The 124,053-nt window shown below is 41.9% G+C and overlaps 3 protein-coding genes across 12 annotated transcripts; 2 read left to right on the forward strand and 1 right to left on the reverse strand.

Annotated features, from left to right (window-relative positions):
* Nucleotides 1–6: 6 nt before the first annotated feature.
* mgat4c (MGAT4 family member C) lies at nucleotides 7–6,620 on the reverse strand. Of its 4 annotated transcripts, XM_022225389.2 has the most exons (6): nucleotides 6,497–6,598; nucleotides 5,228–5,395; nucleotides 4,638–4,791; nucleotides 3,849–3,916; nucleotides 2,572–2,671; nucleotides 7–1,834 (listed from the first exon to the last, which is right to left on the reverse strand). In XM_022225389.2, exons 3-6 carry the CDS (start codon nucleotides 4,747–4,749, stop codon nucleotides 681–683), a joined length of 1,434 nt encoding a protein of 477 aa, XP_022081081.2. In that variant the 5' UTR covers nucleotides 4,750–4,791; nucleotides 5,228–5,395; nucleotides 6,497–6,598; the 3' UTR covers nucleotides 7–680. The 4 variants fall into 4 exon arrangements, with proteins under 4 accessions (XP_022081081.2, XP_022081079.2, XP_022081083.2 ...); XM_022225387.2 differs by lacking the exon at nucleotides 5,228–5,395 and having other exon boundaries at nucleotides 6,497–6,620; XM_022225391.2 differs by lacking the exons at nucleotides 5,228–5,395; nucleotides 6,497–6,598 and adding an exon at nucleotides 6,316–6,489.
* A 46,335-nt stretch (nucleotides 6,621–52,955) lies between these two features.
* Nucleotides 52,956–112,812, forward strand: LOC110989216 (voltage-dependent calcium channel subunit alpha-2/delta-2-like). Of its 7 annotated transcripts, none has more exons than XM_022253431.2 (42): nucleotides 52,956–53,250; nucleotides 55,199–55,280; nucleotides 58,268–58,378; nucleotides 59,400–59,459; nucleotides 60,504–60,639; nucleotides 61,387–61,518; nucleotides 62,457–62,511; nucleotides 67,096–67,146; nucleotides 67,731–67,830; nucleotides 68,203–68,271; nucleotides 69,001–69,090; nucleotides 69,784–69,918; nucleotides 70,480–70,561; nucleotides 72,133–72,182; nucleotides 72,966–73,049; nucleotides 73,490–73,546; nucleotides 74,432–74,452; nucleotides 76,564–76,638; nucleotides 79,813–79,842; nucleotides 84,229–84,303; nucleotides 89,191–89,214; nucleotides 93,901–93,972; nucleotides 94,931–95,002; nucleotides 95,216–95,277; nucleotides 95,802–95,872; nucleotides 96,616–96,670; nucleotides 97,930–98,045; nucleotides 99,556–99,655; nucleotides 100,229–100,291; nucleotides 100,976–101,094; nucleotides 101,578–101,667; nucleotides 102,191–102,252; nucleotides 103,131–103,175; nucleotides 103,683–103,754; nucleotides 106,059–106,129; nucleotides 107,151–107,232; nucleotides 107,501–107,553; nucleotides 107,910–107,968; nucleotides 108,360–108,486; nucleotides 109,111–109,226; nucleotides 109,912–109,997; nucleotides 110,600–112,812. In XM_022253431.2, the coding sequence occupies exons 1-42, from the start codon at nucleotides 53,141–53,143 to the stop codon at nucleotides 110,699–110,701; spliced, it is 3,324 nt and encodes a 1,107-aa protein (XP_022109123.2). In that variant the 5' UTR covers nucleotides 52,956–53,140; the 3' UTR covers nucleotides 110,702–112,812. The 7 variants fall into 7 exon arrangements, with proteins under 7 accessions (XP_022109123.2, XP_022109122.2, XP_022109125.2 ...); XM_022253430.2 differs by lacking the exon at nucleotides 62,457–62,511 and adding an exon at nucleotides 64,949–65,012; XM_022253433.2 differs by lacking the exons at nucleotides 62,457–62,511; nucleotides 89,191–89,214 and adding an exon at nucleotides 64,949–65,012.
* A 2,850-nt stretch (nucleotides 112,813–115,662) lies between these two features.
* LOC110989214 (beta-3 adrenergic receptor-like) lies at nucleotides 115,663–120,460 on the forward strand. Its single transcript, XM_087136389.1, has one exon. It carries the CDS (start codon nucleotides 117,040–117,042, stop codon nucleotides 118,051–118,053), a length of 1,014 nt encoding a protein of 337 aa, XP_086992515.1. The 5' UTR covers nucleotides 115,663–117,039; the 3' UTR covers nucleotides 118,054–120,460.
* Nucleotides 120,461–124,053: the final 3,593 nt, after the last annotated feature.

The raw sequence follows: 124,053 nt of genomic DNA on the forward strand, positions 1-124,053 counted from the left end.
AATTTTACAAATTTTACTAATGCTTGTAGTACATTTACTCCTAATTTTTCCTCTAACGTAAATCAATCTTGTACTCTGTGTGCCTCTTTACCATTCTGTGCATTTTCAAACTGATCTATTCCAAAATATCTACATGTAAGTTATTTTACTTTTTCTTCTATGGTCACTAAAATCAGTGAGGTGGGCCGCTTCACACTTGAATAGGCGAGGGAAACCCTGACATGCAATAGTAAATGGAATACATGTACAACAGTATATGTTTGACTGCTTGCCTACGTAGCATAACCGCAAAATATATCAGTGACATTGGAAAGGGATGGAATATCCACAATAGAGTACTGAAGGCATCAGCACGAGAACCAGCGCGTGAACCAAAATGTGTTCATACTCCATTCGTTTGCACTGCACTTTCTGGTTCATAGTGACGTCACACGTCGGTTCTCTATTTGTGTTGGCTCTCAGCAACTTCTGCTACAATATTTACATTCATATGAATTCAAAAGAATGATGTACTGAGATTAGAGGCAGCATTCCCAGAAGATGAAAACATGCGACCCTTTGAAGTTTGATTAGTGATGACACATGAGACAAGAGCTTCCGGATAGTTGGATGTGATATTGATGCTTCACCATTTGTGCATCACGAAATAACTTAACATACCTTTTTACATGTATGGTTGATCACTTGCGGACCCATACAGCTATCTCCTTGATTAACAGCCACTGCTGTTGACTTTTGGTGACAGTAATCTGCATGCACTTAGTTCTGAAGTCCAGCTTTGTTTCTAAGTTACTGACATCTAATTTCCCATCAGCAAAAATACCGATGGAACGATAATCCGCGCATCGTGGTGTTCCATCTAAACTTTGAGAGATCACCACCGGGCTAGCCTCAAGCTTTCCCGACCGCAAGTAATCCTCCGGGTTTTTCTCCGACCCTGTTTCTATGATGACTCTGGAAAGCTGGGCGGGCGACTCGAAGGTAACCAGGAAGGAGTCTCCCGTGATGGGAGTCTTACCCCAGAAGTACCCAGGCTTGGAGCTGTAGGCAAGCTGGGGTACGTACATGCCAAAGACTTCCATGCTGCTGAACAGTACGGCCGGCGGGTTGTCGCCCTTGTATTTCCTGACGCTGTCCTCAAAGAAACGGTCCATCAGCTCCTGCTCCTTGTTTGTCAGGGAGGACTTTGTGCCAATATGCTGGAACAACGAAGGGGCATGTCTAAATGTACCCTCCTGAGCATTCAAATGATTGTAATATTGCTGCAAGTAGTCAACTGGTTGGTCCTCGTAAAAGAAGAGCATGAACTGTGTCAGTCGCGGTAGCTCACTCGACTGAATGAGCTTACCGATGAAACCCAGCTCTGAGAACTCCAGTGTTACCCATTTTTTATGCTTCACTGTATCCAGGTAATTTTTAATGTACTGGACAAAGTCTGGTGAGGAGATGACGTCATCTTCCAGCTGAAGGTAGTACTCGGACAGACCCTGGCAGTAGCTGAACAAGAACGCAAAGTCCACGACCTGTTTGGCTCGCCACGCCACGTGCTCTTTGGAGTCGCCAAAGTTTTGCTTCAGGTTGTCCAAGGAAGGATAAAATGAGCGAGGGGCAGCGATGAGCTGCATGAAGCCTGAGTTGAAATGCTTGCGGTAGGTGGAGTCCAGGTCATCTTTGAGGCGGTGGTTCAGTTCCTCGTCAAAGTTGGCTGCGAATATAATGACGGTGATGGATGCCCGCTGTTCGACGCTGGTGTTCTCAATGATCGAGTTGAGAGTCTCCTGAAGATACGACTTCTGGTGTCGCTTGACTGTCGGTATTCCTATTGTCAAGAAATCTGCAAAACAGATTTAAAAATCAGATGATGGCACAGTCCAAACTGCAAGTTATGTTTAGTCGATGACTTGCGAATTTTCTGACATTTCAAACTGCGGAAAAGAGGGTGAGGAATTCAAACAAATGTACAACTGTGCTTGTGATAGTTAATCATTACTCTTCTTTAGGTTTTTTGGTTCAATATCTTTTGACTTGAAGTTCACTTGCTCTTGACTGGTCTGATGAGCACAATTTATTTGCTTTCCCGTCTTCAGTCTCTTTAAGAGAGACACAGTTGGCTTTTGGTGTTTGTGATCCCTATTTGTGCTTTGTTTTCTTTCATATTTGAATGAGCCACTCTTATTCCATCATCATCATCTTCAGTTTTACGTTCTACTTTCCCTAGAAGCAGGGGTTGGACGGGTCCTCCCTATAGTTGGCTTCACTTGCCGAGGAGGTCCTACTGCATGTCTCAAACTGTCTTTGTCCAGCGCCATTTCAGGCCGTAACCTCAGGGCCCTCAGGTCCTCCTGGATCTTGTCTTTCCATCGTTTCTTAGGGTGTTACTCCAGCATTTTAAAATCCAAAGTTCACGTTCCTTCGTTCTAATGGCTGTATAAATTTGCTTAGCTAAGGCAAGTGTACATGTACAGGTGATATCTCTCAAGAGGTCAAAACTGTTAAAGAGTCAGTAAATATGGCAGTGGTCCCCTACGGCACGGTGTAAGGGTCTGACGAGAAGCCTATGATTACTATTACCTTTTGTATGTCTGCGATGGCCGAGTACGATAGCTTTATTCCTGTCAATGTGCGTGGAACTGGAACACAGCTGTGGCTTGGAGTCTGTAGACAACTGAGCCTGCAAGACAAATGAAGTAAAAGACAAGCCATAAGTAGCCCTTAAGAAATAACTCACACATGGAGGAAATGTCGAAAAGTTATGGCTGTGACTACAAGCAGCACAGGCGGATGTGGAAGCCTTGGAATAGTGGCTGCACAAATTTCCATAGAATCATGTATTTCTTTCAGCCACAGGCATTTGAATTAAACACAGGTACATGTATATTTCTGCATACCCAACACCTTCCCTTCTCTTTCACTGTGCCCTCAGTTGGCCATACAACCTGGAGATGCTGTGACTTTTTTTGCATCCCAAAACAAAGCCACTGCATGCCAAAATAGTTGATGGAGCATTTGTTATGAGACCGGGTGTGACCCTGAAGCATACAGACCTTTATCATGGGGCAGCCATTTTGTTTTTCTACCATTGAAAGCAGAGTAACCAAACTGAGGCTGGAAGGAAAAATAGTCTGTTTCCTTTTAACAACATGTAAAGTTGCATCACTTTTGTCATTTGGTATATTGGGGTAAGATAAAAAGGCAGCATCATGATAAACATGTGTACATATACTTTCCATCTATGAAATGCACATGTAGTGTACTACATGCTACTTTGTGACACCGTGTCATGTGGTATACCAGCATCACTTTGCAAGGTGCAATCTTTGACGCTCATTCGTCGCATTTGCTGCATTGCCGGGTGGTGACCACATGTGCAATACCTGTAATTGCAGCTTCGCCTCTCTGAGTGGACTAAGAAGTCATCAGTGAGCACACGTATGACGAGGTAGAGGCAGCCGAGATCAGTACTACATTAGGGGCAGCGTCATCATTGGAAACAACAGACCCAGCGGCGTAGCATTTTCTTTGGGGGGAGTGTGCCAGGGTCAGTTTGCTGACTGGTCGATGTACGTCAATAATTCATGACGTCAATTTCAGTTTCATTTGCTGATTGACCCTTTATTTGCCGACTGAAAAGAATTATTGGGGGGGTGCAACATCCCCCACACCCCCCCACTCGCTACGTCGCTGGATAGACCCACATACACAATAAGCAATTAAAGAGCCCCGATTAGTCCAATGGTAATTTTTCCCCCAATATATTGTTTGGAAAAGCAACATTTCATTTCACAGTTCCATGTGTTTTTTTTCCTTCCGGCTTGCACGCATTACTAAGACGCCCAACAGAAACATACCTGCTGATATGCCGGCTCTTTAGCGTGCACATTTCTGAAGGTATCTGTCCTTTCCAGTAACTGAACATCTGACACAAAGGAACAAGTGATGAACACTGTCAAATGATACTTAGGCCAGGAAAATATGTCTAATTCGATATTTTGAAAAGAGGTCACAGGTCTTTTTTCCTTGTTTTCAAGATGGCAGATATCTTCAAAGATGGCCGATGGATTTCCTGAAGCCACTCACTAGTTGTTCTGCAATCTGAGTACAAGTTTCGAACTTTAGTTCTTAGCTACATGTATAGTGTATATATTTTCAAAGGAACTACCAATCATAAAAATTACCTTCTGAATCAAAATAAAACCTAAAACCAAACAAATGGTTGACAGGGAAAACAAAGTGGACTGGCATGAGAAACTAATTAATTTTTCACTCTGCCTCGTCAAATTTAATTTAACTGACTGAAACATACATGTATGACACATACTGGGTTCCACTGGCAAATTTTAAACAGCCAAGATTTTTGCTAAAAGCGCCTTTTTGTTTATTAATGCATTGCTATGAAGGCAATTTTTTCCTTGGAAATTTCTCAAGATTGCAACCACAGTTTGCACATTAGCAACAATTCCGACAGGCACCTTGAATCTAAGTGCACAAATGACACATTCACAGTTTGACCAGAAATTATCAAATTTTGCTTTTCTGTCAGGGAGGATTTGGAACAGTCCTTATACAGCTTTTCACGTAATGTAACAAATGACAAAGGCAAGTCTTGTGCTTAAAAGAGCAAAGGAATCCTCACCAACCTGATGTACCATTCAGAAGCGTCCTCACCAGCCATAAATTCAGAGCAAAGAGGACCAGCACGGCGGCAACAAGAAGCCGATTCCAGGTTCTGATGTTCAGTCCCTGCATCATGTTTGCTTGAGATGTGTTACCATGAAAACGTCACTCTTCCAGCTGTAATGGACCAGAAATCACAAGCTAAGATGCTACTACAAGCCAAATCCCAACTAGACTGGTCTAAATAATACTTTTAAAAGTGCACTTAACTGATCACAACAAAATTCAACTCAATCCCAACTGAGCTAACATTTAGAAAACAAAACTTGACCGACAGCAAAATAGCCAGAAAAGATTTTGGTAAAATGTCATTGCTAAAAAAGCTAATGATTAACCCTCCTTTAGTTTTACAGCACAAATATGCACAAGTGCCCAAGGTCACTCTCTTGCATGTTGGTGCAGTGCATAACATGACACAGCTGTGCTTCTTTGAGGTGTTTACCAAGTGACCGAAAGAGTGACTTCAGCATAGGAGGGTTAATGCTTAAAATTACATCACAATTCTCCCATAATGCCCTGAAAATGGCAAAATGAAAATTTACAGTACACGTACATTACATGAAGTAATGCTCAAGGCACCATGGTGCATTTGCAAGGACTGAATGAAGACATCATTATCACAGTTACATTCACAGGGACCCTCAATAACTTGTATGGTTTGCAATGTACATGTAACCATCTTGTCGGTTCATACGTCCATGGTTCATCAGCTGAACAGCCCCTGATGAGGAAAAAGTTGCATGGACATCACTTGACACTCTGTGCACATACCCTATGACAATGGTCTGAAAAATTCTGTTTTCTAAGTTAGTGCTTGTGTATGTTCCCTGCTAAATTTGACGTGGAAAAGGTTCCACATTATGGACATAAGTTGACGCCCCTGCGCACAAACCTGAGGGACTTGTCTGAAAAAAACCCCAGTATTTTCATACATGCCTTCTTGGTGAAGTTAGATTGTAAGATGGGGAGGTTTATTCATTACTTAGGGTAAGTGTTGTTATATCAGCCGTGATTCTATATGAAAAAAAATCACGGCTGATCGGGTTCCCCCCCCCCGATCGGGTATACCCACACTTACCCTATTCATTAAATGGTGAAATTCTTGAGCACTTTGCTCACACTCCAGAAAATCAGCAGCATGTACTCTCAATGACTGTCAACTGTATGATCGCTTAACCATTCGCATTCCCAATACAGCTCCTATTTTTTCCTTTTGTTTTCCTGACCCCATCCAAATGAAAGCTGACCTGTGACACTGTGTGGTCACTGGAATGGAAGCTAATTGGACCAATCATAGTGCAGCTTTCATCTGTGGGTGACGGGAAAAGATGGAAGCTGTGTTTCGACTGGTCAAGCTATCACACAGCTGACAGTTGCATGTACTCATGCTGGTGATTTTCTGTAAGGATGGGCAAAATGCTCAAGAATTTCACCATTTTAATGAGGATTATAGGGCAAATAAACCTCCCCCAGGTTCCCATCTGACATTCTAACTTCACCAAGAAGGCATGTATGAAATTTGGTTGCACAAATAAATGTGGTGGAAGCGTAAGTTGGCACAATTAAAACAGCCAAAATATGTTTTTGGAAGTTTGTATATAGTTCTACCTCTACTAAGTAAAAGCAACATGGGGATCATACTGTTGTTGAAGCAGGTTACGTGTAGATTCAATGGCATGTACGGCAGTCTCGTGCCCTACGATTCAGAACGGGTGACAGAGAAAATTGCTAGGACACAAATCATGAGAAGTTATCCTCGAGTTGGCAATTTTCACGCACTGCAGGCTAGGCCTATCCTAGACATGAATCAAGTTGAACTTACGTTGCTCCTCCCCTGTCAGCCATCCCTCCAACAAGTACGGTACGCGCGCACTGTACTACGCGCTAGCTAGCTAGCTAGCTGCGCTCAGGTTGCTCAGCTCGCCGGCGCGCGGCCAGCGCAGCTCACATAACCCTTATAGGGCGCCCTCATTTGATAGCCTTTAAAGTCGAGTTCTGGCGGCCGCCTTGACACGGGTTTCTTGTTCCCTCGCTCGAACGGCGGGAATACGACTCAAGAACAATGTTCTCGGAACAGGATCACACACCATTTTTAGCCCATTTCACAGCCGGGATGGCGGAACCCCCCCCCCCATTTGGCTGTGCTTTACTCGATATTTTGGAAACTTGACATGCATGTAAAACACGCCTTATCATTACAAAATTAATGAGAAGTTTGTGCTCAATCACGCATGTTTTTGTCGTTACTGTCATTTGAAGTTCAAGGTGTGCCAGCCTGCGTCACGGATGGTACACTGATGAGCACCGCAGGGGAGAAAGTATACATTTTTGGCTGACCCGAAAAATGCGTACTGCGCAAGAACGGTATGTTCGATTTTCGCAAAATTCATGTCCAATGATCGAAAAGAGTAAACTCCTTTTAAGGTGCATATTAAGGACGCCCAAAGTGTCGTTAGCAATATTGCTAACCATGGAAGCAGGGACGAGGGGGGCGCACGGCACCCCTTTTTCACTACAAATATAGAAATAAGTAAATGAAGAAGAAAAAACTTGACAAGGGAGGGAGAGGAAAAGGAGGAGGGTCGTATTGCCTGAAATTGCACACAGATCGCCTAGAATACAAATGGCTCCGGACCCCACGTCACGGGCATTTGCCATTACTGATTTAGTTCACTCCCCTTCCTTTTGGGAAAATCCTACATCCGGCCCTGGGAAATTGTAAATGGCGATCGCTCCAAAGAAACGGAAAGAAAAGAAAAGGCCACGTAGGCACCTGGTCATCCTTTCAGCATTGACCAGATGTCAATAATTCAGCGACCTTTATTTCTGCAAAAACAGTATCCAGCATTTCGTTCATTTTTCATTCATATTTCTGTAACTGCATCGTGTATTCAGTTTTTATGTTGATGGTGTCAACATGATCAGAAAGTTATGAACCTTGAATTATTAGAATCTGAGGTCAGTAATGCTGGCACTCTCGGACTGCAAATCCAGGATTCAACTCAATGGTGCCAGAGAGTGTGAGAGCCGATGTAGCTGTTTTGCTTCAGCTGTACACATGTAATATAAATTTTAACATTGAGTGTTCAGAGAGGGTTCAGAATGTTCAGTTAGTACGTTTTCTTAGTCGTTTGAAGTTTGGCTGTAAAGGAAAAAAATTGCAATTACATATACTTTATACATTATCGATTACAGCGCGACCATAGCTACTCAGTTTGTTTATAGCAATCTTTTCTTTCAATAAAATGGTGAATGAATTATTTAGACAAATTCATATAAAGAATGACATTTAGAGTAGGCAAATAATCTCACTTTGTGAAATTGACTATCCATTCTGCTAAAACTATTCTTTCAAATATTTTGTTCGAACAGCATGGGAACGGAATGGCCTAAAACAGCAAATGAGAGTCCTCTCTGAACAGCTACAATGTCATTTTAGCGCTACTTGTTTTTAGATTTTAATCTTTTCTTTATTAGTTTTTTACTGTTACTGTTACTGCTTTGTGTTTGCACTCAATGTTTTGTAACTTTTCTGTTATTTGTAACCCGAACCCTATTCAGCCCCACCCCTAACACTAACCCAACTATCCCTAACCCCGACCCACCGCTAACCACTTACCCCTAACCCGAACCCAACCCCCAATGCCTAACCCCTAACAGTAACACCTAACCCCTAACCCTAACCCCACCCCTAACCTTAGCCCTATACCCTAATTGAAAACACCCCTAACCCTAACCCTAGCCCCTAACCCTAACACCTAACCCTAACCTTAACCCCACCCCTAACCCCTAGCACTAACCCTAACCCTAGCCCTAACCCCACCCTAACGCATAACCCTAACCCTAACCCCTAGACTAACCCTAACCCTGGCCCTAACCCTAACCCCACCCTTAACCCTAACCCTAACCCCATCCCTAACCCCACCCCTAACCCTAACCCTAACCCAACCCCTAACCCTCAACCCAAACCCCACCCCTAACCCTAACCCTAACGTCTAGCCCTAACCCTAACCCCATCCCTAACCCTAACCCCTAACCCTAACCCTAAACCCCACCCTAACCCTAACCCTAACACAACCCCTAACCCTAACCCTAAACCCTAACCCCAACCCCTAACCCTAACCCTAACCCTAACCCCACCCCTAACCCTAAACCCCTAACCTAACCCCACCCCTAACCCTAACCCCACCCCTAAACCTAACCCTAACACTACCCCCTAACCCTAAACCTAACCCCACCCCTAGCCCTAACCCCTAACCCTAACCCTAAACCCCAACCCAACCCCGTAACCCTAACCCCTAACCCCAACCCTAACCCCTAACCCCACCCCTAACCTTAACCCCTAACCCTAACCCTAAACCCCTAACCCCACCCCTAACCTTAGGCCCTAACCCTAAATTTAAAACACCCCTAACCCTAACCCTAGCCCCTAACCCTAACACCTAACCCTAACCTTAACCCCACCCCTAACCCTAACCCCCTAGCACTAACCCCTAACCCTAACCCTAACCCCACCCTAACGCATAACCCTAACCCTAACCCCTAGACTAACCCTAACCCTGGCCCTAACCCTAACCCCACCCTTAACCCTAACCCTAACCCCATCCCTAACCCACCCCTAACCCTAACCCAACCCCTAACCTCAACCCCAACCCCACCCCTAACCCTAACCCTAACGTCTAGCCCTAACCCTAACCCCATCCCTAACCCTAACCCCTAGCACTGTACCCTAACCCCTAACCCCTAACCCTAACCCTAACCCCACCCCTAACCCTAACCCTAACACAACCCCTAACCCTAACCCTAAACCCTAACCCCACCCCTAACCCTAACCCTAAACCCTAACCCCACCCCTAACCCTAACCCCTAACCCTAACCCCCACCCCTAACCCTAACCCCACCCCTAAACCTAACCCTAACACAACCCCTAACCCTAAAACCCTAACCCACACCCCTAGCCCTAACCCCTAACCCTAACCCTAAACCCCAACCCAACCCGTAACCCTAACCCCTAACCCCAACCCTAACCCTAACCCCACCCCTAACCTTAACCCCTAACCCTAAACCCTAACCCCACCCCTAACCTAACCCCTCCCCTAACCCCACCCCTAACCCTAACCCTTAACCCCTAACCCTAACCCTAAAAACCCTAACCCCATCCCTAACCCTAACCCCTAACCCTAACCCCACCCCTAACCCTAACCCTAACCACTAACCCTAGCCCTTACCCCTACCCCTATTCTTAACCCCACCCCTAACCCCTAACCCAACCCCTAACCCTAACCACTACCCTAAACCCCTAGCCCTAACCCTAGCCTTAACCCTAACCCCCACCCCTAACCCTAACCCTAAAACAACCCCTAACCCTAACCCTAAACCCCTAACCCCACCCCTAACCCTAACCCTAAACCCTAACCCCACCCCTAACCCTAACCCCTAACCCTAACCCTAAACCCTAACCCCACCCCTAACCCTAACCCCTAACCCCTAACCCCACCCCTAACCCACCAGTAACCCTAACCCCTAACACTAACCCCACCCCCTAACCCCTAACACAACCCCTAACCCTAACCCTAAATCCTAACCCCACCCCTAACCCTAACCCTAAACCATAACCCCAACCCTAACCCTAACCCCTAACCCTACCCCCACCGTAACCCTAACCCTAACCCCTAACCCTAACACAACCCCCTAACCCTAACCCTAAACCCTAACCCCACCCCTAACCCACCAGTAACCCTAACCGCTAACACTAACCCCACCCCTAACCCTAACACATACCCCTAACCCTAAATCCTAACCCCACCCCTAACCCTAACCCTAAACCCTAACCCCAACCCTAAACCCTAACCCCATCCCTAACCCTAACCCCTAACCCTAACCCCACCCCTAACCCTAACCCTAACCACTAACCCTAGCCCTTACCCCTAACCCTATTCTTAACCCCACCCCTAACCCCCTAACCCAAACCCCTAACCCTAACCACTAACCCTAAACCCTAGCCCTAACCCTAGCCTTAACCCTAACCCCACCCTAACCCTAACCCTAAAACAACCCCTAACCCTAACCCTAAACCCTAACCCCACCCCTAACCCTAACCCCTAACCCCTAACCCTAAACCCTAACCCCACCCCTAACCCTAACCCCTAACCCTAACCCTAAACCCTAACCCCACCCCTAACCCTAACCCCTAACCCTAACCCCACCCTAACCCACCAGTAACCCTAACCCCTAACACCTAACCCCACCCCTAACCCTAACACAAACCCCTAACCCTAACCCTAAATCCTAACCCCACCCCTAACCCTAACCCTAAACCATAACCCCAACCCTAACCCTAACCCCTAACCCTAACCCCCACCGTAACCCTAACCCTAACCCCTAACCCTAACACAACCCCTAACCCTAACCCTAAACCCTAACCCCACCCCCTAACCCCTAACCCTAACCCCACCCCTAACCCACCAGTAACCCTAACCGCTAACACTAACCCCACCCCCTAACCCTAACACAACCCCTAACCCTAAATCCTAACCCCACCCCTAACCCTAACCCTAAACCCTAACCCCAACCCTAACCCTAACCCCACCCCTAACCGTACCCCTAGCACTTACCCTAACCCTAAACCGTAACACTAAACCCTAACCCCACCCCTAACCCCTAACCCTAAACCCTATCCCCACATGTAACCCTAAACCCTAACCCTAACCCCACCCCTAACCCTAACCCTAACACAACCCCTAACCCTAACCTAAACCTTAACCCCACCCTAACCCTAACCCCACCCCTAACCCCACCCGTAACCCTAACCCCCTAACCCTAACCCCACCCTTAACCCTAACCCTAACACAACCCCTAACCCCTAACCCTAACCCTAACCCCCACCCCTAACCCCACCCCTAACCCTAACTCTAACCCCACCCCTAACCCTAACCCCTAACCCTAAACCCCCAACCCAACCCGTAACCCCAACCCCTAACCCTAACCCCACCCCTAACCCTACCCTAACCCCTAACCCCAACCCCTAACCTTAACCCCTAACCCTAACCCTAAACCCTAACCCACCCCTAACCCTAACCCCTCCCCTAACCCCACCCCCCCTAACCCTAACCCCACCCTTAACCCTAACCCTAACACAACCCCCTAACCCTAACCCTAACCCAACCTCAAACCCTAAACCCTAGCCCTTAACCCTAACCCTAACCCCTAACCCTAACCCCACCCCTAACCCTAACCCCTCCCCTAACCCCACCCCTAACCCTAACCCCACCCTTAACCCTAACCCTAACACAACCCCTAACCCTAACCCCTAACCCTAACCCTAAACCCTAACCCCACCCCTAACCCTAACCACTAACCCTAACCCTAAACCCTAACCCCACCCCTAACCCTAACCCCTAACCCTAACCCTAACCTTAACCCTAACCCCCACCCTCAACCCTAACCCCAACCCCACACTTAACCCTAACCCTAACACAACCCCTAACCCTAACCCCTAACCTTAACCTAAACCCTAACCCCACCCCTAACCCCTAACCCCTAACCCTAACCCCCAGCCCCCTCCCTTACCCCTAGCACTATAACCCTAGCCCTAACCCAACCCCTAACCCTAACCCCTAACCCAACCCCTAACCCTAACCACTAACCCTAAACCCTAGCCCTAACCCTAGCCTTAACCCTAACCCCACCCCTAACCCTAACCCTAAAACAACCCCCACCCCTAACCCTAAACCCTAACCCCACCCCCCTAACCCTAACAATAAACCCTAACCCCACCCCTAACCCTAACCCCTAACCTAACCCTTAACTCTAACCCCCACCCCTAACCGTAACCCCCTAGCACTTACCCTAACCCTAACCCCACCCCTAACCCTAACCCTAAACCCTATCCCCACATGTAACCTAAACCCTAACCCTAACCCCACCCCTAACCCTAACACAACCCCTTACCCTAACCCTAAACCTTAACCCCCACCCCTAACCCTAACCCCACCCCTAACCCCACCCGTAACCCTAACCCCACCCTTAACCCTAACCCTAACACAACCCCTAACCCTAACCCTAAACCCTAACCCAACCCCTAACCCTAACCCCTAACCCTAACCCTAAACCCTAACCCCACCCCCTAACCCTAACCCCTAACCCCACCCCTAACCCTAACCCCTAACCCTAACCCTAAACCCTAACCCCACCCCTAACCCTAACCCCACCCCTAACCCTAACCCCTAGCACTTACCCTAACCCTAACCCTAAACCCTAACCCTAACCCCTAACCCTAACCCTAACCCCACCCCTAACCCTAACCCTAACCCCTAACCCTAACCCAACCTCAAACCCTAACCCCTAACCCTAACCCTAACCCAACCTCAAACCCTAACCCCTAACCCTAACCCAACCTCAAACCCTAACCCTAACCCCTAACCCTAACCCAACCTCAAACCCTAACCCTAACCCCTAACCCTAACCCTAACCCAACCTCAAACCCTAAACCCTAGCCCTTAACCCTAACCCTAACACCTAACCCTAACCCCACCCCTAACCCTAACCCCTAGCACTAACCCTAGCCCTAACCCAACCCCTAACCCTAACCCCTAACCCTAGCTTTTACCCCTAACCCTAACCTTAACCCCACCCCTAACCCCTAACCCAACCCCTAACCCTAACCACTAACCCTAAACCCTAGCCCTAACCCTAGCCTTAACCCTAACCCCACCCCTAACCCTAACCCTACAACAACCCCTAACCCTAACCCTAAACCCTAACCCCACCCCTAACCCTAACCCCTAACCCTAACCCCTAACCCTAACCCCATCCCTAACCCTAACGTCTAACCCTAACCCTAACCCTAACCCACCCCTAACCCTTACCCATAGCCCTAACCCTAGCCTTAACCCTAACCCCACCCCTAACCCTAGCCCTAACTCCTAACCCTAACCCTAACCCCACCCCTAACCCTAACCCTAACACAACCCCTAACCCTAACCCTAAACCCTAACCCCACCCCTAACCCCTAGCACTTACCCTAACCCTAACCCTAACCCCATCCCTAACCCTAACCCCTAGCGCTAACCCTAACCCCTAACCCAACCCCTAACCCTAAACCCAAACCCCTCCCCTAACCCTAACCGTCCCCACCCCTAACGCTAACCCTAACCCCTAAACGTAACCCTAACCCTACCTCTAACGCAAACCGAAACCCTAATCCTAACCCCACCCCTAACCCTATCCATCCCCATACCCAATCCTATAGCAATTTAGATATTATATTATTAGAACTATACATGGAATGCCAGACAAAATAAGTAAATAATATTAAAACTAGATTCTAAAGTATGTAAATCATTTCAGAATTCAGTTATTTACAGTGGGTTTATTTAGAATTTTAGGCATTTAGAGTTGGAGTGTTAAAGAAATCCTCATATTCATAAAAGATAAGTATTGAAAAATAGATACGTATTTCAGAATTCAGATAAATACCAAACAAACAAATTACCAAATAACTAATTAACTAAATTTCAGATATTTTTAAAAAAGAGGCATTTAGGAGTTTCGATATTCAGAGACATATACGTATTTCGAAACTTAGATGGTATTCAAAGAACCAGATACTAAAGTAACCGAGTAATTAAATTCCTGAGAAACTGAATAAATTGAAACTTGGACTTATTTTTCTGTACATGTATTATGCTCTCCGTGAGGAGCTGGCCTAAGTCGGCCGGGAGAGGGACCTGGAGCGGGTTTACCGACAGGCTTTACGTATCGCCAGAGAAGTGACCGACGAACCCAGTACGCTCAAGGCCTTTCCGGCCATCTGCAACAAAGACGTATTCGAACCTAAAGATTCAGACTGCGTATCAAAACTTGACGCTAAGTTTAAGCCGAGGACCGGAAAAAAATAAAATAAAACTAGATAGAAGTGTTTGTAAACAAGTACAAACACGGAGCTGTTTCGGGACTGTTTCACCAACAAACTAAGTATTGGCAATTGTGATGAAAAAACCTTTAAGAAAGTATGAGAGAGTAAAAATGAACAATTTATTATTCTGGACGTCACCTATACCCTGAAAGAGTTTAATTTATTATCAATTTCAACCAATGCAATTGGATGTCCACTTCAGAAGATAATCTAATATGACTTGTCACGTGATATTATTCTCACAGTTGAGATTTTGCTTTGTGCTTTGAGGAGCTTCTCACAACTGCTTAAAAATTATAATATTTACTTAAAGATAACATATACGACTTCTTAGACTGATGACGTCATCACGAGTGGATGTGATACCAGTTACAAGAATTGTATTTTTTAAAGTTGGATGTCACTTGACTTGTCAACAGATGAGGTCAGAATCAAATCAGAACAATTTGGGTCTAAAACCCTTCCCTTTCCAGCCACACACAAAGTTTCAACCGAATCGAACATGTACTTCACGAGATATAGTGGTTTGAAGAGTTCCCCTTTAATGTCATGTGACTTGTCGCCCGATGACGTCAGAATCACATGAGGTCAATCTTTGTCTACAACCCTTCCCCTTCGAGCTATACACAAAGTTTCAACCCAATCGGACATGTAATCCACGAGATATAGTGGTTTGGGAGTTACCCTTTTTAATGTCACGTGACTTGCGTCATTATGAGAACTTGTTCAGGAACCTTTTCTAGCATTTCCTTAGTGTGTGCCCCAAACATGAACTCCGATCGATAACAGTGCCAAAGTCTTCATTTTGAAAAACATGCACAAAACCTATTGAGAACAACTGCACTTTTAAAGTCAAATCACGTGATTTTCGTTTACACTTAAAGAAAAATTACGAAATATTTTTTGATATTTGAACTCTTGGGTCAGTGTGTACTTGAAAAAAGACGAAGAAAATTACGACTTCTCTTTCATCCTCATAGTAATTCTCAGCCAAACTTCAGAACTACTCTCGTTAAATCGATAATTTTACGTAGCAGAAAAACGTGTACAAAACCTATGGAAAAAACTGCAGATTTAATCTCATGTCACGTGACTCCTGATGACGCCACCGTGACGAATTTATTTTGACAGCCCCACGGGTAGATGGACTACCTATGCTCTTAATACAAAGCCACTTAGATGTATGAGTGCACCAGTCTTAGACGTTAGAAAAACGTGCACAAACCTATGGAGAAAAACTGCACCTTTAATGTCATATCACCTGATTAGCATTTATATATTAAAAAATCTGAAATATTATTTGATATTCAGACTCTTCGATATATTTGTAATCGAACGAAGACGAAAAAAACCCCGATTTTTCTTTCGTTCTCATAGTAATTCTCAGCCAAACTTCAGGACTACTCTCATGAGATCGATACTATTAATTGCGTAGCAGAAAAACGTGTAAAAAAAACCTATGGAGAAAATTGCAGCTTTAATCTCATGTTACATGACCCCCGATGATGCCATGTTGACAAATTTTCTTTGGGAGCCTCTCTTCATTAGGGACTTCAAGTGTACATTGAATGAAATACTTTAGATTAATCAAAGTATTAATTCAGATTAATCAGATTAATCAATGTGTACAAAACCTATAGGGGACGATTAAATATCCAAAAATCAATTTAAAAACAGGTGATGACGTCATCATAAGGTCATAAATTTAGCAAAACTCTCTTACCAGGGTCTTTGTTGTCTGTAACTTTGATGTTGATAAAAACCTCTAAAAGTTACCCATATGGTGGCTTGGAATGTGTACAAAGGCAATGGGCTGAAATAAATATTGATAATCGTCCTAAATTTAGCACATTTTTTTCATCGGGGTCTTTGTTGTCTGTAACTCTGATGTTGATCGAACCTCTGAAAATTGGCCAAATAGTGGCTTGAAAACGTGTACAAAGTCAATGGGCTAGAAACACGTGTGCAGGAAAACTGCTCCTTCAATTTCATTTCACGTGATTTTTGTCTAAACTGGAAAAACCTTATGATTTATTATTTGATAATTTGACTCTTGGGTATATTTGCAATCGACCGGAAGGGAAAATTTAGTCTCTGATTTCTCTTTCGTTCTGGTAGTGATTCTCGGTTGAATTTGAAACCCCGGGCAGGTGTCACCGTAATTCTGCAATAGCGCCCTCATAGCCTGATATAGGACAATCCGAAAACTGTGTGCAATCTGTACAAAGTCTATGGGAAAAATCAATTATTCAAAAATCAATAATAAATAAAGTAATTAAGTTATCAATGTGAATTTCGTCTGGACCGTCCTTGTCCGAAGGTCTGCCAAATTTGAAGTCGATCAGATTTAGTAAACTGCCAAAGTCGACTGGTGGAAGGAATTGAGTTTAAAAAAAAAGGGAGTGAAAACGAAAGATTCTATGTCTTTTTGCAACAGAACACAGGGCTTTTCTGTGATTCGTCGTCGTGATTGCATATCTGCAAAGTTTCAACCCTTTGGGACAATCACTTTAGGAGTTTAATGTCACGTGACTTCAAAATTATTGACGTCATCATCCCTTGACGTTAATTTTCGTGTATCACAAATTTCCTTCTAAATATCTGCAAAGTTTCATCTCAATGGGAGTTTTACTTCAGGAGATATAGGGCTTCCAAGTTTGCGAATTAAATGCCATGTCACGTGACATCTGATGACGTCATTAGCACAATTTTCTTCACAGACCCTCTCTAGTTGGTGGACGAAACTTGCGTAAAAGCCACCAAAAAAAATTAAAAAAACAATAGCTGTTCCGGCTGTTGCCGAAAAAGCTAACAAGACGAAAATCAGAAAAGCAATAGCTGTTTCGGTAGTTGCCGAAACAGCTAATAAAAAGATGAACCTTTGATGAAGCCCAAAGTCAGGATAATAATAACAATATGAATTATTTAAAAACGTTTTCCATGTCAATGACATCACAAAGCGCTGTACACTAAATACAGCGTACCTTTAAAAAGATTAAAAAGAAAGATAGTTACAATATCATAAACAGGCTAAATGCTGATACATAAATACAAAACTTTGGAATTACACAAATACAACCAAATGAAATATAAAGGCTTCTTAGTTAGCAAACTTGGACTATATTGCTGAAAAGTAATTCTGGAAGAGGGGAGTTTTTAAGCTGGTTTTAAAATGTTTTAAGCTGGTTTTAAACTTCCAGCGGATCGAACTGCCTTTGGAAACGCATTCCATACACGAGGGGCATACACTGAAAAAGATATGTCCCCATAATATTTTGTTTTACTGAGTGGCTGTTGTAAGCGTACATCAGTTTTGGCATGTATTCGTTCACAAAGGTAGGCTAAAGCCGTCCCAGTATAATCTTGTACACAAGACATAAAACTTTAATTTCCAAACGTTTATGTACAGGAAGCCAATGAAAAGCTTCAACACCGGTGTTATATGCTCCATTTTTTGTCTTTAGTAATAAGACGCTCGGCTGAATTTAGAATGAGTTGTAACTTCCTCAGTTCAAAATCAGGCAGACCAAAGAGTAAGCTGTTGCAGTAGTCAAGTTTCGAAGTGACAAAAGCATGGATTAATTTCTCAGCTGAATTCTGATCAAGCAGGTTACGTATTTCACCAATCCGCCATAACGCATAGGATGCTCATTTGCAAAGTTTTGTCACGTGAGTTGTTATCGTCCCTGATGCATCTGACATAACCCCAACGACTTTTACCATTCAAATGCAGTACCAGCTACCTGAAACCTTGTACGCAGCCTGTGCAGTAAAATGTTGTGGTCAAAGGTGTCGAAGGCAGAGGACAAGTCAAGTATAACGAGAATGACATCATTCTGTTTGTCAAGTGAGCGTAGCACGTCATTTTGCACTCGAACAAGTGCAGTTTCTGTGCTATAGTTTTCCCTGTAGGCAGACTGACACTCAGCAAACAGATTGTTTTGTCATAAGTACGAATTTATCTGAACCAAAGCAACTTTCACAATGAGCTTAGAAATATATGGTAAATTGAAAACAGGTCTGTAATTATTCAGAACGTTACGATCAAAACCCTGCTTCTTAAGAAGCGGACAAAAAATTGCAGATTTACGGAGCTGTGGAAAAATACCGGATTGCAATGAATTGTTGATTATTTGTGTAGTGACCGGTGTAACTTGGTGTGAACATAACTGAACCAACTTTTTCGGCATAGGATCTAAAACAGATGATTTCGGAGTTAATGTATTTATAGGTCTTTCTACAAAATGATCTGATACTAGTTCAAAACTACTTTAGCTGAAGCCAATGCCATGATAAAAGAATCAACCTGTTATCAGGAATAAAGAACAATGGAAATACTTTAACCAAGGATCGCAGGGTTGCAAGCACACAGTGTATTAATTAATGGGGCTCTTATCGTTCATCAGGGTCTTTGTTGTCTGTAACTCTGATGTTGATCGAACCTCTGAAAATTGGCCAAATAGTGGCTTGAAAACGTGTACAAAGTCAATGGGCTAGAAACACGTGTGCAGGAAAACTGCTCCTTCAATTTCATTTCACGTGATTTTTGTCTAAACTGGAAAAACCTCATGATTTATTATTTGATAATTTGACTCTTGGGTATATTTGCAATCGAACGGAAGGGAAAATTTAGTCTCTGATTTCTCTTTCGTTCTGGCAGTGATTCTCGGTTGAATTTCAAACCCCAGGCAGTCGTAACCGTAATTCTGCAATAGCGCCCTCATAGCCTGATAAAGGACAATCCGAAAACTGAGGGCAATCTGTACAAAGTCTATGGGAAAAATTAATTATTCAAAAATCAATAATAAATAAAGTAATTAAGTTATCAATGTGAATTTCAGCTGGACCGTCCTTGCCCAAAGGTCTGCCAAATTTGAAGTCGATCAGATTTAGTAAACTGCCAAAATCGACTGGTGGAAGGAATTGAGTTTAAAAAAAGGGAGTGAGCTGACATCGTCCCTGATGCATCTAACGACTTAAACCATTCAAATGCACTACCAGCTACCTGAAACCTTGTACGCAGCCTGTGCAGTAAAATGTTGTGGTCAAATGTGTCGAAGGCAGCGGACAAGTCAAGTAAAACGAGAATGACATCATTCTGCTCGTCAAGTGAGCGTAGCACGTCATTTTGCACTCGAACAAGTGCAGTTTCTGTGCTATAGTTTTCCCTGTAGGCAGACTGACACTCAGCAAACAGATTGTTTTGTCATAAGTACGAATTTATCTGAACCAAAGCAACTTTCTCAATGAACTTAGAAATATATGGTAAATTGAAAACAGGTCTGTAATTATTCAGAACGTTACGATCAAAACCCTGCTTCTTAAGAAGTGGACAAAAAATTGAAGATTTACGGAGCTGTGGAAAAATACCGGATTGCAATGAATTGTTGATTATTTGTGTAGTGACCGGTGTAATTTGGTGTGAACATAACTGAACCAACTTTTTCGGCATAGGATCTAAAACAGATGATTTCGGAGGTAATGTATTTATAGGTCTTTCAACAAAATGATCTGGTACTAGTTCAAAACTACTTTAGCAGAAGCCAATGCCATGATAAAAGAATCAACGTGTTATCAGGAATGAAGAACAATGGAAATACTTTAACCAAGGATCGCAGGGTTGCAAGCACACAGTGTATTAATTAATGGGGCTCTTATCGTTCATCAGGGTCTTTGTTGTCTGTAACTCTGATGTTGATCGAACCTCTGAAAATTGGCCAAATAGTGGCTTGAAAACGTGTACAAAGTCAATGCGCTAGAAACACGTGTGCAGGAAAACTGCTCCTTCAATTTCATTTCACGTGATTTTTGTCTAAACTGGAAAAACCTTATGATTTATTATTTGATAATTTGACTCTTGGGTATATTTGCAATCGAACGGAAGGGAAAATTTAGTCTCTGATTTCTCTTTCGTTCTGGCAATGATTCTCGGTTGAATTTGAAACCCCAGGCAGTCGTAACCGTAATTCTGCAATAGCGCCCTCATAGCCTGATATAGGACAATCCGAAAACTGTGTGCAATCTATGCAAAGTCTATCGGAAAAATTAATTATTCAAAAATCAATAATAAATAAAGTAAATAAGTTTTCAATGTAAATTTCGTCTGGACCGTCCTTGTCCAAAGGTCTGCCAAATTTGAAGTCGATCAGATTTAGTAAACTGCCAAAGTCGACTGGTGGAAGGAATTGAGTTTTAAAAAAAGGGAGTGAGCTGACATCGTCCCTGATGCATCTAACGACTTAAACCATTCAAATGCACTACCAGCTACCTGAAACCTTGTACGCAGCCTGTGCAGTAAAATGTTGTGGTCAAATGTGTCGAAGGCAGCGGACAAGTCAAGTAAAACGAGAATGACATCATTCTACTCGTCAAGTGAGCGTAGCACGTCATTTTGCACTCGAACAAGTGCAGTTTCTGTGCTATAGTTTTCCCTGCAGGCAGACTGTCACTCAGCAAACAGATTGTTTTGTCATAAGTACGAATTTATCTGAACCAAAGCAACTTTCACAATGAGCTTAGAAATATATGGTAAATTGGAAACAGGTCTGTAGTTATTCAGAACGTTACGATCAAAACCCTGCTTCTTAAGAAGTGGACGAAAAGTTGAAATTGTTGATTATTTGTGTAGTGACCGGTGTAACTTGGTGTGAACATAACTGAACCAACTTTTTCGGCATGGGATCTAAAACAGATGATTTCGGAGTTAATGTATTTATAGGTCTTTCTACAAAATGATCTGATACTAGTTCAAAACTACTTTAGCAGAAGCCAATGCCATGATAAAAGAATCAACCTGTTATCAGGAATGAAGAACAATGGAAATACTTTAATCAAGGATTGCAGGGTTGCAAGCACACAGTGTATTAATTAATAGGGCTCTTATCGTTCATTGTACAAGCTCAAACATGGAACTACATTAAAGTTGTTCCACTTGTTACAAAATGACCTCTTACGAAACGATCTTTTCCACTGAAATTTCTATCAACGAAGCTATTTCTTTTAAGTGTTTCCAACCAAAGTGCACAATCAAGACAGAGACTGAACTCAAAACGACGAGATCTATTGTGTCATTTTAATGAGATGAAGTGTTCGAAACCAAAAATTCACAATCTTAAATCTCATAATCTGCATGATTTTGCTGCCCATTGTTCACGCGAAACTCCTCTCATTTGACTATAAAATTTTGATTCGCTCTGCGTACAAGAGCAGATAGAAAGGGCGGTGAAGGAGGGAGGTAATGTCCTTGTGAGAGAGACCTACAACACTCTCGGGGAGACTGTTGTGGCACTGCAAGTAATCAGGAAATATGGCCAGGGTATACCTTACGTTTAAATCTATTGAAATGATGCGAGACGGGATATCCCCAACCCAAAACAAATAACAAACAAACAAAAACAAGTGAGAAAAAATTCTTAAGGCTTAGACTGAAACACCTGAAGCCACAATGGATAAGGTTTGACTTGTCAGAGTGAGACGCAGGCTGTTCAAAGACTTGCTTGGGCACTCGTATAATATTCCATCTGGTGTGCATCGAAACGGAAGTAAAACCTGCCGAAACCCTTTGCCAATGAAGGATCGAGTATTCCCCCTGCACATTGAAATCTACCCTTTTCTCTGGGTCTGATCACAGGAAGTATTGCATTAAAATATGGCAAATGGGAAGGCGCTCGTGGAAATGTGTACTACAGTCGGATTGCATGGGCAGTACCACTATCCAGTTCCAAAAGCCCCTCCTGTTGTGTCTGCCACACTTCATAGACCTGACCTTCGTTAAGCCCACGTCATTTATGCTGAGCTGTGGCATGCTGTGGTTACGCAGGTATAAGAAAACCGAATTTAATAACGAAAAGGCATGCTTATGTACTGGTCCACTCGTATTCCTTCGTTTTGAACGTACGTTAAACTGTTGCGAACGTTATTGTCACCCAATGAGAAACTCTTCACGAAAGGCTCCACCCAACTGTGACCGTTCTCTTTATAACCCATCGTGAATATTCATGTTTGTTCTGAGAGCTGTTCTGGAGGCATGCGCAACAGTAAATTCCCTACCATTAGGTACGTGGATATGCAATGCTCAACGCTTAGCTTCAGAAATGTGTACGAGTTAAAAACTGAGCGCCAAAAAGAATATTGTTTGAATACAGCTTGTGAAGTGTGGCTTTTCAAAAACTCGGCTCATTTTCATTAGATAACAGGCCAAATTTTCATAAAGGTTTGGTACTGTAGGGGTGCAAGTTTGATACGTTATCTATTAAATGGATTACAAATTTGTTTAGATTCCTTGTGAAACTGTAAATTTGATTGTAAATATGGTATTGTTAAAAAGACTAAACTTTTAAAAAAGGAAAATTTTAAGAGACAGAAATACAAGAACAGACACAAGGACTGAAAACAATGACATCGTCAAAAGAGGAAATGTGATATTTGAAAATAATGTTCACGGTGACTGCGGTGATTTTAAAAATATCTTTCCATCTGAGTTTTACACAATTGAAACAATTGTCTCACATAACAGAAAATGTATCGCAGCCTGACGTTTTGATCCTGTTCAAAGACAGCTATTTCTTTTTGACAGCTACTTCGAAACAACAAACCGGTGCGACAATATAATAATGCTCACGTAAAGCCGTGTACATTTGGGATTGTGTATCCATAGAGATGGGTCCTATGGTGTATCTGTCTAGAGACACAGAAGATTGGTCTGTTCAAGTTAGTTTGAGTCTGAGAAGCAGACCTTTGTGTGTTTTCAGCATGCTCGTTCTCAAGCGTTTAACGAAATTCACCATCATGGTGGAATGATAAGCTAGCAAATGAGATTTGGTCCGATTATACCAAGCACCGTCTGATGACGTTCAGGCGTGGTGTACAATTTGATTCAGTCTCACTTCATACCCTAGTAACCCAGGTAATTAATTTTGGGAACAAAGTTGAAATGGATCCTCGGGTAAATATCCAGAGATGAAAGGCATCTCATTTTAGCCAGGTACAACATGTATGACCCTTGGGACCTGGCAGTTATGTGGAACGAAACTGCGTATATGTTTCCTTCCTCAACTTAGTTTGGCTTATTGTTCAGGGTCGTACACTGGAACGCCAGTGAGATTTTGTGATGGAAATGAGACGTTTGATGGATTATTTTCTGAGTCAATGATCTTATGTAATCAAATATGCAGAAGCCTTTTTCGAGCAGTGAAATTCGTTTATTTCCTCTCTTCGTGCGAAACAAATCACGATATTCTTGCAATCGGGTTTTTCACAAGAATGTGAAACATATAAATGAAGCCAGCGTTGTACTAAAGGCCATCCCGATGGTCATTAGCTTGCAAAAGTTTTTAAGCGCGCTGTGATTTTATTCTGTCAGAGCAATACATTACTCAACCAAAAGTCCAGTTGCTACTCGAATAGTGTAGAATTTAGTACGGTTTAATGGTGCTGATAAAAATCAGTTTATGACACGTCAAGGAACGATACTCACTTCTAATGACGCTGTAGCGTGAGCTAGCTCAATATCTCTTTAAAAAAGTTTTGCACATTTGGCTTTATCATGTGTGTCATTACAAACGTCCATTGCAAATATATATGTAAGGTATATCTTCAGGAAAGCCCCTACAAGAAATGTTTTCAACGGTTCCTGTTGTACTCTATGTTGGCAACACGCAGTGCAGCGTCTTCATGTGAGACTATGGCATGCACAAGTATCGAACACTGGCTACACGGCTCTCCACCGCTGCCTCTTTTATTTGATCAAAATTCGAAGCTGTATCGCACGAGACAGGACCAGATTATGGCTGTCATGCCATACAATCCCATGTAAATTGATAGAGGCGTCTGTCCCCGGGAAAGATCGAGACATCACCGATGCCAGCAGGGTTAGGTTCTCCCTGTTGGCGGGACAGACGTATCCCCATACTGCGGTTTGGGTACTAGCGCAGTGACATTCAATAATCCATATTCATTTATCCATATCCTTTCATTCTTAAATCAATTTTTTTACGTAAACTTGGACTGCGCCGTCGATCATTTTTATGGAAACGGTGCATTATAAATTTTCAATTATTATTATTATTATTATTATGCACCGGCAGTACTGGGTGAACATAGGCCCACGTGATATCTCTGGTTCGTTGATCTTGAGGCTTACAGTTTTATCAAATTATAGTTATAAAGCGGGGTTTTCACTCTAAAAGAGATACTAAAATAAAGTCATTGAAATTGAAGTGGTGCTGTTTTGCGTCTTTCAGCAAAATGTAATGTCCAGCATGCATCATCGCTAAATTGTCATTTTGATCATTGGACACTTTTTCTTATTTCACTATACATGTAACATCTCTTACTCGCCGCCTCTGCTGCTTTGTTGTCGAGTCATACACTGTTGATAAAGTGGAAAGTTGTTCAGCATGTTTCATGACTACTAAACAACAAGACCTCAATCATTATTATTTCCTTGTGACTGATAACTTCCCAACATGCACAGTACCTACTGCGTTGGTATCTTTCGCCATTTTGCAAAGGACAGGGTATCCAACACATTGCATCAAATAAGAATCACTGACGGTTTAATCATTAAAGGCCATAAGGGTAAAAGGGGCTCCAATATTGATGAACATCGACAGGTATTTGAAAAGATTGGGCCATGAGAACCCGTCCGTCTCATCTAAATATCATTGAACATCGACGGTTCGTAAACAAACGAATGAGAAGGAGAACCCTAATATCACCGAACGCCGATGGTTCACTTACAAAGTAACGACGAGGAGAACCGTCGCCCCTAAATATCAATGAACATCGACGGTTCATTAACAAAAGAATGAGAAGGAGAACCCTAATATCCCCGAACGCCGATGGTTCACTCTTACAAAGTAACGACGAGGAGAACCATGCATCTAAATATCAATGAACATCGACGGTTCATTAACAAAAGAATGAGAAGGAGAACCCTAATGTCACCGAACGCCGATGGTTCACTCTTACAAAGTAACGACGAGGAGAACCATGCATCTAAATATCAATGAACATCGACGGTTCGTTAACAAAAGAATGAGAAGGAGAACCCTAATATCACCGAACGCCGATGGTTCACTCTTACAAAGTAACGACGAGAAGAATCATGCATCTAAATACCATTGAACATCGACGGTTCATTAACAAAAGAATGAGAAGGAGAACCCTAATGTCACCGAACGCCGATGGTTCACTCTTACAAAGTAACGACGAGAAGAATCATGCATCTAAATACCAATGAACATCGACGGTTCATTAACAAAAGAATGAGAAGGAGAACCCTAATGTCACCGAACGCCGATGGTTCACTCTTACAAAGTAACGACGAGGAGAACCATTGCATCTAAATATCTATGAACATCGACGGTTCGTTAACAAAAGAATGAGAAGGAGAACCCTAATATCATCGAACGCCGATGGTTCACTTACAAAGTAACGACGAGGAGAACCGTCGCCTCCAAATATCAATGAACATCGACGGTTCATTAACAAAAGAATGAGAAGGAGAACCCTAATGTCACTGAACGCCGATGGTTCACTTACAAAGTAACGACGAGGAGAATCATTGCATCTAAATATCAATGAACATCGGCGGTTCATTTGAAAAGATTGGGCCATGAGAACCCGTCCGTCGCATCTAAATATCAATGAACATCGGCGATTCATTAACAAAAGAATGAGAAGGAGAACCCTAATATCACCGAACGCCGATGGTTCGCTTACAAAGTAACGACGAGAAGAATCATGCATCTAAATACCAATGAACATCGACGGTTCACTAACAAAGGACTGACTAGCAGAACCGTGCATCTTAATATCAATGAACATCGACGGTTCAAGTCTTTTGCATTTGAAGCTTCCTAGCCTATCGGCTGAGGTGCCCCAGAAGGATCCCCAGAAGGATCAGCTGGGCCTTATTCTTTTCTTCTCATTTATATGAACGACATATTTACTTCTTTAATTAAGTTGGGCGTCCACTGTTTTATCCGCAGATGATGCTAATATGTTAATCAATCATAACAATTTCAAAGAAGTAGTCGATACTGTACATCACATATCGTCTTGGTTCCAAAGTAATCGGTTTTCTATCAATGAAAAAATACGTGTTACATGCTCTTCTCTAATACCGTTAGGAATACTCATACCGATGTGTACGTTAAAATTCAAAAATAAGTCAAGGAAGTTCCTTCAAATTTCTTGGTGCTATTTTTGATGAAGGTCTTACATGGAATTTACAGTACCAGCAGGTTCATTTTCACGTATACTATGGATTTGGGGCAAGCTGAAATACATAACTGCCAACAAATATACTACTTTCTATTTATTAATACCCTAGCCTTGCCCCGTCTTCAATATGGATTGTTAGTTTGGGGAAAAGCCCAGTTAATCTCTTTTAATTATTATAATTTAATATTACAAAAAAGTCACTACGGGTTATAAAATTTGGTCCTAGAGCCCATACTGAACTCCTGCTCCAGTAACTGAACACTCTATAAATTTTCAACTTATACAAATATTTATCTAGGTATCTTTATGTTTAAATTTGAAAACAATCCTCTGTCTCCCAAAATCAAATCATTGTTTCTTAGGAATACTGAAATCCACTTATGTAATTCTGGATCAGCGGTCACGTTACACATTGCAAAGGCAAGAAATACAATATTTCTTGAAAAAGTTACATACCAAGGCCTTTTGCTCTGGAATAAATTCATCCCAATACTAGATTTTAGAAGTATATGGTTTGTCACATATCTATATGTACATTCAAATCTTTAATAATGAAGCAGTCATATTTAGATTTCGGTTCATTCCTAAGATTTGATGACATTGAGAATCGTTGCTTAATAGTCTGACGTTCAGCTGTATCTGTTTTACTCTCTGTCCCCTCTATCTTGTAATTATAGCCGCATATAGATATTACTGTGACAAATAAGGAACCAGGCCATGAACAAGTTTTTCCTTCTGTCCGGTATTCGGCTTTTATCATCTCTAATTTTATTCTTAATTAACATTGTTTCTTTATATTCTTATATACGGCTTTACAACTTCAAAAGGGGACGTGCGCAAATAGACGCTGCTAGCAGCCATTTTTAAAACCTCTGAAATTGAGCTTCTCCTTTATCCGGTCACATTTGAGGGATTTGTAAAGGGCCTGAAATTCTGTGACCAAAAAATACAAGCACTGCGCCGTCTGACATTGATTTACCATGCCGCGTGCTTTCACCATTTTAGTTAAATATCCTGCTCGTGTTAGTCTTATTCAGACGAGCAATGACGTCTGCAAGATGCCTTACTTAGCTCCATGTACACTTTACTTGCACGTTTCTTGCCCTAATTGAGGCCAAGTCTTGATTGCTTTGGGCCATTAGTCTTGCGACTTGAAATTGCACAGGACTGAGTGTCCTACTCGAGGCTAAACTGCCACAAACTCTTGCGTAATGTCAAGCTGGGCTCAGAACCTATTGAGTTCTGTGACAACAGTCCACTTGTGAATAATTGCACCTCGTCAGCCGTAGCACACATACATGTATGGACACGTTCTGAATAGGTGCTCTCTATTGTCTGCCCTGAATTCTGACCGGATACTGATCGTCAACTGCCTGACGCATTTGGCCCACGGTAGAAAAACGAAAAACCACTACTTCCAATATCCCTGCACATTTACTGGTGATAGCGTTATCTACCTACGACTCGTTGAAAGCCACGTACGTGGACTGAGCTTCATCCCTGGCTGGCTAGTCTAGTGATGGGCATGATATTCAGCGCATTGGGTTTAGTGATTTTGTTCCATTCATCTATCTTTAGTCATTACATTCCGAACCCTTCTCCTAATATATTGAGCATCATTTCTTCTCAGCTAAAATTCGGCAGGTGCGCCTTGTTGATCAGTGTTTTCAATGACACGATTGACCACAAAAGCCCATCAGGGTCCATGGAAGCAATATGCATTCAAAATAAATGTCCTAACCTCGTTATTAATCCGGGCATTCATCTGTCCACCGTTCTCCATTTCTTGCCTCGCTTTTCTCGCTTCTAGACCCGACGCAAGCTTCATGTACAAACTTAACAGGTATATGATTGCTGACGGTACTCAATGCAATCACTTTTAATTCTACGTTCTGTTTTGTTGAGCTCCTAAGGCAGTAGTGACCGTACCCTGCATAATTGCCTGATTATTTCCTTGTGTCAAACGTTTTGTTAATTTGAATAAAGTCTGGTTTTGTTTGTAACGCAGAGGGTCTGCAAGACGTCAAAAAGCAGAAAGTGGCGGAAGAAACGCTGTGCGACGTCATTTCACCCCCCAAAAATTAAACAAAATGGCGTCCGAATCTCTGGAAATCTTGCCAAATAAATGCCTTTTTTCAGGTGGCAATGCTGTCAATTCAAGCCAAACTGAAACTCCAGTTTGATGTAATTTGTTAATGGTCAGCTAAGATGTGGACGATTGGGGATGCATATACTACCATTTAGGAGAAAATGGCCCAAATGAGTGGTACTAAGCGAGAGGAACATCGCTGTACGCCCGTCATGCCAGCGTGTGTATTTGAATAGGCCTATTCAGCGACTTGACGCAGCGCAGACAGTCGGTAAAGTTGAGCCGGGCTCAACTTTGCTGATCCGTCTGGGGCTGGTTTACGTTTGTGGCGGCACTTCCGTTTGACACGTTTCTCTATGTCTGCGTTGCAGTTTGTGTCTTGATTGCGTTGCTCTCTGCGTTTCTCCCGTCGATACGGAAACCAGGCTTAACTACGGTACCCTTTTGAAACTTACGCTCTTTTTCTATGTACCTTCTGTAAGTAGAAAACTAAGTAGGTTTGCGGTAGCAACATGGATATATCTCTTTTTGAGTATGTGGGGTTCGGAAAAGAAGTAAGTATAGTGACCGTGCCCTACCTAAGCCTCATTATTTTCTTACGTTCCGTAATATTCATTCAATACTGTTGGTAACCTACGTAGGCCTGTATAACCTTACGTGGTTTTATTGTACAGTGCTGAGTAGTGACCGCATCCTGTAAATACACTTTATTATTTCCTTGCATTCGAAGTGTTTGGTCAATCTGAATTACAACGGTACCATGTGCAGGCTTAACCCTTTACTCCATGTTCTGCTTTATTGTACTGCTAAGAAGTGACGCCGTACGCCTTAAGCTGATTACTTCCTTGCATTCCGAATTTCACACACGTGAAATACAAAGACCTGATGTTTAACCCTCAAAGACCAAGGTTTGGGGGACTATCTTACGGCATGTATCTTGTGCATTTAGCTCCATGCTTACATCCAGTGGCGTGAATTTGTGCCTCCAATTGGGGGTGGGGTGGCAAAAAGTGGGGGCGATGACCACTTGGCCTTCGGAAATTGAAAAGCAAGGGGTGTCCCCACGTACACTACAGAGGGGGGTGTTTATGATACAGAATAATATCAATGATTATATTCATGCCGAATTTTACATCAGAATAGACATTTATGGCTTTTCAAAAATTGTTTTCCCTCTGTGAGCAATATTTCACGCACGCGTGGCGTTTTTAAGGCAATATTAATAAGCTGATCGATGTTTAACCCTAAAAGACCACGGTGGTATGAACACTGTCGTCGTTGGGAAGTGCAATTTTCTACAGTCCGCCTTAATGTTTTTGCTCACCTCAAGAATCGAGTATTGATCCTTGACATATCATAAACTGATTTTTATCGACACCATCACAGCCTACTAAATTCTACGCCATTCGCATATCAGCTGGACTTTCGGCGAGTGCACCATTTTTTTTCATTCTATGGTTCTCATATCTTGAGATATGTACATGTAATACAAAACTGCACCAAATTGCTTGCTGACTACAGTGACCTAAAATACAGATCAAAAAAATGGAGGTCCTGACGTTTAGATCCTAGCATGATCTTTCTTAAAGGCAAAATGACAAGAAGAAAGGACAGACAACCAAACCGGGAATCAACCAAACATGAACGAATGCTCGGTCAAGAAAGGTGCAGGCTGGATAAAAGGGCAAGAGATAAGGGGACTGCGTGAAAGGCATGGTTGAGCAACAAAGGGATGTAAGGTAGGAAGTGATCAAAGAAAAATACAATGGGACGAACTGGACCCGGCCGGGGGTGTTATATAATTTGCAGACAAGGAGAGGGAAAAAAAGAGTGTTAATTAGTAGTTCCCCTCTTGGATGTTCAGGCGATGGGATTGTATGGTGTGGAGGCGTTTGATCCAAAGCTTCTTTCTCTGTTGAAGTTAACAGCATCTTTACGGTGCCCCAGTGATCCTATGCCCTGTAAGATCATGTCGGATACAGTATGTTTAGGACGGTGGAAGTGGTGGCCCCCAGGGAACCCTTCACTTCAGTTTAATTGCTAACCACCCTCTGACCTGAATTGAGTGATGTTCCAGTTGGAGCTGTTCAATTAATTATCTAAAACCAGCCTTTTGTTTTGAAGACATGTGCAACAGAAATCACTCCTGGCTTACAAAGATATTCAAAGTCTGCTGACCGGCTTTGTTCCAGCTGACTGGTCCATGGCAAATATTGCTCATATCTTTAAAAAAGGGAGTCGTTCTGACCCATCTAATTATAGGTCTGTTTCCCTAACCTCTGCATGTTGCAAGGTACTCGAGCATAATCTACAGCCATGCCATGTTATAAAACATCTTGACCCTTTCTGTACTCAGAGAGAATGTCAGTATGGCTTTAGAGTAAAAAGGTCTTGTGAATCTCAACTTCTGGCTACAGTTCATTGTATTTGGGAAGCTAGCGAGTCTGTTTAGCAGGTTGATGGCAGGCAAATGGTATGATTGGTTTTCTTCGTCGTAACCTTGGCAATGACCCTCAAAAATGAAGATTCAAGCATACAAGAGCCTGGTTCCACCTCATAATGAGTACTGCAGCTGAGTATGGGATTTTCATACTTAATACAAATAGAGAAAGTGGAGGCAGTTCAGAGACGGGCAGCTCGCTTCATCACTAATGTTTACAGTAGAGAAAGCTCAGTTACAGCCGTGCTAAAAAATCTGCAACTCCCAGCACTTTGTCAGCAACGACGTATTAACAGACTAGTCATGCTACACAAAATAGGTCACAATAATGTAGATCTGCAAGTTGACGACCACCTGAAATTCAACAAAAGGGGTGTCAACACTAAGAAAACAAGATCGCACAATTCTCTATCGCTAACAGTTCCTTCGACAAGAACTAAATGCCTTTAACAGACATTCTTCCCTACAATTGGACTGGAATCAGCTTCCATGTAACATCACATCAGTTCAAAATTCATCTGCATTTAGAAGACAGATAGAAAAGCTGTTTGATTGGATGCCTCTCTGACACCTGCCTGACCAGAATTGAGTGATGTTCCAGTTGGAGTTGTTCAATTAACCTTGGAGGAGGAACACAGAAGGAGTTACAACTCTAGCACATCAAAGTGCTCGGTGATCATCGCTGCATAGTTAGACAAACAAAAGTAAATACATGTATCCCCAAAATGCCTTATCACTGCCCGCAGCTTAGCCAGACAAGTGGGGCCAGTAATATCCTAGCAATATTTGCGGTGTTTTCTTTTAAATGAACTACAACCTATCGCAGTGACACGGAAATAGAAAGAACATATCTAACAATAGACTCACATTTGCTTTCGTGAATAATTTTTCTAAAGATCTTGATGCACTTTTCCATTATCCATGCAATGTTTGTAATTTTATTTTGTTACTCCAGAATAGGCCTATCAGTTTTCAAAGTCATTGTACGAATTTGGCTAAGACTGACCAACAACATGTTGACCACCTCAGGACAGTTAAGTTCACGAAAAACACAATGCGCTGTTCCATCACAAGGAGTGATAGTGAGATTTCATAAAATACCTTTTGTGTAAACTGCGTAATAAAAATTAATTCAAATAAAACACAAAATCTTATAAATAGCTTGGCTATTTATTCCCAAAATAAGTCCAGACGAAAGCGTTTGATAAGGGCAACAACTGCACATGAACACTTCCGGTACACAGCCTAATAAAAGCAACTAGCTAACAAGTATTTAATTTGATGTTGTAGTCAGATCGTACCAAGCACCAACGATGGCATAAATATTCAACTTGCTATACTGCAGTACACAACGTTTTAGGGATGCAGGTTGTCAGCGAAAAACTGCGGCGATGATCATGGGGTACAATGGGGGTGTATGGTTGTGAAACAGGTGGTGCGTTAGCGAGCTTTCGCTACGCTCTGGCTATATGGACATACTCTGGCTGTGGACATACCGGGCATGCCAGAACTTAGCCCTGGCAATTCAAACTCCTCCTGTGTCCTTCCTCCACGAATTAACTAACCAGATCCATTCTATGTGTGACATGATCTTACAGGACATACAATCACTTGGGCACGCAACGCAGGTTCAGACAGTAAGGTTGCGCAAGGAACGCCACAATATAACGCCCAAGCGCAGATTTGAATTGTTTCTTTGAGTGATGCGTGTAGCCTGACAATGTAAAGGGAACACGTCGTTGCTGGTGTGCATTCGATAGTGCATGCCCGCATTCGTTCGGTGTACGAAAATAGTCCTTCATGACATGTTCGGATAACATGTCAAATACAGGCCGCAATAACTCCGTTAACTACTTCGCTAGTTCATGCTGGGAAGAATTCGTAAAAGAAAGAATAGGTCGTATAGGAATACCACACCTTGGCACTTGAAATCTGATCTTCCAGAAAACTTCCATAAGGGAATACAAGTAACATGTTGTTTTTAAAGAGTATGGTCAACGTTTTGATCAGAAACGAAATTTTGCTATAATGTTCCAAAAACATGGTTGAAGGGGAAGCAATATTGTATTGACGGATTCCATACTCTGATGCATGGCTTTCAGGAGAAAAATTGATTCGGGTGGATTCTGTTTTGGAGCCATATTGCTGAATTACTACTTGTCTTCTCCTTCTGGTTTAATTGTTTGGATATGAAACAGTCTGTGTTTCCTCCCGTTTCGCCTCTGCAGGGCTTCCTACTGTCATCACCATGTCCTACCAAACTGCGAATGACGGCAAATTGAGCACTTTCAACAGAGTGGAGATGTGCTCTGTCTTCCTGCAGTTGGAGGAAGCGGGGCTCAGCAAGCACAGTACATGTACCTCTGCAACACCAAGTGTTTGTAATTGTAATAACACCAAAATCTTAACACTGGTGAAAAGTGTTGGCATGGTCCTCTGATAAGACCGGTTAACACCCTGGTTTTTGCAGTGCAAGTTCTTCGGGAAGTTGACATTACCATTTTAATTGTTTGTTTTATGTTTTTTTCATTTCAGATCATTATTTTGGTGTACAAGATAACAGCTTTGTAGTTCATATTATTGCTGGCCAGTCAACTCAGTGAACTATCGATCATGTATGAGGGAGCTTTCGCACAATAACGGTTACGTGTAGCACGCCGGATACGTCACCAGTTTGTGTGGTTTAACACGTCGTACGGTCCGCTAAACGTAAACACGCCACGGATACTATCACTCGCTACATGTCAGTACAAGACGAGCAGAAATATTTCCAGTTAATCTGTGTTACATTCTTCATGTAATCACGATCAGAGTGAAAATTAAATGAATCGCTCTCATATACGTGTCAGTTTAATGGGTTTCAAAATCCTTCGAATACGAAAATACAAGTGAACAAAAGTCGGTTTCAAGATGGTTTTCCGTTGTCGGAAATGGATTTCGATTAGCTGACGGCCTGTGTTTCCGTCACAGCGCCACCAAGACATTGGATAGCGAAACAACTGGTAGATTGTTAAAACGGCATGTTGGACACCGTAAGTTGTTTATGTACCAAAGCTGGGCCCTTCACATTAACGAAACACATCAATTTTGCACAGTGCCATGGTGCTTTGTCTACGATGCATTTCTGCAAAACAGATGTAAGTGTACACGCACAAAAATATGAAAAATTACCTTGCTTTTTTCTTGTACAATTTGCCCAAATATACATTTGTCTGTACTTCACAGTCGGCTAGCATTTTCGTTGTCCACAACGCCAGAAAGCACGCCAAACGACACGGTAGACACAATGATGAGTCAATGCGTGCGGTCTGCGCTCTGGTCAGACATGACAACATTGACCCGGGGGTGGGGACTGGAGCGCGTGTGGCTTTTGCCAAGTGTTCCAACAATTTGGTACAGGATTATCTGGGTTTACACATGCCTAGTTTGATGTGTGTTGGGGGGGGGAGGTCTGGTTACGGCATGCGAACCATTCTCGGCATTTGGCCATTCGAATTGACATTAACTTGATAGGATTATCAAATGCGCCGATTTCACCCTCAAAACATCGCCCATACCCGTTTTACATACAAAGTATAGACATTCCTTTGTTCTTCCGTGGTTAAGGAAACTTGAGGAAAATGCTTCTTTTCCTCTAACTAGGATAACTATTTCGAACTGGATTTTTGATGATGTTTCCCTGGACTCTTCCGCTTCATTTTGCCACGATAACCTTGACCCCAAAATGCCTCTGAAACTCTTTTTCAGAGAGGGGGGAAACATTGTGTGAACATGTGCGAGTCAACACTGCGCCATCCTACCCTACATTATGTGGAGTTCTTTTGTGCAGGGGTCCACACTATGCATGCCACGCCTGCACACAAGCATTGGCATGAGTGCATATCTCCATCCTCGCCCAAGAGAACGCGTAGCACGCACTTAATGATAGGGATTGCGCGCGATATACTCAAGGCGCACTGCCGACGGTGAGCCACAATATATTTCATTAGTTTAATTAAAGAACTTTAGTAGCTCCCCTTCTTTGTTTAAACGGTTTTCATGGATCACCGTTGTATTTCTCGACAAAATGACCGAATAACTGAAAAACAGAAATCCCACGCGATTTTATGGTATGTCCAGACCCACATGGACACTCCATGTTTAAAAAACAACTGTATTTTCTACAGATAGCCTGCGAAATGCTATGGTGCATCGTAAACTATGCACTCCTGCAAACATAATTCTGCAATGTACACATTGTGCTTTGAAATCGCAACCCTAGAATGCCTTTATATTCTTGTACCCATGGGACTTGCCAACCCGATATCAGAATTTGCCATGGTTACACAATTCAAAAAAGATATTGATATTGCTAAGATATAGCTTCCTATTTTCAACCTGTGTTTCTTAAAACGACGCTGCTACACAACACATCCCCTGAGAGGCATGTACACACACACAACCTTGAACCAATTCAGGCAATGCTGGACAAATCTCGTTGGGTCCCGGCTCCCTCTTAGTGTTTGGTAGTCGATGCCTAGACTTGAATCAAGTCGGACTTACTTTGCTCTTCCCCAGTCAGCCGTCCCTTGCCTGTACGCACTACACGGTCTTTGCGCTCGGCCCAGCAGCTCGCATTTGATAAGGCGCCCTCATTTGATAGCCTTTGTGGTACATTGTGGCCGAGTTCAGGCGGTTTGTTCTCGTTTGTCCATGAACAGCTTGATTTGTCGTTCTTGGGTCGGCCGCTCGAACGCCGGGAACGAACAATTGGTCATCGCTGGTAGTTAGTGACAAGCAACATGGCGGCGTCCATATCGTAGTAAACTATTCCAGAGTTGATTCTTTTCTATTCAAACAGGAACATTCTCTTCTGTGTTGTGAAAAATAATTAATGTTAATTTTGCAAAACTTCCTATCGTCTCCAACTTTGTAAACCATCTCTCTATTTTTTGCAGCTGTTCAAAAATCAAAATCTCACGAGTTTTTCCGTGTCTTCCTGTAAAACCCTGACGAGGAGGTGGTGTGTGATCCTGTTCTGAGAACAGTGTTCTTGAGTCGTGTTCCCGCCGTTCGAGCGCGAGAACAAGAAACCCGTGTCAAGAACGTGTCGCCCGAACTCGACCGTTAAGTCCGACTTGATGGATAAGCCAATCGGACCCGTCGATGATATATGTAGTTATTCATAATTGCATATGTACGACATGATCATGCATAATGTATACGGCATTTCCATTAATATAAGTAGTCAGACTTGTGGGCTCGTTCATTAAAGTGCAGGTACGAAGGACGTAAAAACAACAACGGCGATGTGGATGGCTGCTTCCACTTTTGCTAGATGAGCCCATTCGCTGAGGCAGGTTCTTCAAGTCGGGATTTGTGGACACGAGAAGGCGCGAAGCAAGTAACGGCGCGCGATCTCGATATGTGTCCAATGCAATAGCGAAGACGTCATAGAAATCCCGACTTCAGTCAAAACTAGTCGATGCCCGGGTGACGTTATCATAAAGTGTGCATATTTACTGACAACCCATCTTCCATCATTATCCGAGTTACACTTTGACAATCTGAATTTGCAAGTATTTCTGGAAAGGATAGCTGCAATCAAACCCTCAAAATGCACCTTTTTGTCTCAATTACCCTTATTTCCAACTTCTGTTTCAATATTTTCAAAGGGTGTTTCATTTCCATTTTTGCTCCCATGCTAACGAGTGTATCCATCATGAGCACAACTGTGACACTATCCCGGGTAGAAAGCTTTATTGTAACATTGGACACTACAAAAAAGTAAGTGATGAGAAAATGCAAGTATTATTATGAAGAAGCTCACTGATGTATTCACATCAACATTTCACACAACTAAAAATACGACAACTTAAAGTCTTCAATGTTGAAAATGAATTTATGACAAGAAAAGTGTTTCTTCAATCAAATCTTTATAGAGATGGAATTTGCTGTGACAAGTTCTCTTCACAGGGCAATGTATCAGAAGAGCTACGTACCAAACATCAGATCCACCACACAACACAACATGTTATTTAACAGAACGAGTGGGTTCCTGATTCAGTTGTCATTTCATGCTAGTCTAGGAAACGAGAGAACCCCCAAGAAAAGGTAAAGATAGCAGGTCCTTCACGCAATACTAGGAAAGAGTTCGGACATGCAGACAGATGAATTGACGTGGTTCGGGGACTTGCCCATTATTATGCGCGGTCATTTAAAAATAGTAAAGAGAAGCTGTAAGGGAGAAAATTTAATGTTGACGAAAATTGTTTGTGTGTATGACTGTTTTTTGCTACATGATACACTACGGTAGCAATTTAATCACTCAGTCTTCACACAGCAACATTAATGATTTTGTTATCTCCTTATTATGGAGAGTGAAGAGGTGTCTCTGAAATGGCCGAGCGGTTAAGCTCGCGGTTATCAGATCGTTAGACCGTGGGTTCGAATCCCAGAGGTGGCTTTTTATTTTCCCAACGCTTGCTGTCAGTCAATAACTATAAGAGACTCTAATTCACCCCGTCAAATACCAACAGTACCTTAGCCTACTGGATAAGCTCTTCTGCTGGGACTGTCCGCGAAGTCCAGGTGAGCACCTAAGTATAGGTTCGAGACGTTATGGCCCACTCGGCGGCCAGGGCTTAGGGGCTTGTCTCGTTACCTCCCTTCATGGTCGCTCGAACCCTTTTGGGGGTTAAATGGATGGGCAGGGAGGAAGTGTGGTGGGCCGGGAACCCCGAGATCCCAGAAGAGTCCTATATGGAAGCCGGTAACTGAGATTTGTAGCGAATTTCAGGAGTCCGTGCGCCTGAATGCTTGGTCAACACCACATAACTTTTGGATTTTTTCCTAACCACATTTTTTTTTTCATGTCCCTGGGCCCAGAACCCACAAGGCAATTTTTTTTACGTTTGAAAACAGTGAGCTACAGGATTGATGCTGATTTTTTTATTCATAATCTTAATTTCCTAAATTTTTGTCAATGAAACCGATTCTCAAAGTGCAAAAGCTGCGAGGTGTAGGCCCCCCTATAGTGATTGAAGGTTTAATATTGACGATTCAACAGTACGGTAACCGACACAATCGGGCGACACTAAGCTCCCTATTTTATGGATGGAAATACACTTGCACTTGTCATAACAACACATTTCGTTCGCTTTCAACTGCCGAATAACTGGATGTTTTGAAAGAGAAATTCTCACAAAAGATACGTTCCGTATCCTCTGGTGTCACCCCCGTTACAACAAAATCCCACGGTAATCCACGTTACATTTAATTTGGATATGACTGAAACTTAATGTTGTCATTTTAGTTAATCCGTGCCTCATTGGCCATAGATTTAATGTCGGAATTCGGAGTTACAAAAATAACACGGCAAAAAGTCGCCATTACATAGTCAAGTATGTCCCTTTTCGAACTCACATATATTGCCACGAACCTCTCAGTTCTCAAACATTTCTAAAAATCAAATACAAGAACTGACGATTCAGTATTTAGCTAGTGGCTGTTCATTTAAACGGCATGATGGACAGCGTAAGTTGCTTCTGTACCAAAAGGGGCCCTTCACGTTAACAAAACACATCAATTTGCACAGTTATGGACAAAAATGCCATTGTGCATCGTCTACGATGGACTCCTGCAAAACCTTTCTGACTGTACACGCATAATACAAAATGGATATTATCTTGCTTTTGCTTGTATAATTTGCCCGAAATGCATTTTGTCCATACTTAAACAGTCGGCTGTCATTTCAGTTGTCCACAACGCCAGACAGCACGCCAAAAGGGCACGGTAGACACAATGTTGGGTCTATGCGCGCGGTCTACGCTCCGGTCGGACATGACAACATTGACCGGGGAGTGAGGGTGGGGACTGGAGAGCGTATGGCTATTGCCAGGTGTCCCAATAATTGTCCAGGGTTATCTGGGTTTTCCTGTTGATGTGTGTTCGGGGGGTCTGATTACTTAGAATGTACGAACCATTTTTGGCATTGGCCGATTTGAACTTGACAGGAAATGCGCTGAATTCACCCTCAAAACATTACAAGCATTGGCATGAGTGAATATCTCCATCCTCGCCCAAGAGAACGAGTAGCACGCACTTAAAACAGGGATCGCACGAGACACACACAAGGCACACAGCCAACGGTGAGCCATAATACTTCATTAAAGAACTCGAGTCTCTCCCCTTCTTTCTGAAACGGTTTTCATGGATCACCGTTGTATTTCTCGACAAAATGACCGAATAACTAAAAAAACAAAAATTCCACGCGATTTTATGGTGTGTTCAGACCCACGTGGACATTCCATGTTTAAAAAACAAATGTATTTTCTACAGATAGCCTGCAAAATGCTATGGTGCATCGTTTACGATGCACTCCTACAAAAACACATATTCTGCTTTGAAATCGCACCCCTAAAATGCCTTTAGGTTCTTTTACCCATGGGACTTGCCAACCTGGAATTTGCTCTGGTTACCCAATCCAAAAAGATATTGATATTCCCTTGTTTTAATTGTACGGTGCAGCCAACCTGCAGCTTCCTATTTTCAAACTGTGTTTTCTTAAAATGACGCTACACAACACATCCCCTGAGAGGCATGTACATACACAAATATGAACCAATTCAGACAATCCTGGACAAGTCTCTTTGGGCCCCGGCCCCCCTCTCAAATGTTGGGTGTCGATGCCCGGCCTACGCTCCAGCTCGAGATGACAACATTGAGCGGGGATTGGTAGACCCAGGGAGGGTAACTACACATCTATTGATACGTGTCCCAACAATTTTGGCCAGGATTGCAGGACGTCATCATTCTGATCTTTGGTGTGGACTGGAGATCAAGTCTCTGAGATTACTGCCAAGCTTCCCCCGTAAGATCATCTCGCGTATAAGATATTGTAGGGGTCTGAAGATTCCTCGGTGAAAATAATTACTTTTGATGCGAATATGAACTCTGACCTACCGGTCTCAGGCACGCGATCAATGCATGGGTATGAGCGTCCCTTGCCGTTTGCAGATTTACGTTATCTTAAAGCCACGCCCTTTTGGCCACAAGTCCCTTACATTGTATTACATTTTGGCGGGACCTGAGAAGTTCTCAAGCTTTTTTCAGTGACAGTTCCCATGTTTGATGGTGGGCTGGCAGTCACAGCAACATGGTTCCTTGTGGGATAACTTAAGCCCTTTTTCCGTTGGCTTTAGAGTTCATACAATTAGGGCAATCTTTTAGACGTCAGGGTAAGAGAACTTATGATTGTACAGAAACATTTCTAAGTGTGAATTTAGCACGGACATACTAAATGCAACATTTACTACGGTGTACATGAAAGCCATCACTAAATAATGCTATGTCCTCTGTTTTTCTTTAGTTTTTTTGTGGGGGGGGTTCTTTTGGTTACAATTTCATTGCTGATTGACACTTGGGAAGAAATCGAAAGGAATCAAGCCACAGTCGCCCCGAGTCCATTTTTCTGCCTGGTTTTACGCCTCCTGTCCTCCTTAATTGGCGGACGGATCTCCACCCTCCAGACAACTCAGAAGGACCGCACCGCTACAAAATGGCGTCGTAGGTAGGACGGAGGATATGTTTTAGAGAGGAATATGCTTCAAGTCATTTTGACCACTTGATGTCTACGACCGCTGAGGCTTCAGTTTTCTGGTATCTTCGACGATGTGAATAGTCATACATTGTTGTATTGTTAATGTTGATAAGACCCCTGACGACGTTAATTAATTGGCAACTTTTAGTACATTACGCCATTACGTTAAGTCTTGACCCATGTGAATGAGTTGTCCAAAAGTAAAAGTTGAGGATTTACACTTTTCCTATGTATTTTGAAGACACGTGTATTGTGTTAACTTTGTGATATTAGGCCTTCCACCAGTAGCTTTAATTTTTGTATAAGTGAAGCGCTTGATGAAGGATCAGTGTTGGCCACTTTGCATAATTTTGCTTGACACCCTTTATTGGTGTGTTTTTAATTCATGTTTGGCTGTTGTAAATTGTAAACAAGAGTTTATTATCTTTTGTATTTAAAATACTGCCTATTCATGGTGACTTTTTAAGCACTTGTAAAGTCAATCTGTTTTTCCTGAGCAGTGACTGCTTTGTCACTTTGATGCAGTTTGTGCATTTATGCCTGCTTAAGTTTTCATTTTCCATGAACATGTGTTCAAGCAGCTATTTCTTGTAAATCATAGGTTTAATGTTTTGTGAAGTTTGACTGGTGCCACTATAATTATGGCTATGCTTTAAGAAGCTTAAGGACTTGCCCTTCGGAATGAAATGCTATAGTTCCAACACTAGTCAGCGCTTTTGAACGTGCTACTTTTCTTGAGCCCCACGAAGGGACTTTGTCTTGTAATTCCGAAGTGGATTTTGATGATCTTGTTCGGGATATTGTAGGCATAGTAGCCAATGGTAATACGCTGTTAGTTGAACGTGCAAGCTCTTTATTGGAGCAAGATATAGCAACCTGTACCCCCCCCGTAGAGAGATAATTGTGTCGAAAGCGTGTCCGACAGGAGAGAGAATTTTGAAGAGTCATTTATTGATACTGCAGTGTCTTGTGGTGATTTAGAGGGAGTTGTAATGTAACTCTTTACCCTCAGCTCCTAACAGGGAAGGACAATTTTTAGATTGTTTCAGACCCGCAATTTGTTGCACTCAAAAGAGAACGAAGATCCTCGTTTTGATGACACTCCCAATAATGGATGTGCAGATAACGTGCTTGTCGAAAGCTTCAGTGAGCTGCACGACACATTGAACTGCAGTGATACATACTATTCCACCCAGCCCCCTCCCTCTCCCATTTTAGTGCAGAGAGGCTCGGCTGTTATGATACATCATTTACCCCTTTTAATTCCTCTTTTGCCCGTGTCAACCCCCATGGTTTGTTTCTCATCATGCATTCCTTGTGTCTGTCTCTCAACTTGTCGCCATGTTTACTTTCCTCTTTCTTTTTGTTTTGTAGTACGTTTATTGACCATATTTGTATCATTGCTGCATTCTATTTGCAAATGTTTGTTCGATGTTTTTTCCCGTTCTTGATATTGTCTCGTGTATTCCATCTTTACTTTTCCGTATTTTTGTTTGTCTTTAGTAGTGTTCCGTTTAATTTCGTGTATTTTGGTCGATTAGTATACGTGGTTTGGCTTTGTTTTGTAATTAGGAACATCCTTACCCACTTCAGCGTTGATGTATTTCTATATTTCTTCGAAAAATGATGTATTAGAAAATTATTTCAATCTTACGATTTGCACTTGTCCACTGTTTGTAGTTTTTGAAATAAATGTAATGTACACAGAGGTATTTCCATTACGTTTTTTGTTATTTTTTCTTAATTAAATAATTATGCCTGCATTAAATGTTGATCAGATCAACTAAAACACAACATTTGGGCAAAAACTTAAATATTGTGTTCCTCAAAACAGCCGGCGGGGACAGTACATTTGAAATTGACTTCAGTATGTTACGTCGTAACTACAGGCACTGGCATTGCGCGCTCGCGTTTTCAAGTTAGAAACTGACCCTCCTTTCTGAAAATCCTTGATCCACCCCTGGTAAGGACCCTCTACTTCGTGGGAAGTCCAATGAGGCCGATGGCAACCGTGTTTCTTTTTCGAAGGTGGTGGATGACCTCAACAAAGTTGATGAAATCTACAGAGATTTCGTTTGCCGTGGTGATGTGTCCTGTGGGTTTTTATGAAGCCTACAGCCCAGTTGTTATCCTAAGGGGTACAGGCGCGTCAGAGTCACTGATGCTGAGGGATGTGTTGTCACTGTCTCCAGAATGTTTGCTGAATGCAAAAATGTTGATTCAAAGTATTGGGGGTAATTTTATGCATAGGGTGAATCTGAAATTTGACTTGTCCACTGGCACTGTGGTTGTTGGAGTTGTTCCTAGTCTGGTGTTGAGTTTTTTCTAGGAAACGACGAGGCTGGAGGTGAAGTTTCGGCATACCCTATTGTCTGTGGTGATCCTGTGGAGAAGCCAGAAATTCCGTCCCAGGAGGAGAAGTTTCCAGAAACTTTTCCCGAGTGTGCAGTGACGAGATTTCAGATGAAACGGGTGGAAAAAGAAGTTGCAGAGTCAGTGTCGATAGAGGAGGACTCTGGTGTTTGGCTGGCTGAAACTTTCTTCACCAATTTGGAAGAGTTGAGGGAGTGTCTCAAGATGATAAATTTAGTCGATCCTCACTCACTGCGAAGCAGAAAGCGGACCCAGATTTGAGGTGGCTAACCAAGACAGCGTATTTTGAGGAAGAAGCCAAGGAGGTTCCGGAATGCTACTACGTCAAGTCCTGCGTGTTAATGAGGAAATGGAGACCTGCCCAAAGACCAACTGGTGAAGAAAGGAGCATTGTCCATCAAATTGTTGTTCCTCCTCGTTACCGTGATGAGATCTTGAGGATTACTCACGAGATTCTGGTGGCAGGTCATCTTGGCATCAGGAAGTCTCAAGCTGGAGCCAATTAAGGCGCATTTTTATTGGCCAACGCTTCATCAAGATGTGGTGAATTTCATCAAGACGTGTCATTCATGTCAGGTGGTGGGGAAGCCTCAACCACCAAATAAAGCCTGCACAACCAATTATACCGATTCATTTATTTCATGAGCCATTTTCGAGAGTCCTAGTGGAAAATTACAACCAAGGTTGTTGTCGAGGCTCTAATGCAATTTTTCTCAGGATATGGCTTACCGAAAGGAGTGCAGTCCGATCAGGGGTCAAACTTCACGTTGGGTGTATTTCAGCAAGTCCTGCGTGAGTTGGGAATCAAGCAGGTGAAATCATCTGCATACCACCCGCAGTCTCAAGGAGCTTTACAGAGATATCACCAAATGCTCAAGAAGCTGATTAGAGCTTACTGCCAGGATTTTCCAGAAGATTGGGACAAAGGCATCCCGTTTTTGTTGTTTGCAACTAGGGACTCACCGTTTGAGTTGGTGTACAGCCACGAAGTAAGGGGGCCTTAAAAACTCATCAACGAGGGGTTTCTGGCTGAGGACGACGAGACCAACCTGCTGGACTGTGTTTCTAACATCTCAAGGCATCTCAGCAGGCAAAGACTAAAGCCGACAAGAAGTCCAAAGTCTGCGTCTTCAGACCTGGCTAAAATTTGCTACTGCTGTTGCCTCAGCCTGGAAAGCCACTTAAAGCAAAATTCAGTGGGCCCTACTGTGTAAAAAAGAAACTTAACGATGTCAATGATCTCATCTGTACCCCAGATCGAAGAAAAAGCCAGGTAGTTTGTCAGGTGAATATGCTCAAGAAATATTATGAGCGTGATATCTCTGGACAACCCGTGGGGATAGCTGTTGATGAGTCCGACAGTGACAATTCTAATTATGAAGACCATGAGACAAAAAAGTTTGAGCTATACTTTCTGGCTGTGCAGCTTTCAAATTCAGAAATTCTTGCCACCTTAGACGAAGCCCTTGACCATTTGAATGATGACCAGTTGAGAGATTTGATAAGCCTGCTTCAAAGGTACAGACAAGTCTGTTTGGATAAAGTTGGCCACACATCAAAGGCAGTTCCTGATGTTGATGTGGGGGACGGAAGACCTATAAATCAGGCACCGTATAGACTTAACCCTGACAAATTATCCAAGGTTCGATAAGAAATTAAGTTCATGTTGTAGCATGACATTACAGAACTTAGTCAGGGCTTATAGAGTTCTCCTATTGTCATGGTGCCGAAGCCCGTCGGTACACCAAGGTTCTGCATTGACAATGGAAAGGTCGATGCAGTAATTAAGACTGATTCCCATTCCTAGGCTGGAAGACTGCATCGATAGAGTGGGACATTCTGCGATTGTCAGTAAAATAAACTTGTTAAAAGGCTATTATCGAGTGCCCTTGACTGACAGAGCCAAAGAAATTTCCGCATAAGTTGTGACACCGGAGGGTCTGTACCAATACAAAAAAATGCCCTTTTGGATGAACAGTGCCGCAGCTACATTTCAGAGGGTGATGAGTCAAATTATTGCCCGGCCAGAGAATTGTGTTGTCTACTTTGACGACATTTTGGTGTATAGCAATAGCTGAGAAGACCATATGAAACACTTGAGTGCACTGTTTGAGAAACTTTCTGAAGCAAACCTAGTGATCAATCTCAAAATGAGTGAGTTTGCTAAAGCAACAGTGTCCTACTTCGGTCATGTGGTCGGTCAGGGTCACGTGCAACCCCGAGTAGCAAAGATTCAGGCATTTCAAGAGTTTCCCGTACCCACAGGGAAAAGAGAACTGATGAGATTCCTGGGTATGAGTGGATTTTAAAGAAAGTTTGTTCAAAACTTCAGTACTATAACTACTCCTATGACTAAACTCTTGCAGAAAAATGTGAAGTTTTTTTGGTCTCAGTTATGCCAAAATGCATTTGAGAAATTGAAAGCAATCTTAACAAACAAACCAGTTCTGGCTGTGCCGAAGTTTGACAAGGCATTCAAAATAAACAATTACGCCAGTGATGTTGGTGTCGGTGCAGTTTTGCTCCAAGGTGATGAATCAGGCATTGAGAGACCGATCCGTTACCTCTCGAAGAAGTTGAATAAACACCAAGCAAAATATTCCACCATCGAAAAAGCAGGAATTATTGATTCTTGCTTTGCAATACTTTCAAGTGCACATTACAAATAGTGCTGGAGATCGAGAAACGTTAATTTATGCTAATCACAGCCCCTATTGTGTTTGGAGAAGTTTAAGAACTAAGGGTTATTTCGGTGGAAGTTTGATTGTGCATCCTTATCCACTCAAGTTTATCCACATTGCCGGGAAGGAGCAATGTTATTGCCAGTGTTCTGTCCAAAGTTTAGATCCTTGAAATTAATTACAGTGACATTTATTTTAACAACTAAGAGTTTTAATTTGACTTACATTTGCTAACTTGCAAAAAGTACGTGATCGTAATTAAGTTTGAGGTTTGATGATAGGTTTATGTTAGAACCCCTTTTTCTTTCCTTATGGGAGGGGGGTGTTATGTACATGTACATGTATACACACAGTTTCTGTATGCGTGGCAGATTATGCAATTTTTAGGCACCAGCACTCACAACGAGGCTGTAGGGGACTCCGCGCTGTCGATGAACATGGCAAAACATTGTTCATTGTCGTGTTGCAGCAATCAACCTGCTCACCCTTCAGATTATGAATTTAGGCTACGGAAAAATCTTTGAAGCCTTTACCAAGCTGTTGCTCTCCACTGCCCTTTTTGATGTAATCCTCTACAAACCTGAAGGTTATCTCGGGAACCACGGACAGATCCCTTTCTTTTATAGCCACCGTGACACACGAGTCCCCTACAGCCTCGTTTTCAGTTGCCGAGAATACAATTTGCGTAAATATTAAGAAAGGCCGATTGTACCGCACATGACTCTAAGTGTGACCCGCGTTTGGCCCATTCCACGATGAATAACCATGATGTAGTGAAGAATATTCTTGTTGTGCGTTATGGAGATTTCCTGTAAGATTAAGTTATTTCTAGTTGCATAGTGTACGTACTGGAAGTTTCCCGTAGGATTATGTAATGCAAACAAAATATTTTAAGAAACTTATGTAATGATGAGAACTTTGTAGAAACTAAAATTTTTCAAGAAGACTTGTAGACTAAAAGACAGCCTCTGGAGGGCAAGACAAGGACGGCATGTGAGAGACACACACATACATTTAGAGAGATTTTGGAAGGCGATTCTACCGTACGCGGGCTGTGAGAAGTCTTCGACTTGTTGACTTCTGCACCACTTCAATCTGTGGAGGCGAATCCTCTGTGTAGCGACACTTATGCGAAAAGTTCGTCCAGACCAAATGAAGTGTAGAGCTGAATCCAGTTGTTCCAGTTTATGGGATCATCAATTTCCCGACTTTGCGACGGTGACCACGCCCTCGCTGTTTCGTCTTGAGCCCGGTCACTCTTATTGGAGGTGATATTTGCCCCGTTGCAGCTCATTCTTGTACCGTCAAGGACTGAGCTGTTTTTCGCCATCTGGTTTTTATCCTTATCTTTATAAACTAGTTCCAATCAGCATTTTCTTTGTTATCCTAAATGTGCTAAGTGTAGCATTCTCATTAAATCATATGTTCTTGTTTATTTTGTTCAGCGTGATCTTGTTTGACTTCTTTGTTGCATCGGAGAAAATTCAAACTTAAGAATAATTAAAGTTTGGAGTTTTTCGGATCGTAACAGTTATCAGTCCGTAATCGTCCTCGCAATTTTCCTGGGTACTCTAGTTTCCTCCTGCCTCTAAAACTGCACCTTCTTCCTAACTCTGTAATTTAATACTGATTATAAAGGTTGTGGATAAACGTACAGTTATCAGCGCAAACAGCCTGAGTAGCTGAAAGAGCCATTAAAACAAACACAACAATCCCCCACTGAAACGTATTCCATGTTAAGCTTTGGTAATGGTCTGACAAAAATATTCAATATTCAGCATCCAAATTGACAGGCTAATCACACACGTTAAACCGCAGCTAGCTTTTCACCCACGAATGACTTAACTCGGGAAGTTTTCATGTCCTCGTTGGAACGTATCGGGTAGGATGCGTATACTGGAAGTTAGGCAGACAAAAAGACTTTTTTCCAGTTGGCCATCGTTTCTGCGCACTGAGGCGTTTAACTTCATGGTCGAGTTCGGGCGGTCTGTTCTTGACCCGGGTTAGTTGTTCTCGTGCTCGAACGGTGGGAACACGACTAAAGAACACTGTTCTTGGAACAGGATCACACACCACCTCCTCGTCAGGGTTTTACAAGAACACACAGGAAAAACTCGTGAGATTTTGATTTTTGAACACCTGCAAAAAGTAGAGAGATGGCTTCCAAAGCCAAAGACAATGGGAAGTTTTGCAAAATTAACATTAATTATTTTCCGTAACAAAGAAATGAATGTTCCTGTTTATATAGAAAAGATACAGCCCATCCAGACATCAACTCTCGAATAACGTAGCCTACATGGACGTCTCCATGTTGCATGTAGCTTGTCACTAACTACCAGCGATAACCAGTTATTTGTTCCCGGAGTTCGAGCGCCCGACCCACAAACAACAAATTGAGCTGTTCGTGAACATACGGGAACAAGCCGCCCAAACTCGGCCCAAGCTTCCTCCAAATCTCCGTTTTTTTCTTGCAGGCCCCCAGAATTTCTTTATATCATCACTGTCCATAGGGTTTCCAATAATAAATCCCTCGCTTTGGGTTTCTGATTTGGCGAATTTAGCAGTTTTTGCCTATTGATCTAGTTGCGACATGGCTTTTAGTTTTCTTGCCTGGGCTGAAGTATTGCATTGAACGGAGACGCGCTTTTCACAAAATTGCCGCCGAGTCTAAAAGCTTTGGCTATTTTGATTGGGTTAAGTGTATAGCAAGTTTGACATGTAGGGAATAGATGATGACTTGTGTTGGGTTGTGTTTTGGCTCTCGGTAAATCTACGTTTAGGATGGGAGTTTTGTGGAGGGGGTCAGTGTCTGAGTCTCTGGAGACATCACTGTATAATGATGATGTGTTTATATACCGGTAGCTCGTTTACGGCATTTAGTTTGAGGTTGTGGTTTATTTTGAGTTGGACTTATTCATTTGTCTAGTGTTGATCTTTGTTGGTCATCGTTATGTAGAAGGTTATTATGAGATGTTTAGACTGTGCTGGTTGGTCCCATGAGGTGTCTAATTCCAGTCGTCTAGGCCAACTATTTTTAGATGAGGCCTAAATTGGTCCAGAAAGTGGGGAAAATAAGTTTAAGACCTTCAGATTTTGAGATATTGCTTACCAACAAAATATACAGGTGAATATCTTGCAAAAGGGCCACAGAGCAAAGGTGGTCACTGGGTGACAGAGTTTCAAAACTTTCTGCGCGCTCTCGAGCATCCGATAAACACATCTGATATCACGGCATCGACCGCGGCGAGACCACTGATCACTATCAGTGGGCGAGACAACGTCATCAGCGGCATCAGGCACGGCGATTTTTCAGTACCTGTTGGTAGTCTTGGTTCAAGACGCTAATACCTGATGTTATTGGGCGTGAACATGATCTACATCATTTTTGCGCTAAGGAAATACATCAGTCCATATAGAGACCCAAACATTTCTCTGAGTTTCGCAAGCCAACAAGAGCATAATAGTTCATATATTGGAGCTTAGATATTGACCGACTTGATTCAAGCCGTTATGATCACAAAAGCTGGGATAACACGCCGCCCCTGTAGTGTATTTTTTTATTAATATTGTTATTATAATTAATGATGGTTTATTTCAAACACTGTGATTGTAGCCCGGAGGCTAAATTACCACAGTACACACAGCTTAACTATTCAATAAATAAAACATCAGAGCATTAGAAATTTCAAGTAGAAGCATCTCGTCTAAAATAAACACAAAACAACAATCAGAAAATAAAAATCACTCAAGATACAGACAGAAAATTGCACTGTACAGTTATAACCAATGCCCACAAAAACACAAATCAATTAAAACCATCCCTTAACAGATTCGGATTCTGCAGACTTGCAAAATATGGGATGAGACTTTTCTTGTAACTTTTGGTTTTACATGTTAATGTGGACAGGTTTATGGCATTTATGAGTTGATATTGCGTGCACTTCACTATGTCTCGGCTGAGGTAACCACTTATGGAATGTATTGGAAGACTTCAGTTGGACTGCAAAGTCTGAACTATTCAATAAAGGTCTCTTCGACGATTTTGAAGAGACACAAGACTGCATTTAGTCAGAGCTGATTCATAGTCTGAATACTCCATACCCAAGATGATTTTGAGTGCACGTTTTTGTATGCTTTCCATCTTCCCTTCATGAGATTTTGTTAAGCCTGCATTGCAAACCGGTGTGTCATATTCCATAAGTGGCCAAATCATACCCCTAAACACTATTAACAGATCGGTAATAGGCAAGTTAAACTTCTTCAACAATTTAAAGCATGTAGATTTACTGTTGGACTCAGGATAAATATGATCGACGTGTTTGTCCCATTTGAGGTCTGTACGTACCTAAGACGGTCTCCGTCTGCTTCTGCATATTCCTAGGAAAAAGTAGCCAAGTCCGTACGTACAAAAAGAGGTGGTCCAATAGACTGGCCAAAGGAGTTGACTTTAATGTAAACATATTTGGCGGATCCAGAGCCTGATGTTCCTGGCTCCTTTCTGAGGGATGACACTAAATTTTGCAACTTTTAAACGCTGTTTTTCAAAAACACAAAATACCTCTTTTTGCGGGCCATGACCTCGGGACCTTCGAGTTCAGATCTATCAATGACCAACTAGGCATATCCACTGATTTTTATGATTATACATTATCCTTCTGTGCGGAAGTCCTCAAAGGAAAAAGACAATCATCTGTTTGTTAATCCTTTTCACACGAAATACCTCTTAGGGTAGGCCTACCGTCGTATATATGGGAGCTCCTTGAGGCATATAAACTATAAAATGGAGCACGTCGTTTCTCCCCATGGGGGGCACCGAGGCCACCAGGATATTTTCCAAAAGGGATTGGCTTTGAAAGTCAGTTTCCTAAGTTTCAATATGTGTTTGGAAAGTTTTAGGGATTTCAGGGCCAGAATGTGGAAGACATTGGGTGGATCCTCCAACGCCCAGGCGGCTGCGGGCCGCTGATCATGCGTTGTAGTTTTCCTACCCCCATGGCTGAGTACATGCAAAAGTACGAGGCAATTTTGTGAAGCGATTCACGAGACCCAGGAATATTGTGGATTTGCTTCGACACCCCTCAAGATCGTTGTTATCTGTTGGCACTCATTCTATGTACATGTATTTTTGATCATTATAGTTTTTGTTGGCAGACCAGATCCACTTCTCATATCGTTCTGATACCCGTGTATAGCACATGTAAAGATAAACGTAGAAGGTGTGGTGTTCATTTGTAGACCTTTAGGCCTATTGCAGAGGTGGCAGCAAGTCGTTTTTTGCAAGTCCAAGTCAAGTCGCAAGTCGTTTGGTCACAGGGCAAATCAAGTCAAGTCACAAGTCATTTGGTCTATACACAAGTCAAGTCACAAGGTTCTTGTCCAAGTACAAGTCAAGCTGCACGCTATTTTGTCCAGCTGTAATAAACAAAAAGAACCAGGCGTCAAGCTACGAAATTACGAGTTATGAGTTTCGGACAGCTCAGTGAACACCTTTTCTCCATAGAATTACGGAGGCATTTGACAATGCCTCCGTAATTCCCCTTTCTCACTTGTGTTGTAATTACAATTCTTGCAGTTTATCTCGTATCTGTTGTATATTAGACCTCTGTTTATTTTAATGTACTTTGCAGGGTGGGAATAAGCGTTGAGACTGTGGCTGAGTTCACGCGGCTTGTTCTCGCATGTTCACGAACAGCTCGATTCGTTGTTCATGGGTTGGCCGCTCGAATGCCGTGAATGTGCAACCGGTTATTTCTGCTGGCAGCTATAATGGAAAGCAACATGCAAAATGGCGTCCAGGTATGTTATTTGAGAGTTAATGTTTGGATGGGCTGAAACAGGAACACTCATTTCTGTGCTATGGAAAAAAATCAATGTTAATTTTGCAAAACTTCCCATTGTCTGTGGCTTTGGATGCCATCTCCCTACTTTTTGCAGCTGTTAATAAATAAAAATCTCACGAATTTTTCCGTGTGTTCCTGTGAAACCCTGACAAAGACAAGGTTCTTGAGTCGTGTTCCCGCCGTTCGAGCGCGAGAATAAGAAACCCGTGTCAAGAACACAGCAGGCCGAAATGATGGCATATTGAGGGCGCTGTTTATCCTAGTCACGCGTCAACGACGCAACGCAACACAGCAGCATCGTACAGCTGCAGCTAGATGAAATAGAGGCCGCTCGAGCCGAGGTCCATTTTTTTACTTACGTAAGGCGTAAACTGAATAGCTTAATTAAAAAGCATAGGGTGCCGGTCGAGTCCAAGTCAAGTCACAGGTCAAAGCTGGTATTTACAAGTCAAGTCACAAAAAAGCGACTTGAGTCCAAGCATGGAGGAATAAAACACACTGTTTTATTCCTCTATGGTCCAAGTCATGACTCGAGTCAGCTACTCTGGCCTAAGTCATTCGTGTCGGCAAAATTAAGTGCACGGCAACATGTCATTAAAATTACAAGAGGTCACCGGAAAAAGCGTCACCTTTTGTCTGGATGCTGTTGCGTAACTACGGGGGTGGGAACAGGCCCGTTTAAAGCCTATCCCCTTCCCTTTGCCCTCCCCCCAAAACAATCTGATAAGAGTTTGCCTTTGTTAGTGTTCTATAATTGTGACCGAGCCCTTTGAGTGCCCCCTGTAGAAATTGAGGGCTCCTCTACAGTATCCCCAAACAAAATGTACTGCCACAGTTATGCCACTGTACTTTTCTGCTCCTTCCATCCATTTTGCTACAGGCAAAACTTCTGGCACAAAATATGCGTTTTTCAAAGATACTGCAGGCTCATGGCATGTCGGGAGGACTATGATAGCTTAATAAAATGTCATGATTGCATTGGGGCCACTGTCGAATAAAGACTTGAATAACGTCTAATCGCGCTTGGCAAGTTTTACGTCTGGCATCCCGACCCACTAAACAGCAGTCTGTTTGTGTGGTAAGATTGTCACCAGAAATTACGTCGCCAGAGCTGTCGTGACGTACCTAGTACCTGTACGTTACGAATACATCGGCCTATTCGTGACATGACTTCAGCGAAATTGCAGAGGACCCAGGACAGAACGAGACCTGGAAATGGCATAATTTCAACGTCCTTCCCGTGCCCAAATGCTACAATGATCTTTTGATTATCAATTTATAAATTCTCATTCCCTCTGGTGTCTTTTATTGACGTTATCATGGCTGCAGTAAGGACGATTTTCGAAGTTTTTTCGGTGCTCTTACTCTTCACCATGTATGGATTTTTCAGTGTGCATTCCGCTGGGGTGAGGCTGCCGTCACAATCATTGTGAGTAAAAAAAATGCATTTGACTTTTGTTATGTTTGTTGTGTAGCGTGATTTATTGAAGTGTTTCAAGTTGAGTTTGTCGTAATCTTATTATACTTACCAGTTTGATTGAAATGGCATTTTTCTGCCAAAATATACAAGTTAATGTTCAAAATTCTACTGTCTTACTGTCATGACTGTAACCTAGACTGAACCTACGTGTCCTATGATGTAGCATGCCTAGGCTTCTTCGACACGTTCGAGAACTCAAAGCTGCAAAGTCATTACGGGGCCAAGGCCTACTTCATCTAGTCCAAGTAACTTGGACCCTACAAATCGCCTTTTTTAACATGCGGACATGATCAGGCGATAGTAGGGTCCAAGTACCTTTCATAGGGTTTTGTTTCCATTAATTCATTTCACTCAAAATGTAGCTCATTACCAGTACCCCAAATCAAAATCCTCATCTCACCTCCAAAATGGTCCTTAAACTGTCTAATGCACACGGCTTAGGATTAAGTGAGAATCAGAGTTCTCAATAATAATAATAAGGTTTACTCACATTTGGGAAGAAAAGAGATATGCCCCTTCAAATCAGAAATGGTGAAAAAATGGTGAAATTCTTGAATATTTTGCCCATCCACACATCACAGAAAATCATCAGCTTGTCCTATCAAAGACTGTTAGCTGCATGACAGCTTGACCCAATCGCAACACAGCTCCTATCTTTTCCTTCTTGTTTTCCTGTAACACGCAGATGAAAGCTACATTATGAAATGGCCCAATTTGCTTCCATTCCAGTGACCAATCATAGCTCAGCTTTCATTTTGATGGGGTCAGGAAAACAAGAAGGAAAAGAGGAGCTGCGTTATGATTGGTCAAGCTGTGATGCACCTGACAGTCATTGAGAGTACATGTACATGTAATAGTACATATACATGTACCTCAGTACTCTTGAAATTATTTGTGCACACCCATATATGTACATGTACAAAACTGGAGGTGTTGGCTATCACATAATTTGATACTACCCCCGTACATGATTAACCCTAACCCCCTAGGCTCCTGCACTAGAAAGCATACTGAACCTCACAAAATCCAACAGGTTCATGTACTTGTCTATGTACTTGTACATGCAGGGTAGTGTACCAAACCTGATAAACTCCAACAGAATGAGCCCGTTGGAGTTTGAGTGATATGGTATGGATGGGTCTATGCAGTATAGGATGACTTGCACAGAACAGTACCAAACCTGACAAAATCAAGCATAGTCCAACAATTGGTACAGCAAGCCAGACACTGCACACAATGAACCCTGTGTGTCCCAACTCACACAAAATCCAACACCATCTCCCTGGGCCTTTCATCCCAAGTCTCACAAAATTCAACAAGAAGTTCCTCAGGTACGGTAGCAAACCTGCCAAAACCTCACAAAACCTGCTGTTGGAATATGGCAGGTTTTGGGCAGTTAGGGTTAACCCTAACCCCCTAGGCTCCTGCACTAGAAAGCATACTGAACCTCACAAAATCCAACAGGTTCATGTACTTGTCTTTGTACTTGTACATGCAGGTTAGTGTACCAAACCTGATAAACTCCAACAGAATGAGCCCGTTGGAGTTTGAGTGATATGGTATGGATGGGTCTATGCAGTATAGGATGACTTGCACTGAACAGTACCAAACCTGACAAAATCAAGCATAGTCCAACAATTGATACAGCAAGCCAGACACTGCACACAGTGACCCGTGTGTGTCCCAACTCACACAGAATCTAACACCATCTCCCTGGTCCTTTCATCCCAAGTCTCACAAAATTCAACAACAAGTTCCTCAGGTACGGTAGCAAACCTGCCAAAACCTCACAAAACCTGCTGTTGGAGTTTGGCAGGTTTTGGGCAGTTAGGGTTAAGGAAATGCAGTTCAATTGGATAATAATACATAACACCTGTGTACATTTGTTTTGCTGCAGGGTATATGAGTGGTCCAAAGAGATTAGCAGAGAACTTATCACAAAGCTTGATGTAGTAACCGGAGCTCAGCGAGTAAAAACGGTAAGTGAAGTACACATACACAATGTATGTGGCGTTTGAGGGCAAGCCCGCAATGTTTGGCATGACAAGTCCCATACGTAACCAAGAGACGTTTTACCCTTGGAGACATTCCTGAATTTCAGTGGTTTTTCTGTCTGCTGTTGGTCGGGCAGATTGAGAATACTCACAAGAATTTTCTTGTTACTGGTCTTCGTGATGATTATGTGCTGGAAATTATGGAAAATTGGGCATTACATTTCAGATGAAATGGGGACCTTATTGCGGACTTGAACTTCTGGTATTTTACAGTGATGAATGAGGGGGCAATAGGGTCATGCCTCCCTCCCCCTAAGAAGGAGAAATAGAAGAGGAAAAAGAGATATTTTTGCAGGACTTTTTCACTTCTCTTCCCTTCCAAAAGCTGTAAAATCTGTAAATTGAGCCTCACTCCTCAGAAAAGCCATAAGAGGGTACATGTATATACAGAAACTTCAATATCCTCCTCCCCCCTCCGTCCCATAGTTTTGCCCCCCTTTCTTACCCCATCCATCCCTAAAATTAGTTTAAGATCCTGCCTGGTTGATCTCAACTTCAGGTTATGCAAAGTGCTAGTTGCTCGGTGTATTAATTACAGTATGTATGTAACTACTGGGTATCTGTATACAGTTTAATTTCTTACTGTTGGTTCAGTTCACAACTGTGGCGAGCAACATTTTTATGCATTAAATTTTCATCGAAAAATTTCCACTTGAAATTATGAAATCACATAGAAGTGTATTTAGCACTTCATACATGTGATACATGTTTAAGATCCATGCACATGTTGCTCAAACTTGTAGGAGAATAAAATGTAATCTGTTATACGCATTGCTAGAGCCGGTGATTGGTACATGCACATGTACAGGCACATGTACATGCGCATGTACATGCACATGTACATGTTTGTACATGTATGGGTACAATGTACAGTGATGAATTTTTGGGGGGCATTGCCATTTCAGTCATGTTTTCACAAGTCTTTCAACCCCCCCCAAAAAAAAACTTGTATGCATATGTACATGTGATATATGGACATTTACATGTAGGCCTACGTTTTACAATTCATTCACCATTTCACCCCTTCATCTTCCCACCACCCCCCCTCCCATTTACATGTATGTGTGTATACATGTACTTACTGTACATGTAATGTATGCACCAGTGAAGTGATGGAGAAAGTGTTGAACGTGGGGAAAAGGTAGGGATACATGTGCATAGATGAGTAAGATGCTAGTGTCCTTCACCTGCATATTGAGATTACTAATGAATAACATTAATCTACACACACACATACTACAGTATACTATTCTCCATGATGGTCATCATCATGCACAGGAGGTCTGGCCTGGCTGACACCAGTCGGCTACTGTACATGTACAGTACATGTACACCTAGAAGGATGCCATGTAAATTATGATATACAGAGTGAATACATGTATATGTACATGTACATGTATGTGATGACCTTTGGGTAATCCTAGACCAAGCTCTATGGGGGTAATGGAACAGTTCGGAGACTTGAGCATGTTTGCTATGGGTACGTGAATTGTATAGTACTGTACATGCAAGCGGTACCAGCAATTATAATGTACAGTATGTGTGAAAATGAAATGGAAGGCTTAGAAATTTATGCTTCTCAATTACAGGTGCATGTATGCATGCACCTGTAGTATCAATTATGGATAGTATGGTAGATGTACATGTATGATGATTAAGCAGCCTCAGTGAGATGATTCGTGTACATTGTGTAAAGTAAGGTAAATTGTGGCCATACGTGACAGGCATTCCATGTAATTGGTAGGGACGTTTGTGCCATAGGGCCAGTGCTTTTATTATCATGATAATTAGATTGTGTAGGGACATGTACTGCTACACGCCTACACACCTTACGGTTCATTTCATTGAATGTGGGCCAATTCACACACCTGTACTGGTACCAGTACGGTACATGTACATGTGTTGTGCAGCCAGGCTAATATGCTTTGAAATTTTATAATTTAAGTTGTAAGTGAATATGTTAAAACTTGTTAGTGCGAGTTGTAATGAGGTGCTGTACATGTACATGTACATGAGCAAAATGAACACTTTTGTATTTTCACAGAATGCACACTGTACAGTCTGTTAAAAAATACAGTTCGATTTTTACAAGTAACAGCTTGAACTTGGCATGTTCTTGTCGGACAGTCTCTTCTCATTTCCTTGCCTTTAAACTGAAAGAACTCTCTAAAATCATTTTTTTTACCAGTAAACTGTATAGGCTGATACTGTATTACGTAAATTTGGTAAAATGCTCACGTATATTGCTCTTGCTTTGGACTACGGTAGTTGATGCCATGTGTGTGACCTTGAATATTTGTATGTCGTGTTCAATCCTCATAACTGTCAGAGGATTGATTGGACTACAGACCATGTAGGCCTACATGTACATGTACCTGTACCATTAACCCTCCTATGCTGAAGTCACTCTTTGAGTCACTTGGTAAACACCTCAATGAAGCACAGCTGTGTCCTGTTGTGCACTGCACCAACTGTCCCTCACAGGAATATTAGATTGTACTTTTGTGCTGCCCAACAACTGTGCTTCACTGTTTCATGTGCATAACTGTGCAGTAAACTAAATGCAGTGAAGAGGACTGCATAAAAGACCCTGTGTCAGTTTGTGCTGGCAACCTACTGTGGACACACTGAACCTGTGCATGCTTGTGTTCCATGTAGAAAATACATGCAGATGAGTGACTGTGGGCACTTGTTTATATTTGTGCTGTAAAACCAAAGGAGAGTTAAAGTCGACAGACAATCTGTTCACCGGTGTACTCGTCAGTATATGTGTACATTTAATGATTTAGTTTAGGTTTACTGACGGGATACCAACTTGCATACTGAGACATACATGTACATGTAACACCCTTCCCCTCTGCACCCCCAATAGGCAACATAAAAGTCTTTGTTTCTTTTCCCATTTACTGTAGCTGTATGAAGGGCTGAACTTTCCCCCAGTGTATGTGAACGGCTCTGATCTGGTCCTGAAAGTAGCCAACAAGTGGCAGGAATTGCTACAAGACAAGATGGTTGCCGTTGATGTAAGTCTGCCTTGCGCCACCTGTACTGTTTCTTCTGTTTCTGTGTGCAAATCTATTGTACGTGTGTAGGATTGAAACCAAGTTGAAAAGGGGCTGCAAATTGATGGACCATACATAGACCCGTCCTTGCTCTATGGGTGGGGGAGGGTGCTGTTTTATTTTGTACACTGGCCTCTGTGTTCACTGCAGCTGAGTAAAGCAAATGCCAAACACACATTCAAAAACCTGACAGGAAATGATAGAGGTGCACCTTCATGCATGTATATGTACCTGTATTTTACTAAATTCAAATACTGAAATTGGACTTACAGTTCAGTGAGCCAGTTTGGTATTTCCAAAAGCCAAAGGTCTTTCCATTTTGGGAACAAAGCGCGCGTATAAGTCAACGTATGGCTACGCTGATAGGACGGACTATCGCGAGCGCATAGCTGTCCCCAAACGGCCTTGTACTGCGCATGTGCTGTTGGAATACCGAACTGGTCCATTCAATTTTCAGCCTGATTAGTGCTCAGTATGTTGTGAACAGAAAAGGCCGCATGATTAGTATGGATAGCTAGATTTAACATCTAATGGAACAATGGAATTCTACATACAGTAACTGTAACCATTGCTCAATGTCTACTTTGCAGAAGGAAAGAAAAGAAATATTGAAACTTATAAAATTTCCAGCTGACATTTTCCCATCTGTCCTTTTTTTGTACCTGTTCCTATAGAATCTACAATCCTGGACAAAATAGTTGGAACAACTCGTGGGAAGTGCGGTGAAAAGATCCCCCTCTCCCCCGTTCAGTGTTGCGGTCATTATTTTATTGGGCCAAGATTGGGCCCAACTTACCCAATGAGAAACAACACTGACAGGCGGCAAGGGGGAGGCATGTTCCAACGAGATTTGTCCAGGATTGTACGGTAGCTTGGTCTCACCTCGCAGTAACTAATATCATGGAGGAAGGCCGCCATGCATGTATATGGCATGATTTGAATGGCTGTTTCATAGCATTTGCTTGTGATTTTCAATCAACAGAGGATTGTTGTGGCATTGGAAACGGCCTATAAGAAGCATAAATACAATGCCAGCATTAAGGTAAGTACATGTATCACAGTAAAGGCTGGCGTAGAATGTTTAGCCTCTCCACTTCTTGAAGCCACAAGTTTGTTTGTTTCTTCCATTGGCGAGCATCACTCAGTTTTTCCTTTGCAAAATGTTTCAGCAGTAAGCACAGCTGTAGAGTTGTTATTGTTAGTATTATGTTTTAAAGAAGGAAGGGTTTTTATTTTTGTTATTCTTTGATTGGTATACCAGTATACGTATGTTAAGGTTCATTATATAATGATAATGAATAAAACATTTCAATTTTATTATTTGCTTAAGAGTGTATTTTACCTCGAGATCCAGGTAAAAATACCCCGAAACTTTTGCTCCTAAGGGGTGAAAAATTTTACCTTTATCAAAATGATGACCATGACATCATATTTGCACACGGTGGAGGAGACGTATTGTAGAAAATCACACATTCATTTGGACCCCAAATTTATAGAATGACCCATTCTGCAAGATGGGAATAAATAGTACCAGTAATGCAGGCCTCATGGCAAATCATTTAACTTCACTATTAGTACCATTGCCAAGCTTTTGGTCCTGCTTACCGTAATTCTCTGGAGGACATCTAAATAATGGAAAAGGTCAGATAATCAACATGAACTGTTGTGATTTCATTTCTAGGACATGTAGGAGGCACATGTACATGTAAACTTGTAATGCCTACATGAATTTTCATGTGTGAGGCTTAAGTCAATGTTTCAAAACAAGGTGTGTAGGTTTCCTTCAAAGTGAAAGCCAGGATGTCCAAGTTGAAGCTTTTTTACTCAAATTTGCCGAAAAAAACAATAACAAAAAACAAAAAAAGACAAATGGAGAGTTCAGATTGTCTTTCTGGTAGTCATAGGCTGTATGTGTCTTTATACATGTTTAATTTCACAAAGAACAGCCTGCTGTAAAGTGCTACATAACACATGAGAAAAACTTTGGACATGTCGTTAAATTTGATTTAAGAAAATAAGAGAAGTCGTTCGGGCTTACTGTCGTTAAAGTTTGTTCACTGTTCTTTGTTGCTTTCTACTCCCACAGGAAGATGATGTACTTTACTACAATGCTAAGAATGCATCCAAAATGCCACTGAATCTGACGTACTCGGACACGTTCAAGTCCCAAGTTAATGTCAACCACAGTGCAGTGCAAATCCCTACCGACATATGGGTTGGAGGTAATGTGTTCTCTGGGACTTTCTACACGCTCCTTTGCCATGCAGGTCTTGTGTGAACTTCTCGCACGCAGAGCTTGATTGCCAGGCTTCAATATTTTAAGGGAAGGAAAACAAGTGTTGCGTTCATTCAGCAGAAGCATGGAGTTTACCAGGCCGGTATTGTCTGATCAGTTTTCTTCAATCATCCTTTGTAAATGTCTATTCTTGACAAAGTTGTCCTCTCAGTCAGAGTCAGTCAAGTCACTTTTCTTCACAGTTCAGACTTCAGAATGTCCTGTCTACATGAAGCAGAAGTGACTGGCTACGATAGTTGGTACATATATACATCTGGATATAGCTGTGCTTTGACTATGATTGATAAGCCAGCTCAGTCCACCAGTCACCTGCTTTTATTTATCAATGGAATTTGACTGGTTTAATACAGCACCAACCAGAGTTACGATCTGACTGTTGGTGACTGGTGTTTGAAGTCAGCAGGCGGTTTGAAACCCCTACCTACCTGTCGGGTCTTATGCATTGCAACCGCTGAGCTGACCTTACTTTAACGATCACACCAGGGCCTTCCGTATTTGAGCTTGGCCTTTGGTCTGCATTTTCTTGTTGAAGTGCTTGGAAATACAGTAGCCTCAGACTTTCTGAGAGATAACACAGAAATCAACACTTTTCTGTATTCTGCACCGTGAAAATCCCATCACTGACCCCCAGATAAACACAAATTCTGTTCTTTGCGTCTACTCTTTCACCCAGATAAAACCATCCTGAATGGTATCAATGCAACTAATTCAATTGATGAAGTCTTCCGCGAGAACTACCAGAAAGATCCCCAGCTTCTGTGGCAGTATTTTGGAAGTGCCGATGGCTTCTATCGCTCTTATCCCGGTATGTTTCTCCGTCTGGCTTCCCATCACTTTTCATAGTTCACTCCTAATATGTCGTGATCAGACTTTCAATTTTTTTTCACAAGTTCTGCATAGAACAAATACAACTATTACTCTTTTTTCTGCTTTAGTCTTTTTAAAATTTATTTTGAAGCTTTGTCTCTTCACATTCACTTGAATGTGTTTTGACTGTAAAAGAGTTCTGCAAAACACAGGTTCAAAATGTTTTGGTTTTTAAAACTGCATTCTGTTAAACCTATTAAATGTTGAAAGATCATACTGAACTTCTTCATTGCATCTCATACAGTGTAAATACACTTGCAAGTCTGTCAAAGTACTTTGTACTCCGTAGCCACAAGTCACAAGTAAGCCTTATAGTCGACCCACTATTGCCACACAGTTTGGTTGACTACTGGAGTTCAAGTCGGAATGGCTAGTATTTTGGCAAATGAAAAGTACGGGGTCAATCATGTACATGTGCGTACATGTATAAGATGTAATGATATGACAAATTTTAATGTTCTGTTGTTCAGGTGTTCCATTATGCACTTATTTTTCAGAGAGAATAGACGGTGATTCTGGTACATTTAAAACTGTTTGCACTGGTTTGGGCTAGTCTTGAAACTTGTGAGGACGTGATAATGTTGCATGAGCATTACTCTGAAGTGTATCCATGTCAATAGGAGTAACATGCTCAAACATACAGCCACTGTACGCGCAATACCGCATGACATTGAGTGGTGTTCACAAAAGGTGTTCATTGTTGACGATGCCAAAACAATATGGCTGTACTTTGATGGCCTGTTCTCTCTTTTGAGGTACCAGAATCGATCACCATCTCTTGTTTGAAAGATGTAACTTTACACGTGAATATTGAGTCGAACTTTGAATCCTCCTCAACCCCACTCCCCCCACCCCTTCCTCCTCAATCCTACACAGCAAAAGAAGCCTTGCGGACTCAGCCTACAGATTTTGACCCGCGTCTGAGAAGCTGGTAACCTTCTCTCATGAATAAATGAAACATGAATTATTAACCAGGGCCGCTTTCCTTTCCTTGCCTTGCGCTGTCATCTTAAAAAAATTCCTTTGCATTGATGAGGTCATGGTGATGTCACAGTTATCAGACAGGCACATTCCTTTATTCTCTGTTCCACTGTGCATGCCTACGGTTTGTACCTGTCAGGTATCCTATTAGTGTTAACAAAGTCTGGTTTCAACACCTGCTCTACATCATTATCAAAATTGCCTGGCCTGGAGTACATATATCATTACCCCTTATGCAGACATCTCATTTCCCTCTTTGTGGCGGAAGAGTGGTCAAGCAGCCACTCGTGTTCAGAGACTGTGCTGTCATCCTGCGAGTTCTTCACAAGTCCATCTGGGATTATTGAGTCCTAATTCAGTTTGCAAGCCATAAACTCAGAAGAGACTGCTGTGGCGCCATACTCCTGCCCTTGTTCTTGAGCTTGATGTGCACGGCCACTTTGGCAAATGACAGCATGTCACTGGTCAGAGATGGACCATCTGTGCGTTATCGTAGCCTTGCTCTGGATAGACCATCTGTGCATTATCTTAGCCTTGCTCTGTCATCTTAAAAAAATTCCCTTGCATTGATGAGGTCATGGAAATGTCACAGTTATCAGATAGGCACATTCCTTTATTCTCTGTTCCACTGTGCATGCCGCCCTTGTTCTTGAGCTTGATGTGCACGGCCACTTTGGCAAATGACAGCATCTCACCGATCAGAGATGGACCATCTGTGCGTTAGCGTGTCGACAATGTGGCCATGGATTCTGGATTGCTAGATAATGACCATAGGTGAACTGCAACAAACACATTTCCTTATATTTTTAACTTGAGAAGACTCGCAGACTTGGATGAAGCTTTGTTCACAGATACTGCATGCTATGCAGTATGACATGACATCGATGACATCTGCGTCGACAAGACAGCACCAGGTGTAAATATTTAACACACCAGGCAATGTCTCGTCAACTTACGTCAAGCCATCTGCCCAGCTGTCCTTAGGACTGCCAAAAATTATTCAGGACAGGCAGGTTTTGCTCATACAACATTTTGCAAACCCCAATTTATTTTACCAATGCATTTCACTCCCTGTCACTGGAGGAAAACATTTTTGCGTTTCTATCCAAAGCACTGAATAGAGGGTAACAGTTTCACAAATCTTGCTTGAAGTAAACAGGCAGATTTTAACATTGCCAGGGGAAAGACTGGCAAATGTTTTAATCCTACATGTAGATGAAACCGCGATGTCAGGATGTGACATAGATGTACGTGATTTCTGCCTCTGAGATGAATCGATTTGCATTTGAATTTTGTGGGTTGAGCTTGGTCAGTTTGTGTGCAGTGCGTGAAGATGCCAGTGAAAAATTTTTTAGAGAACTGGAGTCCACTTTACATGTAAATTTGCACTCAAAACTTGACGGCTTTGTTGTGGGCCTGCATTAAAGCTTTTGTTCAGGACGTCAGTGGTGTCTTTCAGTGAAAATATTGAAGAAAAAAATTCAATGAAAAAAAATACAGAAGAGTGTAGACTTCAGAGTTAAAGAGTCTCTCTGATAACTTGATATTAAAAGCCAGTGCTGCACCATCCCTCATAACACTGTGTGAGACCATATCTTGGTGTGGCTTATTGACATGTGGAAGATTTTTTCGAAACTTAATAACAGCAATGCTGGACCTTCAAGATAAACTCATAAACGGAGGGTGACGGGTAGACTAACCTTAACCATGCTAGCATTCTAACTAGATACACTGTGCACATGTACAATTACGGTACATTAAGCTGTAAACACTGCAGGCAACTACTTAATAGTAGAGTTGCTGTGAGGCTTACAAATTAAAACTTTTTAAAATGCTCTGGTGCACAACAAATTTCCCTGTGCAGAAAAACTAGAAAATCAGCTGGTGTCAAGGCACACACCTGCTGCGGATACCGGTATGTAGTTTCACTCAAATAGTTGGTAAATGTTCAACAACTCATCTTGTAAAATTCATGTACATTTCACATTTATTCCAGTGCATAGCAACTTTGGAACATCAATGTACCCCTTTAGGTCCAATTGATTGATGATATAATGTAGAAATTGGGAGGGGGGTTGTACATGTTCTTTCTTTTTCAAGAGTGCGCCACCAAGAGTTTGCAACGCGTTAGCCAATCACAGTGTGCAAAATCTGTCGACCAGATGCGCGTTTGGAAAGGGTTGACAAATTTCGTGCGTTGTGATTGGCCAACGCGTTGCAAACTCTTGGTGGCGCACTGTTGTGAATCTTCCATATTGCCTCATGAGTGCCAAATAAGTAAAAGCCAAGACAGAATCTGAAGAAAGGGTACACGTGATACATCCTGCTATTATTGGCCCGTCATGCCAGCCTCATAGGCTTACCATCTGTGCTTTCTGTCTGTGTAGCGGCAAAATGGATGACAACTACTGAACCCGAAAAAGATCAATATGATGTACGCCGTAGGGGATGGTAAGTTGGCTCAAGGATGGCACAAGAGCTGCGCCCTCGTCTTAGCAGGTTGTTACGTTTGTAGTCATTAGTTCCTCGTAGATGACCGTTTGTGTGTCCGGATGAGGTCACCATCAAGAAAAAACGTTTTTTTTCCCTTTTGTCTGTGAAATTATCCTTTTGAATTGTATCAGTTCATTTGTCCAGATTTAAATTGTTTAAGTCACACAGGTACTGGTACATGTACATGTCTGTAATGCAGATCACATCGCACATACATGTACACTTGCTTTTTTCTGTTTTGTGTGCACACTGCACCTATGAAGTTTAATAGGATGTTTACTGTTCAGGATTTTTGCTGTGTTTAATGAAGGTCCACGTGCATCTCAGGAAACGTGAAGTTCTTTATTTCAAAACCCTTGTGCAGTTCCACATCCATCCATTTTTCCATTACGTTCTTCTGTTCAGCAAAGCTTTACCCTTTCCTTCCACTGCCGTTTTAAAGGCCAGCTTATGCTCACTGTCTGCTTTGAAATCCATGTACATCGGCTAGAATGCATCGTTGCTCTCAAGAACTGGATTTGCAAGTGCTGTCCAATTTTCCAGTGCAAACACCTCACAATGCGGACATTTTAGTAAACTGTGCACAAGGCATGTAGAATGAGACGCTGCTTTGAATGACAGATTAGATTCACCTATCACTTGGTGACTAGAAACATACAGATTAAATTCACCTGTCACTTGATGACTAGAAACATACACCTACATGTAGCTCATGCAGAAGAGAAGTTTGGAGCTTTTTTTTTTTTTCAAAATTGTAAAAGTGCTGATCGCAATCTGTCACATGCCCAGGAGAGTTTTAAACAACACATTTGTTCATTAAATGCCAGTTTGAAAGTTGTCGTTTATAAAAAGAAGTAAACATCTGGGTACGGGAAAAGAATATTTAAAAAGCCAACGTTCATACCGGTACCCCTACTTGCATGTAAATATGAAGCGGGCATCCAGTGCTCAGCTTGTAGGGAAATGATGTTTGTGAATTCAGAGAATCACAACACCTCATGCTTAGCCGTTGCATACATGTATGCACATGCAGCGGACTGTGAGTGGACGATTCAGACCGTCCGTATCACACACTGTGAATGTTTTGCTAACATCAGGCATGCTGTTTTTCTTGCACACTGTTGGTGAGCAGTCTGTAGTACATCGGCCTAATGGATTTGTCTCTCTTCTTGTGCGTCTGGTTTCATGTCGCTTCTTCATTTTGTTGGTCTTCGTGCATGCTTTGTAGTGTCAATGCTAATGTTCTCGCTAAAGTGGGACTTGAGCCTTTTTAAAAAGTCACTTTTACTGACTGCTTTTACTAATGGGAGACTTTGAGATGCTTGGTGGCGACAAACATACTGGTCCTTTTTTACTAGTTCTTGGCATGCGCGCGCGTTGTTTTGTTCATGCGTGCATAGTTCTGAGCACGTGCAACACCTTGAAAAAGGACTGGTTTGTCTGCTGTTACCAGCGTCTCAAAGTCTCCCATTAAGTGTATCTTTGCTGCTTTTAAATATTGAATCTTTTAAAATCAGTTTTTAGTTTTCCTAGTCTTAAAGCTGAAGTGTTTCCGCAGAGGTTCAAATCAAGGTACATGTAGCTTGTTCCTGAGCCCAAACTTGAGCTGTTCCCCCAAAAGTCTCAGCTGTGGCTGGCTTTAAGACATAAATCAATAGGAAATGGATACAGCCACTAAATAAGTGGCTTCCGATGATGCACATGTTGTTTGCTGGCTGTTGCTAAGACTTTAGACACAGTCTAGGTATCTTGTCTGGTCATTTAATGTGGTCATGGTCATGTGTTAAGGGAGCCATTGGCATTGTTCATATGGTATGGTATACTTTGTGTAAAAAGACATAGTATTCCTCATTGTAGTTGATTTTCTAGGTCCAAGTTGCACCTTTTAACAGCAGTCAAGTCGACACGAAATCCCTTCCAGCCCAAAGCTGGCAAATTAGACTCGGGAAGTGCCCATTGAATTTTACATAACATAAGCTGACCCCTTCCATTCTCATAACTTGGTGCAGTCAGAAATGATCTTGGCTATTAAATCCAACAGGTACATCCAGGCTGCAAGTTCACCGAAGAACGTCATGATTCTCATAGACACGTGAGTTAACTATCCTATACAAGCGCAAGCTTGTGAATGTCCTTGGACAGTCATCTCTAATGTTAAAACATAACATTGACTTCATAACTGCTCCATGATTTATCGTGGCCCACATCACTGGGACAGTCTGATGTATTTACCGCTGTTTTGTGTTTGTGTATTGCATCCAAGGTATATCCAAACAATTTGATTCAACTTTCCAAATTTGCTGTTACTGTAGACCTTTTAATGGTGTGCCTTGAAAAGGGTTCATAGATTTCCTGCAGTCCATGGGCCTCTTTGTGTTACTCGGATCCAAATCTGGATCAGTGATCCATTGTCGTCGGTTCACTGACACAAGAACCTCTCACTGGATGGAGCAAACCAGCGTTGGGATGACTGATCCGGATCCATGGGAAACAAACAGGCTCTGTTTTGTGCCAAGTTCTGAGACCTCTGACATCCTACTGGGTACAGTGATAGCTTGACACATAACAAGGATCATTCACGGGACATTAAGTTCATGGTTGCCCTACAACTGTTTCATGCAGCATTACTAAGACCATTGATTTGGGCATCGGGTTTTACCGCTGTTTCATTTGCAGGAGTGGCAGCACATATGGCATGACCCTGGAGATCACCAAGGTGTCCGTATATAAGGCCCTGGATACTCTTGGCAATGATGACTTTGTCAATGTGGCTTACGTGAGTTTGTGTTCTTGTTATGAACCAAACATTACTTGGGCTTGTTCGAAAGGCAAAACATGGCTCAAGCAGCCAGTGCGTGAAACGCTAACCTGGCATCACTGTGTCCTGGGTTCAGTTCCCTACCAGGGCTGTATGTGAGCAGAGTTGTTCATTTATAATCCTCTCCTGTTCCAAAAGGATTTTACTCCAAGTTCTCTGGGGTTTCCTCCCCCCACAAAAAATGATAGTACCTTTGCATAATGTTGCTTATTGGCTGTAATTCCTTTGCAGTGATAAGGTAGACAGAAATGTAAACCGTATACCGCATCTCTGTCCCCTTCATATCTTAAAATGAATGTGATTTTTTTTTTTCATTTATAACCCATGCAGTTCAACTCCACCTCACACATCGTTGGTTGCTTTGACACCTTCGTTCAGGCTAACTTACGCAACAAAAATGTAAGTTTCCTTAAATTTATGTCCGGAACGTTTTGTCAGCCATGAAGATAATTTTGTTCTGTCTTGTCTAAAACTGTATGAAAGTATTTGCAACGCAGAAAACTCTTGGGATTTTTGGTTGTGCTGTGTTGTATTTTCCTTGTTATTTCTTCACGTTTTTCGCGGAACTTCAGTGAGGAGTCTGAACAACTCAAACCCCATCCATTCATGTAAAAATCGATGAAAGTAGTGTGGTCCCTGCAAGCAAGAAATCACTTTTACTGCATTGTGTCTTTGGGGAGTCTAGTGACCACGTTTTTGTACGGAAAAACGATCTATAAGCGCAACGCGTGCGTAGTAACCCATTTTGGTCTACTACGGCATTCCAGACCTGAACACGAGACCTGACACGTTTCGCTTTGGGTCTTTCCCGTCAATTCAGGATTTTCTGAATAATTCATCATGGTTACGCACGGAGCGACAGTAAAAGCTTCACACAGACGAACACGGAAAAATCAGTTTCACTAGCATCTACTATGAATGTTGCTCTGTTGGAGAGGGCGTAATTGATGAAACATGAAAAATATAGAAACTCATAGTACACTTGCTATAGTGCGTATTTTACGTTAAGCACAAGGTTTTATGCTGCATATTTTGACTAAATTTCGGAGTCGGGAAGTTTATATATGCCAGTACGCACGTACTACTACTAAACCCCTGTTTTGTCGATAATTGTTCCCACTCTGTCAGCTGTTGAAAGAGGAAGTGAAGAAACTGTCCTCATCAGGGCTCGCCGTCTTCAAGGAGGGTCTGGAAAAGGCATTTGAGGCATTCAGAAAGGTGGGGGTTTTTTTACAACTGTGTTCCTGTCCTGTTGGTCATCCTTGTCCCCATTTATTTTATACACGCAGGCAGTCCGAGAATGGTGTGGAGGTGGACCGCGTGCCGTGCTCAGACTTGGCCACAGCACATGGCCTCCTAAAGTAGTAAACTTAACCACTGCACATGGCCTCCCACAGTCGTAAATGTCACACCAGTGAATGCGCCTTGGAACGTTGCAGAGTATGAATTTGGGGGGCAGAAATATTGCAGAGATGTCATTTAGATGGCTGTAATGAGTCAGTCTGTGTGGTGCTTGGATGTCTATCAAAAGTTTGCTGCAGCGTCTTGCCCAGTTCGAAATGTCAACATTTATGGCCACATTAATTTTTGTATGTAAGGGTAATGTCTGCAGATTGCACCATTGATTTGTTTTTTCTTGGGGAGGGGTGCCAAAGTTTTGTGCACTATAAAGAAAAAATATTTGTAGCATTTGTTGTCAGTGATTGGTTGATTGAATTGCACCTGTTTAATGTTCTTCCAATCAAGTATGTTGAAATATCAACTCTACATCCCATTGGGTGTCAGAATTGAAAGTCACACCATTTTTTTACTGCCACTGTGACAAGTTCGCCCAGGGAGAATAGCTGGGCAGTAAACAAGCCAGGTCTGTACTAAACATAGAGGTATCACTTCCCACTTTGATTGCCACAGTTTGAAGATGTAGAGAAGGCGGGGCGTGAGAAGCAGAATCAAGGAGCCAAGTGCCACCAGGTCATCCTCATCTTCACCGACGGAGGAGAGGCAGACGAACGTCTGATCTTTGAGAAGTACAATGACCCAGTCAGTGTGAGTACAAGGTTGTGTTGTTGAGAATTTGCTTGGCACGAGCCAATTGGAGTGCTGCAGATATGAGACTGAATCTCACAGTATGAGTCCGAAATCCAGTGTCTCAAGTGACTTTGTTTCAGTTTGCATGACATGTACGTTTTGTAGTGCATGCATCATTCAGTTTCATCCCCATGAAAGTGCTCATTATGAAAGTGAAAATGATTGAGGGCTCCCTTTGATTTACACTCTACAAGATTCTTTTAAAGGCCACCCACCCAAAAGTGGCTTGGACAACTTGCAACTTGATGTGTCAGGTTGGAAACAAGGTTTTTGCTTTTCACTTGGCAAAATGTAACTTTGGAGGATCTAATCGAAAAACAAATGATTGCCATCGAAAATTTGACATCACCTTTCTTATGGCCACTGGTTCAACCTAGAGTCAGTGGTCACGACCGTGCTTGTTTTAAGAGTTAGATTGTCTGTGCACCTTTTTTTTTTTCATTTTTGCTCAGTTTGAGAAAGTATGTTCACCACACTTGGTGGTAAATGAGAAGTTCTGTTGTGTTTTTCTTTTGAAAGATCCGAGTGTTTGTCTTCAAAGTGGGAACAGACTCCATGGTACCGGCAGACGGCGTTCGAGAAATGGCCTGCTCAAACAAAGGTGGGTCATAACGCTGTCTCTGTGTTCAGCAAGTCACCCCTAGCGTGAACAAGAGAGGGCGTGCTTTAAACATAGAAACAAGGGCCCTTTGCTGAGCACTCACGTATGCGCGTGAACAAGTTTGTGCTCATCTGGCACAGGACACGCTGAGCATGCACGACCAACATCTGGCCGGATGGATGGTCCTCACATGTATACCAGTCGTGTGCACGAGCTCAGTTAAAAATCTTTCCACGAGCCTGTCTTCTTTGGTGGTGAGGGTACACTTCAGCTCAGACCGGATTTACTTTGTTCTGTTCAAGGGTGCCGGTGATCGGCAAATATTTTGAGCCTTTTTGCCTGATTTTGTTTCTAGGATTAGGTTCTTCTCTTTTTTTTCTGAAATATGCCGGCATGGGGAATGTAAATGCAAGGTTTTCATCAGCTACGCTTAGATTTAAGTTGCTTATACCAGGTAAGTCCTGGAAACCATAAGATTTCCATGGGAACCGTTGAGGTTGTCGTTACAGGTGTCCACACAAGAGCAGAGAGATAGGCCATGTCCGAATTCCATGACTGCTGTTGGAATTAATATGTGGTCATGTGCAAGACACCTGCTCTCAGCTGTGGGCCATTTCCCACAGGTGCACTGTATGTGTGTATTATCAGCAGTGTAATTCTGACAGTCTGACATCCAATTACATGCATCACTGGTGGAGGATGTAAGGAGATTCACATGTAAAGTTGCAGTCCCAATCAAGATTGCTTCTCTGCCATGTCTTTGAGATTAGCTTTAATCATTCAAATTAATCTTTGAAGTGTACCTCTAAGGAAAATATGTGTTCTCTGATTTTATCTGTTCAAATAAATATTGAAGCATCCAAATCGAACGCAGTGTCATTTGTCTTCAGAGCTTGACTATAACAAACTTAAAAAGGCTTTTTTTTTCTGTTCATGCCAAGATGTGAATTCTGAATGTAGATTGCGTCATTTGGAGAAAACGACCCTTGCCCAGTTTTTGTTGTGGATAAACTCTTGCGCATGCCAAACAATTGCTACAAAAATGGATACGTATGGGTTTATCCACAATGGGCACAGGGCGAGGGTTCCCCTCGTTTTCTCTGTTTTCTCCAAATGACGCAATCTACATTCAGAATTCGCATCTTGGCATGAACAGAAAAAAAAAGCCCTTTTAAACTTGTTATAGTTGAGCCCTGAAGACAAATGACACTGTGTTCGATTTGGATGCTTTCACATTTATTTGAACAGATAAAATTAGAGAAAACACACTTTCCATAGAGGTGCACTTTAATTTTAGGGCATGTTTTGAACTGCTGAAATAATTCATAAAATAAACGTTATGGGGAAACTGACTAAATGCTTACATATAATTGTAAAGATGAACAAAGCTAATGGATATATGGGAAGAGCCAACGTAGGGCTGGATAGTTCAGTTGGCAGAGCACCAGTACGGTAATCTGGAGGTCACAGGTTCAAGTCCCGCTCCAGTCAACTTTTTTGTTCATCTTTATAGCTGCTGGAATAATTGACAGATTTGAGACATTTCTCAGATTTCCTTTATCAATTAACAGGATATTTCAGCAATATCCAGTCATTTGGAGCTGTCAGACTTACAACCCTGGTAAGATGTTTTTTCTCAGATCTACAGTTTGTTAAATTTCACTGTGTCAATGTGAACTAAGGTTAGTTCATACTGCAGGCGGATGTGAAAGCGAAGCAAATTTGACGTCACGAAAAAGTTGTTTCACTTGAGTTGAAATGGGTTCAACTTTACGAATTTGCACTACAAATATTTCATCTGATGTCATAAATTTACATTCGTGTTCTCTTTTGCACAATGTATGAACCGGCCTTTAGTTTTTACTGTTTAATGCATCGGGGAAATCCTGCTCAGTGTGTCAAGCACGGACATATATAAAAAACCTGGACTTGCAACGCCTTTGTATGAAAAAAAAGCCACCCGTAGGCCATTTTACCAAGCCGAATACAAATCGTGGGTTGGCTCCCTTCTATTGACATCAGGAAGAACAAAGGCGGGCATTGCCAGGAAAGCTTTGTATTCGGCTCGGTAAAATGGCCATGAGTGGATTCAATGACTCTATAAGCTGATTAAGGGCATTACAAGGCCAGATTTTATTATACACGTCCATGGTGTCAGGATGCAACAGGTGTATGGAAGGCTGGGATTTTGTAGCACTGTAGATCTTGGGAGTTTATTCCATTGACCATTGTCACTGCTGCGCAATTTCGTGCAGATGACATCTTGTATTTCAGATTTTGTTTTTTCACAGAAAGTAGTCATTTTGGGTACTGTTTTAAAGGCAGTGATGTAGGAAAACTACCAACATTAAGAGAGAGCAATTAGATAGTAATTATGACCAATGCTTAACTGCTTGACCTTCAGGATTATGTGCCGGTCCTGAGTCGTCCCATGGTGCTGAGTGGGAGGAAACACTTCCAGTGGTCTGACATCTACCTGGATGTACTGGTGAGGCCATTGTCCCAAGGTTTCCAGGGCCACCTACTCTGGATATATTGTGGATTTGGTTAGAAGGGGTCTTTGTGAACTGAGAAATGTGGCAAGCACAGGCCTTGGAACAAGTCTAAGACACATTAGAGCATGGCCAGTTCTCATAATGTTGCTGATCTTTGACAAATGAGAGCTTGCCTAACAACGTAGTCAAGCACTAATTGGCCTGAAAAGCTATGGTCTGTCATTATGGGTTTTCCTGTTAGAAAAATGGACAGTGCTTACATGAGGAAATATATTACAGACCTCAACTGCTGCAGATCGAGGGTTTCTTAGTAAGAACAAATACACTCGTCCTCAGACTCAAATCCAGTTACTGTAGGTTTCTTTGCCTGCAGAGAAGTCCACATTCAAACTTAAATATTGAATATTCTCCCTCATTTCTTTTTGCTTCCCAGGGCTTGGGAATGATGACAACGCTGACAAGACCTGTTTACAACAAGACCGGAGAAAATGTAAGAAGTTATGTGAGGAATTACTGTCATGGTTCAAAAACAACATTTTTTTTTTTCATTCACCTTGTTGCCGTGGTTCAAAGGAAGTTCTACTTTTTAACGTAACTTCTCTGAATTTGTTTTTTTGATCTTTTATTTATTTTTTCAATTCATCCATTTTTCCTGCGTGTTGTGCACAGTTTGGTCGTTCTTCATGTGATTCTTGTGCAAAGACAGGTCTGCTGATTTTTCTCTCACACCAGTGACATCTGTTTCTGACAGAAACTGATCTTTGCGTGGAGCAAAGTTGTATCAGCGTGCATGAAGGAATGGAAATCTGAGACTGCTTCGGAAAGTTAAGGCTGTGGCCAGAAACGTGTGTCTGTGCCAGCCACTGTCTAGTGGCTGCGGCTTCTTTCCACACACATTTATGTTACCTCTAGCCCCAGCCAGTTGATTTGGACATTGGCCTAGGCTGCAGCCAAAGCTGTTGTCCAGTGCAAGGTGTAGGTCTTTGCAGATTTGGAAGTACAGAAGGAACTCTGGAAGATGTTTTTGGACACAGGTTTTGGACACTCAACCAATTTCTGACTTTCTCCTGTTTTTAACAGATGACTGCTCTGTTCTTTTTTGTGGCATTTGCTTCATTTCCGTCTTGATTTATAAGAAAAGTTGATGAATCATGTGGAATGATATCCAAACAGTAGCTTTTACTCTTTCCAATGCGATAAATTGATTAGTTTTGTCTTGCGTCTCATGGCTTTGCAACCTGAGGCCGCATGGGATTTAGCCCTTTGGGGCCTTTTCATGATTGGAGTTTGAGTTTTCTGTTGTTTTGATTTGTCATTTTTAAATATTTCAACCTTTTTTTTTTTTACTCTCTGCATGTGCGTTCACTTCTTGAAGAATGTTAATTCAACCAAGCAGGTATTGCGTCATGAGCAACGAAGGGTTTCTGTTTGGTTTGGTTTTGTTTTCCAACCTGCCTGCATGCTAAGCACGTGTGAATAATCCAATTGAATTTGGGCGGTGTTGCTTATGTTCCGTCAGCCGTGATGCCACTCCACTTTTTGGTTTATATTTCGTGGAGCACTGAGTGATTAGATGCAGAAACACAGTGTGAATCTTCGTTTTGACTTGCGCCATTACAAGTTGATTTCACTTGCCACAGGGTTTCATTACTTTACCTGGAGTGAATTTTTCACTAATGATGGCATGTTTTTTGCTTTGAGAATTCATGAAAAACAAGCGAATCCATGAAAAATAAGTGATTTTTCGTAACATATCTTTTGGCTGACTGCTAATTTTGCCTGTGGAATTTGGCCTGCCTCTGGCATGCATGAGCTGCTGAGTGTATGCCCCGCTGGGTTGGAAATTGTTCAAAACCTTGAACTTGGAAGAACATATACATGTACTTTCAAACCCAGTGAGTTTACTTGTGCGTTTCAGAAGAGGTCTTTAAGGCATGTGTCAGTTCGTTACCTGCCCTGAGAAAGAAAGAAAAAAGGATATTTCCACGTAGGTCTTGACTCAGTGTTCAAGTGAACAATCTGTATACGTGTCCAGATTACCGTGAATATTTGACACGCGTTCTTAATGAAATAAAGCAGACACCTCGACCAGGTTGCAGAGCCAGATTTAAATTGCCAGAGTGCTCCAAACCGGTACACCGTCCTTGCCAAATATTGTATGCATTTCAAAGACAAAACTCCTCTTTTGTGACCGATGGCTAGGTGCTTTAATGTAAAGTTGTGTTGCATTCAGTGTTAGGGTTCCGTTCTTTTCTGACTGATTTTAATCAAATGTCTGTGTACAGTGGCTCTTTCCTCCTGCCCAGTTCTCACTCCAGTCCCTCACATGTGTTTTGAAGTTTTGTCTTTGTAATGCGTCAGAGTTTTTTTATGTATTCATTCATTTTTTGTTTGTTTATTTTTTTGCTTTGTTTTGTAATGGAAGAATGTAACGTTATTTGCTCCTTGTACGCGGTTAAAAAGTGCACGAACGGTTTGATTGAATACCCAACTTTGAATGAAGTGCTGGGTGTCCCACAACAAAACCTAATCATTAAAGAGTTAATTCAACTAAGCTATGTATTGTATGAGTACAATCATGCGCTTGCCAAGAAGTACATGCAGAAGCAATATTCTTCCAATAGTAGCAATGGTACTGGGATAGTAATCCACCAGCGATGCATCACTAGGCACCGTTGTTTGCTAAAATCGTATATGTGCACTGGACTATTTGAAGGGTGCAGAAATGAAATCGGGCTCCTAGTAGAAGTAGTCCCCTAATATACAGTCACCCTCCTCCCCTGCCCATCTCTGATTGCCACCACGTTCGTCCCTGTGCCTCTTCCCCCACCAGTAGAACCTGTGTACCCCGCCCTGAGAGTGTGCACCTGATATGATCGTCGGCAGTCGCATCTTGGCCTTAATAATGTGGATGGTATTTCAAAGCCAGACAGGTTGCTCACAAGAACACTTCGTAGAAAGGCATGCTCAGTTGTATTTCCCCATAATGATTGTTCTTTCAAGCCCCCCCCCCACTCCGAACAGTTGCTGCAACTATGCAACCAATTGTACTGGGGTGTGGTCATTATTCACGGGACGGCAATTTTGGATCGTGCTCCCTCAAGTGCTTTATTTGTTGTAAACTCTGAAATGGGAAAGGGCCTGATTATTTTACCAGTATTACAGGCACAAGTTTTTGGTTTTTGGTTTTCATTTCCATAATTTGGAACTGCCAATTTGAATAAGTATAGTGATCTATAATTTGTCGCTATTGCATCATCTTCATGCTGATATGTATATGACGTTTTAGAGAGTTTTACTGTGATCTCTTAGCTTTTGATTCAAGATAGCCCACTCGTGAATGAGGCAAATTGTATGTGTGTGGGGGGAGGGGGGGATTGTAACAGAAAACGTCACAGAGTGGGGCTTTTCTGGTACCAGTTGATATATTTTGGATATTGCTTGCAAGGAGGTTGAATTCTCCTCTCTGAAGTCCAAACTTGACATCTTCTTTTGTCCTCTCATCAGAATCAGCAAATGTTGGCCGTGGTGGGGACGGACATCACCACAAAGAACATGGAAGACACCGTGCCCCAGAGAAAGGTAGTGTACACATGTGCCATTGTGCCTGTCTTGATGTCCCTGTACTGTGTCTGTCACACCATGTCTCTATCCCCCCTGCAACTCTCTTCATTGTTATCGGTCCATCTTTCACCATGTCTGTCGCTACTTCTGTGGGTCTTGAACTGTTTCTGTTACTACCTTTATGTCCGTACCACTTCTGAAAAAAAAAATATGCCTTTGGGCATATCTTGCACTTCTTGTGTCCTCTGTCAGTTTGTGTGTCTGTCAGTCACGACTACATGTTTGGCTGGCAGATGATTACTCTCTTTGCCGCAGACGGTCTGTATTTCACTTGTTGTTTGTCCCATTTGGTGTTGTTCTGTTTGTCCATCTATCCTGTGCTAGCTATTTTCTTCCACTGTATGTATCACTATATGTGTCTCATTAACCTTATGTTAATACTTGACACTTATTTTTACAGGTGGTCATGTCTGTGTCCATCTTCTACTCCCTTTGTTAGTCTGCCCGCTTATGTTTTAACCTCTGTGTCACACCATCCCTTATGATCTGTCACATCAGAGACATAAGATGGTGTGACTCACAAGATTTGATCCCCCTTTTTTCCCTTCAGCAATCATTGGGAAGGACTCCTCCCCACAGATGAACTTTACATGTACATTGTGGCCATGGATTGAAAGATCAAACAAAAAGGCCCCAGTTTCTGGATAACCTGTTAGAAAATATGTGTTCCCTTGCGTTGTTTGGCCCCGACCCCTCTTGTCCTATCCTGTTGCCCTCACAATTATAGGTCATACACCTGTCAGTCTAAGAACCATTCCAAATGAGTTTCCCGCTGTAATCCTGTCAAGACATTCCAACCCCCGGTTAGAACTTACATGTATCTTGTCTGCTTCGTTGCCTTCTCTGTACATGTATTTCACAGTGTGTTACCAACGTGCATTGCAACCTGTTTTTATTTTGTCTGTTCGTGAAAGAGAGTTGGCCTCCATCAGTTTAAAGTGTGGCATAGCCCCCTTCTGTGTTTTGGTTTGTACATGACCTGTGGATGCAGTGAAGAACAGGCTTGGGGCAGACCTTGAGTTTATGTGTCGTTAGCCCATTAACCCATTTGCTGTTACATGCACATGTAGTCTCTAACCCCGTGGTTTCCAAATGTCATGATGATGATGATGTCTTAACAACTGCTGCATAGTGATAGATTTTCACCACAAGAGCAAAGAAAGCTGGTTTCCGCTGGTTGTCTGGATGATGTGATAAGTGTACATACAGTATGTTTATTTGTACGATGATCTGTGTTGACTCCTCTATGTCCGTCTGTGACCAGAAACCTAATCCTAATCACATACAGTCAGATTTACCAACGTGATTTGTGTACAATAATGACCACGTTCACACTGCCCCAGTGACAAATGTCTTGTGTACTCGTTTTCAATACAGACGTGTCTGTCACGTGGTCAACCCTTCCCTGTTGCATTTTCCCGTGTATGGTGTTTCCTTTTCCCCTCTACAGAACCCTTGTACTTTGTTTATACCAAGGTGACATTTTATTTAAACAGCCGGTATAGAAATGAATGCTTACTTTCTGTGGTCATGCAGGACGCTGATTAGATCTGACTTTTAAACAATTCACAAAAATTTACCCGATAATATTTGGTTTTTCTTTTTCCAATTGTGTCAGCTCTGCAAGATGTCATACATGCATTGTGAATTATACAGTCTGGTCCTGTTTGTCTTGTTCATTAGTAACTGTCACATAAATGTAAGGTTCAGTTCTGTGGTGAACCCTCTGGCAGATACACTAACCATTCCAGTGGCGCTATTGCCTCATAGTGTAAGCCGGTATGTTCAATATAAGTTTCAACGACACCACACTACACAGTCAGATTTTCCTGTTAACCCCTTACCTTTCGAAAGAACATCCGTCCATTCTGGAACAACTTGAAAAGCAAGAGATGGATCATGTCAAAAATCTGTTTTTGCCGGTCACTGTTTAAATGTGTTGACTTAACACACATGTACCTAATCTCGGTGACAAGAAATGGTTGCCTTTTTTTCATGAGTAACCCCCTTCCATTCTTGTTTCTGATGGCATCTGTGTTCGTATGTGTGTTCTGTCTTGTCTCCCCCTGCTTCTTGGTATATGATCCTGTGTTCCCTATTTGTGTCAGGCAGGCTGTCTGTACATGTATTTGACCTTACTAACACGTAAATTGTAGATAAGTATGTGTACTGTGCACAGCAGCATGGTGTGTATTGACAACATCTAGAGCACTGTGGTTTCCCTTGGACTACTTACATGTATATCTGTCAAACATTTGATTCCTTATCATTTGGTTCTCATTCAGCACGTCATATTAATAGATCTTGCTACCTTTTTGGTAAGCAGTATGGGCGGGCCTAAACCTGTTTTACCCTCCATTTTGCGGAGACAAGAAGTCAAGCCTGGAGCTTGGCATCCAGTGCTATGCTTCCCGTTTTGTTCTGGTATAGGGTTGGGGGGGGTTGTGGGAGGGACATGCAAGCAAATGTAGAACCTGAAATATTGTTATTGTTGAAAGATTTTTTTTTCTATCTCATCCAAAGGAATCCTTTTCTGTTCTGTTCTTTTCATGTTCAAGCCCTGTTTAAGGTAAACTTTAGTTGCCCACATTTCTGAAATAGCCCAAAACAAGATGGAAACATTAACCAATGGAACAGCCATCTATGAAAATGCTTAGCAGTAACATTCTGATATCTCTATGGTAAGATGGTGTTTGGAGGTATTAAGACAAGTTTTAGTTCAATGGGACAGGACTTGATCTCCCTTCTCTACATGCTGACATCAACCTCCCCCCCCCCAAAAAAAAACCGTGATTAGATTTTGAATAAGAAAGTTACAGAAAGGTAGACTTTGGGTGCTAAAATGAAAGTTCACATGAACAGATGGTTTCGGGGTCACTCGTAAGACCAGGTTCAGCAGTTTTCCTGCAGGTACGTACGCGTACATGTAGATACAATTCTAGGAATGTTCCAACGCCGTTAGTTTGAGCCTTATCGTCCGTACCCCAGTAGGTCCACATTAGAGTGTATGCATTTACTAATACAGTGTACATGTACATGCCCTGTTTGCTGTTACAACTTGAGACGTATTGGTTGTACAACCTTGTTATTGGCTCATCTTTCTCTTCTTTCACTTTTGTGATGTCGTTATAGCCTCAACTAAACGCCACATATGGGCAAGCCGTAAGTTGTCATCACAGAGTCAGCATGTACCACCATCAGATTTTACCTCCGTTCACGCATGGGTCATGTAACAGGAAGTGACTAGATACTAACCCGTGAAACCTGGTCTGCTATTTTTCTCAAGACTCTTAGAGGGTTTTCGCTTGGACTCTGTTTCTGCATCAATTGAAAAAAGAAATCCCAAACACAATGATAAAATTGGTAAATTGAATAGCACACATGGGTCGGATTCGAACCAGGGACTATGGATCTGCAGTTCAAATCACTACCAACTAAGCTACCGAAGCGATTTAATGGATTCCCATTTTTGAAATGTCTTAAATGGTATACTGCATTGTCCCCTCTTCATGAATCATTGGTCCCCCCAGCTACTGAAAAAAAGTAGCGCACCAGGTTTCACGGGCTAGTATTAAGTGGCGTCCCATGTAACAAGCATGAGTGGGTCACATGACAACAGCCCTAAAACAGTCTAGCTCTTGCTGTGGGGTACTGTGAAATGCTGGTTGCTTTCCCTTGAACCCTGTTTTGGTACCATCATTTATCCTGTCAGCAAACAGAGGCAAAATTCCAGTCGTGTAACAAATGGCAAAGACAATGTTCTCATTTTCAGTACCGTAGTCGAGACTATCATGAGACTGGACACAGGACCAGTCAAAAGACCTGTCACAAGTAACGGAGTGAACAGTGAAAGCCAATCTTAATAGCTTGTGACTTGAATTCAGACTAGTGGTCCTGTTCTGGTCTTGTGATGGCCTTGAAAGGTCTGCACTACAACCTTACATTCTTTATGTGCAAATTTCAATTATGCAACTGTGGCACACTTTCAGTCTATCGTGCTAAAAAAACCTTTGGTGCCATAAATTCAACCATGTTCATATAAGCTAATGGATTGTAATTACCAAGAGCAGACAGTAAGATCTTGTTGTCAGTGTTTGTATAGCATTTGACATCTTTAACAGCATGGATTGTTTTCATGCATGTGTTGATTCATCACCAGTTCCGTATGTTGCACATCTTCACATCATCATGTGCATGCTACGTCCTACACCTGTTGGTCATGTGACGCACAGCATGTTTCTGTCATGTGACATGAAGGCATGTGATAATAATGTGCATGAACACCCTATGATATAATGCTGATACATGTCTTGTCATTGTGCTGTGTCCCCTGCGTGTCACAAGTGTCATGCAACTGTTTGGCTTCTTTCACACTTAATTTTTTTTTTCAATCCAGTGTTGAATAATATTTAAGTGCTGTGTGTGTGCTGCTTGCATTTTGACAAAAGTTTCCAAGTGAATAAATAAAGTAACATATTGACAATGAACTAATAAATTTGAACTGAACCAATTGTCGGTTCAACTTCTCAGTTCATAATTCCAATCCTGGTCAAACCCATGCACTTCCCCATTCTCCAACAATTTCCCTCTAGTCCTCACCCTCTCTAATCCCTTAATCCTTTAAGCCATGACCATTAATCCCATCTTGTCCCACTCCATCCAAACCATGATTGGAGCTTTGTGAAACTGAGTGAGTGATCGCAAGGATGCATTTCTTACCTGTTTGGGTTTGTCTAGGATAATTATGCCTGTAGCGGGTTTGTCAAAAGCTGACCTGTTATTGGTTTACTTAAGCAAATGAAAACAACTACCGTTAAAAAGTGATATATGCTTTGGTGTTGTCTTCAAAGCCATCTTGCTTGAGTAACATTTCACTCATTTTCAGAACTTGAACTGGAAGTAAATAAAGACCTTGAAGATCAGTCACTTAAATTTGGAAAATTTGGACCAATTTTTGCTGCCATGTTTTAAAAAAGAAGAAGTGAAGCTGCAGTTGTAGAGCAAAGAATAATGCATTGTATAAGCTGGCAAACTGCTTTATTGAGAGCCTGGAGTGAAACAAAAGCTATCTCGAGCATTAGCAATAGGCTAATCTTGATGACATCAAGCTCTGAATGAAACAATTGTTGGGTGTCATGCTTGTACACATGCACAATGTATGCACGTCATACTTTGCTGTATGATTTACTTATGAGTGCCACGTTGTCAGGTATGTACAGCGTCATGTACCAAAGAGGCAAAAGAGAAGATGTAAGATGTTCTCACGTCAAGAATTTGTGGCATTTAAGGAAGCTTGCAAAATCTCATGAAAAAAGTGACACTCACAGGTCTCACATACGTCCAGCACTGTGGGTTACAGATCAAACAACCTGGATCTTTGTTAGCCATCAAGAGCACTCAAATGATTTTAGCAGATGGGCCATTTCAGAGAGTCATCACTGATGCAGTATATTGCATTATCGTTACGCCAGCAGATCATGCTGATTCCTTTAAGCTTCTGTTTTTGTTTTCTTGTAATGAACGCAACAATGGATGGGCCTCTGACCAGAGCATTTTTCTTTGGTAGTATTGAAGTCAATGCGACCGAGGTGTGAGGTTAAAATACCTGTTGTTTTCAATTGACAACTCATCAGGGTGTTAATTAATGGAGTCGTGTTATTTGATGAGGAGAAACTTCAAATGTGTGGTCAAAGATGTGTCCGCAGCCTGTGAATTTAATTTTTTTATTCTTAAGTTCATTAATCTTGATCTTTCCAAAAAGACTGCATATGAAAAGATAAATCAGCCCACGAGAATTAAGAGATCTAAAACATTGAAGAAATTATGAGGAGTAAAAACCTTTTGTGCACTTTGAGTGGCACAAGGTACAAAACTTTCAGTGACATGTAATATTTTGTGCCAAAATGTCTGTATCAAGAGTTTTGTCTGTCCAAGTTATAGGGACAGTGTTGGTGATCTGCTTGGCTTCAGTGTCCCTGGCTTGTTCCATGCACGATGCATTGGACTACAGATGCATGTCCTATCTTCTGCTACATTTGCAGTCAATCTTCCACAAACTACTTTTTTAGCATCAAATTAAGTTACTTTGAAAGAGTCCTTGTTTTATGCCAAAAAGTATATAATTTCATTGTTAATGAAATATTTGTGAACTTTTAAACTAGTTTGACCCTTCTTTTTTTCTTTTTTTGGTTGCTTTTTTGTGTGTGAAACCTTTGGGAGATTTTCCAGGAATGTCTTATAAATCACAGGGTTCCTGCAGCCTGGAAAAGTTATGAAAAAGTCATGGAAATTTGTGTTCAGTTTCCTGGCCTGGAAAAATCACAGAATTTTATAAAAATGACTAAAGTTGTGGAAAAGTCATGGGACTTTTCGAACACTTGTGTGTGATTTCTATCATCAGAAAAAAGGGCATAAAGTCTGTGATTGTATTCACAACTTTAAAAGTCTGAATAGTCCAAGAGATTGCATTGTTGAGTCATGGATTTTCTTAAATTGGTTATGGAAAAGTCATGGAATTCAGTTGTCCTCTAGGTGCAGGAACCCTGAAATCATTTTCCCCCAATTTTATGAAGATCTTTGAACATGCTGTTCTTTCACTTTCTTATGTTGTTTTTTGTTTTTATTGTCATTTCTCTTCTTTTGGGGAGGAGACTTGCCCTCCTTCATAGCGCCCATGCTTTGGAAAAGCAACTATGTTCTCACCACCCACAAAAAAAAAATCTGTCAAGTCTCACCCAAGTTGACCAAGTCAGTTTCCCTCCATCAGAACTGAAGTCACAGAGTAGAAACCCAAAGAATGGCACAAGTTGTCACTCATTCCACCTTCATTTGCACATTGTAGACATAGCTGTGCTTGGAGTTAGCAACATCCTGTCCACCCTAAGCTGTTGATAAGCACGGCATGCCCACTTTCTCCTTAGCCCCTCCCACTTCCTCCTTAGCCCCACCCCCACCTCAGATCCCCACCCGTGTTTTTCATTGCTCCAATCACCGAACACTTATAGTCCAGTCCATTACAACTAAGATCCAAGTAGATTGTTCTCCATATTTAAATCCCTGCTGGAGGTGTGAACTCATAAGCTTGGTAAGACTTAATGAGTCACACTTTCGGTAAGACCTAGGCATGGTTGCCTCTACATTTATTTCCAACTTGGATTTCATCCAAAGCATGAATCTGTAGACTGAGTGGATGTCATGTGCGTCAGGAGTATGCAAAACTGACATTCCTACAAACATCTACTTGCATTTCTGCTGCATAATTTTCCCATTTCAGAACAAAAGTGTGCACAGCCCTAATTGGGGTGCTAACGCCTTTTTCCTATCTCCGTTTGATATCAGCAAATCATTCACTTGAGTTGCGCAGTTATTTAGAAATTGCATATGAATCAAAATTCGAGCTCGTCAACAGTTAAGGATGAAAATGCAATTCTAACGATAGGGAAACAAATAGTGCAACCCCTGGTAATGGTTTTGCACAAAAGAACATGTTGAGACTCCCATATCGAGTACTGACATTGCACATACAATCGTTCTTTCCTGACTCCATAGATTGGACCTGAGGGGTATGCCTTTGGCATCAATAGCAACGGTTACATTCTGCTCCATCCGAGGCTGAAGGCTGAGGTAATTCCTGATGTTTTATATTACTCTTGTAAAATGCATTTAAGATGTGAAGTGTTTGGTTTTTGAGCATGAAAGTAAACCTCAAATCAAATTCTGCATCCCTTCCCCCTTTTCTTCTAAAGACTTCTTTGAGCAGATGACAATCTTAGTTGGAACTGTATAGATATAGCCGTGTCTAAATCATTTGGCTGCGGCTTGATACATCACACAAGTGTATGGTTGTGGCTACAGCTACTTGCCATAGAGTTGCGTATGAATTTCAAGCCACAGCCAAGTATTTCTGACAAGGCCTATTTTCTAACCCTGTGACCTTTGTGACTGTAGAATTTTCTGCCATCTGGGAATGAGACAGTCCAATTCAATGTGCAGATTAGCCTGCGCAGATCCGGCATATTTTAAGCAGATTTTAACTTCAGAGTCTCTCAACCTAACTTTGGAATGTGATTCCAGGAAGCAGTTTTGACCTGAGAAAATGTTTTAAGCATCAATTGAAAGCAAGAAGATTAAAAGTTACTTTCGTGTAAATTTTTTGGGGGCTGAAACGCAAGCTATGCCTGTCAGATCAAAGAATACTGGCAGATCATGTACCATTACTATGTGATAGTGTCCAGTTTGGCATGAAAAGGAGGCAGATTTTTGAATTCAGAAATTTAGTTTGATTAGGAAGTGAAGCCTATTGTAGCTGTGGTTGATTTGGAATGCAGATTAGCAATCTCACTTATTTTTGTTTTAAATCTTTTGCACAGCTTCTGCCTTGTGCACATGATATGAAAAGCATGGATGAGCATCCTTAATTTATGTTAGCCATAGTTTACAATCTTGAATGAATCGAATGTACTTTCTCTTAATGTTTTAAGTTTGGGGTGAGTTGTAGGCAGACAGATGCACGTAGCATGATTGACTAATACCAACTAATGAATATTTTTGTTTGTTAAAGGCAGTTTATTTTCCAGAATATAGTTGATGTTATTATTTCCTGTTGTGGATTTTTCTTCCCAGTATGCATCAGGAGTTTGTCTGCATCTCTATCCAAATAGATTGCATGTTAGATGGATTGAACAATGGTATATGTTTGCAAGGCTTGACACTCCATACTAACTGATGTTTTGCATTTTGGACCTGCCTTTGAGTTTTTCGCTGTTTTAGCTGAATGCTAGGGTTTGTATTAGGCAACACGACATCATTGTTTGCAAAATGGCTGGTGTTTGTTTTGCACTCTCCAACAGTTTCAAACTTGACACATTGGACGTGCTGAAATTGTCTTTAGTTAAGGACCTCTTTATCATGATAACTTTTCCCAGGCCCAAACCGTCCGAGCAAAACTTGGCCAAAAGTAACCGGATCACTCTTTGATTCAAGTACTTGATTCCATCTCCTGGAGAAAAATCACATCAAATGTAACAACCATAAATATCTGCTGAAGGAACTGGTTGCCTCATTTATAGTCCCTTCATGTCTTTTTATAATCCTGTCTACCAACTTACGTATTATGCCTGACTGTCAATGACCTTTGACTGTCAAACATTTCCTGACCTGCTGTTGAAAACCGTTGATTTACTTTTGTTGTTGACTGCAAAGCTCAGTTGTATAGCACTACTGAACTTACTGGTTTTCTTTTCTTCTTCAAGGAAATCATTATGATACCCTTGTTTACTGATATGTAATTGGTAAACAAAGCTTGTTCATAATAATAGTTTGGTAAACAAGGCATACAATGATTGTCATTGAAGGAGGAAAAACCCTTGTGCCCAAAAGTGTTCCCTGGTCTTGGTTCCAGGAGCCCAAAATGGGGATTTTTTCCTAAGGATTGTCCAGATTGTTTTCTGAATTTCTGGCCAGTAGTGCTGTAAAATTGGGCAGTAACGTGGAGGTTTTAAATAACACATTTGAGTGTCTTGTGCACCATTTCATGTTTTTTGATTGGTTATGCATCTTGATGATGACCTTGACATGTCCCTCATTTGCATTTGTTTCTGATTTGGCAACAGAGGGCAGTATACGTCATTTTGAGGCATCGTCGAAAACAACCTGAGCCTTGCAAAATCTTCTTTCCCCTCTGTTGTCTTCAAAATCTTCAGAACTTCTCACATTCAAAACTTCTAAATGTTTACTTGTCTTTTTTTTTTAATTCCTGAATCTGCAAATTGTGACAATTGGACCTTTTTCATGTTGTGGTGGTGAACAGGATACATGTTCATGATATCCTTGCATTGTGTCTTTGCATAACTGATGCCTGTACTTTTGTTTTGTTCTGATTCCTGTTACCTTTGAACGGTGATAAAACCGCCCATAGCCTGACCAATCATATCCCTGCACTAGATCGCTGTCATTGTTATGCAAAACAGCCTCTTCATGTTAGGCACTAACATTCACCTAAATGTCACAATAAACTGTAGCAAAGCCTATCCCTGTGCCCTGAACATAAACCAGAAAAGAAGAATTTCAAAAGTGAGAATAATTTTTTTTTAGATTGCATTCACAGAAATACCATTTTACAAAAGAGGGAAATTTCTCTTGACATTTTCCGCCATGCTTGCATCATGTTTATGTCTTTGACATCTTGCTCTGCCCTGTCATCTGTATCTATCCATAGAGGGGCTGTGTTTTGCTCCTCTGTGGCCCATTGCTTTGCATTCACTCATTTCTCATGATGCTTTTATAGTCGGGTCATTCCATGAGGTTGGGGCACAATTTGTGACGGTGTCCTCGTTACGTGGGTAACTTTTACCACCTGTCATGACCTGTAGAGTAAGTCATTTACTCTGTAAAAATAACACACACCTCTGTATTCAGCCTTTAAGATGTATCATTTGGAGTCCACATTCAGGGAAGTAGCTGTTCATTTTTACAGAACCCACGAAACAATGGACACCGTCACAAATCGTGCCCAACCTCATGGAATGACCCAGTCCATCTCTCATCATGCATGAATCCAGCAACAGTTGGAAGAATGACTTCCTCAGTGCAATCCCGTAAGCTCAAGTCCAGCCATTGTCAGGTCATACTGTACATTCAAGGTCATACTCACCGACTTTGGAAGATTACCGGCACATGCCAGTGATTTCACACACAACTTTCTAAAGATTGGCACCCATGGAAATAATTTATCAGTCCCAAACTTTTGAACTTTTTTGGGGGGGAGGTGAAATTGACACCAGGTGTGGTTTTTTTGGTGTTTTTCCTCTCAGAAATACCGTAAATGTCACAAACCACAAACACTTTGACTGGACATTTACCTGAATCAGTGGTTCAATTAACGGGTTTATTAATGATGAAAACCTTGTTGGGGTTTCCCTTTCCTTTTTTATGAGAACAAAATTATTGAGGAATCTGTCATTCACTGTCTCAGCCGTGGGAATCACAGCGACCTTTGGCTAATTAGGAGCAGCTGTTATATGACCTGGTGTAGACAACAGTGTGAATACCTTGTCTTGATGCATACCCGTATGTAGAGCTCATGAAGGGCCCACGAATGCCCTCTTGCCGCTGAACCACTTTGTCATTCTTTGAACAAATCACAACTGGTTCTGTTGCTGCACTCCTGTTTAGTAGTAGGAATCCTGTAGAGTAGTGCTTCCTTCGGTTTATTCTCTGCTTTTATCAGAACAAAACTCCTGTCATTTGAACAAATCTTCAGGGCGGGATTCTACACAGAACAAGAAAACAGCTACTGTAAAAATCAAATAGGAAACAGTTACTCTGAACATAACATTTCAAAATATAGAAAGGTGCAAGCACAAGGGCAAACCAATCTCACTCAGCTGGTAAAACCCACAGGTCGTACACACCTATTACAGGCCTCTTCAACAAATTGGGTGTTGTGGCATACCAAAAGACATGCACATTTCAAGTTTAAGAATGCGTGTGTTAGTGTGGAACTACCACAGCAATGACAGCTTGGAGCTCCTTGTTCCAATCCTCCAACAAAGGTGGTTTGTACCCACCAATCACAGAACTCAACAAAGCCCACCAATCAAAGCACTCTTAACAAAATCAGTCAACTTACTATAACCCATTGTTCAACACTCAACACATGCACTTAAGTGCAACACTAAGCAAATCGTGCCTTGACATCCACCAGTCACATTGCAGGATCCACCGACCACATTGTATCCTTCATTTTAACTGACAAATCACATTTGAGCACAGCCTCCACCAGTCCCATCCTACCCCAATACATGGTCATCTCAACTCATTTTTTTCTAAAGAAAAATTCATAAGCTTGTTTTTTTTGGTAATTTACCAATTACTTACCAAGGTCACTTGTAGCAAGCTTGAATGATTTATGCAAATAAATCATAAGTATTAATTATATCCTCTAATTCTTATAAATCTAATCTAATAATCTAATTCTATAAGTCTTTGAAAAGATTTGTGCACGAAAGTTTTATAACTAGTAAACAGTGAAAAAATTAGAAAACACCTATAAAAAAAGGGGTTTGAAGGATAAATCAGAGACTTGTCAATTCCACCAGTCAGAATCAAGACTAGCTGGTACATTCTTTTGAATATTTTTGGTGCCTTACCACATGGTCCAGTCAGATTTCAGTCAGTGCTCAAGGCTGTAAATATGCACGATGTAATGGACCTCATGCTCGGGTCTAATACTCATTTAACTTTGTCATCATCCCATTGCTATGACCATTCTAAAGAACTAACCTCATGTCTTTTTCAAACGATTTCATCTGTTTCGGTCACTACCCAAAGGGTGTGAGTATGGATGATGTAACTAACCACCTGCACCAATTGGATTCTCTCCTATCTGTCATTGCCCAAGGCTATGAATATGTATGGTGTAACTAACCTCATGCACCAATCAGGTTTCATTTTACTTGGTGTCATATGTGACCTTTTGGTGTCATTTCTTCTCATTACTCTTTGATATAGGAGGAGATTGAGGCTATACTGGAGGTATACTCAAACAATTCCAATCTATTCCACGGTTTTCATTCATCCATTCATGCATTCATTCACTCATTTTCATCATTAATTTCTGATTGATTTCTGGCAGTGATTATGATGGTTTTTTTTTCTTTTGGTGAGAGATTTTCTTGCTGTTTGGTTGCTATAATTTTCAATTTGCCACACCTGATCTATTTCTATCAGCATGAAGACTGACACAGGTCTTTTTTTTACCCTTGGTTGAGTTTTTTCTTTCAAACTCCAGATTCCACACTTTTGCATGGGGCTCTCGAGCCCTCAAGGTCGAAATGTCTCTTACAGCACCTCATTTGTAATTTGCATTGGAGCACAACTAGACTAGCCTCATCAGTCCTTTGAGTGCCTGCCCAGCATGGCATAGGGGATAAAGTCCACGTCCCCCTTCGCATTCTGCATGTGTCTGTCATTTGTTGTTTGCACCTAGTTTGTCTTTGTATCCGATGTTGTGCATTTCGTCTTTGAAATCATCAAGGAACAGGGGCTGTTATAGTCAATTTTGATACAAGTGACAAGTTAGAAAAGCTTTAGAAATACATTCGCACTTTGAAAACTAAATTATCAACTGAAAAAAAAAATTAGCAAAATCAAGATCTGGTGTCCACTTTTAGCCCTCTGCTCTGTAGCACAAAAGAATTTTGGGCAGATTTGTCTTAACAAATGTTTTTAAAAGCAGTGGCTTCAGCGAAAAGTGAAATGCAGACGAACGCTCCATTTATAAGGACTACAATTTGGAGGTCTCTAGAACAAGTCCACTTTTCCATTCCTGTGTGCCATGCATGACAGTGATATCAGCTTGATTGATGACACTGTCCTCATCCACATGAGTGCATTGTCTGCTGTAATAATAAAAGGTGCCACTGATTGAGAAAATGACAGATAAATAGTTCCTGCACCCTGAAGAACTGAATATTGTTTTAAGAGTTTAATCGTTTGCTACTGTTCTGAAACCATTAGGCTAAGGAACAAAAATAAATATGTGCTATTTGAAGCCTGGTAATAGCAAAGGTCCAAGATCTGTTTATGCTGTAGGTGTAAGACAAATCGTTAGCCCTTGTTAGATAGTCAAATTTCGTAGCACATATTTTAAACATCAACAGCCCCCTCACCTTGCTGTAATGTTGTGTATTAACGCTGGTGAAAATGAAAGACATGTTATTTGGTTCGTTTGAATGTGAGTTATGTGCACGCTTTGCATTTGTGTCATATCATATGGCCACCGTGTCGCAAATCCTGTGCAGTGTCCTGATTGTTCCATCCCAAATCAGTTCTTGTTCCCTTGGTTCCCATTCTTCCTAAATCCCTATTGTAAACATCTGTTCCCAGTCTCGGTTCTTTTAGCCTTTTTTTTTTTAATCATGTTCTGTGCCAATAAGAGGTCAGGGTTAATTTGCACCCAGACTGTTAAACAACAGATTATCATGGCACTAGTAGTGCCAGCAGATTCTGAAAATTTTTGCTTTCAAAGGAGAATATGGGTGAGGAATTCTAAACCTCTTGTCCGTGTATCTGCAACTCTAAACCGATCGTGAAAAGTGAAAAAGTGGCTGTGTGGTATGATATCCAGCTTTGTTTTTTTATTACGAATTTTGTTAAAAACTTGAGCATGGTTTTACGTACGTTTTTTTTTCTGTCTTACCTTTCATCTCTCTAAGATTTCCTCTTCACAAAGAGTAACCATATATTCAGGTTTTGTTTTGGAATTCGTTATCCCCCCCTCCTTTTTGAAACACTTTCCTTTACACCGTTTTTCCTCCCCCTGTGTTTTTATCCCCTCGTACATGCACACTTCACATACTCTTCTTGTGGAAGGTGTGGTTCTAGACCAGCATTGTAGAGTACATCACCCGTTTAGTCTGTCTGCCAGTGACCCGTATTACTCCCAGATGTCAATGTTTGTTTCAGTTATTATTTTTGTTCATGTCACAGCCGCATTTATATCTGTTCAGTTTGTGGCTCTCTGGCTATGTGACATTTTCATAACACCTCCCACATGGTAGTTTGTGCCAGTAAACATGATGAGAAAGAGAAGTAGATGAACACTGAGTCAGTTTCTAGGTATCAGTCCAGTCCTGGCTGCTCGGCATATGCATGAGGAGAGCATTGTGGGTAATTTACTAACAGCACCCCAGAGCAGTTTGGTATGTGATTACTATTATTAGTACAGTGATCTGTTTCTTGTCAAGATTGAGTAATGACTTGTTATTTGACACTCCCCCCCCCCATATTTACCGTACCTCCCATTTCGTTTCCCTTTGTTGTATATCCAGTTAGACCCCGGTCATCCTCCCAAGTGCCTATGTCTCTAGCTCTGCTTCCCACATCCAGTGGAAAGTGTAGCCTTCATTTCCTTCTCCCTCTTATGCACCCATCCCAGACCCCAACAAGCACCTCCCAAGGTTCCCCAGCAACCTTCAAACCACACTGTCGAATGTAGTTCGTAATTTTCCCTTGAAACTTTGTCCTAAACTCTTTCCTCCCCTCCCTTCCCCCCAGCAGTGCACCCATTGGTGGCGGAAGTAGGGGGGCACTGCCTTCCCCTCCCCCCCACCTTTTTTTGACGTCGGGCTACTGGCCCTCCACTTTTGGCAGATCCTGTAATGACTGATGCCCGATGGTCACATAAATGCCCTCACCCCCTTTGAAAAATCTTTCCGCCACCAATGAGTAAACCATCAACTATCCCTCAACCATTCCATTCTTGACTCCCTCCTAGTTTGCCAGCAAACCTTTATTACACTGCAGCCGGGTTAGCTGCTCCTTGTGCAAAACACAGCTGTGAAAAACGTCATTGGTTCCAGTATTTAAGAGCCATAGGTTCAATACTGCAGTGCTCGTGGTTACTGGACCAAGATGGCTGTAGTGTAATAAAGACCTACATTTATGAATGTGATGTGTCCTTTCCTTAAACGTGTTCTCCTTTTGCAAATTCCCTTTCCACCCCACAGTGTGAACTGTCTTCCACACAGTTATTTCTGAACATGCCATTGATTTGCTGCAAATAACTGATGCACTTTTTAAATATTTTGTTTGGGAGTTTGTCATATTTTCTCTCCTAAATGTTAGAAATTCCCTACATGTATCATGAACCACTTCAGTGATTTTAATGTTGCTAGCAGAAATGAAGCACATTTAAAGTGCTTGGATACAATCAGTATGCCAATGCGAGAACGTCCCTATCAGTGCAGCCGTACCCCAGCACTTGCGCTGTGCACATGTTCGTGCTGATGTGACATCAGATTTTTTAATAATACTATTGGGATCATGAATTGGCATAGAACTGTATTGTGTGTCCTTTTTCTTATGAAAATCGCATTGCTGTATTTTGTGGCCTATTTGGCTCACGCGCACAATGTTTTCCATCTGTACAAGTTGTTATGGAACCATTGAAATGATTCTTGCAATGGTGCACAGCATAGAACACCTATAGATGACATGTGAACATGTTGACAGAAGATTACCAAGGGTGGTACTCACGTGGGTCATATTTGAAGTAAATTCCTTGAATAGACAAATTTTGTGAAATGTTGTTGCTGGTCATTTGCAATGGTACCCCTTGCCAATGGCAGAAGGTTGTGTGACCATTATTGAACAGAACCTCTGTTCTGTTACAGTTGCTTCATACAAAGCCAAACATCTTGCTGTCCACCATTACAGGGGGCCATCAGGAACGTCCATTGAAATGTCTCTGGGGTTGGTCCGTGCAAGGCATGCATATTGCTCTACCGATCATGCCCCTCTTGGCACTGACCAAGGGTCTGAATGAGGAAAATGAAAGAAATTCCCGTCCCCCCTCCACCAAGGTTGTGAAATGGTATATCCTTGGAGGATTGTTCCAGAGTGATCCCTGTAATGGTGGAGATTAGTGATTGATACACTGCAAACTGCATGGGGCAACTCTTGAGAGAGTTTGATATATTGAATCTGCAGCTAAATTAATCAATGCTGAACAAGCAGTGCTTGAGACCGAAGTACATTTGTAAATGTACAACCGCTCTGTACCAGAAGTTGTGGAAACACTGTGTGGCTATCTGCATACACAGGGACACCTGATGGGATGAAACATCAGGCATGCTGTGACTCGCCACGTTTCGTCACATTCGTGCCCCATAAGAGGCAGAGCCTCATGTCAAACTCGGATGCCACGCACTGGCTGTTGTGGAAGCAAGTATCGCTCCATGGGCACACCCTGGAGTGTTGGTGAATGCATGTATGAGGTTGCAGTGAGAAACATTATACAAATATGTTTCAAGTGACTCTTCCGAATCAGCAATCGTGGCATTTGGCTGTATGTCAAAAGTGGGCCTCTATATCTTACTTTTTTTAAAGGTCAAACTTATCAGCCAAAAATAAAACCATCCACACATCCACATGTGGATAAATGGACACACAAACTTTTGAATAAAATTGATTTATTCTCTTTGTAAATTAGGACTTACCTTGCAGCATTTGCTTTTTAATTTGCAACCATTTTGTCAATTTTACTGCATGGCATTGATAAACTTCCCTTTCAGTTTTTCCAGGAGTGTATTTGAAAATATTTTATTGCAGTGCCATTGATAATAACATTTGACATCAATTGGGTGGTCATAACATAATGTAACTCTGTATTGTGATGATGAAGATTTTCTTTCCCTATCAATGATATTTCATTTCCAGTTGGGGTATTTGACTGAACCACCCAATGTTGATTTCTTGGAAGTGGAGTACGAAATCCCTGAAAAAACTGAGGTGAGTTTGTTTCACTACCACCGGAGTCCGGGCCTTTTATGGTAATGGTTTGCAACTGTGTCCTTGGGCAAGGTACTTCACCCTAGGGCTGTGCCGGATATCCAAACATTCGATCGTGTATCAAATACTCGAATATTATTTTCCAAATTTGGATGTTCTAATGCAAAAATTATGAAAACGAAGGAAGAATTTTATTTAGTTTTAAATGAGAAAAATTGCACTTAAGAGGTTTGTTTCAAGAAGATTCAAATGAAAAGTGACAGTAATCTTACGATTCGAAAAGTTAATTATTCATTAAAAAATGTTAAAAGGACAAAAAAGATTGTTCTACTCTTAAATCTTGCTAAATTGTAGCCGAAGATACTCCTAGACACGAGAAGCTATTATTGTGATTATAATGTACATGTACAGTTGTGTGGGTAATTGCAACTGATTTGTATCAGTCGATCCGACCAAATATTCGGATATTCGATCAAATTGAAGGTTGAATATTTCAATAATGAATTATTTGTATTGACTCAGCCCTACTTCACTCTAAATGCTTCCCTCTAGCCTTGAGTAGATATGGGTATCTACAATAGATGAGAAGAGATGGATTCCCAATTTGTCCAAAAGAAGACAGGCAATTTGCTGTGATTTCTTTCTTTGATCTTGTACTGTTAATTCTGTGTAATTCTAAACTTGGATGAAATTATTCATTTAAATTGTTCTATTTACCTGAAGGTTTTCTTTTCCCGGACTTTTACCGTTGCACAGGATAAGACGGAATGATTCAAAACACAAACAAAGAATTTTCATTCTATTAAGTTACCTGCGGACGCAACGCTTCTGCGTGCTGTTAAACGGCAGTCCAGCTGTTACTCAATCTACACCCATTGGACAGTTACTGCACCAAATGAATGATCTTTCCAAGCATGTCTCAACATTTTGTCCCGTCTGTCTTTCTCTTCTTGTAAAGCTACGGATTAACATGATTGATCAGAAGACTGGACAAACCACTATGTACACCCCCATTATGTCCAGAGATGAGGTCAGTATTGCCTTGGTCATGTGATTCAATAATCCGATAGTGTCTTTCCCTCAGCTTTTGAAAAAAAAGTCTTAGGCAGGAAATCAGGATTGTGATTCAAGGAAATTTCTGGGTAAAAATTGTCTAGTATTTTGTGCTGGTAGCTTAAGATTGTGGCATGACTTGCACCATTTTAAATGGAGTTTTGTCTCAGTATCAATGTAATTCCTACAGAGATACCTGGAGTTTGTGAACATGACCTACTCTTACACTTTCATCGAGAACACCACATTTAGGTAAGCAGCCTTTCCTTTATAAGCAGATTTCTTTTTTGACCTCCGATGTGCCATAGATCTTGACTCTTTGAGGCATTTTTGACCAAGTCCATATCCGAATTTCTTGGCTAGGGCTTGAATTCACGCACAAATCTATGGTAGTGGTGGTAGCCACTTGCCATTGAGTTGTATTTTATTTCAACCTACAGCCAAGAAACTTGGACACCACCTATGCAGAACCCAAACAACATCAAATCTCGTGTGAACTACAGAACTAAACCTGGCTGTACTTTCACCAAATCCTGCTAAATCCTTGCATCTTGAAGAGCCATGGAGACTTAAGATTCAAATTTTTTAAAAGATAGAGAAAGTTTAAGAGTCTGGAATGCTCTCAGTCTTTTTTGACGACGTCAACAGGATGGATTGGGGATGAATTCTTTGTTCTTGGTAGAGAAATGGTAATTGATTGTTTCTGTTTGGTGATATGGGCAAATTGCCATGGTTGCCATCATCACCATATTTTGTGTTCTATCTCTCTGGTGCAGTGTTGCCATAGCACAGCCGAACTTCGGCCTGTGGGAATGGGGTGTATCTAACGATTTTGACCTCGGAGTAGGTAAGCGAAATCTTTGACACAGATCCATCCCCCTCTGCCTTTGAGAAACAATTGAAGGTTACTTTTCTCTTGTAAGACTCAAAAGTAAGTTCCCGGCGTGGTTCCTATAGAACTTTTATGAAGCCTTGCCTGTGGGTCACTCTTGCAGTGTCCATTCCCTAGACGTAGTGCAAAAATGGAGTGAGAGTACGCCCTCCAGGGACCTCAGAGATCCTTCCCAAGGTCCTCTCCCACACACCATCCCCTGGAGTTAACCTTGAGCCAGCCGGTTCTTCACAGAATAACTCAGACGCCTGGGTTTTTATGTTTGTTCCCAGCCAGCACATATTCCCGGTTTTATGGGTATTCCAACTGTTGCACTGACATTATTATTTTTGTTAATCATTTCTGGTAATGACACCAAGGATTCCTCAAAAAAGCCCAAGGCACTGTAGCTTGCAAGCCTGAAGAAACTTGTGGAGAGGAGACAATGAGAAGTTGTTATGGTTTTAGAGGTGGGAGGAAACCCTAGAGGAATATTCTGGGCAAAACCCCAGAGGAATCGGGTAGGAACTAAAAACCAAATCCACATGTGGACCGAGCCGGGAATCAAACCTGGACTGCAGATGTGGAAGACGAGGAAAGAACCACCATGCCAACCTGACTCCCTTGTCATGGACAAGGAGCGAAGACGAGTCCACTCAGAATGCACTGTACGCATGTAAATACTGGCAAGCGCTTGACATCTTTCCATTTTCCCACAGAATTTGAGGCCATTAACATCAAGCGGGATGACAGGTCTTTGCTGATTGCACCATGGTAAGTGCCCTGCCATCAACCTAATTGTCGCCAAACATGCTTATAGTGCCCCCACCTTTAAGAGCTTTACACTTTTTGGCCTGAGAGGGCTGCGAAGAGTCAGCATGAACCCAGAGGCACCCTTTGAGCACAGATTTCAAACCACAGTCAGATTGGGTTCCAAACCTCTCCAGCTGTACATGTACGTCTTGGTTCACGTGGACTGGCGAGTTGGTAACCAGTAACTAAACAAGCTAATATAGTTTTGGTCCCATGGTGGACCAATGTAATCGATTCCCTCGTCAAACGGCAGGTTAATTCATATTGATGGAACTCGCTATATACAGAATTCTGAGGGGCCTTTTACACTGTTGGGTCTAAAGTTTGGCAACACTGCCAGACTTTGACCAGTTTGTACCTGGATGTGGATACGGAAGAGGAGAACTTGCCCATCCGTTACAAAACAAAACAAAAATTTTAACTATGAAGAAAAGAGAAAGGAAAAGAAATCCCAAGAAAAGGAAAGGGGTTTAAAATCACCAATTTGCTCAAAAGTGAACTGGCCCCTGACCCTGGATCATCTTTGGCCTAAAAAAAACTTCAATCTTTATTAACCACTTCGCACCGGGGCATTTTTCAACGTTGAGGATGCTGGGCCGGCATGACTATCATTTTTTCCGTTTTCAAAATCCTTCAACAATTCATCATTCCATTTAACGGTCGTTTATAGCCGCACAGAGTAATCTTCAAGCACTACTCTAAGTTGACAGGTGACCTTCATTGACGCCCTAATATTTCAGCCAGGCCTGCAGCCTTGTAAACAGAGCCCAGATTGTGCGGTGTTATACAACTGTCTTTTGTTCACGAACCTGGCTCAGTGCACTGCTGACCTCTTTTCAATAGGGGCCAGATTAGCATGCAGCGGTGCTGTGTAGCTCATCGCTGCGGTGGTGGAGAGCTTTTGTCCCCGGTGGTAATCCGCTTGCTCTAAATACCCCAAACCCTGGTATACCGTTTCAAAATAACGCTGGATTATCACCACTTTTGAGAGTGAAAAATGCCGGTCATGCCCAGCAGCCTGGTCTTTTGTTCGGAGTACGGTCTTTTGTTACAGGGCCCTGTTTCCTTTGTCCGAGTTCGGAGACCCCGGCCACACATATAAACCATACGGCTCCGATTTCGGAGTCCCCGGCTGGTAGTGGTTAACAATACTTGCTGGCCAAAGTTATGGAAGGAATTACCTCAAACAATGATCCTATTTTTGTCCGATCGGCCAACAGGGTGTTTTGTGGCGATCACATCGGGCAAGAAGGGATGCTCGCCACATACAACATCACCAAGTCCATACAGGAGGCCATCAAAGACCTGGCAAACAATGACAACTTTCTTGAACAATGTAAGTCACTTGGAACGCAACGCATAGCAAGGAGACGCTATCCTCACAAGTGCTTTCTTTTTCGGTGCACAAATATGTGACCAGCTCTAGCAAAATGGGTAATAATTCACTAGATTCAGGTCGGAGTTTTTGATGTGGTTGGATTCTGTACATCAAAAGCTACAATTTGATATATGAATGACCCCTGCAGTGCGCTGCATTCCGGGGATCTGTAGACATTTGTATATCCACATTTTCGGAATTAATAAAAGCACTTTTCTAGAAAAAGATCATGAAGTGTAGCGCTTTGAAACAATGCTCTATAGGATTTCTGACTGAATGATCGATTTTTCCTCTTTAATCAGTTTCCATGCTTAAGTCACAAATTTTGAAATATAAATATTATGGAAGCTATTGAAGGAAAAAACACAAAAATCACAATTTTGGAGAAATTTTGCCCTCCCCAAATAGAATAGGCCATTACATGTTTTGGCATCGTGCGACTTAATACCCTTTTTTTCCCAGAGCGGGGTCACATATATTAACATGGTCTGAGAGTGAATAGTCAGTGTTAGCTGTGCTCGTCATTGGAAGTTGACAAAAGTAATTCTCGAGGGGAAGCTGAGTTCTGCTGCTTTTACCGTACCTCATACATATCCATATATATCCAGTATCGGCTAAGCGGCAAATCAGTGTGTCTGTGTGCAGCCATCTTTTCATTTATAGCTCGGGCGATGCTTGCAGGTGTATACGTCAGCTGGGTAACTCTTCAAGCACACGTGGTATAGCTTACCGTACTTTCTAGATTGAACTTGTGCCTATATCTTTGCATTTGCACCTGGTAAACAGCAAAAGCACATGTAGAGACTTGTAGGTGATGGTGAAGGAACCAGGGAAAATTCAGCTCTCAGTCATGAACATATAGGAAGTATACTAGTTTTGGAAGAAGTTCCTGTTCTGTCAGTTGCAATCCTAACCAATATCAACTCCAGTTTTCACTAGTTTTTCAAAAGAATGACCTGTGTGAAGGATCAGCTCAGTAAGATACTGTTAAAATTCACTGCTTAGAGTCACGGAAATCTGGTGCCTGTTAAGGGACAAAGAAAAAAAATTCCATATTGCTCACTCCTCTTGGATAGGTAGCCTTTGGTTTCTGGAAGGCTTGTATCACTGCCTTGTTGTTTCTTTCAAGTGTTGCTGGGTCATTTGAGTAGGAAGATCAAAGAGTTGCTTCTGTTGAATCAAATCTCTGGGGAGTGGAATGGATCCCTGAGGGGAAGTAATCCCTTGAAGGGGTGGATTGGGCAAGGTCACCGTTCCAGTTTTGAGATTTGAAGAAACACTATTTGCTTCCAGCTTGGATTCAGCCAACACTGTTAACAATCAAGCTCCAGTGTCGAGATGTGGACAGTGATTTTACTTTCCTGTTTCACTTTAAAATTCAGTGAATTTTCCCCATTTTCACCAGTAGTGATTTTTCAGGAAACCCGATTGACCTGTTCCATGTTCTACATCTGTTGTGGCATTGCAGGTGACAACACCATGGTACGCAAGCTTCTGGTTGATGCCAATGTCACCAAACAGGTTGTTGAGTACTGGAAGAATGCACAGGAAAGCAATTCTGAGAACTTGTAAGAAAAGACACCAACTTCAATCTATTCTTTGAACTATGTTCTCTGTAGTGTCACTCTGTTCTGCTCTTAAATTAACGGCATTGAAATTCACCAAATATTCCAAGTATTGGCATGCAACCACAGGAATGATGCCAACATTTAAGGAAGTATCCATTCTTCAAGAGAGAGGGTGAGAGTGATGGTTTCTTTTTCTTTAGGCTGTTGAAAGCTTGGTGGCTTATTTGTGTCTTCTGATCAATTTGGTTCATCCCTGAAAAGGAAAACATAAAAACAATTTTTTTTTTTCAACCTGACCCTGTCAAATGCAACATAAAGCAAGGGTGATCAAAGGTTGCCATGTATTGTTGCATGTACATGTACTGTACGTGCACCTCTCAGCACAGTGCAACTCCACGGTGATGAAGCTTGTGCCTGTCAGTGCACTGCAAAATACACTGTTGCAGCTTCTTGCATAAGCAGGGTCTGAGTTCAGCCATGTTGGATTTTGCCTCGACACATCCTAATCTGGTTTGGAGAAATGGAAAAGAAAAACAAATGAATGGCGTTTTTGTTGATGTGCTTAATCCTCAGCAAGGGAGTCATATTCAATGCGATAGCAACACACGGTGGCTTGACCAGAATCTACCCAAGCAGGTAACTATTGCAACACGCCAACTTCACCAATACTTACAGTACTGTATCTTATCACCCTGACCAAAGTGACTGCCTTCCACAGCGTGTCAGTTTTTATAATAATGTCGGGTGCAGTGCCTCATTTGATGATCTCTAGTCATAGCCACTCGGAGGTGAATATACAGAATTAATAAACTGTCAATGGAGAATACTTCCTTCTTGTGACTTGAAACGCTTATTTACATAGACAACAGCGTCTGTGCGTTCATTGACAGTTTTTTAGGAAGGGAAGTATTGTACATCTACAAGGTTTCAGTCAAAGGCAGGCAAAGTGTTTTGTAACCACACTCATTTGACTTCCCCCTTAGTACTCACAAATGAATTTTTTTCTCATACTTTTTTGTCAGACAAACTTTATCAGCAACCTGCACTGAAAATTAACCTTAATTGTCCACTACATTGATGTCACAACTTGGCAGCCATTTGGAGATCAGACAAAACAGCAGTTGACAAATTCACGAACGCTTGGCACAACTAAAAGTGTATTTTGAATTTTGCCCCAGTCCGTTCAGAGATAATTTAAGATCTTGAAGTGTCTGCAAAAGTCCTGTTCTGCCGGGATGACACCAGAAGATTTCATAAAGATTTTAACAAATCCTTGAGTGACTCATCAATAATAGCCACACATGTCTCCCATCTCCTCAGCGTCCCAGAAGAGTGGACAGAGGAAGAGATTGCAGCTTTCCAGGATCCTTGGGATCAGCCTTATTACCACAGGGCACTATACACCAACAATTATGTCTTTGCTGCCCCCTACAACTCAGGTGGGTGGGGCTTATGAGGTTTTCCATTGGTTGATACACATTTAACAGAACGCTAGGTAACAGCTAGTTTATTGACATAGATGTTTCCGTCTTCCTTCACCAAAGTGACCTCCAGTCTTTTACCGTGAGTGCTTTTCACAGATGTCATCAGTGTGAGACAGATTTGAAGTGGAAAGTACCCACTAGGCATTAGTACTCATTTAACAAACATGCTTGTAGGTTTTGTTTAAGGTAAGAAAAAGTCTTCCACTTAGGGATTAGGGGCATTGATATGGTTTGCTGCACGTCATTTTCATCGGGAGTGCCATTGCAAATTCTTTTGTTGAAGTTCCCTATCCATTAGTTCTTACTATAAATTATATGATAACTTAACAGTTACGTGTTTGCTAGGACCTTTTCTTTCAACTCTCCTCCATGACAAATCCTTGGCCTTGTATGGTAACGTTCTCTGTCCCTTCTTGGCCGGATGGCTTCTTGGCTTAGATGGTGTGACTCTGCCGGTCAATGAATCATACTGGACACCTGTCATGGTCAGTAAGGCAGTGCGCATGACCAAGGACATCACACACGCAGGTAAGCTATCGTCTTTCATTCTCTAGCAGGTTTCCCCCGGGGCCCTGAAGACACTAACAATGACGTTTAGACGTTAATCAATATGACACTAACAATGACGTTTAGACGTTAATCAATATGACACTAACAATGACGTTTAGACGTTAATCAATATGACACTAACAATGACGTTTAGACGTTAATCAATATGACACTAACAATGACGTTTACACATTAATCAATATGAAATATGCTTATCATTCCGAGTGGCCATCCCTAATTTATTCTATTTCTTAAAAGAAAAAATGTAATTTTTACCAGGTTTCATAATTTAGAAATGGCTCCCAACATTAGCAGTTGGTTACTCTGGTAGCTACCTGTGACGCACAGCCTTCTGTAATTCATATGAACCTGGTATTAATCAAATGGTTAGCTAGTGGCTCTAGTGCAAGATCCCTGACTTGGCCGAGTGCCGTAAGCTTTTCAAGACCAAATCCTGAAAAAGTCATAATAATTTTTCTGGTTTCTTTCTCATTTTCTTCAGTGGTTGCTGTCAGTCTGGATCCTGGTGAGTTCAACGACATGTGGATAGGCCGAACGAAAGAGGTGAGAACTTGACAAGCTTCTGTCCATTATTGGTTTCCTGTACCCTTGGAACTCTGCTCGATGTACAAGTACCACAAGAAATGGCGTACCACATCAGCAATATCAGGTGACCTGACCTTCATCACATGTCCAGTGGGTCTTTTGTGCCCTTGAACCCCAACCAACCCCAACAGTGTTCCCCTTCTACATGGAATTAGTTCTGCCTTGGGGCCTCTGCTTGATGGTCACCTCTAGCTGTACCCCCACCCTGCTAACGTACCTCAGTGAACATGCACACATCCTAGTCCACCGTGGCATCCTACTTGGTATCCAGCATCTCCCGCTTTAACTTCTGAATGCCAGCCTCCACTACCGAAGCTCCCTTCAGTCTTCTCATGACGATCACAATGCACTGTTCGAATTTTGAATTGAAAGAAATTGTTCCTGACAGAATCACACCCCTCACGACAAGAGATTAACATCTTCCATACGTCCCTCTGGGTTTTTTTTCCGGAGATAAAGAGGGGTCTTAAAAAGTGGCCTTTCTCTACTTTAAATTTGACTTGTGCAGTATTTTTATCCCCCCCCCCGATGGGATGGGATGCCAGTCCATCACAGGTTGATTCCCCAGCTAATGTTGGTCCCCCAACATACTCCTGAGTGGAGAGAGGCAAGCAGGGGTGAAGTGGCTTGCCAAGGGCCCCAACGTACTCCCAACAGCTGGATTCGAACCTCCAACCCTATGATTGGAGGCCACAAACCCTAACCACTTGGCCACACGGCCCCCCAAGCGGGTCTGAAACAATGCAATTTTGGCATAATGACCTGTTTGGAGGCTGCTTATACTGACATCAAAAACTATTTTGGGTCTTTCTTTTTTGTTTTTGTTTTGGATGCAGGCATACTACACTTTTGAGAGTGAAAAACAGTCATGCTTGAATGAGGTGAGTTGAAGCTGTATGTAGTGGTATTTTAGTCTAAGCGGGCATACTAGCAAGAACTTTAAAAGAAAATGTATCTCCAGGTGTGATAAAATTCAGACTTCTTCAATTTTTGTTTTATTTTAAGTAATGTGATTGCATGCGGTATCTTCTTTTAAAAGAAAAAAAAGCAAAAATACTTCAGAACAAGGTTTTTTTCAATCACAAGAAAAGGGCTGACTTGAGAGACATACATGTACCGTGAATAAGGCAGTTACAATAACTGATAAATCAACAACAAAACAGTCCAAAACAATTACGAAATATCCAGGCTGTTGGACAGAGTGCGTCAAACAGACAGCCCTACAGCTCAGCTGCTCAACGAAGTGACAGGTTCGGCCAGAGCCCAAAGCAAGGGTCTAGCTTCAGGTTGAAACTAGACCAACACCAACAGCTTCCCCCCCCCCCATTTGTTTCCTCCCAAATGGACATTTGGTCAGAAATTAAAACATCTCTTCATATCCTTTGCAGAGTGTCCAGTGCTACTTGCTCGACGACGGCGGATTTATCATAGCAACCAACCAGGAAGTTTACCAGAGACATGTAAGTTACCAAGACTGTGTCACAGAAAATAGATACCCCCTTAAGCCTTTACCACTACTGAAGATGAGCCTATTCCCGTCTGTCATGCCCCGAGATCGCTTCCTTGCCATCCTGCAGTCCCTGCACTTTAACGATAACACTGCCATGCCAGATGACTGCACCGACTGCCTCTTCAAAGTGCTCCCAGTCGTCGACCATCTTGCTCAGAAGTTTGCCACTGTCTACGTTCCTCAACGGGACATTTCCGTCGAGGACTCCCTGCTGAAGTTTTACGGGCGTCTCCGCTTCGCTACCTACAACCCCAGAAAGAGGGCCCGCTTCGGCATCAAGATGTACAAGTTGTGCCAGAGCACCGGGAGTGCCGCCGGGTACTGCTACAACTTCAAAATCTACACCGGCCAAAGGAAAGGAGACCTCCCAGCAACTACACAGGTGGTGATGGACCTGGTGAACGACCTAAGTGGCAAGGGCTACAATCTTGCCCTCGACCGGGCCTTCAGCAGTCCCGATTTGTTTCGACGACTTCACAACCAGAAGTTCAACGTCGTCGGCAACGCCATGGCGAACAGAAAAGGGATGCCGAAAGACCTGCAGTCCGTCTAGCTGAAGCGGGGCGAAACAGCGTTCCGGTCAGCCGACCTGGGTGTCAGCGGTTCTCTCCTGGCCATGGTGTGGCAAGACAAGCGCAACATCCGTATGCTCTCCACCATGCATACGGCAGACATCCGTGGCACCGGCAAGCAAGACAGGATGGGGCAGGAAAAGCAGAAACCTACCTATGTCATCGAATACAACGCCCTGATGGGGGGCATTGACAAGAGCGACCAACTAGCGGCAAATCATTGAGCTACTCGTAAGTCCCTCAAGTGGTACAAGAAGCTCTTCTTCTACCTGCTCGACTTGACACTGGTGAACAGCTATGCCGTGTACCTGGCCGTTGGTCACCGCCTCTCCTTCCTCGACTACCTCTTGAGTCTTGTCCGTGAGCTTCTGTTCGACGAGTCCTTGAAAAGAAAACACGAGAAATAACAAGAAGAAAATAAGAGAAAAAGAAGTTCTCTCCAAATATTTGTCTGTGTGTGTATTTCTATGTGTACTTGATTTCATCGGTTTCTAAATTTTACTTGAAATTGTTTGGGAAATAAAGTTTGGGAAGGGAAATATCTTACACTATGGGAGGGAAAATGAACAAGTTGGGAGATAAAATATGAGAGTGGTTTGGGGGAGATATGTTTGGTAGATATATAACAGAAAAAAACCCAATAGCTTCAAAAAATAGCAAAAGTTACATGCAGCAGTGCCGGAAAAAGCCACACTTTTAGACCCCTTTTTTTACAGCATGAATTCATTTGTCCGTCATTGCCCGCACTCATTGAACAGTTGACAAAGCCCAGTGCACGTGCACAGCTTCCCATTCACTCACCGCATATTACACACTGAGGTCTTAACCGTCAATAGCTCCGCATAGCAACACGGCGGCATAGCAACGCACTGGGCCAAAGCCCGGAACAAACGAGCCCTTATGTAGCACACACAATGGGGGCTCTATACAGAGCGGGCGGCGTGGCCGCAAAACCGAAGGGTCAATGGAGGTTGCTTGTGAGGGCTAGACTCGCCACGGGACACACATTTTATGGGGTTTAGGTGTTCAGAAAAAAAGATATGAATTTTTGAAGATTTTTGAAAAACGTAACGGTTAAAAAAGCACCCGGCAGCAAGTGGTAAATACATCAACGTCAGAAATGAAAGAAGAATTCCAAAACTAGTGCACACGTCCTCCAGGGAACAAATAAGGAACATTTTGTGTGTTTACACCGGCATCAAGTGGTTAGACACCGTCTCATACAGCTAAAGTGGTGCTTGTTTTGCACTTTGGGAAAAATCAGACTGATTTGATTTGAAGACCTTTAGTTTCTGCGGGACCCACGGGAGGTTGGTGCTTTTTCAGCACCACAAATCCCATCAGATAGCAGTGACTGTGTTCGACAGTGCATGTTGATTTATTGTCGGATGTTGGTAGAATCATTGACCGTGGGTTGCGGTTACAATCTTTGAACAGAATGTTTAGAATAAGCCGTTGAACAATCGTTGCCTTCCACTACTATGCTGCAAGTGATGTGGGCTTTGTCACACTGGCACACGCATGTTCGACTTTAAGTAGATCAGAGACCCTTCTGTGTTCACAACTCTTTATCTTCACAGCAGTTTTGAGTTCTGCTCTGCCAAATCTGCCATTTGATTGTTGCAGAAGGAAACAGTGATTGTTGACCAGAAAGTCTGTCTTCTCTTTTATTTCTTTCCCAGGTGGGTAGTTTCTTTGGGCTTATTGACGGCGACGTGATGCTGGATCTCAAAAACAAAACTGTTTACGACCTGTGAGTGTAACTTACTTCCTTCCTTAAAACACATGTCTCTTTATCACTTTTTTCTTGTATCAACAGCAGAAGTATAATTCTTCCAGCGTAATGATCAGAGAACCCTTAATTACTCTTGTATCCTCGTGAGTTATTGTTTCTTAATGCCACCCACGAAGATCAGTATTCTTGGCAATAGCATCTCGGATCAACATTCTGTTTATTGCCTTCACATATCAATATTCCTAACCCTAACGGTGGTCAATATTTCACCTGTTGAAGGATTGAGGATTGTCATGGTCAATATTTCTCTTCATTGCCTTTATCGGTTGATTTTCCACACCATTACTCATTATTTTTTCTGAGCTCATTCGAGCGCTGTTATGTGGGGCTTATTCATATACAAATGTTTTTGGGTTTCAAACAATAATTGTTTGGACTTTACCTGTTTCTGTTCATGGCCAAGAAGAGTTACAGACAGACACATTAGTGCTTGGCATTTGTCATGGATCTGTGTCTTTTCAACCCTGCCCCCTGGGGCCTTTTCGTTTGGCACCATCCCCAATCCTTCAAAATCCTCCCATTATCCGTGCAAAAACATTGCAATCTGCCTCAATCCTCCAAAATCCTCCGATATTTCTTGAATATGCTCTGTTGAGGGGTGCGCACTCCCTCAACCTTCAAAATTCTCCGGCAACTCCTTTCACTATGCTAATGCAGTGTGAATGGTATCTTGGAGCGGTATGGAGGATTTCACGTATAATTAATGTAGGCATGATTTCATGCACGACAGAGTATAAGCAATGTAAAGTCTAGCCCACAACCTTGAGACAATGCATCCTTTGCAATCAGCAATGCAATTTGGCCATTCTTGAGACAGATTCAGGAGGGTTAGGGTTAATCCCACTGACATGAATCAAGATTTCTCATTCACAGTAGCCTCTTTAATCATTATTTCACACTTTCTGTACATTGCTCCCCACTAGTCAATATTTCCTCCCTATTGGCCTCATTGATCAATATATCTTGTTATTTCCCTTAGGATGACAATGAACGATTTCCAAGCAGCATGTCCCAGACAGAAAGATGGAGCAGGATCGTCTGGCCCCAGAACGGCAAGCGTGGTAAGTGGGTTGATGTTTGTGATGATGTTTGTGATGACCCTCAGCAAAACTGTCCATAAAGTGGAAATGCTCAAATTTTTTTTTGGAAAAATGGCCCTTAATGTATTCATTTCATTTTTGAAAACATTTCAAACTGATCTGCACCAGCCGACAATTTACATTTGGCAAGTTTTAAAAAAGTTGTTAAAAAGGCTTAATATAAGTGAATTAATTTGTTGATTTAAAGCAACCACTTTTATGCCTACTTTTCCTTTTGGTTCTTTAACAGCCCACTCTCTCTGATGTGATGAACTTCAACACTTGGGCCGTCACAGCGGCATGGTAAGCTGGTTCCAAACTACTCCGCCTTAGAAAGCCAGCAGAGATCGTTTAACATACATGTAATCCAGTCGTCAGTTTGGGTAACATTGATATTCCTTGTTGTGAGAGTCCCTTTTCCAACCACGGACAGTTTTGGTGGCATTGCCAAGTATGAAGTTTCATGCAGCAAATCTGCTTACCAAACAGAATCAACATAGCCATCACTGGCGCTAAACAAGTCTCATTTGCTGGTCTTTCTTTAACACCCATTTGACAGCAAGCAGTTTGACCATGGTGCATATCAGAATTTTTGAATATGCTACTCCCAAGCTGTTATTTTCAATTGTATTCCATCAATATCATTTATTGTTGCACAGGTCCTTCCTTCGTCATTTTCTGTATGACATGCTCTTCCTTGGCATCAGTGATTTGACCAGTAAGTGCAAGAATGAATAACTTCAGTCCACCAATCACCTGAACTTACGCAACATTTGTATTTCTGGAAATAAAGATAACTCTTGGTGGCATAACCAATAAATGAACCATTTCCACAAATAACCCTGCGTGAATCTGTTGTAGAAGCTTCTGCTTGTTCATTACGTAATTCCATGAGATACAGATGTAAGCGAAAAATGGATTTTGGATGGTTCTGCTTTTTTCCATGACTTTTAAAGTTTTATTTCAAACCGAATTCAAATTGCAGCCCTAAGTGAAAGTGGGTCCACACTGGAAGAAGATGTTAGATTGCAGCTCATCTGGACTCTTCATTTTCATCAATATGTGATTAATTTTTGGCTGGATCTCATGAGTTCCTCCTTCCTTTGTAGGCACCTACGTAGAAGCAGAGGACATCGAAGCCTCGGCCAACGTCAGCTGCATCAAGATCCTGAAGCAGTACTTCTACGGTGATGCCTGGAACACCAGCGGCCTGATTGACTGCGGGGACTGCTCCAGGTATAGCCACCTAGTCTCGTTTTATGACCCACAGTCCCAGGGACCAATTTTGTGGAGCTGTGAGGCCCAACACAAAGTTTCACTTGGCAATTTGGCAGCAACAAGTTACCAGTGAAGAAGAAGTTTGATATGTGTTGCTTGGGACCGGATCCTGTCTGATTCTACGGTACTAAAGCTCAACTACCGAGTTAATTTTTTTAAGACTTCCCTGCATGTAGCCTCTTTTTTTTTTTTTGGAAAAGGGAATTTTTTTTTTTACCTGGGACAGTTTTCAGATACAAAGATACCAGCCTGACAACCTGCAGTGGTCTCCCGATCTTGGTAGCTAGTGGGTACTGTCACTGAAAATCTCAGCGTTGTATTCGAGTCCATCACAGGTCCTTTTACAAGTCCAGTCATAAGTCCCTCCGTGAGACCAGTCATAAGAAGCAGGATGAAGAATGACGATGGAATGCGTTTTGTCACAGTTCATTTTGAGTTGGACTAAGACTAGACGACTCACGATGGACTTGATCACAGCGGGATCGTTCTTTCAAAAACAGAAGTTAAGTTTACCGTTTGTCTAAGTTCAGTTTTGAAAAGTCCCCAACTCTATCGCATCTTTTTTCATGAACTGTGTGGCAGGTTGTGGCACGCAGTCCGCATCCACGGGACCAACCTGCTCCTGGTGGTGACCGAAGCTGGCTGTGAAGCTTGTCCCAACCAACTGGTCACCCAAGCACCGGAGGAACCAGGACCTGATATCCTTTATTTCCATGTCAGACTTTTGTATTTGACAAAGATAATCCCTTTGAGCCAACTGTAGCTGTTGCTGTGTGAATTTTTGTAAGGTTCTCATGCGTGAAATTGCACAACTCATTCCTGACAACCTGACTTGCAGCGGTCGTACTTACCGTCTTATGCGTTGCAGTCAACTCATTTCAACCTAATCAAACAGACAGCGTTGGAGACGTTGTCGCACCGTGCCTTCTGGGGTTTTCCAGTAGTATCTTACGATCTTTTTTGTACTACTTCTATGAAAATTGGACTTAGTCTCATGAAATGCCCGAAAAGACAGGTCAGCAAACAGGTATGCTTGTCCTATTGATGTGTTCCATGATTGTAACAAAAAAACCTTGTCAGACTGCATTGAACGTTAAATATGTACTAATCGTGAGTGTCTGTACACGCATGCCACAATTCTGAACAATTGGGCATGGGACAGCCAGGTGCTGAGGGGAAATCCACCTGCCCCCCCCCCATCCTGAATGTCTGAAATTGTCTAACTCTTTAAGGACTAAGGTCAAAGATCAGAAGTCAAATCTCATCTCATAACGAGATGAAACGACTCTGGTATCAGCCTTGTTTCACACTGATGCAGGAACATAAAGGTGCTGACAAATTTGGTTCTTATTTTCTTTGACTGCTGGGGATGTGTGCGTGCACGTGAAGGTCCCAACCCATGCGAAGCAGCCAAACATCCCCGCTATCGCAAGAGACCCACCGAACACTGCTACGATTTCAGCCCCAATGTGAGTGAAGGTCACTGAACCCAGACCATAATGGGTGCTTCAACACAAAGTCATACAGCTGAGGAAGTAGCACTGACTAGTAACAACTAATGAACTTGTAGACAGTTTTTCAAAATGGGTACACATTTTAATCGGGGTATCTGTGGTGTTTTCTTCTTTAAAAAAGATTGATATTTTGCAGTGATTAGACGCTGAACCCTCCAAATGTGTCAAGTATTTGGAAATTGATAATATGCTTGTTAGTTCCTTGTTTGAAGCAGTCTCTCATATTTTAGGTGCATTTTGTCTGCATTTCACAAACTGAACGCTTGAAAGCCATTTCAGTTGGGGTCCAGGTTTTGGGAGAAAAAATATGACAAGTTAAGGCCCACTGTCATTCTAACCCTAACCCAGATTAGAGGTATGTTTGATCTCAATGAGTCGTTGTTTGCAATTGAGCTACTTAGATAAAGTCTTGATTAAGAGCATCTTTATATGAGCATCTGAGCAACTCGGGCAAAGTCGAAATTTCATCTCTTAGTACTGTCTGATCCCGTCTGTGTCTCTGTTTCAGTTTTTGACCTTTCACCTCTCTTTCCTCCATCCCTCGCCTCATCCTCCAGGAGTCGTATACCGATTGCAGTTCGGCGTCCGTCTTGAGATTGAATGTGGGCCTTCTCCTAGCCCTTCAGCTTCTGCTCCTCATCGCGACCAGGGAGATTTAAATCGGCTTCAAGGCTAGACAAGGTCACGCAATTCCCGGCAAATCACCTTCCCACAGTAAATCGAGAAATGTAATCAAATCCAGTCACAGCTGCTAAGAACTTTCTTGACGGGCCTTTTGGCTCAGTGCAGTGATCTTGTCAGCAAGAAATTGTATTCTTTAGTCATTTTCCTGGTGTGGTTTATACAAAAATCATTATGAGAAAAAAAGTGAAATTTTTATATCAAAATTTGGTGAAGGAAGGCCCGAGTGTGGCATGTGTTAATTTGTGTTGGTTCCTTTTGTAAAAACACTTTGTTGTAAAATATGTTCATATGCAAACTTTAAAATGACTTGGGCAAGGACCTTCAGAAAGTCAAAATACTGTGAATCGTCGGACTGATCCATTTTGGAAACTTAATCACAAAACATCTAATCAACGGAAACTGTATCTGACGTTTTAGCCATCAGCTCAGCGTGTTTGTATTTCATTATTCAAAACACATGCCAACAGCTTTGTGCTGATATATAGACAAGTCCTGTGTGTCTCACATTTATGCGGTGTTGTTCAATCATTGTATCGCTGTGTTCGTATTCTCAAATTTACAATTAGTACTAATAGGTGTGAAGACTGCATAGATGCAAACCTAATCAGGGTGACATTTACTCCGTGCGTATACTCTTCGTTTTTTGAAATACTCATATATTGTCAACAGCTTTGTACTCTCTCTGCATTTGAACCCTGAGCCTTTGTAGGTATTGTCCCAGCGCCCTGCTGAATTCTGCAGAGAGATTAAAAAAAAGTTGCCAGAAAGATTCTCAACTCAAGTCGAAGCTGAGCACTCTCTGTGGGGTTGGGTTTCTTTTAATTCACGAGAGAAGGATTACAATGGGGGGGGCACTGATTCATTCCCCTTGTGATATTTGCCTCTCGAAGCTGATTCATAGGTTACGTGAATTTGGTCTCAAGTCTCTTATGAGGGAAACGGCAGATGTTGACTGGAGCTACAACTGCCGACATCATGGCATCGGCTCCAACTTTGCTTTCTCTTCAAGTATGAGCCAATCTTTAAGAATGTAACTCTACTGTACATATATAACCAGCAAATGTTTAAGTGCTATGGCAATCCTTCCCGTACATGTCGTAGGCCGTAAACCAAGTTTTATATCGTGTGCAATATTATAGGCGTGCACATCACCGTCGCTTTTCACTTTTCGAATTCAGGAATTTCGCAAACAGTACTTGTGCCATTGTAGTTAGTTGTGTAGCTTGAGTGCTAGATTACCACTAGAATTTCTATATACATATTTATTTCCTGCCCATTAATCATCTCTAATCTTTTTTGATGTATTCATGCATTGAAATTGAAATATATCTGTATCTTGTATTCATCTCGGATAAGCAAAAACCCAAAAAACGTGCAAGATTAACTTTTAAAAATATCTTTAAATCATATTCTGGGTAATCAAAGTTGTTTCCTCTGAAACGTTTACCAAGGTTCTTTCTGTGTCAAGTGCAAGTGTTTAAACAAGTCGTCGTTTCGTTCCGTTTTAATCAAGTGTCTGTGTTTTTCTAGTTGGTGTTTGGCGCAGCTGGCACGTTTATTTGTTGAAGACATCTTGAAGCATGGTCTTTCAGTGGTTTAGAGTATGACATACTTTGAGTAAATCGGTCTAAACGCACCACATCGGCCTTTTGCAATAGTTATTTCGCCTGAATTATGATTTGTAAAGGTCGTGAAAATCATGCTTGCGCGAGTGACAGAACGCTTACAGTTTTGTTATTTAATGGGAGTTTTGTGGATTAAGTTTCAAACAGTTTTGAAATATACTGGTTGCCTTGGCTGTATATAATATTTGTTAAAGAATTTTATTTATTATTTAATATACGGTGGGTTTTTTTTCGTTGCTTTTCAGATAGTTACAGTTTCGTCGAAATATTGATATTGTTTGGTAATGGTACAGTAGGGATGTACGGATACACTGAGGATTTCCGTTGGTCTCTTATGTCTTGGTTTTTATAGAGTTGTGCATAAAATCAGATTTTTTTAATGTACTCAGAAACTGTAAAGACTTTGATTTTAGCTCAATAAATGATGTGTACCTTCGTAACCCCCAGGCGAAAACACTGTATTTCGCCATCGTGGCATGAACTGCGTGTATATTTTTTTGTTTGCCCGTGTAATAAATAGGATAATGCTAGATTTTATTATCCATAGCGTATACATCCCCAGGAAGTATCCATCTGCTCCGCTGCTTTTACTGAGAAAATATTTTCTTCGCTGGGTAAACTCACCCACTTTTGAACAGTACTTGGGGTTTAAATGCTTGCCCAGGTGGAATCGCTGACCGTACTAACTTAATAAAGACTGGCATTGCAACCTGGACTGTAGGTTGAATGCCAATTTGTATGGTAACGAAATCATGTTGGTTAGCCGGCGTTTTGCTGTGCCAGAGGGTTTATTCAGCATTTTGCTCACTTTCAGAGAAGTTCTTTGTTTCTACAGATAAAATTGCCAGAGAACCCGAAATCCATGCGAGACATTTTTTTTTACTTTTTGGTGTGTCTGTATTTGTAAAATGAAAGTAACTCCGTCACCGAGTAAATGTCGAAGCCTCTCTTCAGCTCATTTTTTCATTAATTGAGGAATGTTGCCCGTATCGATAATTGGCAAGTGAAAAAAAAATCGGCTAGTAATGATCAGTCCCTCCAATGCTTGATGCCGTCTTCCAATAGATGGGATTATGTTGCGCCGCGACGGGACGAGGTGTGTCGGGCAGAGTTCATGCACTCGTTTTCCTCAATCCCTGTATAGTGGGCGTTTCTTTTCTCAGATCTTCTACTGTGAACAGTACGTATCGTTTGAACAATATGTGTAGTCATAGGCGTCAAAAGGGGAGGGGGCGCTACCACCCTTGAAAAAAGGGGGAAAAGAAATGAATGGGATAAAAATTAAATGTTGCTTGAAAATACTTCAGAATTTATCTCTTCTGCCCTTGTTTTTTTAGCTTATTTTTTAACTACTCTGTCCCCCCCCCGAAAAAAATACCCTGGTGACGCCCTTGCGTATAATCACGTGTGTTTCACTTTCAATTGACGTGCAGTAATATGATTTCAAACAGGTGCGGTGGTTACCCTCGTAAATCACACGGAAAAGGTCTTTGCAACTTGCCAATCCTCTGCATGCTGAAACTTTTACGTGCAAAATTTACAAAAAAAATTTAATCAACAGGCAGGTGTCTGTGCTTGGGAAGGTATAAGCTGAGAAAAACAAATGTGCAAAGTAAAAACTATGCGTGCATAACAACTTTGGGCATAGAGTGGTTGCTAGTAATGATTTTTGGCCGATCCCTAAACCCTTTGTCCCGTTGTTAGTTTCAATTTCTCAGTGCAGAAGCTTTGCAGATTATCCAGATATTGAATATGAAAACAACAATTGAAAACAGTTGAATTTAATAACACCGTCGATTTCGCTCGGCTAGAATTTGTTCTCCGTTGGTTTGTTTTACAGAACCATTGCAGCACCATCTACGTGTTTTACACTGTAAGCTGATCCAGCTCTGCCGTGGACACAGATCACAGAAATATTTCCGTCTGCATATAACAAAGTAATGGATGTTTCACAATCATGCAATGGAAAGAGTAATTTCATTCAGTGAAACTGAGTGTTCTATACCGATCGGCTTCGCCAGGCAGAGAAAACGTGCGATCTGTCACCTGGTGAAATTTTTCTTACCATTACGCTCAGCAAAGTCGCATAATGCGCAATGTTGTACATGTCACACACTCGTCAAAGTCGCATAATACGCTCTTAATATTTGTGCATTTTACCCATCTTTTAAAATAACACCAGATTGTCCAACTGAAAGGTTAGATAACTGGCATGCATTGCTTTGGTTGCAATCACTGAGAGAGAATTCTATACATATGTCATGCAAGGCCAGGGCTGATCTAGCTGGGGCCATCCCCACCCCCAAAAAAACAGGCCCTCTTATTTCATTTCTGTTCCTGAAAGTTTCACACAAAGCCCCCAAAGGCACCCTTACCCTTCTTAAAGATTAAAGATAACATGAAAGAAATTTCCAAATCCCCAAATCCCCGAGAATTTGGTTCTGGATCCCACCCTTGATCGCACGTTTGAGAAAGAGAATTATGTGTGTGGGGTGGGCGAGGAGACCGTCCAAGGGATCGTGATAACTTCGAATGGAAAGCAATTACGTGAGAATGATTTTGATTTTCAGACGACCTCGCCAACAATTCATCTGTTCAAGTACACGTAGTTGTATTGGAATTTCTTGTGATATCGTGCTTGACTCTATGGATTTGAGGGGAAAAAATGGACCGACTTGTAGCAAGCCAACATCCGACGAAATGAAGCGATGCTCGAGGTCGTCTCGAAGACACGGATGTGGAGTCTGTCTATAGGGAGTACGCTCAAAAGATTATAGTTCCGTTCTGTTTTTATGTGTATATAAAAAAGCGCGACTTACTGGTTCTGTAATGCATGGGCCTCTTTGATTGTTCCAGTTCGTGATCTCCGCAGATTCTTCATTTTTTTCCCGTTTTATGTTTGGCTTCATGTAACTGTCTGGGAGAAATCGGTTTTTAATCCATTCAATGCCATCCTAATGAAATCTAATTTTCCTTGTAAAGCTTGTGCAGGGCAGCTTATGCTAGTTGTTAAGGCCATGAAGGTCCCCCCCCCGTCCTATTCCTTGTCACCAACGGACGTGTATTTATCATGGTTAGCCTAAGCGTCTGGATTTGCAATCCATCCAGTGCTATTACCACGACAACCGTCTACGCATTTCTTTTTTTTTTTTTAATTAAGACGAAGAGAACCGGTCATCCAATGTGTCTGCAAAAGGTGTATATAACTAGACGAGACGTGTTTTCTTTACATGTAATAAAAATAAGTGATTTATGGGGGGTTTGCACCATCGAATTTTGATGTGTGTTGTCGGAAAATAATCGATCTAGTTTTGTGCCAGGAGCAAACGTTTTAGATGACGAAGTCAATTTCGCAAATTTCCTTAAATAACATCAGTCAGGATGATGACGTCGTTTTTTACATTTTACTAAATAATTTTTTTGTCTCACAAGTAAGTTTTCATCCATAAAAGTTGGGCAAGCAAATCTGAAATAGATACAATTAATTGTCTTTGATGTGCCATAAGAAGGCGCCCTGTTATGTAACCCTGTCAGCAAGTATAATGCTCAGAACTCTTAACATTTTAGTAAATTGGTTGGATGTAGAAAAATCCTTCTATTTTGAGTTGCGAGTCCATATCATTATACTTCCGGTTACTCAGAAGTCGAGGTCATGTGACTTTCCATTGAAATCGATAATTTTATCCAAGATCTGGTCTATCTGGTCCAAAGATCCTATCGTACTACCTCACTCAATTTCAGAGTAAAAATCTTTAGCTTTGGACGTAAATTATTAAAAGTAATGTGATACCTTTAAGACGTCATAGTGACTTCACAAATGTTTCGTGTTAATATCCTGGACTGTTTGGCAGGTATTGATCGATATCTTAATTTTAGGGGTTGATTTTTCAAATGTACCTGAGGTCTGACCCTTCATTAACTCCGCAAGCAAGGGTAATACAACTTTGACATCCAATAAAATTGTTCCCCAAGCTCAAGATTTGTCAGATCACAAACTATGATATTCATACATTTATGAATTATGAGATGCAAATGATAAAAGGAGTTTTTTCTGACCGAAATCGGTTGTAATATGATACATGATGACATCATCGTGAAGTCACACTTGGGCGTACATCCTATACTTGATGCTCTTGTCAAGTTTAAAATTGTTACCGTAGGCCTATACAAATGTATACGCGAGCACTTATCGTCGGGGGAAGAAAGATTGGTCACTGCAAACCCGATGGGTGACAGTCTAATCATCAAATTATTGTCAGGTGCGTCGTTTCAATGATTTCGTAACACCACGCCTGCGCAGTTCCAGAATAACGCAAATGTATCACAACAGCAACTAACTCGACACCTGATATCGACCGAGCAAACTGATTGGTTCTGGCTAGGTATGATTCAAAGAAGAAAAAATCCACGGCCACAAACTGTCATTTACTAAATGCACTGCTGTTGTGTTGGCTGCGGGGAAAAGTTGGGCCAAACAGTTCCGGATACAGTCTTCGTTACAAGGCGTTCGTACCGTTGAAGACAGAGATTTCAGCTACACTATCTCATACTACCAACTGTAAATTTTGTTTCTTGGCAATTATCATATAAAAAACGTGTCTGAAATTTATTTCAAAGCGTGAACAGCTTCACATTAGACACTGATTAGTTTTATATTCTACTGAATCGTTCATCAATTAAGTTTTTAAATGGCTTTGGAAGCTTTTCTGCGTGTGGTGCAAACAGTGGTGGGAGTGCTGGGCATTGTTGGTAACACTACCGTCTGTGTTGTTATCTACAAGGTGCAATCCATGCACACCATGACCAACGCTTTCATCTTCAACCAAGCCGTGGTTGATTTCCTAGCCTCTGTGGTGTTCCTGCTGAGCGCGAACATCCCCCTGCCAGTCTCCTACCCGACGGGCCCGGCTGGGGTGCTCATCTGCCGGCTCTGGACCTCCACCTTCGCGTTGTGGTTCTTCTTGAGCACGTCTACCTTCAACCTGATGATGTTGACCCTGGAGCGCTACCTTGCCATTGTGTTCCCGTTCCGGTACCAGGCTCTGTTTGGGCGTGTCCAAGCCACCCTTGCCATCGTGTTTGTTTGGCTGTTTGGCAGCATCGTTGGAACCTATGCCGCATTCACAGTCATCAACCAGGGAGACAAATGCGTGGATAATGTCGTTGCCGGTTCGCAGATTTTCGGGGTGCTAGTCTTTACGATCCAGTTTTTCCTCCCACTCGTTATCATGCTGGTGGCTTACACCCACATCGCTGTAACGCTGAAGAGGAGTGCCGCTAAAGTCGCTCCGCTGCCCCGGCCCCGTCCGGCCGGCGAATCCGCCCAGACTCGGACGGGACCGTCGCAGGGGGAGACTCAAGACGGGTCCCTCATGAAGGCAAGGCGCAACACCTTCAAGGCGCTGCTCTTGGTCTTCGTGGCCTACGTCATCTGCTGGTCTCCCAACGAGATCATCTTCTTCCTCTTCAACTTCGGCTGGTTCACAGCCATGGGGGGACCACTCCATGTCGTGTCTCTGGCCTTCGTGACGGCTAATTCGTGTGTCAACCCCGTGATCTACGCTCTCAAGTACCGCTCCTTTCAGGCCGGGCTACGCCAGATTTTAGGCCGCGGCAGGCGGTTGGGTGAGTCCGCAAGTCTGGGTGGTTCCTCCGCCCAACCTCGTATTACCCTTCAGACGGTAAACACTACTGTCAACTGAGTCACGTCGTACACATTACAAACAAAAAGACCTTATAAAAAACAGAGAGCTTGACAATATAATAGGTTAATTGAGCAATCAGCGAAGGGACCACTGATCAGCATCCAGATCCTTGTGAAACAAATAGACCCTAAGAGTTACAGCATTAATATGACTGTATATTGAAAGAAGCTTCATAGTTTAGCTCAAGCACACAATTTGAGTGTTTCTGCGTGTTAGGGTCCTGGAAACGTGATTTTCTCTATGGGTCCTTGCATTTGTCGTTGTATTTCCTAGACGTCAATCATCGTCATACTCTTACGGTCTATAAAATCTATAAAATGACTCTTTGCAAGACCAAATGTAACTGATGTCATCAAGCTATTGCCACTGTAGTTTTGTAAAATATGAGTGACAGTTATATGTATTTGGACAATGATCACCGTCTTGTAAAGCACAGTAAAGTTATATGCAATATAGGCTTTGCGTGGTAGCCATCTTGCAGGGCAGTACATTTGTTCCATAAGGAGGCCTCCTTTGTGCACGTGCACTGGCCTGCAAGATGGCAGCCATGCAAACCCTCTATATTGCCAAACATCTTCGTAATCTAACATAGGTCTATGTGCGTGTGTTAAGGCCGGATCATACTTCAGGAGAACGCGAAAGCGAAATAATTTTGACGTCACGAACATTGGTAGCAGAATTCGCTTCAATGGAATAGTGTTTAAGGCCCGCTTCAAACGACGAACTTCTACCGTGTCTTGTTCAATTTTAACTGCAATCAACATAAAAGGGACGAAGGTTCGGAAGTTGCTTCAAACGTAGATTTTTCTGTCGAACGTAATGCAGTCTTTCAACGTGACACAACAGGAAAGGAGACATGCTGGATCTTTATTCTGAGATCAAATTAAAAGGTGAGGTTTGATTCTCTGCTGGATACTCCTTCTGCTTCTCCTTTCCAGAGGAAATCTCCCAACCCTCGGCACTGATTTTGTCCAAATTCGGTCCAAAAATGCAGATTGGTTATAAATATGATGCTGAATACGAATTCAGAGAAATGATTCAAATACAACCTTGGAAATGTCCCATTCTCAAATTAGACACGATTTAGAGTGAAACACATAAATACCCATAATCAGAAAACTGACCAGTATTGTTGATGAAGTTTGAAAAGTTTGTCATTCCATCATCAGAAACACGTGGGGTATATCAGTCACCAGGTTTCCAAACCCGAAGAAGAAAATGTAACATTTTCTTATACTTTATAACAGTTCTTATACCTTAAAAAAAAATTTAGAAAGTGGACAGATTTAGAGTGACTGTGAGACTTTGTAATTTTAGGGAGCACCTTAAGGGCAAAAAAATATTATTTTGTGCTCATCTCGTATTGTCAGAAAGATTTGATAAATAACATTCATTAATACCTAGCTCGGACAGTTTACCCACCCCTATTGTCGAGAGCCTATCACTGGTCTTGAATGGTTTATAATAACCCATATTATCTAAGAAAGTCTTTTTTAATATTCACAATACGGGTGATTCACAATAGTACGCCTCCAATAGTTTCCAACGCGTTGGCCAATCACAATGCGCGAAATCTGTCGACCCTATCCAAACACGCATTGGGTCGACAGATTTCGCTCATTATGATTGGCTAGTGCGTTGCAAACTCTTGGAGGCGCAGTATTGTGAAACGCCCGCACTGCTGGGTAAGAGTCGATTGCACATCTGAATAAAAGTGTAGTATTTATGTTATTGGGGAATACAACTTCCAGGTATTCACAAATTTGGAACTTTTTTTTCTTTTTCTTGCCGAGCGGTCCTCTGGATTGTTACCGGTAATGACGGCCAATTTAACTTGTGTCATTGTGTAGAGTATTAGGGGCCCTTTATAATGTTATTATTAAACGAAATAGCACGAAACAAACACACATTGTATTATAAAAGACGAAACAAAATACACAAGGAACGAAACAAAAATGAAACAAGCACTAACAGACGAAACAAATACATGGAACAAATCCATTATGTCAAGGATAAGAGCCGCTATAGTGCAGTGTACAACGTGCCTTGGAAAAGGGTAAACCTGGATTTCGAGGCGAACCGCTCAGTGATACGGGCGATTCACAATAGTGCGCCTCCAAGAGTTTGCAACGTGTTGGCCAATTACAACGCGTGGAATTTGTCGAACCTTTCCAAACACGTGTTGGGTCGACAAATTTCGCTCATTGTGATTGGCCAACGCGTTGCAAACTCTTGGAGGCGCACTATTGTGAAATTCCCGTATTAATCACCATTTTCCAAACGTTTGGACTTTGTTCGAAAGGGTAACGTAAGCCAACGCAATATTACACAATATTAGGTTACTAGTAGCGATTGCGAGAAAGCGCGATTGAAGTGGAAGACAAAATTCTGTCAGATTAGTCGAATAAGGGCATATTAATTAGTCAATGATAATATTCTGTACATTCATCCTTCAAATGATTCATTATTAAAAACAGAGATGTACCGATATCTACTTGCGAGTTGCGAGTCGTTACTTTTTTTCAATTCAACAGGCTGAATTCGGCTGCATGCGGTATCAGTTTATCCTGGATAAATATTTCATTGACTTTGCTTTTTCCGACTCGATACTTCTCAGAAAAAAGACTCTCAATACTATTGAGTGATAGGTTTCAGTCAAGGAGAGGGATATGGATTCGTTTAAATGGCCGTCTGTCTTTTTTTAACCCGAAAAAGAATCTCTCTCCCCGAAAAATGCTTATCACGGTTTTATTAGAATTGGCGCTTTCGATCTCAGTTGACAAAATTGGCAACATGTCCGGGTTGGGCAAGTAACCCTCTCCTCATGGGTACGCCACGGGCCTCCTACTTGCACTTTCACGGACAACAAATCGACTCCGTTAACATAACATACATGTGCGTTACCTTCGGCCGTCAAACTCACTCCGAGAACGCTGCGGTTTTGACGGATATGCAACCTCTGGCGCAAGTGTTGACGTGCATATGGAAGGGCGCCTTTACTTGACGCGAAAACGTTTTCCTGGATAGACGGTGCTTGTAGTGTGTATGTCAAGTTTCCACAAGCTACAACGGGGAGCCTCTTTGATGATAGTACCGGAGCCTTCAGTTAAGGGCAAAATTCGTAAGTATCCATCTTCTGCATGCCTACTTTGAAAATGCACACTACGCGTGATCGTATACATGTATGCTCACTAAAACGCTTGTGATCTTTGTTATGACTTTGACTGGTTCCTAGAACTGCGGCACTTGCGCACATGGGTGGCAGTGCCTATGCCTCCGCCCCATTTGGACGATGTGGTTGATTTTTTTTTAATATAATGGGCGGAAGGCGAAGGGGGGGTATGATGATAAAAAGCTTTAATGAAACATTGACCAAATTTAATAAGTTGACTACACGATACACATGTGATTACGGTAGGGTAAGCGGCAGGCAGGGGCGTATCCAGCGGGGGAGGTGATCTTCCCCCGACAGAATATTATTTTTTTATTTTGTTTTTAGTTCTTTTTCAACTGAGAATATTTCACAGGTGAGTAGGAAATAAACTTAATCGATATATTTATTTATCAAATACATAGACTACATTTTCTCCCTCATTATCATTTTGAATTAGCTCGAACGTGTATTTGCTTTTGAGTCCCCCCCTCCCGAAACCAAAAGCTGTATATGCCACTGGCGACAGGTCAATGATGTTTGGCTGACTTGTGGAGCAAATAATTGCATACTTTTTCCTATCAACATTTTCCCTGCAAGCCTCGAACAGTTTAATAAAAAGGGGTTTTAATACAAAATATTGAAATGTTAGAAATCCTGTACATTTTTTTAACTGAAATCCGCGAAGAGCTGCCCGCACGCTCTGCGTGCAGGTTGTGAATAGCGCCACCAATGTCACAAAAAGTTGACAAAATTAAAAGTAAGACTGCGACATCGTGAGATGTCCCCGGTAAGATATCTTAAAATAGATTTTCAAGTAATCTTTTGGAGATAATGAAATGAATTTCCAGATATCTTGCGTTTCATGTCAGGACTTCTCCAAATACTCCATTAGGGTCTCTCAAGTTTTAGTCTTTAAGATGCCATGAAGAAATGTGAGATACATGTACCTTAAAACAACTAAAGCGTCCCAACCACTCATAGCACGCCACTTTGTTGGCCATACAAAATCCCGCATTCATCAACACAATGCCCTATCCAGCGGGACTGATATTGAAAGTTCCTCAGAACTTGTCTTTCGCAAGCAAACGCAAAGCTTTGTGGGCTGTATACCACCCTTAGGTGCCTATTCAACCCGCGCCCTTTGTACTTTGGACAAGCAGAATCCATCCGAAACTAACAAGTTAGAGCTTTAGAGTTTCCTAAGTTTCCATCGTCACGGTAGCAGAATCTTCCCCCAAAGCAAAATTTTGAGGTCCCCTGAGGTCAACAAAAATCCCGTGAGGAACATCAAAACGCACTTTTATATGACATTCCTGCATTTCTCTCCTCTTGACGAAGATCTGTGAACAAAATCCGGGTAACCCATCCGGGTAAAAGTGTAGTATTTATGTTATTGGGAAATACAACTTCCAGGTGTTCACAAATTTGGAACTTTATTTTCTTTTTCTTGCCGAGCGGTCCTCTGGATTGTTACCGGTAATGACGGCCATTTTAACTTGTGTCATTGTGTAGAGTATTAGGGGCCCTTTATAATGTTATTATTAAACGAAATAGCACGAAACAAACACACATTGTATTATAAAAGACGAAACAAAATACACAAGGAACGAAACAAAAACGAAACAAGCATCTAACAGACGAAACAAATACATGGAACAAATCCATTATGTCAAGGATAAGAGCCGCTATAGTGCAGTGTACAACGTGCCTTGGAAAAGGGTAACCGGGATTTCGAGGCGAATCGCTCAGTAATACGGGTGATTCACAATAGTGCGCCTCCAAGAGTTTGCAACGTGTTGGCCAATCATAACACGTGAAATTTGTCGACCCTTTCCAAACGCGCGTTGGGTCGACAAATTTCGCTCATTGTGATTGGCCAACGCGTTGCAAACTCTTGGAGACGCACTATTGTGAAATACCTGTATTAATTACCATTTTCCAAACGTTTGGACTTTGTTCGAAAGCGTAACGTAAGCCAACGCAACATTGCACAATATTAGGTTACTAGTAGCGATTGCGAGAAAGCGCGATTGAAGTGGAAGACAAAATTCTGTCAGATTAGTCAAATAAGGGCATATTTAGTAAATGATAATATTCTATACATTCATCCTTCAAATGATTCATTATTAAAAACAGAGATGTACCGATATCTACTTGCGAGTGGTGAGTCGTTACTTTTTTTCAATTCAACAGGCTGAATTCGGCTGCATGCGGTATCAGTTTATCCTGGATAAATATTTCATTGACTTTGCTTTTTCCGACTCGATACTTCTCAGAAAAAAGACTCTCAATACTATTGAGTGATAGGTTTCAGTCAAGGAGAGGGATATGGATTTGTTTAAATGGCCGTCTGTCTTTTTTTTAACCCGAAAAAGAATCTCTCTCCCCGAAAAGTGCTTAATTATCCCGGTTTTATTAAAATTGGCACTTTCGATCTCAGTTGACAAAATCGGCAACATGCCCGGGTTGGGCAAGTAGCCCTCTCCTCATGGATACGCCACGGGCCTCCTTCTTGCACTTTCACGGACAACAAATCGACTCCGTTAACATAACATACATGTGCGTTACCTTCGGCCGTCAAACTCACTCCGAGAGCGCTGCGATTTTGACGGATATGCAACCTCTGGCGCGCATATGGAAGGGCGCCTTTACTTGACGCGAAAACGTTTTCCTGGATAGACGGTGCTTGTAGTGTGTATGTCAAGTTTCCACAAGCTACAACGGGGAGCCTCTTTGATGATAGTACCGGAGCCTTCAGTTAAGGGCAAAATTCGTAAGTATCCATCTTCTGCATGCCTACTTTGAAAATGCACACTACGCGTGATCGTATACATGTATGCTCA

This window comes from Acanthaster planci, linkage group LG04 (genome assembly GCF_054643075.1).
Source record: "Acanthaster planci isolate LZ-2023a linkage group LG04, COTS_SCS, whole genome shotgun sequence".
NCBI lineage: Eukaryota > Metazoa > Echinodermata > Asteroidea > Valvatida > Acanthasteridae > Acanthaster > Acanthaster planci.

Coding starts and splice junctions, on each gene's coding strand:
- mgat4c (XM_022225387.2), bottom strand. CDS start 4,749: ATGATGCAGGGACTGAACATCAGAACCTGGAATCGGCTTCTTGTTGCC. Junction 3,917..4,637: donor GCTTCTGAATGGTACATCAG/GTTGGTGAGGAT, acceptor CCTTTGTGTCAG/ATGTTCAGTTACTGGAAAGG. Junction 2,672..3,848: donor AAGAGCCGGCATATCAGCAG/GTATGTTTCTGT, acceptor TTTGTCTTGCAG/GCTCAGTTGTCTACAGACTC.
- LOC110989216 (XM_022253430.2), top strand. CDS start 53,141: ATGGCTGCAGTAAGGACGATTTTCGAAGTTTTTTCGGTGCTCTTACTC. Junction 79,843..84,228: donor ACGCCACATATGGGCAAGCC/GTAAGTTGTCAT, acceptor CTGACTCCATAG/ATTGGACCTGAGGGGTATGC. Junction 109,998..110,599: donor GCTACGATTTCAGCCCCAAT/GTGAGTGAAGGT, acceptor CTCATCCTCCAG/GAGTCGTATACCGATTGCAG.
- LOC110989214 (XM_087136389.1), top strand. CDS start 117,040: ATGGCTTTGGAAGCTTTTCTGCGTGTGGTGCAAACAGTGGTGGGAGTG.